General features: G+C 39.5%; 2 protein-coding genes, 1 long non-coding RNA gene and 1 pseudogene across 4 annotated transcripts in view; 2 read left to right on the forward strand and 2 right to left on the reverse strand.

The window, feature by feature from the left end:
- LOC131681368 (septin-interacting protein 1) overlaps nt 1-464 on the reverse strand; it is a 2,915-nt gene extending 2,451 nt beyond the window's left edge. The window contains exons 1-2 of the mRNA XM_058962123.1: nt 418-464; nt 1-355 (exon numbers count right to left, since the gene is read on the reverse strand). The exon at nt 1-355 is cut by the window's left edge and continues 1,538 nt beyond it. Coding sequence (XP_058818106.1) covers nt 1-326 — 326 coding nt within the window. The 5' untranslated portion in view covers nt 327-355; nt 418-464. The remainder of the gene's footprint in view (nt 356-417) is intronic.
- A 2,492-nt stretch (nt 465-2,956) lies between these two features.
- LOC131679087 (uncharacterized) lies at nt 2,957-3,482 on the reverse strand. The gene is made up of 3 exons (XR_009303797.1): nt 3,434-3,482; nt 3,298-3,373; nt 2,957-3,241 (listed from the first exon to the last, which is right to left on the reverse strand). It is a non-coding gene; the product is annotated as an uncharacterized LOC131679087 (long non-coding RNA).
- Nucleotides 3,483-5,016: 1,534 nt separating this feature from the next.
- LOC131679764 (peptidyl-prolyl cis-trans isomerase E-like) lies at nt 5,017-5,602 on the forward strand (annotated as a pseudogene).
- Nucleotides 5,603-7,725: 2,123 nt separating this feature from the next.
- On the forward strand, nt 7,726-92,520 carry LOC131681370 (neuroguidin). 2 transcript variants are annotated; one of them, XM_058962126.1, is made up of 4 exons: nt 7,726-7,802; nt 74,341-74,569; nt 74,630-75,238; nt 92,242-92,520. In XM_058962126.1, the coding sequence occupies exons 2-4, from the start codon at nt 74,401-74,403 to the stop codon at nt 92,379-92,381; spliced, it is 918 nt and encodes a 305-aa protein (XP_058818109.1). In that variant the 5' UTR covers nt 7,726-7,802; nt 74,341-74,400; the 3' UTR covers nt 92,382-92,520. The 2 variants fall into 2 exon arrangements, with proteins under 2 accessions (XP_058818109.1, XP_058818108.1); XM_058962125.1 differs by having other exon boundaries at nt 7,732-8,415.
- Nucleotides 92,521-144,179: the final 51,659 nt, after the last annotated feature.

Consider the following 144,179-nt stretch of genomic DNA (forward strand, 5'->3'; position numbering starts at 1 on the left):
GTACCGAAGCGTGGCCGTTTTTCATCTTCCTCCTCTTCATCATCACTTTTGGGTTTTTCCTCTTTCTTTTTGCCGGCTTGCTGAATTCCACCAGCCACAAAGCCAATGGGAGCGGAATAATCTTTCGGTTTCTTACCCAACCTAACTCGGCCTCTACGGGAAGAGCTGGCCTCTTCGTCGGCCAGTTCATTGTCTGAATCTTCATCTGCCCAAATGCCGTAAATTTGTTGATGCTTGGTAGGACGCCTATTTCGACGATTCGGATTGAACTCGTTATCCAAATCGTAGTCGGTTATTTCAAATCGCTCGTATTCTTCGTCGGCCATGGTAGGATTACAGAAATAATGTTAAAACACTAGAGAATAAGAGAAAACTTTGGTAAAACGTTTGCAGGAGCCTAATGCTAATTTATTATACTTTTATTTTTAAATTGTGATGACAAACGGTGACAGCTTTGAGCTTCGTTCGAGCAGTCTTTATTTTGACAAGCCAAAGATTCGAGCAGTTGGCATTGTTGTTGATAATTGAAACGAAATATTTCATTGTACACGATCACGACAAAACACTCGTTGTTATCGCTGGAAAGGATCAAATATTGCGAAAAAACAGACAAGAATGTCAAAAGATAGAAGATAAATATAAAATATTTAGCGAAATAGTCTTTTTGTAGAGGAATCAGAATATATTGGCCCGATTGGTACGTTCCACACGTTATTCGGAGCTTTGTGCCCCGCTATGTCGTCTCATCACTTTCCTGATTAAAAGTGAAAAAGAGATGAAAGAAAAAAGGTACACAAAACAAAATATTGGTGAAAATAAGAGTCTTTCGCTCTTAGCAATGAACAACCAACGGTTAGGTTGAAAGTAAAACCAACGTTGGTAAAACTGTTAAATTAATAATCAAAATAAAAGTTTTCCCTTGAAGCTCAGGACGAATAGTAATCAAAACAAGTTTTATTTTCAAATTAAGAGTATGCGTTGGTTGATTTTTGTTAAGAGTGAAAACAATGACACGACTAGACATTCCATGCAACATGCCTTAGAAAAAGTGTCTCGAGCGATTTACCTCCAGTTACCAGTATATTGAGTCACCCCTCGATGCGCGCAACAAAATAATTTCTTCAGCAACACTTCTTTGTTTAGCTGATTTTCGGTTGCTGTGTAGCAACCATGTTTTTTTTGTTTCGGTTCAGCGAGTTTTGCTGGTATTAAATGAAAAAAAATTCCAACGGGGAGGAGGGTGTCGCCCTCGTAATGAGTTTTTACTTTGTGTTGAATCAAATAGAAGATAGATAATAATTATTGTTACATCTTGAACATCTCATCATGCCCTGTACCGTGCCTACCTGTTTAACCACGGATGGAACGTTTAAGCTTTTTCCGCGGTACGACCTGCTTTCGGAACGGTGGCTCAAGGCAATATAGGTCGGCACTGGACTGCCGGTAGCAGTTTGGGATAAACAGGAACTGTCTCAGTACGAGATCTGCGAGCAGCATTTTACGACCGTACAGGACACACAACCGGAAGACTGTTGGTGCCAGGAACCGACACTGTTCTATCATTGGTATGTAGATTGAGATTAATTTTACGAGTGAGTGATTGTTCCTTTTAATCGATTATAGCAACGGTGATTTACTGGAAGTTGGTAGCTGTCGGTTGTGCTTAAACTTTCATCCCAGTACCAATATGATTGCCATACGCAATATGCTGGAGGGAAAGATTGTCCCTTCCATTGTGTTTGAAATATTGAACATTCACTTTAAGGACGATGATCTCCTGTTGATGATATGCGGCGAATATATCGCTCGTGCCGAAATATTACATTCAATCTGGGCGGCGTTTCTTGCAGCTGAGAAAGATTTTACGAAGTTGTTAGCGACTGCACAAACCTCAGTTTTGCGGCTGACTAATGAGTGGGACATGTTTCTAATGGAATGACTCCTGTTACATTTTGTTGTTATTGAGAACGCGAATCGTTTTCAAATGAAAATGCCATCATTCGTAATGCAGGCTTACAATCGAAAGCGAAAATGTTCGAGAAATGGATATATCAAATCAAACTGGTGAATTTCCAGATACAGCTATTATCGCTTGACCAACAATAAGTTTTTAAACAGTATTACATTTTTATACCGAATTACATGAACGAGAATAATTTAAAAATAAACAAAGTCCGTTGAATTATGTAAAATGGTAATATTCATATTTATATAAAATTTTTGCATGTAGATATTAATTATAAAATAATTGTGAAATTTCTCGCACTAAAAAAGCAGTAAAAATACGATCACACAACAGGCCTCTGTATTCACAGGTAATTAAATAATTTAATCATTTTCAGCGCGTGAATTTTATACTATTTGTCCACAATTGATATTGTATTCAACACACCGACTAATTACTTGCACTTTTAACCACTTTGTTCGCCCAAATTTTTAACGAAAAACTGCAGCTTTTCCCACACCATTTGACAAATCTTCATGAAAATCGACCAGGGTATGACTACACCGTTGATTTACTTGCATGAAGATTTAACAAACGACGTTGCGAAAAAATGCTTTCTGTTTTCCATTTTTGTACCATTCAACCTTAATGGTAATTTATTATTTATACGACGGCCTCTTAGTTACACTTTACATCAGGTCATGGAAATGTTGAATATAATACTGTTCTTCCTCAATGAAACGTATCTATTCCTCAATGCTAGAAACGGCATAGTCCGTCTTATCCACACAAATACTGCAAAAGAAATGTACAGCAAAGATTCGGGATCCCGGCTAAATTGTAGTTAGTATCGCTTGCGGATGGATTTTTTCCAGAAAATTCTTTTCAAAATGACACATAGGATGAATAACGCAACAAAATATGTCGGCCGTTCTTTGTACGCTGAGTACAAGATTCTGTTACTTAGACACCAGCAAAGAATCAACCGGTGTTACTATGGTCTGACACAGATTGTAAGATATCACGTAGAGATAATTTGTTGCTCGATGTGTTTCAACGAAGGTTTCAGAGTTTTGCAAATGTCATCCGGATCGGTTTTAGTGGTAATCACACGTAGATGGCTTGTTCAATAGAATACCGGATGATACGTTCAATCTTTGACATTCGGTTTGCAGCTTGCACGAAAATTACTCATATAGCCATAAGTTTCTGAACTGTACCTGCGGGACTCGAGACTCGCCAGTATCCTTGCATTTAACAATGCGCACCACCATCCTTTTTTCGTAACCCTTAGTCCTGAAACGATTCCGTTAGATAAACTGGAAGAAGAGAGAAACCATCCGTTCTCGTACATGCGTTCCCACAAATCCGACATCGATTAGGTAGCTAAATTATGATGTCCAGAAGTTTAAGGTAGTATCCAGATTCCTGAAAATAGAATCATTAACGTACTAATCAGATAATTTCCTGGAAAATTTAGTAGCTTACGGTTTGTTTTGTTGTCAAATTATGTTTTCCATGCGTAACCAGGGATTGCCACAGATTGTTTGAAAAAATAACAACGGATTATTAAGTGTTGCTAGTTTCATGCATTTTCTAACCAAATGTCACATTTGACAGTACCAGTTACCTGAGTCACTGAGGGGTAGTCATATTTGCGATACAGTTTTGGAACACCAGTGTCTAGTCGTGTCGTTGGTGAAAAACTCTTATTTTTTCCTTCGTTTTTACCAATATTTTTTCTGCGTGTAATTGATCCCTGTGAAAATTCTGGTTCCAATGTAAAAGCAGGTTCATACTCAATCAGCCTTGAAATCGGATGTTGTATTCAAACCGGAAGTATCAATTGGTTCCGTATGGTTTTACTAAGCTTGAGCTTCAAATACATCTTTAAACTCGATTTTAAATTAAAGTGTGAGTGTCCAGAAAATATGTCCAGAATATTGCATTGAATACAGCCGTCATTTTTGAAATTCAAATGCCTGCTATTTTTGAAATTCAAGATATTTGAGATTTAAAATAAAAATTGATGCGAAAAATCTTGAAGTCTCCGAAGTGAATATTGATCGTCAAACTATTGAAAAATTCATGCTCATTCATGAAACATCGCTGACACTTGTTTATCTCCTACAAGTTAAAATTTGTTATTTGTTATTTCAATGATCCACAATGGTTAGTGTTAGTTCCTAGATTAGTTCCGTTTGTGTTCACTACAAAATACCTTTATATTTAAAAAAATCTTCCTGCTTGTTTACGGAAACTAAAAGATAATTGAATACAGGAATCAAATTCTCCATATCTTGTATGCAGATTACCCGAACAGAAAACAATATCGAAATTGATCGTAGAAACGTAGAACTTACAACAGTTTTATTTGTTAACAACAACTTTTCTTGCAACATCGATGTACTTCAGTCCTTCATGCCTCCAAAATCTCCAACGGAACAACAATGTAAATCAATGTTTTTGATTTCAGAATGTAATGGGAAAAGATATTTTTTTCCATTGTTACATCCCTATACGACCATTTTTTCTATGTAAAATCGGGTTTACAATGAAATTGGATGTAGAAACAACAAATGTGATTACATTTCCATTGTAACTTTTCCAGAACAACATTGTTTTTCGTTGTAATGTAACAATAAAAAATTATGTAATACAGTTGTGTATTTCTATTCGGGTTTATTCCCGTTTATTCATAGTCTGGAACATTTTGTATTCAACCAAACACCTTCCATTGATCTCCGCAAGAAAAAGTACATTTAGCATACCTAAAATAGCAAAAACTATAATTGCCTAGGGGGAAATCACTCTAAACTTTGGACTAAAATAAATTAGCGAACTTTTTTTGTTCCCAAAATAATCCCGACTAATTTTAGCTAATCTTATTAAGTTTTGCTGTTCTTGAATAATCCTACCTAGTTTTCAATAGTCTTGGTTTAGATAGCAGCTGTCACTTCAACTAGCTGTCACTTCACCGCTGTCACTGTTTTGTTTATTTTGTTTTCTAGTTAATTTAATAAACGATTCCTTTATTCCGTTTGGAAATCTGGACAACATTTAGAATTTAGATGCCGGTTGATTACGAATCAAAGAAGCACCGTGGATTTGCGTTTATTGAGTTCGAGAGAGCCGACGATGCTGCCGCCGCTGTCGACAAGTTGAACGATTCAGAACTGTGCGGCCGAACGTAGCAATACCACAGCGGATTAAGGAGGGTAGCAACAAGCCGATTTGGGCGGAGGACGCCTGGTTGCAGCAAACTGGTGCAACACTACAGAATCAAGAGAACGGGGAGGATGATGCGGTTGAAGCCACTCAACCGATGGAGGCAAAAGCACCGGAAGAGAAAAAACGAAATCCGCAGATGTACTTCGATATTCGAGTAGGCAGCAATGACGTGGGAAGGATTATGATCTCCCTCAGAGCAGATATTGTGCGGAAGACGGCTGAAAATTTTCGAGCATTGTGTACTGGTTTTGGCGTTTCATAGGATTATTCCGGAGTTTGTGAGTTTTTTTAGTTCTGGTTGTGCATCTAAAAAAAATGCCAATTTTTCGTTTTAGATGTGCCAAGGTGGGGATTTTACTGCAAACAATGGAACGGGTGGAAAATCTATATACCAGAAAAAGTTTGCCGATGAAAATTTTAATTTAAAACACTGGGTTTGGAGAACTGTCGATGGCTAATTCCGGTCCTAACACCTGGTTCTCTTTCTGAATATTTCAACCCGGTTCTCTTGAGGAATAACACCCGGTTCTCTTTTTGAATATTTCCGCAGACGTTGTCCTGATTGACAATATAGTAAATTCTACTTAAAGGACGGTACGTATCGGAACTGGAGTATTTTTTACCGCTGGTAGGATCTACAATGTAGATATCGTTGTTCTCTCGTATAAAGACAATCGCCTGTTAGGAGAATGTGTCCTAAGATAAGATACACATCGTACTCCAAAATGATGTAAAAACAATCTAATAAAACATCTAAATCCTTCGGTGAAGCGCATATCATATTCATGATTTCCTGAAAAATATCTAAAATATGTCACTGTCACTTGAAAATGACACGCATAAAAATTTCGCTAAACTATTTTAATCCTGAAAGATCCCGAATTAAACTTTTCTAATCCCGCCTAAACTTTTTTGGTAGACTTCGGAATCAGACAAAGTTTAGAGTGATTTCCCCCTAGATAATTGCAATACTTGACGTACTAAAAATAGAAGAAAAACTGGGTAATATAAAACGGGATAGCTTTCGTAACACAAAATACAAAACAAATCCAACCTCGAATCTGATGCAAATATTTGTACAGTGCCATAGCAACGTTAAAATTTGTTTTCCTGAGTTGATGGTGTTTTTTCAATATATACTCTCAATAAAAATGTCAAACTGTGAAGCCATCAAGTGATGAGTGTGGTCATATCTGAAGGGACCGAGGTGACTTATTCTAAAATTGTAAAATAAGCCACAATTTAAAAAAAAATGTCATCGGATGATTTACGTGTTTTTGGTCGAACGCTGATCCCCTTTGTTCGACGTTTTGTTGAATGTATGTAGTTGTTTGTAAGGTTTTGACGTCTAATGCAAAATACATTATGAATTTCTATTTTGATGGAAAGAAATGCGTCTAATTTCGCTAGTTATCGCCCATAGCGTTCACATCTTTTACATATTTGTTTTTGTGTACAGCACAAATTCGTTAGTTGGGGGCTCGTTAGATGGGGTGTTAGTTAGTTGGGTGTTCGCTAATTAGGTTGTGCCCCAACTAAAAGGCAACTGGATGTCAATATCCTATGTAAAATTTACTTTGACAATTAAGCAAACAATAGATAAAAATTCGAGCGTTTGCATTCTACTCTCCTGCCATTTTCTTTTGACAGTTTTTGACATCTGTCAATCGACTTAACTAGCGAATCTTGTTCGTTAGTTGGGGCGAGGTCATGGCCCAACTAACGAATGTGCGCTATATATGTATCGACCGTCCCTAGGGGCGATCACTTGTGATGCATTTTTAAAAATCAGCAAAATTGAATGCATTTCTTTCCATCGAAAGAGAAATTCATAATGTATTTTGCGTTGCATGTAAGACGTCAAAACCCTACAAAAAACTAGTTCTACGTTCAACAAAACGTCGAACAAAGTGGATCAATGTAAGACGTTTGCTAAACAAACTTTTCGAGGAGTGTAAAGTTGATGCAAAAATGAAAATTAAATGCTTTTTTTTCAAATTTGATGCAAATTTGTTATCCAGCTTTTTACGTACCATAATGGCGGTCTAAATTGTTCAGTTCATAATACGTTTAATGGTCCTTTTTTGACAATAATCGTTTACGTCAACCACCCAGTGAGATTAGGTCATCCTACGTTAGTCCAATGCGTTGGATATTTATTCAATGAACGCCCGATATCTTCAACTGGGCATTGCTGTCAAACTGGCGTAAGCGTTTATTGTCAAAAAAGGGCAATTAAACGTATTACGAACTGAACAATTTAGACCACCATTATGGCACGTAAAAGGCTGGATACATTCCTTGAGTGATCTGCTTCTAGGACCGCCCCGTGTAATGGTTTGCCAGGGTCATTTCGAAAAAGAACAACACTGAAAATGTACCTACTCTAAAAAGGTTCAGCTTTTTTTTTCCGTGTGTTGAAATGTTTCAACAGCATTATTCTCGCGAGATCTCCACACTTTTAGGGCTTCACTGTACTTGTAATCATGCGCATGCGCGTGATGATGCTGTCATTATATTCGAGCACCTTGTTTTTGTTTTGTATTTCCCGGCAGCAACGTGGTGAATCTCGTGTGTTCTGCTCGTGTTTATAGTGGAAGCAGGGGGAAGTTCTTGATTCCGATGTGTAGGTATAGAAAATAATTTAAAAGTGTATGCATTCTCGATATCCTTTCGAAAGGACCTTCGCGCAAGTATTGGTACATATCAGGATTAATTTTCGTGTATGTAGTAGCAGTTTACTTATGTGCAGTGCACAGCACACACGCCGAGATTGCTACAGCAATCTTTCGTAGGGGGAACAATCCGTGGCTGGTTTTGTCGGTCGATTCAATCGTTGTGAACATCAAGTGGAAGCTAGACGCGAGTTTCCGCGAATCCTGCTGTCGCGCTATTTTTTTAGTCAATCATATTCCTGGTTAATGAGCGCGTGGTTTCGTAATTTCGAGAAGGATTAGTGGATGCGGTAAAACAGTAATCCGTGCGTTCTATGATATCGATTTACTTAACCGAATCTTTGAACTATTGGTCAATGGATTAGACAGAAGTGGTAGGTTGTCCGAATTGCGCCAGCATTTTCGGGGAAGAAACTGCCAAGAAGTGTGCTGCCGCAAATTTCGTTGAAAGGGGGAAAGTAAACAAAACGCAACAGAACCGGAGAAGATTCGTTTGCTCTACTGCTGTGGCTGCGGTGGCTTGCATAAGGGGAGTGAAGCAGGTTCGACAAGAAAATGGTACAGGTAAGTTGCGGATTGGGACCGTCTTTCATTTCGGTTCGACTGCGCTGCGGGTTCTATCCAAATCTAAATGCCTGTTATTAATTACGCGTGAGGGATTTTGTAAGCCGGCAAATAAAAAAAAATGTTACGTACGTGCACAATGCACGCTAGGTCCGGACGGAAGGGTGCATTGTCCTCTGTGAAAGCGGGTTCTTTTTATGCTGGAAAATAAGGGGACACAGAGCAAGATGTTATTATGTTTCTGGCTACGACGTTGTGCACTGATGTATTGAACGTTTTCTCATCTGCCATTTAAGGCTCAAGTTACCTCAAGGCTTGGTAGTGTGCGTAAGAAAAATTGTGCTCAGCTTTGCCACCAGATTATCCATTTAAATCTTTTCAAAACTCTAAAAGAAGAATATCAGTCGATTTATTAGATCATCACGATTCAATTCATGCAAAATACCTGGCGGAAAAGCCATCGGCTTAGCTGAATGGTGCTTTTGAAAATGTGGCTGTGGTTTTTTCATTGCGCTGTTGTGTTGCATGCCCCAGCACGGTGTGGTAGTGTGACAAAAAATCACAGCCACTTTTTCAAAAGCACCATTCAGCTAAGCCGATGGCTTTTCCGCCAGGTATTTTGCATGAATTGAATCGTGATGATCTAATAAATCGACTGATATTCTTCTTTTAGAGTTTTGAAAAGGTTTAAATGTATAATCCGGTGGCAAAGCTGAACACAATTTTTCCTACCCATACTACCCAGCGTTCAAAACTAATACATGCTCAAAAAAGGTAACTTGAACCTTAAAACATTTTATTTGGGAAAAACAATCACGACTCAGCGAATTGGTTTTGCTTTTTTCAAGAAGGAAATTATTTAAGAATACCAGGAAATATTTTGATTTCAGTGAAGTCTTGTTTCACGGATTTGGATTTATATGCAATAAATTACATAGAATGAAGACTCATTTTTCTCAGCCTCCGATTTTATCGACACCCGATTTTGTCAGTTAACCCAATGGTGTCAGCGTTTTGGATTCAAAATTTATTCAAATTTGTGTAAAATGAGACCTTGGATCCAGAAAGGTTTTTGGATATTATGCGGGTAAACTCTAAATTATGACAAATTTAACGGAAGGAAAATAAGGATTTATTCCAAACTTTCCAGTAGATAAATAGAAATCACCAATCAAAATGCGAGAAAATCAATGAATATAAACGTTTATAGTTGTACAATTGAACAAATTGCAACTATTCACGAATTAGAAGGAAGCGGCACGTGTGTTTGCCGCTAGGTGACCAACTAAGCCGAATTAATGTGAATGCATTGTTGAGCATATTTTCTCATTTTATAGATGCACAATGTGCGAAAAGAACCAAGCATATTTTATAGATTACACCAAAGTGTTGACAAAGTCGGCTCATCACCATATTTTATTTGAAATGATTAACGGAAATGCTCGTACACATGGGAATCCGTGGAAAGGAAAATTATCCAATACAGAAATATAAAATCATGGAACGTAAAGGATAAGTACTGAATAAACCTAGAAATAAAGAAATGATGACATTCAGGAAGACAGTGCTCAAGATTAGGGTCTTGATTTAACGAGATTCGAAGATCAAGAACACTATAGCTTAGAAATTCAGGAGTCTCACAAAACATTTGCAAAAACTTAAAACCAAGAGTTCCCAATATTGAATCAGAAATCAGGTCTCTCCAGACTCATCAATCTATATTTTAAACCAGGAATAGATAAATTTAGAATCAGTAATATAAATTGGCAGTATAGCCTAAGTAAGTAAAAAGGTAAGAGTAAACTTTTAAAAGTATCAGAACCGATACAGCGATGACGTTTTCCAATCTTTTTAATTATGCCTTCGACCTTAATTGACCATCAGGCGATCTTCTGTAGGTGCCAGTTTTCCAACTCTGATTTTTTATGAAATAAACATCATCTGGAGTAAAAGCAGCTCCTAGAGCATTTCAGCAGTTGATGGACGTCATTTTGGCTGGGATTGATTTTACGTTGGATTATCTCGACGATGCCATCGTTGGCGGTAGGACACCTGAGAAACATCAGCAAGACTTGCACGCAGTCCTCCAACGCATTCAAGAGTAGAGATTCACAATTCGCTCGAATTTGGATAAAATCAAAGCAATCAATGACGTGCTTCGTGATCTTACTGGTGTCCGTTCTTATTTTGGAGCTCTCAGCTACTATGGGCAATTTGCCCAGAGCATGCGTTTGCGGAGATACCGGCTGGACGAACTTCTCAAGTGTTCATCATATTTCAAGTGGACGGACGAATAACGGAAGGCTTTCAACAAATTTAAGGTTATTTTGTATTCTGACCTTTTGTTGGCACACTCTGATCCACGTTAAGAAAAAAAATAGTCGAGTCAGCTGACAATCAGCCACAAGTACTCTGATGGCAAAATGAAAGTTGTCCAGCACATTTCACGAGTATTAATCACTGAGCAGAAGTATTCGTAGGCAGGGTTGCCAAAATTAAATCTGTATTTTTGTCCTAAAAAATCTTTTCATCTGTATTTACTCTTTGAAAAATCTGTGTCGATATCTGTATCGAATCAGTTGAGTCCTTGAGAGAGCGAACCATTCCAAAAGTTGACATATGGATAGGTATTTAGAATTGACAGCTGCGATGACCACAAGTTGGTAGAGGTGTGAACATTTGTCGATATTTTAAAATTAGTTTTTTTCCTTTTTACATTAAGTATGACAGTCACAGCCTCGAAAAGTAAACATTCACATCATGAAATAACCCAAACAAATCTTTACACAACACGTTATCGTTCCCATCTTTATTCCTTAATTTTGTATTGAAAAATATTGACAACCTCAATTAGGTACAGAAAATGTTTCCACCTTTTCATTCTGCATCATGGGAAAAAATTAACCATCGGGCTGTCAAATTAACTCCAGAGTAGGGTTATTTTGCAAATAACTTTTGAAGTGTCAGATTTTAACTAAAAGTTAAAAATTTCACCAAATGGTTCACAGCCTAAGTCGACCAATGTAGCTGTCTAACTTTCGAACAAAAATTGAGAATTCACAAAGTCACAAAGCATTACAATTAACGTTTAAGTAGACTTCAGCCAGGCGTTTGCTGGGTGCTAACCTGAGTGCATTACAAACCTTTACCTTTCAGAATGAGCGACCACTCGCAAAAGTGAAAATATATTTTAATTAGGCTGTGCACGCAGACGAAGTCGACATAAATAATGACTTTTACTGTAAGCCATGTTTACCAATACTGCCATTAAACTGTGAAGCAATGTTTGTAAACACGGCTCACATTAAAAGTCATTTTTAAGTCGATTTCATCAGCGTGCACAGCCAAATATAGAGGACTAAGCTGAGAGAGACACAGAGGAAGTATTACTGAAACTAAAAAAATATTTCTAAAATAGGTTTTGTAACATCACTTCTCAAAAATCTGTATATATCTGTACATACACGCAAAAATCTGTATATCTGCACATACAGATTCTTGGTCTGAAACTGGCTGAAAAATCTGTATAAATACAGATTATTCTGTATTTTTGGTAACCCTGTTCGTAGGCAGACCGTGAAGGATTAGCGATTGTTTTTGCTTTGCACATCTTTGGAAGATATTTTTGGCTGCAAAATGATAACGTTCCACTTTTGCGGATCATCGGATCGAAGAAGGGCATAAGGGCAGTCTGCACAGCTAATCGCCACCAGCGCTGACGCTTTACATTGTTGTCGTATGACTTTTCGATGGAATACGTCTCAACGGATGCGATCGGGGATGCTGACGTACTGTCACGTCTAATTAACGAATATATCAATCCCGATCAAGATTTTGTGAAAATCCGTGGAAAACAGCACAATGTAACAGCCTCAGTTTGCAGATAGTGGAATAAGTGATTGGTTCAGGTCCTTCAAAACCTGTACCGTTTTATTAAAATTGGATAGCCAAAACGATTGGATCCGAAAGATCATGAATTGCTACGCTACTACGACCGTGAAGAAGCACTGTTTACTGCCGATAGTAGCATCATGTTCAACGATAAGTTAGTTAGTTCAACAATCTACAGAAAGCGGTGTCTAAATAAACTGCACAAAGAGCGCCCAGGGATCCAACGAATGGAAGCCATCGCACGCAGTTTTGTCTACTTGCCTCATCTCGCCGAAGAAATCACTAGCAACGTTGGAGATTGAGCATCAAAGACAGCACCAGACACATGGCCAAAACGCGAGGTTTCTTGGCAAAGAGTACACGTCGATTACGCTAGCCTACTGGAAAGCGAGTTCTACCTGGTATTGTGGACGCGTACAGTAAGTGGCCTATCGACTAAGCCGATCACTGCAAAAGCTACAATCAACCTTCTACAAAGTGTGTTTGCTAGCAAAGCAATGCCAGCAGTCGTACTGTAAGATAAGGGCACACAGTTTACAAGCTCTGAATTCATGGAATTTATACGTGCGAACACGTTAACCATCCGGAAGTCGCGCTAGTACACTAAGTGCACGCTGCTCTGAAAATCAAGCGACATCGTTTTAGCGCATCAGCGGCTGCTCGTTTAGTGGGTCATTTGTGCGACTTCCAACGACCAAGCCGAAAGATTTGGAGACACTATCAAGCGGGAGGCCAAGAAAGTCCAGGAGGGAGAAGGTTCTATCGAAATGGCATTAGATACGGTTCTACTTATCTGCCGAACCACTTCAAATCCAAATGCGCTCAATGGAAGATCACCTACGGAGCTGATATACAATCGTCGAGTCAGAACAGCGTTAGAATTACTACGGATATTTTGCTTACAAGTCTTTAGCGACACGTAATTCAAGTTTAGTAGCAACAACATACTTGTTGTTACCCCGACTGTAATTTGGATGTCATCTAGTTCTGAATCATCAACGTCACCCAGCGTAACAAGTTCGTCATCTTCAACAACGATGCCATCGGCTGGTTTTCAATCAGCAATTGAGGCTTCACCAACTCCCCACAACAGTAGACTGCCGCAGTGGATCAACGTAGAATGTGGAAAGTTTTTAATACAATAAAATTTTAAATGGGTCACTGACGTCTTACGTCACAATAGTCACTCTATTCATCGCACGGATGAGAACTTGAAGCTGGGTACTAATTTATTTTGGCCAATTTTCAAGAAGTCTAAAGTAGTCCGCAGTTCCGTTCGACTCAACGTACCTCGTAGACATACCAGGAAGAGCTGATTTGTTTCGGGCTCCTTTATATCGCGTTCTATTTGCTCAAAACAATCCATTGAATGTGTGCAATCATAATGTTAATAATGTAGCTGACCAATATGATTTTAACGTAACTAAGCCTAAATTTAAAAAATAGAATTTGCAATCATAAAGGAATTCGGACTCCAGACTACAATTTTTATGCTTGGAAAAATGTAGCCTTTGATTCTGGTGGTCCCTAGAATCTAGTAGCAATAGGGCGCGTGCTTCAGGTAGGGGATAGAAGCTAATGGATATCATGACGACTGGCAGATTGAATAATTTTTGCTGTCAATTCAACTAGATCCAGACCGATGCAGTATCCTATGGTTGTTGGTTTATTACACTCAATCAAAATTAAATATTGCACAATGTTTCAAAACTTCCCTCCCCAAGGTCGAGGGGTTGGACCGTATTGCAAACATCATCAGGCATATTGCGTGCATCAGCGCTAAAGAACAACTGCTTTAAGATGGTTATTGCATTACGCCTCGATAGTGGTGCATCGAGGAGATTGAGAGGGCTTATGCGCCTTTTTTATGTCCTATGTTTCTTCATACTCTGCACCTGCGCATACCAACGCTCAACCACTGGTCTGTGCGCGGTGACTGGTGGGTCGTTTTGCTGTGTGCCGTGTTTGCAAATATTGTTCCACCATTTGATGGCGGTATTCGTGGACGGGATTCACAATGGGAGTCATTGTGTGTCCATTTATCGGTCGAATGTATGTGTTCGTCTGAGTATTTGTGACAGTTGGGTTAGGGAATGGATACAGAACTGGGGTATATGATAGAATAGTGTCTAATACTTCTGGTGATCAATTTGTGCATTTGGTTCTATTCATTCGGGAAAGTCGGATTGGATAAATTAGGTTTACCGACGCACGTGATGGTAAATATACAACATTTGCTGCATTTAGAAGAGTTTGATTGCATGTTACATGTGGTTTTCTATTCTACTTCACTAGTCTGTTTTTTGTACATCTATTAGTTTGCTTTTCCGTTATTGGTGTACACCAAAATAGTATCGGTCGACTTATACACTTCTAATCAAGCTCTTTGCATCTTTTTTCTTTATTCGGCATGTTATGATTCCTTTTAGTAGTATATCTACTATACGCTATCTATACTCATATAGGTACAAACGCTCGTGGCCTTCGTGATAACACAAACCTGGCCACAAACGCGACCATGCAATTGCAATAATCCACACGTACTTACGCCCGCGATTTCGCCTACATGAAAAAATCCCTCAAACATTAACCCACCACTAGCAGTCTGGACTAATGTCTTCAGTTGAGCTAATCAAAAAAGCGATGCTTATATTCACTAAATAACACGTTCCATGGTGACATGACCTGGAACTCTAGTGATAAGGGGAAACGGACTCTCTTCTACCATCTGTATCAAACACTAAAAATTAAGCATCAGATTCACGGTTCGCGCGCGATCAAACATCATTATAAAATCGAAAGTATACACGCGAAGTCACATACACGTGACAAACACGTCAATATACAAATGCTTCAGCCTTTCGCAACCATCCACGGAACCTACACCCGCGATCTCGTGAACACGATAACATCCCGGTGATAAAGTGAATGTCTCAGCTCGTATAAATTTTCAAACGCGGTCTCAAGAGTGAATCTAAAAACTCCCGCGGTCGCGTGATTATGAATCGGTCACTTCCGGATGTGTCTATCCTTGATATCAGCAGACTAGTTCTATGCCTTCAATTGGACCAATTAAAAAAAAGAAAGCTCTTATATCCACTGGACACCACGTTACACGGCTACATGACCGACGACTCTAGTGATATGGGGTAACTTACTCCCTGTCAGAATGTGAATTATACACTGAAAACTAACTATCAGAATGAAGGTCCGCGTGACCAATAACGCACGCGTATATAGAAATGGCCACACGGCGTACACGCTAGCACACGCGATCGAACACGTTAACGTACAAATGCTCGAACCCTTCGCGATGATACACGCGATCGCGAAGTCCATACGCCCGTACATACCTGAACCGTACAATAAATATCACATTCAGAATCACGGCCAGCTACAATTGGCCTAAAGCAGTGATTTAGTGGGCGCTATTGCCTGTCTCGTCTGCAGTTGTAGTGTGTGATTCTGACGGGGAGCCCTTCCGAGAACCTAGCTCTACAGCTCCAGTAGGACAACTCTCGAAAAAAAAGATAAAAAAAATTAGGAAACGGTGAAGTTAACATGGTGTCAGCTATCTGTACTCGCTGTAAGGCTGGATGATAGCGATTTTCTTAACACCGGGCACAATAAATGTGTAAAAACCTTATCAGAAACTAATGACGTGTTTGTCGCGTGTGCTCGCGTGTATGTGACTTCGCCTGTATAAATTTTGAAACCGGCCATTGATATATTCGCGGACCGTCATTCTGATATTTAGTTCGGTGTACGGATCACATTCTGACAGGGAGTGAGTTATCCCATATCACTAGAGTTCCCGGTCATGTCGCCATGGAACGTTTTGTCTAGTGGATATGGGAGCGATTTTTTTTTTAATTTTTCAATTTTATTTATTTTTTTAAAATTAACATGGACCTAGACTGTTGGTACCGAGGATAGAGACTTCCGGACGATTCCGATTCATGATGGCGCGAACGCGGAGGTTTGTAGATTAACGCTTGAGATCGCGTTGGTAAGTTTATGAGCGCTGAGACGTTAACCTTATCACCGGGGTATAATCATGCTTGCGAGTTGGTGGGCGTAGGTTGTTTAGAAAATCGCGAGGGGTTCTAACGTTTGTACGCTAACGTGATTTTCTAACATATTTGCGTGTGTTGTGTGTTCTTGAATGGTCGCGCGAACCGTGAGTCTGATATTAAATTTTCGGTGTGCGGCCAGAATTCTGGCAGAGAGTGGGATCCCTTATATCGATAAGCTTCCCGGTCATGTCGCCATGAGACGTGTCGCCGAATAGGTATGAGCGTATTTGCCCAATTGGTCCAGCTGAAGGCATGGACCCAGGCTTCTGGGAGCAAGGATAGACCTCCGGACGTGACCGATTCGAATTCGCGCGCGAGAGGGCATTTTTGTAGGTTCCCGCTTGAGACCGCGTTTGAGAATGTGTGAGTGTTAAGATGTTGGCTATCACCATCTTTGCTGACCCAGCTGAAGGCGGGAGTAGAATGGCAGTATATGATTCGAAAAGAAGAGATAAAAGACAATATATGAGAGACGCAATAGATAAAACAGGTATAAGATACAGCTAAAGTTATGATCATCACATGAAAGACATACATTAGTACTTCAAACACTACTAATACTTGATTACCCAACCATAACACATAGCACATCCTTTCTCAATTATCTATTTGTTACTAGTTGATTGTTGTTTATGAGCGGGTGAATAGAAGAAAGATAAAGAACAGAAAAAAGGCTCCTATCAGCCCTCCCGGCCTCCTCGATACACCACTATCGAGGCGTATTGTAATCAACATCTTGAAGCGGGCTTCTTATATAAATAAAATCTTGCGTCATAATGATTGGTGAATTATTAACATAAGAACTAATTAACCTCTAGTAGTAGCACTTGGTGCAAATAGAAACCAAAAAAAGCGAAGGGTCCTTATATTTAGATAATTCTATTTAGTCTATTGTGGCTTGATGATGTTTACAATACCGTCAATCCTCCTGCGAGAGGGATAAAGAAATAGATATTAATAGATAATAGAATAGATAAGATAATAGATAACACAGAAATAGATATTACATGCATCTAAACTACTTTTAGGTGTTTGGTGATGTGGTTCACGTGGATTGGATTTCTTCAAAAACTACGTGTTTCAGTTTATTAACTTGATCTAGTTCAGCATTAACTAGTGGCTGAACAGTATGTTTAAGAGAAGGTTCCATCCATAAGAGATTGTCATCTCTGTTTCTGAAAACAGCGAATCCGATTCGTTATAAACGAGTGTTACTCGCCATCTTCACGAGCCAGAGCGACAGAGCGATTTAAGAGTTAAAAACACCCACCTTCAGTCTGATCATCTCTTATAGATGACAGTCCATCGATCCGAATCGAATGACTCGATCACTATGCTCAAGATCAAATGAGTCCCCGAAACCGAACCAGCATGTTCCCTCATTTGAAAGTAGAAACATCCATATCAGCCGCCCGCCAAAACACTCGATCGAATGATTATTAGTCATGAGATTCAGAGATCAATGAACCAGCACTCGCTCGGATCTCCCACTCTTATCGACCAAGCAAGAGTACGCGCCCATTAGGCTCATCACCCAAGCCCAGGGTTAACTTCACCGTTTCCTAATTCGTCTTTTAATCTCCCGTAATTTCCGTCTCTTTTAGCGAATTCTTTTAGATTTCACTTTGGGTCAGTTTTGGAAAAGAACCAGCTGAGGATAATATGGGTATCAAACCTGATTCGTCATCAAGGACTCCGACTTCGATCGGATCATATCTGCTCTTCTTGTGAACCAAAGGTAATCAGCTGCGTATGCTCACTATCTCAAAAGATCTGACGCAGAAATATTCAGACATTACAAATATATCGAAAGTTAACCCAAGCTTTGAATTGTGATAACCTATTGAAAGCTAGCAAATGACATTACAGGTGACACATCGTTTATATAGAACTACCGTATCTGCATACCCGCTCACAAAGTAGAGATCGACGTTTTGATTACCGATTCGATGGTTTTGCGTGGATCTGCTGAAGCTCGGGGTTGGCTGTATCCGGTGACCTGCATTGCCTAATTACGCCTCATTCAACACGGTTCGACTACCTGTTTGGCTGATTGTATCGCGTGTCATGTTTTGCAATACATACAAACAAATCAGTTTAAGTAGTAATAAGACCCGGACGAGTTCATGATCTATTATCATTCCCCGCGTAAATGCTTAAAGAATTTGAAGAATTTCCTTAAAAGATGCTCTAAGCACTCTCTTGCAAAAAATATAACAATTCGAGGAAGCACTGACACAAATACGAAGCAAACTGCTCCAGGTTCTAGATGTTGAGATCAAACAAGGAGTTTCTTAAACCACTTGACACTCATTTTCAAATCTACTTTCGAACAATAATTTAGTTGATACCTGGAAATGGGAAGCTTATCCTGACTTATTTTTTTACTCAACCTCACTTATTTTACAAAGCAGATCGAGATTTTAGCGCCCCCTCAAGGATAGCGCCCTTGGCCGGGACTAAGCTGGGCAACCGCACACTACGGCTCTGCTTCTCATCAATCAAAACAGAAATTCAGAATGTATTTCACATTGTGTGTATCACATCCCAGCTCTGTAAGAAACTAACTCTACGTCTAACAAAAGCATCGAATGAAATGACCCGATGAAAGATGCTAGTCGGACTTCGAGGACAAAGTTAAAACAAAAAATAGAAATGAAATGCATTTTTTCCTATTCAGAAGTTGTTTGTTTTTTTTTATTTACGTGACTTTAAAAAACCTTTTCAGAAGTACCCTGGCCATCTACAAGATAAGAAGTTCTCAACTTTGAGCTCATAAAACTTTGTCATTTATCCGATGGATTAACGCGATTCACGCCTTACTTTTTGATTAAACGATGTTTCTTTATTTTTTCTTTTCACGAAGGAAATTCATCGATCCAAGCGCTAGCTAGAACTAAAAATGTAGGGCTTTCTTCTATACATTTGGTCAATTTAGAGTCAATCAAGGAAGCTTATTATTTTCCAATATTTAACAAATTTGCACTTTCTTCACATATTGGGTTAGTCTAGTATTCAGACACACGCAGAACTCGAACCATGGACACTCGTGCTCAAGTTATTATAGGTTAAGTGCCAGTAGTCGTCATATACCATCAATTTTACGGTTTTACGCAATTTGGTCGCTTGTAAAATTTGCTATAACCTTTCGATTTAGTGATATATGAGGTTGTCCTTTTTTTAACTGTTACAGTGCGATTTTTGCTCTAGACGGCTACTTTGTACAGCGAAAAAAGGTCTTTTCGTAACTTTTCCTCGTTAGATGCACTCGCTTACTGGGTACGGTACAAAATTGTCTGCACCGCGAAGAGCCAGGCCGCACAGGAACACAGCGAACGGCGGCCACCCTGTCCCCTAACTACCCGAAATCCCTTTTTTAACGAGCACTGCCCCGTTTGCGCTCGGTGCGGGGCAGTGGGTGGGACCTGATAGAATTTTTATTTAAACTCGAAAACACCATTCTCCAACCCTACAATTTGCATCCAGAGCGCGGGATACATTCTGCTATTTTTTCCGCTGTTGCTGTTTGAATTTGTCCACCACCGCTCCTCCATCATCAGCCGAATGCGGTGGAGTGGCTGTATGTCGATGCTGTGTGCGGGTATGCGGAGGTGAGCGGAGCGGAATCATCGAGCTCTCTACACCTCTTCCCCCCCCCTCCCTCCTCCAACGCTGTACTCCTTTGCAGTGGTATGCTGGTAGGATGGAGTGCAAAAAATTGGAAATCGTCAAAGCGACTGGATCCGGCCTCTGACAAGGACACGGCACAGCACATGAGATTGACCGGGGAGAAGTGCTTGTTGCGGAATAATTCTGCTATTAGTGCGTTTATTTCGTTTTGTAGGAATGCAACCAAACAAGTCTGTGGTAACTTTTCATTTTTTTGTTTGACATTAACATTTTCAAAATATTGCATGGAATGCCTCTAAATCTTTATACTTATCAGATTTGAGTATTTCTCGAACTGCATCAACATCCCTAATATAGTTTACAATTGATAGTTATTTGCTCGTATCGTTCCGCCGAACGATCTTTCGCCGCAGAGGGGGGTGCTGGGTCTAGTTAGAAGCGTCCTGCGGTACAAGCCACTTCTAATTCTAGACTAAGTATAGTTTGTGGCACCTGCGTTACAAATACCACACGCTATAGCTTAATAAGCCGGGAATTCCTCGTCCAGTTAGTATCGTTCTGCGTAACAATCCAATACTAATTCTGGTCGTAAGACAATTTGCTTCCCCGCTTGCGTTACAAACAAGGAAGTAATTTGACTTTGGATTTAACAAGGTGGAAAAACCAACGAAGAACTCCAGGGTCTGGACACGAAGTAAAGGATTTTCGACTGAGTGAAGTGGTACTTTCGACTGCTCGATTTCAACTTGATTTTATTATACAATTTTTTGGTTTATATACCTACTTTCCTAAAGCTAGCTATTTACAAATAATCGATTTTTGAATCGATTTTATTTGGATTTGTTATGGTACAGAATGTTAACAATGAATATTGTTGTCAACTCTGCACAAATGTTTTATTATCCAAGCCACCGCGCGAAGTCAAATATCGATATAATTATCGTCTTCGAATGCGCTGTGACCGGCAGTGGCACCAAAAATGCCGATGAAGCATATATGACCCTTGCGTGAGCGCGCATTGACTCATCGTTGGGCGCACTTGAATGTAATTTGATTTTCCTTCTGCCTCTTTAGGTCAGAACGAACTGTTCTATGTTGCGGTGGTTTGTTTTGATTCTGCCGAACGGTTTTTTTTTGTGCTCGCTGCGAACAGCTGTTTGTGATTTTGCGTCGGCGACAGCTCGAATTAATCTAATTAGGGTCATCCTTGTACTAGTTGGTATACTTTACGGTTTGGTCACCAACTTTCTGACAATCAGGGTTGAAATATGGCCGCATCAAATAGTCGCACTGTCCAATAAAAGATAGTTTCCAAATCGTAAACGGTGAGCTTGCCACCACATGCTACGTAGGGTCCTGTATAGAAAGCTTCACCGAATACATAAATGAACAAACAGTTCTCTCTCCGCTAAAATTCTTACATTTTTTCGTTAAGGTAAAGCAACCATTACATTTGCCGTATGTGGGTATGTCATCGTTTCAAATTTGCGCTCCTGTCACAGAATACCCCATACACATTGCATGTCCTTGTTGAGTTTCTTGTCTACAAACACTTCTGAGTGTCCAATGTATCCACATGAATGCATCGAAGACAGATAACAACAACTTTACTGTTGCGATTTTTGACGAGTCTCTCATTTGACTTCCGTTATTACCGGATGGAGACGCTAACATCTTCATTCTCGTAAAGTTGCGACGTGACCGACAAATTTCAGCTCTGCTCACAATACGAACGCATTTTGAAATACTTGAAAAAATATAATTTCCCCATGTGTTGTTTCTAAGAGATTCCACTTTTCCGTACTTCGACATGAATGTTTTAATGTGGGCGGTGCCAAATAGAATTATGGAAAACAATTAGATTTTGATTGATTTATGATTTATTCTGTAAGTTACAATGTGATGCTCGGAACAAAAAATGTGTATATGTACGGATTGCAAACCGATGCTATTTATATGGATCTATCTGCGGCCTTCGACAAAATCAACCATGATATCGCAATAGCGTAGGTGGACAAACTCGGCATTCATGGACAACTTCTGCACTGGTTTCGTTCCTACCTCGATGGAAGGCAACTCCAAATTAAGCATTAAGGACTGTCTATCTGCACCATTCTTCGCTACATCCGGCATACCACAAGGAAGCCATCTCGGTCCAGTAATATTCCTCCTCTACTTTAATGACGTCAACTTCACATTACAAGGACCCCGCCTTTCTTTCGCCGACGACATGAAAATTTTTCAACAAATACGGGATAAAACCGATACCGAGCTTCTTCAGAGGGAACTGGACAGATTTAGTACGTGGTGTGATCTAAACAGAATGGTTTTAAACCCGACCAAATGCTCAATCGTTACGTTCACGAGGAAACGCCAACCGACTCAGTTTAACTACCACTTCTTCGGCTCGAGCATTCCAAGACACTCTCACATCAAAGATCTCGGAGTCATCATGGATTCGGCATTAACATTCAAACCGCATACGTCATACATCGTGGATAAGGCATCACGACAGCTTGGGTTCATCTTCTGAATAGCGAAAAACTTCAGGGACGTATACTGTCTTAAAACGCTTTACTGCGCGTTGGTCCGCTCAACGTTAGAATATTGTTCAGCTGTTTGGAATCCATACTACCAGAATGGGATTGACAGAATCGAGGCTGTCCAACGCAGGTTCATACGCTTCGCCCTTCGTCATCTCCCATGGCGAAACAGATTTCAGCTGCCGAGCTATGAAAACCGTTGCCAGCTTATACACCTCGATACACTCAGCATTCGGAGGGACTGCTCTCGAGCCCTGTTCGTCTCGGACTTACTCTCTGCCAGAGTGGATTGCCCTACAATCCTCGGACGTCTGGATCTTCAAGCCCGCGTTCGAGCTCTACGTAATAACTCCCTTCTGCGAGTTCCGTTCAGGAGAACCAACTATGGTTGCCAGAGCGCTGTAACCGGACTCCAACGAATTTTTAACAGTGTGGCGACGGCCTTTGACTTCAACCGGACGCGGAATGCTATAAAAGCGAAAATGTTGTCAATTTTAAAATGTAATTAGTTTAAGCAACCACCATTGGGGCCAAGGGGCTTGTTGGTGAAGGTAATAAACATAAACAAGATTAGCTAACTAGAGTCAGAATTTCTTATAGTTTTATTTGTCATAATTATGAATCATATCGATTATATTTTTAATTTGTCATCGATCAATAGTGCTGGCATATGAAGCGATTCCAAAAGTCAATGGAACATACGACTTTGCGAATCAAGTTCGTGAGACAAAATCGAGCGAAAAAGTGTACCCAAGGGCGACACTTTGTAGAACGTTTATATAGTGAAACGTCGATGTGCATTCTTTAGAAGACGCCCATACTAATACAGAGTCGCAGCGTGAAAAATTCAATCGGGGAATGTTCAAATTTATAGAACTACAATTTTCTTCGATGTCATTTCTGTCAGGACTTTTCGAGGACCAAACGTCGACTCTGAGCAGTATCTGGTGCTGTGTAAGATTCGCGTAAGATTACTCAGCATAACTGAATCCGGGTATGAAAGTACCATTCGACTGAACATAAGGCGATTGTGGGCTGAGTTTATTGTCGAGGAATATGCCTGAAGAACGCTCAACGAACGATTCGAAGATCGACCTACAAGAAGTATTATGCTGATTTCGTTTTTAGAACGGAGTCGCTCTAGGTTCGCTCTGAGCTGTCACTTTTGTATGGATTTTGTAAATATTAGAGCGAACCTAGGGCGACTCTGATCTAAAACCGAAATCGGCATTAATCTGAACGCAATGTGGAGCAGTGGATCCACACTTGGAAATCATCGGACTGATTGGTTCGATGCTCAGTGTCAAAGAGCGGTGGATGAGAAAAAGCAGGGTAGAAGCCGAAAGTTTGCAGCGGTTACACTTTCGAACAGGGAACAGTATGGGGTGAGATGAAGGGTGAGAGTCAACGGCGTAAGAGACGTGGGCACGACGAAAAGGCACTCGTTGCGGTAGAGGGATGCTTTGTCAGGAAATACGTGCGAAATTTTTTCATAAAGATCAACAACCTGAGGAGGAGACAGCACACTGGTTCCGATCTTGATTAGCGACCGGAGCAGGTATTTGTTGACGGATCGTACAAGAATGGCTGTCAGATGTGTGGAAGACTTTAAATTGCTATTGAACAAACGATCAAACGAGCAGAGACGGCACAAATTGTATAAGGTTTGGGATGCTGGATTAGCTGTGGACCTACCTGCGCTAGACGAAATGCGAAAGCATTTTCTAGAACTGAGAAACGTTATGCTTGTTGGCAAGAAGAAGCTCCGAAATGTGGAGAGTCACAGGCCGTATGAAGCAATCCACTGCGTGATCGATGCGATGTGGGTGGAAACAGAAATGCTTTCGAACCGGTTGGGTGGCCTCATATGCCATATCTGCAAGAAGGGTCATAAACTCACGTTTAATAACATCGAGACATAAGATACTGAATGCTGCTTATTCTCCCGTGTTATGTTTCATGTGTGCCCGTTGGCTGAAACCTTTTTTGGTGAATTCAAAAGCGAGTTTCGAGAAGGACGACCATTCAGATGTTCTCGTAGCGGCAGGAATCGGGAATCAGAATATATTGTCTCAAATGGCACGTTTCCCGTATGTAATCGGGGATTTGTGCCTTGCCGAGTTTGCAATATGGGAAGGGTGGGAAAAATAACAGCACGAAAACAAACAGCCGGTAAGTTTTTTTTTTTTTTTATTCAAATCGTTTATTTGATAAGGCACGTTGCGTTAGCTTAAAGGTGCCAATTTTGTTTTGTTTTACATTTTAAATTGCTTAAAACTAGGGGATTACATATTGATTTTTTTAAAATGAAACTAATGCGATTTTATAGCTATCTTATATATCTACACAAGGGGATAATATTGTTTTCGTAAGATTAGGGGGGTCATTTAGTTTTTGTGGCAATATGGTTTGACATTTTTATCAGTGAGATTATTGGAGCAAATAATGTTTAATTAAGGGGGACAATTTTTTACGACTAACTTAAAACTAGGCATAACTAGAGGGCATGATTGAATTTTGTAAAGATTCGTAATTATAGGTATTTTTGTGGGTAGTAGAGTTGGGCAATTTCAACGAGATTATATAATATAATAGTTAAAACTAGAAGAGACAAGACGAGCTAAATGCTTCGTGATGATATTGGGGGGGGGGGGGGGGGTAGGGCTGTTACTTCTGGGTATAAGAGTCAGGGGAGGGAGGGTAGACAAAGATGGCAGGGAGAGAAAATTATTTCAGTTTCAGGCATCGTGAGATCAACGGATGGATTACAACTCGGGTGGCCTTCATCAGGGGAATCATGTACTGGGACGCCGGGTGGTCCTCCTCAAGATGGCAGGGGTTTTTCCAGACGATTTCGTAGTACGGCTCAGATGTGGATCGGCTACATTTCGAGTTAAGCGTGTTATGTTCGTGCCGTAGGTCCCGTGTTTGTTGGCTCATTCGATACAGATGGTTTGATACAGGTGGAAGAGCGTTCTGAGAATGATAAGGAGATAACAAGGGGCAGTTAGACTTGTATATTGATGGTTTTCACAAAGGTGTATATAAGGGACATATAGAGAACATCGCGGCTTGCCAGCACATCTCGAACCGGGACGTTGGTTGGTCTTCCTCGGGCCCGCAGGGTATCCATTAGCCGAGACCTAGCGGAACTGTACTCGGTGCACGCCCAGACAATGTGCTCGATGTCGTGATAGCCGTCGCCACAAGCGCAGATACCACTATCCACGAGCCCAATACGCCGGAGATGTGCATCCAGCGTGTAATGGTTTGCCATGAGTCGGGACATCACACGAATGAAGTCACGACCCACATCCATCCCCTTGAACCAAGGTTTCGTCGATACCTTAGGGATTATCGAATGTAGCCACCTTCCCAGCTCTCCACTGCTCCACGAAGTTTGCCAACTTTCGAGGGTTCTCTGATGAGTAATACTGAAAAATTCGTTGAAGCAAATTGGTCTTTCGTAAACGTCTCCTTCTAAGGCACCCACCTTAGCTAAGGAGTCTGCCTTCTCATTGCCCGGAATGGAGCAATGAGAAGGGACCCATACCAAGGTAATCTGGAAAGAGTTGTCAGATAAAGCACTCAGTAGCTCCCGTATTTTCCCCAAAAAATACGAGGAGTGCTTGCCTTGTTTCATCGAGCGAATAGCGTCAATGGAACTGAGGCTATCCGAAACGATGAAGTAATGACCTGCGGGTAATGTTTCAATGACTCCAAGGGTATACTGAATGGCAGCTAGTTCTGCGGCGTAAACTGAAGCAGGGTCACTGAGTTTGTAGGAGGCGGTGAACTTTTGATTGAAAATACCGAAGCCAGTGGATCCTTCGAGGTTTGATCCGTCAGTATAAAACATCTTAGAACAGTCGACTTCTCGGAATTTATTATAAAAAATGTTTGGAACCACTTGTGGGCGTATGTGGTCCGGAATTCCACTAATCTCGTCTTTCATGGATGTGTCGAAGAAAACAGTAGATTCAGAAGTATTTATGAAATGTACACGGTTGGGATTGTAAGAAGAAGGGTTAATATTCTGCGCCATGTAATCAAAGTACAGGGACATGAAACGGGTCTGAGAATTGAGCTCAACAAGCCTTTCGAAATTTTCAATCACGACCGGGTTCAAGATATCGCATCGAATGAGCAATCGATATGAGAGTTCCCAAAATCGATTTTTCAACGGGAGAACGCCCGACAGCACTTCGAGACTCATCGTATGGGTCGACTGCATGCACCCTAAGGCGATACGCAAACAACGATACTGAATTCTTTCGAGTTTGATGAAATGTATGTTCGCGGCGGAGCGAAAGCAGAAGCATCCGTATTCCATTACCGACAGTATCGTTGTTTGATACAACCTAATTAGGTCTCCTGGGTGGGCACCCCATCATGTTCCGGTTATTGTACGAAGAAAGTTGATCCTTTGCTGGCATTTCTGTTTCAGATACCGAATATGGCATCCCCAAGTACCTTTCGAGTCGAACCAGACCCCTAGATATTTTACTGTGAAGACCTGAGCGATAGTTTGACCCATTAATAGAAGCTGTAGTTGTGCTGGTTCACGCTTCCTTGAAAATACAACTAGCTCAGTTTTCTCCGTGGAGAATTCGATACCCAGCTTAATAGCCCAAGCAGACAAATTGTCCAGGGTATTCTGTAATGGTCCTTGTAGATCGACAGCTTTGGGTCCCGTAACAGACACCACGCCATCGTCTGCAAGTTGCCTTAACGTGCAGGAATTGTCAAGACATTCATCAATGTCGTTGACATAGAAATTGTATAAAAGGGGGCTTAGACATGAGCCCTGGGGAAGGCCCATGTAGCTAAATCGTGATGTCGATAAGTCACCATGCGAAAAATGCATGTGCTTTTCCGACAACAAGTTTAGTAAAAAGTTGTTTAAAGTCGCTGAAAGACCATGCTGGTGCAGCTTCTCTGAAAGAATGTTGATCGAAACTGAATCAAAAGCCCCCTTAATATCTAGGAACACTGATGCCATCTGCTCTTTGCTAGCATAGGCCATTTGAATTTCAGTTGAGAGCAACGCAAGACAATCGTTCGTCCCTTTGCCTTTGCGAAAGCCAAATTGTGTATCTGACAGTAAGCCATTTGCTTCGACCCAATTGTCGAGGCGGGATAGGATCATTTTCTCGAACAACTTCCGGATACAGGATAGCATTGCGATCGGACGGTACGAATTGTGGTCGGAGGCTGGTTTTCCTGGTTTTTGGATGGCGATGACCTTCACTTGTCTCCAATCGAGTGGGACAATGTTAGCCTCGAGAAACTTATTAAATAAGTTCAACAAGCGTCTCTTGGCAGAGTCAGGCAGATTCTTCAACAAGTTGAATTTGATTCTGTCTGGCCCCGGAGCTTTATTGTTACACGACAAGAGAGCAAGTGAGAACTCCACCATCGAAAAAGGTGTTTCGTTCGCGCTATCGTGAGGAGACGCGGCGCGGTAAATCTTCTGTGCCGGGGCGGAATCCGGACAAACCTTCTTGGCGAAATCGAATATCCAACGGTTTGAATATTCCACGCTCTCATTAGTACTGTTTCGATTTCGCATACGTCGGGCTGTTCCCCAAAGAGTGCTCATCGATGTTTCTCTCGTTAATCCGTCGACGAACCGGCGCCAATAATCGCGTTTTTTGGCTTTCATCAAACTCTTCATTCGCTTGTCTAACGTCGCGTACTGTCGAAAACTGGCGGGTAACCCGTCGTTCCGGAAGGTCTTAAACGCGGCGGCCTTCTCTGCGTACACGTCTGAGCACTCTTTATCCCACCAGGGATTGGGAGAACGTTTTTGTATGTTCGCGCCGGGTACTGGCCTAGTCTGAGCTTGATTCGCGCTGTCGAGAATCAAGCCAGCCAAAAAGCTGTACTCTTCCTCCGGAGGAAGTTCTTGGGTAGATTCGATGTTGTCGGATATCGCGGCAGCATAGCTCTTCCAATCGATATTTCGTGTGAGGTCATACGAAATATTGATTGATTTCAATGGCCTTGAACCGTTATTGATTGAGACTACAATCGGCAGATGGTCGCTGCCGTGGGGATCAGGAATTACCTTCCACGTGCAATTTAACCGCAGCGATGTTGAGCAAAGGGACAAGTCTAAGGCGCTCGGGCGCGCTGGAGGAGCAGGAATCCGTGTCATTTCACCCGTGTTTAAAATTGTCAAATTGAAGTTATCGCAAAGATCCTGAATTAAGGAAGACCGGTTATCATCATAGAGGCAACCCCATGCTGTACCGTGAGAGTTAAAGTCTCCTAAAACTAGTCGCGGTGCTGGCAGGGATTCTAAGATGTCTTGTAGCCGTCGGTGCCCAACCGCGGTGTTGGGGGGAATATATATGGAAGCTATGCAAAGGCTTTTGCCTTTGGTTGTTATTTGACAAGCGACAACTTCAATACCTGTTATCGAGGGAAGGTTAATTCTGTAGAAGGAATAGCACTTTTTGATCCCCAAAAGCACTCCTCCATAGGGGGTGTCTCGATCCAGGCGAATAATATTAAAGTCGTGGAAGTTGAGTTCTATGTCGGAAGTTAACCAAGTTTCACATAATGCAAATGCATCGCAACTCAAATTATTTATTAAAATTTTGAAGGAATCGATTTTCGGGATGATACTTCTGCAATTCCACTGTAGAACAGTGATCAAATCCGTGACCTCGTTCGATGAGTTAGCCATCGAAGGATACAATCGCTGAGAGGAGGGGCCATTTAGCAGTCAACTGCTTCAAAAATGTTCTCACTGTAGGGAGAAAAGCTAACATAAGACTTTTAATAGGATCAGTAATATTGAAAGTTTTTATTATCCAGTCCACTATGTCCGAGAGTTTTATAATTCCAGTGCTGTGATTACTCTCGAACTGAAACAAAGGAACACTTGGGATTTTTGATGTTCCTGGAAGTGCTGGGAACTCCTTCTCTGAGCTTAATCCTCCGAGACCAGGAGCTAATTGCTTCGGTTTGGTTGCAACACTTCCAATAGATGTGACTTTCGGAGCCCCCTCAAGGGACACCTTCTGGCCTTTACAAGGAACTTTACGAGAGGAAGTGTTCCTCCTCTTCCTATAAATTCTAGGCACCCTAGTAGATGTTCCCTCTTGTGGGTTACCAGCCTCGCCCTCGTCAGGAGGCAAGTGAGTATAGATGTTTGCTGAGGATGGTGGCGTAGCATTCTTTAACATTTCTGCGAAAGAATGTTTGGATCGTCCCGCAAGGGAACGTTTCAGTTTATCCCCGCGTAGTTTGTACGCGGGACATGCCGAGATATCATGCAGACTCTCCGCACAGTAAGGACACTTTTCGGCTTGCCTACTGCACGAATCATCTAGATGATTCTCCCCGCATTTTCCACAGCGGGCCTTGTTGCTACAATGGGTGGCTGTGTGACCCAGTTGTTTACACTTTGTGCAATTCATGACCCGCGGCACAAACAGACGCACAGGCAGACGAACCTTGTGCAAGAGGACGAAATTTGGCAAAGCGGTACCAGCGAAGGTCACCCGATAAGAGTTTGATTGGGGGTACGTTTTTGAACCATCCCCCGCAACTACTACTGAGTGCAAACGTTTGCACTCAAGTATTTTAACTGGCTGAAGTAAGCGGTCTCTGAATCGGCCAACCCCGTACTTCAGCAGATCCTCGCACGTCAAACTCTCATCGGTTACGACGCCTTCGGATTGTACTCTTACAGCCGGAATATACACGTTATAATCCCGCGTAAAGTGCTCACAGCAAGCAATATCGTTTGCCTGCTTTGAGTTGGCTAGCAACACCCTTATCTTGTCCGAGCGGACCTTTGAAATTTCGGTCACAGCCGAGAACCGTTCCGTCAGGTCTCTAGAAATCTGAAGAAGATTCAGTGATTTAGTCTTGGGCCGAAAGAAGACCACAAATGGACCAGTTGAGAGTTCTGGATAGCATTTGGGCCGGGGGGGAGCCTTAGAAGTTGAACCCGATTCAACTTCCATTTGACCATCCGGAGAGGGAACCATAGAAAACGTCAACGCACGGGGTCAGCGCCCGCGCAGACGGAAGAAAGCAATAAATGTGTTACAAAAGACAAAAACCACTTAGCTTTAAACTGGTGTCCAACGACGAACCGATCCAGCTTATACAGCTGGCTATTGTTTAATCCTCACACGCGAACAAAAGACTGAGGACCGAACCGAACTGGCAAAATAACCTTGAATGCGGATTAAAACTATTCTTTATCGCCTCACACAGCACTACGGACTAGAAAAAACAACCTCTGTCTCGATGGAGAGCTCGAAAACGAATGATTATGTAGGAACCGGTAAGTTAAACTCACAAATAGTTCAAATCGCCTGCGAGTAAGTCTAAAGCTCTTTACCACACTGAGTAAGGAACTTCAGTATGTCTGTGAGTTTCAGTCGACCAAACACTGTATCTTCTATGTAAGACTCAAAATCGCAATTGCGCTACCGCTGTTGCATATCAGATGATAAGAAGTTCCGTAGTTGGATTCACAAAGATCACATGAAAAAGACTCAGCGCGTTGAACAATTGCTATGTGAAAATTGAGTTTGCAGTAGCCGGTTAAAGCCCTGGTTAGCAAACCACTGTAGAGTTTCTAAAAATGCAAGGAAATTTTTTTTGAAATCACTGGGCACGGTTGTAGATTTCTCCAATAATTGCCGTGCTCGGACGAAACACATTACCGTATTTTTTCACTTATCCAACTTGTAGAAATGGGCAGGGCGGGTTCAGTCAGCCCATTCATTTCCAGTAATACCGGAATGTCCGGGGACCCAGATAAGGTAGATAGTGTTGACAATGCTTAGTTCTTCGATTGGGCTTCGGCACGCGATCACTTGTTTGGACCGTGATTTGTCTGAGCAAAAGCCGTTGATTGCAGCCTGACTATATGAGCAGAAGTTTATAACTTTACCGGACGAGCTCTGTTGAAAGGCCGATTGTGCCTCGCACATAATCGCGATGGTTTCTGCTTAGAATACAGTACAGCATCTACCTAGCGAGTGAGATTGTTCCAATTTCATTTCACGGTAGTAGACACCAGCTCGTCCCTTCATCAGAGAATTGTCAGTGTAACATACCACTTGCGTTTGTTGTTGTCTCTCCATATAGCCAGACAACCACTCCTCTCGAGAGGGAATCTTCACATGGAATGTCCTGTAAGGAAAACTACATGTGAGTGTAATATCGCTGGGCGCAAGAATATCTTCACCCCATGTAACTATTTGTGACCACAATCGCGTATGACTGGTAGCAAGATCAACATGGTTACTGTTCCAAAGCCAAGTAACTTGCCGTATGTATGCACATGATAGTGCTTCTTGTTTGAGGTGTATGTGTAATGGTTTGATATTTAGAAGTGGCTCAAGAGCAGCAGTTGGAGTAGTCGTAAAAGCACCGGTCAACGCCATGAGCGCCATTCTTTGCAGATGGTTTAGCTTCGACTGCATCAACACAACCTCTTCCTTTTTTTCCTGGACCGTCATCACCTCTCCTCTCTGCCACAACACAAGGCATACGTATGACAGTATTGGACGTCCAATTGTCGTGTAAATGGGGTTTGAGACCTCAGGTCTTTCCAAAAGTTCGCCTGCACTGCCCGAAGGCAATGCACGGTTGCGTGACTCTGGGTTCAATGTGAGCAGACCAATTCACTTTGGAATCCAATATAACTCAGTATAACGTATTTGGCTTGATCCGCACACAGTAGCTCAGAATCAAAGAACTACAAGTAACGAACCCCGGTTGTTATTCGCTTCTTCGTGAAAAGAACCATTGAGGTTTTATTTGGGTTGACTGATAATTTAACTTGTCGACACCATTGCTCGACAGCTCTTAATACTTGTTGCATTAAGTCAAAGATTGTTGCGATGCAAAGTCCATTAATTAATATTTGGTAATCGTCAGCATACCCCTAGATAGGAAATCCGTTCGAAAGTTCCTACTGTCGGCCCTAGTAACCTAGGATCATGCCTTCAGTTGGACCAATCAGAAAAAATGTCACTCATATCCACTAGAAAGCATGACACTCATATCCACTAGACAGCATATCACTAGGAACTCTAGTGATATGGGAGAACTCACTCTCTTCTAGCCGCACGCTGAAAATTAAATATCTGATTCACGGTTCGCGCTATCATCCGAGAACACACGCGAATATGCAGTTATAAAATCGAATTTATATACGCGAAGTTACATGACACTAGCACACGCGACATACAAACGCCCACGCGATTGAGCACGTTAACTTACAAACGCCCGAGCCCTTCGCGTTGATACACAAAGACGAACATGTAATCACGATCATCCATGCACAACTACGCCCAAGATTTCGCAAACACAAACACGCTCCAATGATTCAGTGAACGCTATAATTTGATTGCACAGTTTCAGGCGCGCACCAATAAACGCTCATTGCCACGCGATTATCCAGTCTCTACGCCCGTACATCGAGACCGTACACACAATATCACAATCAAAATCACGGCCAGCTGCAATTAGCCTTAAGCAGTGTTGTAGTGGCTGACATTTTCCGTCTCGTCTTCAATTGTAGTGATTGGCTCTGACGGGGAGCTCTTCTGAGAATCCAGTTCTTCAGTTCCAGTAGGACATCTCTCGAAAAAAATAGCGGTTGTGCAGGATTTTCCCGCGACTCTTGGAAGGAGTCAACGGCTGGAAATCTATCTCCCGTAATTTCGGACCTAGAACATAAAACTAAAGTTTTTTGATCCTTTATAACAATAGCAAGCGATGTGCATAGGATTTTTTCGGTATAGTGATTTTTCGCGATTTGACGCGCTTTTTAGTGAAAAAAACGCTGAATCATTTAACAAAAATCCTACGTACGTCGTTGGAGAAATCAATTTTGAATATACTGTAAAAATTTCAGAATGATCAAAAATCTTTTGTTCGAGTTACGTTTCCGGCCAGCTCAAAAAATAGTTGTTAGCAAAACGCGTGTAACATTTTTAATTGGTTCAGGGTATAAAATAAGAGTCATTGCGGCAGAATTGAAAATTTGAAAGCACCTGCAAAGATCGGTAAAAAGTCGATTTTTTAAAAATTCGACGGTGGTGTAACCCCTCAACAACATGCCGCTGCTAAAATAATAGCCTACTATTTGTAATAAGTTATCCTACGCCGAACATCGCTGCGTACGGATTTCGAACAACGGATTGAGGCCACATACAGTATGCGTTGCCGCGAACCCGCATGGCTGTTACAGCTTTGGCCGTATTTTTAAACGATAATACTAGTTTACAAAATTTGGGGGTAATCATGTTAAGCTAAGAAAAAAGATGTTTTTAATCAATTTTTCTTCGCTTCATTTTCTTCTCCAAAGAAGCGTTTTCGAGATCCTTTTCAGAAACATGTTTTAGATACTCTTTAAAACTATTTGTCAATATCTTATATGGACATCCGATCGACGTAACAGACTTACAGTTCGAAAGGTAATGATCTGCCCTTTTCAAAATATGTGGGTATCACTTATAAATTTATTAAGGTTTTAAGCGATCAATTTAACAAGCATGATTTTCGTCAAATTTTTGAACGATTTTTTTTATTTCTACTTTAATTGCATGTAACTCTGAAAATATACATGTGATCCACACATACATATTTTTGAAAAAGGGCATATGAATACCATTTGGTATTGAATGTTTTGATCAAAAGATTTTCTCACGAGATATTCACCAATAACTAAAAAACAAACAAAAAATTTCCAATAAAATCTCTACAACACTTCTTCGAAAAAAAATTAATATTGTTTTCGTGCTCAGCAACCTAAAATGAGTTAAAAATACTTCTTCTCGCATCTTAATTTTTTTTTGTAAACTTGTGTAATGAATGGAAGGCCGACAAGCAAGTGTTGTATACATTGATTCTGCCTATATCTTTGAAATCCGAGCGATCACGTATACATTAATCGATTGCAATGGATGCAGGCTAGAATCTATGGATGAAAGTTTTTTGAAATTCATTGGAAATTATTGTTATCGTTTAATAATGCGACAAAAACTGCAACAGCCATGTTGGTCTATGCGGGTTCACGGTAACACAAGCTGTTGAAGCCTTCAATCCGTTGTTCGAGTTACAAATGGCGGGCCATTTTTTTTTTTCGGTAGCATGTTGTTAAGCACTAAAAGTAGTAGATGAGGTTTGTTGTGAATGAAAAAGAGGTCCAGAAGGCCTTTTTTCTAAGTTGTTCTAAACGATTCATTCAAAAATGAAAATGAGACTTCGGAACGAAAAAAAAACTGCGATGAACCTGGTCATGGTCAGTTGGAGCTCTTTCAGATAGTGCTAAATTTCTCCTTAGTGGAGAGAAATTTGTCTTTACTATTTTTCCTCCATTAAGGAGAAAACTATTTAAAACCATCTTTGAGCGTGAAGAGTACAGAACCTATAACTAAATTGGTTATGGAATTTGCGTCTCATCAGAATCCGATACTAACTTAGTGACAGGACTAAGGTAGTGCCGGATTGATGCATTGATAAATCAGAACTCCTTTTTTCACGACATCATGTAGGACTAGTGGTTTGCTCAGAAACACAAATAGTGTTTTTGTTAGCGTCAATCCGGCGCTAGCTTAGTCTTGTGAGACGAAGTCGAAACGCAAATTCCATAATTAATTTCAGAAAGTGTTTTTGACACTTGTCTATTTTGGCATGGTATTGCTACTTCAACTGCTAACTCGCAGGGTTGTTACGTTCGCGCAGATTTCGCGATTTTCGCGGATTCCGCGATTTTTGCGTTTTTTGTTCTCAATTTGACGCATCGCGCGGATTTGGCGCGAATTCGAGTTTGGACCGTGTTGTATTTATCGGAGTCTCTCCTAACATGTTCATTTATCATTTTGTTTAAGATGTATACTAATAACTTTCACTTCAATAGCTGGGAACACTAATCCCTAAGAGAAGCGAGTTATGGTTATGAAAATTAGCCTGAGACTCCGTTATGCCGCTTGTGAATATTTAAGGTAATTACGAATAATATGAATAAGGTTCCAGTTATGATTTTTGCAGTTTCATTTAAAAATGTTCAGCGTTCTCTTTTCATTTGGATTCAAGCTTTAGCTCTGCATATTTAAAATCGGTCCGTTTTTTTACCGGGGAAGTGATCCTAGCGGTCGGCTATAGTAGATTTTGACAATAATCCGTTCACAAAGTTGAAATCCTGTGCAAAACTTTTTTTTCTCTTGTTTATTTGTCACGGCTCTATGCGTTGGCATAACTGAGCCGTGGATCTTTTAAGATTTTTACAATAGGTAAAAATAAAACATTAATTTTCAACTGTCCGTAAGGTCTTGTTGACGCAGCTTGCTGCTGCGTCTTGAGATCCTCTTCCTTGGAGGGAAACATTAGGTGCGTTGTCTGCCGCACCTTGATGGTCATTCGGTTCGTCTTCTCTCGTGTTTTCGTTCACGTCCATGTCGTCATTCATACTGCCTTCATGATGCTCACGGTCAGATGTTCTTGTTTGTTTCTTGTGCTTCCGGATCGTTGCTGTAAGTTCTTCTTCATGGGTGGTTGATTCTTTATTGGTGGTGTTGGTTGTTGGTTTGGAAACATTTGCTGTAATCGTTGTTACTTCGATGTTGGTAATGGTAATTGGTTTAGTGGTACTGGGTTCGATCGTTGTTGAGCTGGTGTTTATTACTGCCCGGGGTGCACTCGTTGGTTTACCAACCGGTTGTGGTTTAGCATACGACGACTGTATACCGGCTTTGGTCGTAGCATGGGGAATTTCCTTAGCAGCCTCTGCGCAAGGTTTTCCGTGGTGTAGCGCCTGATCGCAATATTGGCACGTAGGAATCTGCCCTGGATACGTGACTACTGTTCATTGAGAATGTGTAATACCTCGAGGGCTTTTGGCTGAGATGTTCAAATAAGAGGGAATAGGTTTTGTTGGTCGCATTCTCACTACACGAACGCCGTTGCGAAGTCCTGGGAAGAAATTCCCACTATCCACTATTCCGTATTTTGACATGAGTTGTTTCCGAAAGAAACGCGAAAAAACTGATATTTGTTAGTTATGGTAGAGCCCACTCGAAACATTCTGGTAATTACCCACTCGAAACATTGGATTAATTAATTGAAAATCTGCCACACATGTGTCTCAGGCACACAATAAGCGCGTTTGAAATCCTCGACGTACCACGATCCCGTTTGCACAAATACATTTTATGTGAATGTATTGCAAGCGTGTGTATTGCAAAATGTGACAATTTCCCAGTAATAAACTTCTTACCCTATGCTTATCTTACTACCCACCTGGACTAAAAGTGTAACGCAGGCCCTGAATATGCTGCATCTAAGAGACCTAATCGAAAATTGAGAAGTTATATAAGTCTCATGCTTGTATTTTTGTGCTAAGTCGAATGAGAAGCATGTGGATGCACTGTCAGATGATGCAATGTGAAGAAGGCAATCAGAATTTCCGTCACCTGTATATTGTTGTGCATATTATCTTGGTTAATCAGCCTTATTCTGCATTATGACGAATCGCTTTTTGGAACGACTGTGATTTGCATTCTCAATAACGACATATCAAATTCAAACGGGTGTCAGATTCTATCCAAATTACATTCGGTAATAAAACAATTATAACATCGTGTCGAAAATATTTTGCGTTGCAATATTTTAAAAATATGTACTCTGAAAGCTTGGAATATTTTTAAGTACCAAGCCACGATATGTTTAGCCTATTAATAAAAGACGGTGAGAAGTTTCCTATAATTTTCAAATAACAACCATTGCAAGTTTGGAAGATTTATAGTAATTTGAATCTATTTGTTTTGCGAGCCGCGCAAAATCTCGCGCGGATTTGGCGCGTTTTTATTTTGTCGTCTTCCGTAACAACCCTGAAAAGTTAACATGTCGAGAAAACAGCAATTTCATTTCTGATGCTCTTGGCACGTGCTGATGAAGCTCACTGAGGTTAAAATCTTAGCATTTAACTCGGGCTACATTTCCATTCAGTTCAACCAAGACTATTTACACCCGCAACTCCAATACCTTTCGTTCGCCAATAGTGGCTCCGTTCGTAAAAAACGGCCTCTCGAGAGCGGAAAAAAAGCGAAATTCGAAGCTGAGCTGATCCTCGCGTTTTGGTGCATAGCCAGCGAGGGATCGAAAATATCACATCAAATGGAAAAGGATTTATTCGTCCTGTGAACTATACTCTACAGCTATGTCGGGGTACTACTGCGAACGTACACAAACACACTCTCGCCATCGCCGGGCATCATCCAGCGACATATCGTGAAAAAAAAAACTTCAACCGATAGAGATGAGAGAGAGAGGACGTTGCTGCCGCTGCTCCTGGCCGTTGGTTGCAGATGATGAAAAGTTTTTTTTTTATTCCGCTAATACTGCCTGCGCTGCCGTTGTTTTTGCGCTCGAATGGAGAGTATTTTTACCTCTTTCTTTTTGTGGCACACGCTATTCAGTAGGTACCTTCCTGCACCCACGCGCGCTTCAGCTGACTCTGTTAACATGCCTACGGCATCCACGTGGTCGCTACGTTGCGCGCGGAATCAAGATATGGGGTGTCCCGTTCTTTCTCGAATGGACTAACGAGATGCAGTTCAGTGGTGCCAGTATTTCTGTTGATAATTTACATGATCGAAGAATAAGATCCATAGAAAATTTTTCTATTGTTAATTGCAATTGGCTGCACTGTCGCTGTAATCCCATTTGTTTGCACGCGGACAACGGTTGATACGGTACTCTTACAACAGTACGTTCCGATTTACGGCCTTCCACAATTCTACGCTAACTCGCGTGTACAACCGTAGCCCGGAAAGCATTCGTGAAAGATGCTTTCAATTTTATGAATGAAGTGTCTTCAAGAAGCCCCTTGGCAATTCCGACGGGCGGAGGGCATTTACACCCGCAGTCGACCTGCTGATGGAATCAGTTAGCGGGTACGAATCAACGAGAGAGTCATGTGAAAGTCGGATCATGCCTCGATGGCAGTGCATCGCGAAAACCGCGTTTCTGATGGTGGATGGATGCTGTGTTATTTTATTATGCGATCAATATTTATATTTTTTGCCCTGTATGGCTCACTTGTTTCGGTTGAAGCTTGATGATTTTTTTTTCTTTGTGAACTCGTTGCGAAATGGAAAATATGCATTTTTGTTTTCGTTTTATTTGCTACGGTTGCTGACGCGATGTGCGAGTAAAAATGTATGTGTGTATGTGTTTGCATAGCCGTACATTCATTTTTCTGCATCATTCAATTTTAATTTATTTTCCGGTTATTCCGACTCGTTGAAATACTCGTGTACTTCAATAATGCATTTCTTCGAAATATTTCATTTCACGAAAATACAAACAGAACACATGGTTGCGAATTGCATATCGGTTTTTCCGATAGAATTCATGAATTCCGCATCTCTTTCATCTTGTTTATTGGAAGGCGAAAAAGTTTTGCATGATAATCACCCATGAGTGAAAATTATTTTCAGAACACACTGATTATAGATTAATTGTCCTTAGCGTTGTTACATATTACGTTTCGATGTAACAATTGATGGTTTATTGTTTGAATGGGACCTGCAATGAGCTAGGGACGGGAGTGCATGCTGTTTTTTGTACGTACGTATACGTCATCGTCACTACAATTCATTAATCATCGATATCTTTACATATTACCACAAGTAGATGAGAGCGAATAGTTTCCGGGGCAGCTTGTTTTCGACTGAGCGTAGTTTTTAATAAGTATGTTTTCAAAGTTAAAATTATGTCTAAAATATATGTAGTTTAATTCTGAAAAAATGAAATTGGTAAATTCAGTTTAACTTACCTGCTTTTGATCCACAGTTCCTACCTTCGTCCATCATATTTGCATCATATCCACATACCTAAAAGAAAGAATGATTGACTCAAGTTGAACTCCGTTGTTTTCGCTAATCGCAATCAATTAGCTATAGGTGAAGGCGCAGCTTGACGCTGGGTCTGTGGCCTTCGACTGGCATGATGCATTTCTATTGATGCAGATGTCTACGTGGTGAGCTGGTGGATGTGTGTGCTTCAGAACTGCTAATTTTCGACAGGTTAGTTTCAACTTGAAGGAAGGAGGAACAAATCTCAAATCAAGCCCTACTATGTTCAAACCGCAGTTGTTAGTTATATCGTTCGTTGAAACAGCCTAACCGCTCAATCATTATCTATTCATTTTCAATTTCATTGACCCTGTGAATATGTCTCTACTAGAATACTGACTAGGTGTTTCGAGCAAAACTACCCTGAACATTCTCCGCACTATTTATGTATGCTTGATAATGCTAAACATATCGACACCGAAACTGGCCACTGCGGAGCAGATGATGGCTTTGGTTGGTGAATGGAGAAAGATCGATTTGAAATGAAGGCGTTCAGTTTTGTTATACTTAAAACTTAAAAATGAATGAAGGTTTGAAATCTTGCTTGCAGTAAATTCACCTGAAAGTTGACACTTGAAACTGGAAATTGTAGTACTGGTGTTCTTACATTAAGGTGGCAGTTATTTTTGCAATATTAGATTTTTTTTCCATCGCTGGTTCAAAAATGTAATGTATTTGATATGTTTCGATAGTTTTCGAATTCTTTAAAAAAAGTTTTAAAAATATTGTGTTATAAAAATGATCAGATTTCAGGTTTTTCTTTGAACATTTTTAATTCTTTTTTTATTCACATTATTTTTTTCGAAGCCATCTCCCCTTGGTTGATGGGTTCGACGGTATTGCAAACATCAGCAAGCATATTTTGCGCACCAGCGCTATAAACCTTTGACAAACAATTACTTTAAGATGGTTATTGCATTATACCTCGATACAGTGAAGACCCGTTTTTATCAATCCCTTGGTGAATCTCAGGCTGATAAAATGGGGACATTGATAAAATCGGGACATATATTTTTCTTTCTTTTTAAGAAACCGAAGCTCTTCGAATATTCTCCTTGGACCCTAGATATAGCCCCATAACCTTTCCTGATTATTTAGCTTAAGCTTCCGTTAAGGGGGTCTGACAGCACAAAATTTAACAAAAAATATTTTTTTGCATATTTCGGATCTCTAAGATAAGAAAAATATGCTTAAGAAAGGATTTACTCGAATTCAACTTGGTTCGTTTGCTAGAGGTGATCAAACTACCAAGTATCAATTTTAATATGAAGCTGATAAAATCGGGTCAAAAAGCTGATAAAATCGGGGTAGATGATATCGGGGGCTGATACAATCGGGTGCTGATAAAATTGGGTCTTCACTGTAGTGGTGTATCGAGCCCAAACTAACGATCAACCATCAGCTTGTGTGTGCTGGCGTGGCCAACTGGCGGGTCGATGTGGATTTTGTTGTGGGCCGTGTTTGCAAACATTGTTCAACAATTTATCGATTTATCGGTCGACTTCGTCATCGTGCACAGGCTGATTAAAAAAATGTAAAAGTAGAAGTAGAATTATTATTAGTGTTAATATAGTCATAATTGTAGTTCTTAGTACAGGTGTACAATTGTTATGTGCTAGTCGTATGTCTATATTTATATGTGTTAATCTGATGAGTATTTGTGACTGCTGGGTCAGGGAATGGATGCAGAACTGGCCTATATGGTAGAATAGTGGGTAATCCTTCCTAGGAATCGTTGGTCACTTTTTTCCGAAATTCAATTCGTGCATTCGTTTCGATTTATGCGGGAAGATCGGATTGGATAAATGAAGGTACGATTAATTTACCGACGCACATAAATCATCTTTTCTTAGTCAGCATAATATAAGAAAATTCTAATAGACAGCAATTGTCTTTAATAGTGAAAATTATTTGTGTTCTTTTCTTCTACTTCATTAGTCTGTTTTTGTTGTCCTTTTATTAGTTTGCTTTTCCACTACTAATGTATACCGAAAACAATATCGGTTGTTTTTTATGCTTCTAATTAATCTCATTTGCATCTTTTTTATTCGGGAAGTTATCCTTTTATTACTTTATCCTAAATTTGATTCATACTAACAATCTTCACCAAAATCAATTGCACATTCTCCCATATACGCTCATAATCTCTCCCATTCCAAACGTACAAACGCTCGTGGCCTTTGCGATCACACAAATCTGGTAACAAACACGAATATGCAATTAAAATCATCAACACATACTAACGCCCGCGATCTCGCCCGGTAATAAAGTGATCGTTTTAGCACCTATAAATTTACAAACGCGGTCGCAAGCATTAAGGGGGTCCTCTTATATACTTGTGCAAAAAGTACCTAAGGTTTGATATTTTTTTTTGAAGAAGTAAAATGATTCAGACATGTGCGCTATTCTGAAAAATGTTTATTAGGGTTTCATCCCTAAAATCAAAATTTTCGAGTGAAAGCTGTCAAAAATGCGTCCAGAATGGCGGTTTTCTCGAAACAAGATTTTCCGAATCTGCGGGCATTCTCATTTTTGAACCATTCAACCAATCAACTTCGCGTTTGGCCCCCCTAAAAGTAGACAACATTCTTCGGCGCTGTAACCTACAAAATCACAATATTTTAATCATTGTCGATTTTTTGCAGTCGACCAAAGTGGAAAAATCATGCGAAAAAACGATGCTTTACCTTCAAATGGGATACTTTTTTAGGTTGGGGTGTCTCTATGGAATGTAATCTTCAAAATTTCATTATAGATTAAATGTCCTTAGCGTTGTTACATATTACGTTTCGATGTAACAATTGATGGTTTATTGTTTGAATGGGACCTGCAATGAGCTAGGGACGGGAGTGCATACTGTTTTTTGTACGTACGTATACGTCATCGTCACTACAATTCATTAATCATCGATATCTTTACATATTACCACAAGTAGATGAGAGCGAATAGTTTCCGGGGCAGCTTGTTTTCGACTGAGCGTAGTTTTTAATAAGTATGTTTTCAAAGTTAAAATTATGTCTAAAATATATGTAGTTTAATTCTGAAAAAATGAAATAGGTAAATTCAGTTTAACTTACCTGCTTTTGATCCACAGTTCCTACCTTCGTCCATCATATTTGCATCATATCCACATACCTAAAAGAAAGAATGATTGACTTAAGTTGAACTCTGTTGTTTTCGCTAATCGCAATCAATTAGCTATACGTGAAGGCGCAGCTTGACGCTGGGTCTGTGGCCTTCGACTGGCATGATGCATTTCTATTGATGCAGATGTCTACGTGGTGAGCTGGTGGATGTGTGTGCTTCAGAACTGCTAATTTTCGACAGGTTAGTTTCAACTTGAAGGAAGGAGGAACAAATCTCAAATCAAGCCCTACTATGTTCAAACCGCAGTTGTTAGTTATATCGTTCGTTGAAACAGCCTAACCGCTCAATCATTATCTATTCATTTTCAATTTCATTGACCCTGTGAATATGTCTCTACTAGAATACTGACTAGGTGTTTCGAGCAAAACTACCCTGAACATTCTCCACACTATTTATGTATGCTTGATAATGCTAAACATATCGACACCGAAACTGGCCACTGCGGAGCAGATGATGGCTATGGTTGGTGAATGGAGAAAATCCTTTGATTTTCTGCTTGCGGACGACGAATTGCGACCTGTATAGTGCCCGCAAATGAGGTCCTTTTTTCAAAACACAAAAATTTTGATTTTATAGATGAAACGTTAATAAACATTTTGCAGAATACCGCACATGTCTAAGTTATTTTACTTCTTTAAAAAACCTACAAACGCCCGCGATAATGCATCGGCCATATTGGGAAGCAGCCTTTCAGTTGGACCAATAAAAAGATACTCATAGTCACGTTTCATAGCGACATGACCGCGAACTCAGTGATATTGAGAAACTTACTCTCTCCTAGCATCTTTACCATGCACAAAAATTTAAGTATCAGATTCACGGTCTGCGCGCGACCATTCAAGAATACATGCCAATACGCTTTTAAAATCGAATTTATGCACGTAAAGTTTCGTACACGCTAGCGCAACCGACAAACACATTAACATACGAACGCTCGAGCCCTTTGCGATCATCCACGCATACCTACGCCCGCGATCTCGCGAACAGGATAACACCCCGGTGGCTAAGTGAACGTTTTAGCACATATAAATTTAGAAACGCGGTCTCAAAAGTGAACCTACAAACGACCGTGTTCCCTCGATCATGAGACGGTTACGCCCGGAAGTCTCTACTCTCGGTTCTAGTATCTAGGTCCATGCCTGCGTTGGCCTTAAGCGGGTGTTTTAGTGAGTGACATATCCCGTCTCGTCTGTAATTTTGTAGTGTGTGATTCTGACGGGGAGCCCTTCCGAGACCCTAGCTCTAGTAGGACAACCCTCAAAAAAAATGTCGGTTTGTTTCCTAACCGATTAATTTTTTCACTTTGTTCTTTTCCTTTTGCGTTTTTCTTCTGTAAAAAATATTCAAAAAAATTCAATTGATCATGTTTCAAGACATTTGTTCGTTCTTTGTTTTTCACGACTTTTTTGTACGATATCCGTAGTTTTAGCTAATCCAGATCAATAACGGAATTGCATTTGGGGGTGGTAGCACAAACTCGCGCTGTAGCTAAACGAAAACTGAAATACCAAACTGAAACATTGATGACGATATGATTTTTGACGTATAAATGAGAAGCAAGACTCCCGATGGCCAGCGGACTGCTGCAAATTTCTCGATAATTTTTTTTCGGAAATTGATCGCTAACTATATTGCATATTGCCAACATTGTATTGTCTACCAAGACACACCTTCTGTTTTTTTTCCTTTCCTACTTACACGATTCCTTTCTTGTGGTGGTCGTGGAAATGCAGGCGTAGTCTCTGTCTCTATCAACAGCAAGTGTCTAACTAACGTTCATTTCCTTCCCCGGTAGAGCAGTTTTGATCAATCATAAAGTGTAACTACAGGCAGTCTACCTAAGCTAAACTAAGTAGTATACAATGTATACTATACATACGCTTCGTTAAATGTGTGACATTAGTGTCGATACCTGTTGGAATAGAAGACGAATAAATGATATTAGCACAATCGATGATATTAAAACAAAAGCGCAGTTTATTTTTTCTCCCTATGTAGGAATTTGGTAAACACCATTTGTGCATAAGAGCACTAAACCTACTCTTATAAGTTCCTCTTTAACGTTTCGTGTTCCGATACAGAACTCACACAAATCCTCGTCACACAGATATCTGATAAGCTCATGTTATAAAGAAGGAAAGATTTAATTGGAATCAAAATATATGTTATATGTATAATCAAATAACAAAAGTTTATTTTGAATGAAAAAGAAACGCCACCTTGCAATGATTATGAAATTTAATAACATCAAAGTTTTAATAAACTTTAAAAATAAGTAAAAATAAGAAGGACGTCTGTTGTACTGGATAAAAAAATATGAATAAAAAAAAATTCTCCCTGCGGATATCTGTTAAAATGTCGGCAGCTCTCAACATTTCGGCTGTCGTCGAAATTTTCAAAATAGCGCTGTCAGAATGCTGCTATAATTGACCTAACAATGGTGGGTAGTTTCGCCGCACCTAATCACCTTTGTTTCTCATTGTTTGAATTTCAACATGTTTTTTTTTGGATTTCAAAGAGTAATGGCACTTAAACAGACACATGAATAAGACAATTGGATTGATTTATTATTATTATTATTTATTAAGGCTTTAACCTCGAAGATCAATCAAATTACAATTCATTCAAGATAAAAAAGTAATGGAATATTAATTCTGCCATCTATACTAGGCAAACTGCTTTCCGCTCCTTGCGTTTATTCTCTTTCTCGGTGGTGAATGGTCAGGTTTACCATTTGCTGCTTGCTGATCATTCCGTCTGCCTTCTCCCTCGCTTATGTTTGTGTGCATATCGGTAGATATTAAGTTTTCGCTGTAAAACATTTTGTGCTTTTTGTGTTGTGAATGAATTTTCTTTTGTTATTTCGGCGCATGGCTGGTTACCGAACAGGCACGTGGTTTGTCCGAGATATGTGCACAGCGCTCTTTGAAAGTAGTTAACATCTTGAGATGATCTGCCTTTGTAAGTCAAGTAAGCTGGGCCAGCCGCATTCGCACCACTCGAACACCGTTTAGAATGCTAGGGAAAAAGTTTTTCCAAGTGTCATTGGTGAGAAATTCCATTTCTCCTTACTTCGACATGAATCTTTAAAATATTATCCATACTAGTGCATGCTGCCAAATCGTGTAGGCGAATTTCCGTCAGAAAACTGTCCACATGCTCGGGAATCTTGGTTTTGACGTTTTCGTAGTCGATGTCGTATTGCATGTTGAGTTGGCTAAGGAGTTGAACGGTATTAGTATTACATGCCCCGTATGATGTAGTTGTATGTGCGCATCTACATTTGCTTCTACGTCAGGACTAACCCAGGGAAGCTACTTGGGGTCGTTGATGTTTCTGTTTTACTTAAATGACTTGTATTTAGTGTTGTTAAACTCCTCTCCGATCTTTCGAAGACGATCTCAAAATATTTCATCTCATTCATTTCATTGCGGATTGCAGATTGCCCTTACAATTGAGTCTTTCTTGTGTGTAAATCCAAAGAAGTGCTCAGTGATCGAATGCTCACGAAAGACAATCTAGCAGAGCACTACCTGGCAGAACCCCAGATTTTTTGAGATCGGTATAAAATCTGGGGAGAATTTTACTAGGCACGTTCGATCAACGGGGAAATGAAGGGGGTGGTCATCCTAATTGGGAAATATAAATCATGTAGGGTCGATGTACCAATAGTCGTATACTTAAAAAAACTTCTGTTAAAAAAAATAGATTTATTACGATGTTAATATGTTAAAGGAAAGCTTTCAATCCCTCATTGATTGAAAAAATATAAGATTGTTTTTAATCAATTCATGTATTTAAAACCGCTTGTCTCACTATAGGAACACATAAATCAATAGTGGTGCAGTTGCTCATTTCAGTTCTTATAGTTGCAAATCCCATAAATTTCTTATGGGACAAACAAGTGTAGGTACATTTGCTCTACTATAGGAGCAAGGGAGCTCGACTTCCAAAGATAATCAATTTTTCTAATTGTTACTTCAGGACATTTTAAGGATACTTTTGCTTTCGCTTTATTTTTGTGTGATGTACCAATCAAAACATATTCGGTGACGGTTGTTAGTTTAATAAGGCGAGTAACCCACTACTGCAACTATTCACAAACCTTAACTATTGGCGCACCCACCCTAAAAGGTATACAAATCTGCACCAACAAAATTGTTTCGATTACTGTCAATATACGGTGCAAATGACCCTCTACGTTCATATCATCATATTACATTTGTAATTGATTGAAAGCTTTCCAGAATGAAATTTCGCACTAACAAAGTAAATGCTGATCGATACCGAAATGAAACCAACGACAAAACACTCGGACAACCGAGCAGCATTTCGAGCTCGCAGTATTTATGCCAGAATTTTTCTCTCCGCGGCGTACATAAACCCAACTATAGTGTACTGCGAAAGCTGTGCTGATGTAGTTACCTGGCCGAGTACCGATCCGGCAGTTGAGTCGGTCCCGATGTGGTGTGAGCGTGTGTATGTGTCGCAGAATAGCTGAGAGAACGAAAGTTCAAAGTTACCATTCGAACCATCCAATCATGTTATTGATTTAGAGCAACCTTTTTTTGCTCACCCCCCGCGGATGTCGGAACCAGAACACAACAGCGAAGACATATCTGGGAGAGGTGGTTACAGTACACACCCACATACGTGGCCAAAGTGCCAACGACTAGCGAAATCTACCATCAGTCAGTCAGTTTCGCGAGTTCAGGACACGGAATTCCAACCCATCCTGTGCGAACCAGAGTAGAGCAGTCATCCGAAACACCTTGCGTTCCCGTTCTCCAGAACTACTGGCGATGGAGAGTACCATCGAAATACCACCCCTGAGCAGCCCTCTTTGCCTCTCCAGCCAATCCTCCTCAAGGCAAAATTAAATGCTTTTCGCTGATGGATTCCGGCGTCGAACGCGCGAATGACAACGATCGTTCGCGATGTCCCACCACTATATTCGCGATTTCTACCACCCCCAGAACCCATACTGCTCTTACTGTGACTGCTTCCGGTTGTCCATTGAAACACCACAGACGGCTGGGATGTTCTGTCACATGGTTCGCAGCCGGAGAATGAGGAAAATGAAATGCTAGAATGGTTTTGCGTTTCCGCGCGCGGAGATGAAAAAAAAAACCCGCTGGTATGAGGGAGGTTCCAATGTTTTCTCATCCTACTGCTGTCACGTCACGATCCGTGTTGGGCTGGTGGTTGACAATGTGCGCGTTGTATAGTAAATATCGCGACTTTGCTGTTACTTTCCGAATGCAGGTGCTTTATTCAGCAATGATTTGCACTTGAATCCTGCATTGTACAAAAAACAATTTGATTTAAATATATTTACGTCTCGCGAATTATCGGTGCTAAATTGGAACGCTTGTATTATTATGGAACAAAAACCGTCAGTGATGTGATGTGAATTTTCTTTTATTATTGAAAATAATTATTTTTATGGCATTTACTCTTTAACAATTCTGAATAATTTTATAATCAGTTTTTCATCTTTATCAATTGTCACTCAGATTACAGAGAATATAAATATCATCGTTCTATATCAAAGTTTCAGATAGCACTTTGACAACACATGATTTATATGCCTGCTATTATGAATAAAGCAGAATACAGACCAGGCAACCGGACTTCAAATGATTTCAAATATTCACTATGGATTTTGTTCTCGCTATTCATAAACATTGTTTCTGTTGCCGCATGTTGATAGCTAGAACCAAATTCATTGTGTATGTTGAAGGACACACGGTGCGGAGTGTACCCCGTTGACTCGAAGCACAGTGACGGTTTTCCGAGTAAAAATCGGACGAAATCTAAAATATTGACATATTAGGGGAGATTAGGGCTATTTGGCAAATCTCTGTTTCATCGTTTGTATTATTCATATGACACTGTCTCTAGTTGTGCACTAATGTAATGTACTTTGCAATACTTCATCCAATGTAATTATTAAACTATTCCAAAAATGATAATATTTTTTTATAGTATCCGGTAATTTGGCCAAAGCCATTGGGCCGAGTGCTGTTTGGCCAAACACTATTTTACCGATGGCCAATTAACTAAAAAGGTTAATTGGCCGAATGGCTATTGGCTGAATTACTCATTTGACGCAAAAGGTTGGTAGCGATTTGAACAAGGCGCGTGATGAATTTCTCGTGTTTTGTAATACAGATACGGTAGTGTTTTCTTCTCAACACAATGAAGGGGGTCATAAAATGACCTTTGGCCTTTCGATCGGATAAGAATCTATCACATCGTATGATTTAGATTTCATTCGCCTTGCATTTCCTAGTCATAATAATACGCTGAAGCTCACCTAAGAAGCACCAGTAGAATCATTGTACAGGCCTTGAATTGCTCATACATGCTAAAAATTGATTGCGAAACTTATTTAAGGGGGTCCTTCTGTTTTCAAAATTCGATTTTTTTTTTGTTTTTTTTAACTCTAGAACATGCTACAAGTACAATCCTAAAAGATTTTACATTTTTGCGAGAGGTGCATTCGGACAGACAGAGGTCGAACAGTATAGAACGAAAACTCACAAAAATTCTTGTCGAAAGTTCAATAATAAACAATAGCATTCGCTTTACCAAAAGCACTGTTTTTGAGCGAATTAGTGGAATGTTATATTAAAGACTTGTACACTTACTTCAAAACGGAAAACATCGGTAAAAGTGTTGAATAATAGCATTCGGCCAAATTGTATTGGACCAAAAGACCCTTTCAACCAAATCACCCTTTCGACCAAATGACCCTTTCGACCAAATGACCCTTTCGGTCAAATGACCTTTTCGACCAAATTACCCTTTCGACCAACTGACCCTGTGGGCCAAATGACCCTTTCTGCCTAATGACTTTCGGCCTAATGACCTTTTCGGTCAAATGACCCTGTCGGCCAAATGTCTTTTCGGCCAAATGACTTTCGGCTAAATGATCTTTTCGGCCAAATGATATTCGATCATATGAACCTTCCGGTCTAACAGCTGTCGGTCAAACTGTCCTTTCAAGCAAATGGTATTCGACTAAATGACATTCGGTCAACCGGTATTCGGCCGAACAACTTTCGGCTTATTGCGTGGGATCTTTTTCGATAGTGCATCATAAAAGCTTTCATTATCCGCTACAGCCATCTATAAAAAAATGGTTTGAATATTTTTGTATGAAATGTGAGATTAGAGCTCAGGAATTAACCCTCCCCAAGGTTGAAGGGTTTGACGGTATTGCAAACATCATCAGGCATATTGCGTGCATCAGCGCTAAAGAATAACTGCTTCAAGATGGTTATTGCATTACGCCTCGATAGTGGTGCATAGAGGAGACCGAGAGGGCTTATGCGCTTTTTTTATGTTCTATGTTTCTTCATACTCTGCACCAGCGCATACAAACGCTCAACCACTGGTCTGTGTACGGTGATGTGGCCGATTGGTGGGTCGACGTGCATTGACTTTTGCTGTGTGCCGTGTTTGCAAATATTGCTCCACAATTTGATGGCGGTATTCGTGGATGGGCCTCACAGTGGGAGTCATTGTGTGTTCATTTGTCGGTCGAATTCGTCATCGTACATATACTAACTAAAATAATTTAATAATTGAATTAATTTAATAAATACATAAGAAGAAACCTATTAGTTGTCGCTTTGTAATAATCGTAATTTTTCGTACTAGTGTACAATTGTGTTCGTCTGAGTAATTGTGGCAGTTGGGTCAGGGAATGTATGCAGAACTGGCGTATATGATAGAATAGTGGCTAATACTTCTGATGATCAATTTTTACATTTGGTTCTATTTATTCGGGAAAGTCGGATTGGATAAATTAGGGTCCAATGAATTTACCGACGCACGTGAGTCATCCATTCCCGGCCAGCATAGCATGATGAAAGTCTAACAGCATGCAGTTGTCGTTAATGGTAAATATGCAGCATTTGCTGCATTTAGACGAGTTTTATTGCATGTTACATGTGTTTTTATATTTTACTTCGCTAGTCTGTGTTTTTATGCATCTATTAGTTTGCTTTTCTATTATTGATGGATACCAAAATAGTATCGGTCAATTTATACACTTCTAATCAAGCTCTTTTTTTATTCAGCATGTTATGATTCCTTTTATTAGTATATCTCAACTACACGCGATCTATACTCATATAGGTACAAACGCTCGGGGCCTTCGCGATAATACAAACCTGGCCACAAACGCGACCATGCAATTGGAATAATCCACACATACTTACGCCTGCGATTTCGCTACATGAAAAAACCCCGGTAGTTAAGTAATCGTAGCATCTTAAAACTTCTAAACGTGGTCTCAAACATTAACCCACCACTCGTACGATAATGAAACGGTCACGTCCGGAAGTCTTATCTCGGTCCTAGCAGTCTAGACTAATGTCTTCAGTTGAACCAATCAAAAAATGACGCTCATATTTACTAAGGGACCATTCATAAATTACGTAACGCGAAAATTGGCCAAAATTGACTCCCCCTCCCCCCAAGTAACAAATTATTACAAATTTCTCTTCCCCTCCCCCATATGTCACAACATGTCACAACCTTTCATACTACTTCCCCCCCCCCCCCTCCCTAAAAGCGTTACGTAATTTATGAATGATCCCTAAACAACACGTTCCATGGTGACATGACCTGGAACTCTAGTGATATGGGGAAATGGACTCTCTTCTACCATCTGTACCATACACCAAAAATTAAGCATCAGATTCACGGTTCGCGCGCGATCAGACAAGAATACACGCTTCATCATTATAAAATCGAAATTATACATGCGAAGTCACATACACGTGTCGTACACGTTAATATACAAATGCTTGAGCTCTTCGCGACCATCCATGGCACCTACACCCGCGATCTCGTAAAGTTCTTAACTTTATGAACATTATTCATTAACCAAAGGTACGACTAAACGACTCACCATTCGTGGTCTTGAAGCAGTTTACAAAATTTTGATGATTTGGATTCATGATACGTTACAGTGAAGACCTTTTTTTATCAGCCCCTTGCACAGTGGTCGCAATGGTACCAAAACGTGCGTTTAATTAATGGTGCTCTAGGAGTTGATTTTAGCGATTTGGTGTGTTAGAAACACTTTTTCAGAATGGAAGCCCCCTTCTTTTGATGTATACTGAATTGTGATTAATCCACCTAAAAGTGAGATAGAAAATTTATTTCCACTAACTTTTAAGATAGAGGCACGATGTCAATGACAAAGTTATAGCAAATTCTACTGCGAGAAAACTTGTTGAACATGCAAACTCTCCAAAATGTAATGGTGTTGAGATAAAGCACGTTGTTTGTGGTAGGCACCCAAAAAATCATTTTTTCATTATAACTTTTTTCAGAGATTTTTGCAATTCTTTAGATGTTCTATGAAGTTGTTCAAATTAATAAATTGCAGATATTTGTCGTATTCTTAATATTCTTCTTAAGTCCATAAATATAGGCTCGCAAACCTTTCTGATGATTTAGTTTAAATTCCCCTTAAGGGAGTCTGACATGGCAAAAACAAAAAAAAATTTTTTTTGTATATTTCGTATCTCTAAGATAAGAAAAATATGCCTAGGAACGGATTTACTCGAATTCAATTTGGTTCGTCTGCTAGAGCCCATCAAACTACCAACTATCATTTTTCATATGAAGCTGATAAAATCGGGTGGAAAAGCTGATAAAATCGGGGGTAGATAATATGGGCGGCTGATAAAATCGGGTCTTCACTATATTCGCTCCATTTGAGATTTGGTTTATGAAAATCGGTTCATTCATCACCGAGTATTTGATGTGAACCGTCATAGGTGGCCAATGTGGTCAAAGCTGCTTAGAAAGATCATTAGTTATCTAGACCCGCAAATCCGAGTTATGTTGCATCCTTTCTAATATGTATTAAACCATTTGCACATCATGGTGTTACCATTTTATATGGGAATTTGCTGGGTAACCGCACTCTTCAACCCGTAACTCCGAAACCGGAAGCCCGATCGACAAAAAATTCAATAGCAGCTTATGGGAGCGTTATACCTTTCATTTGAAATCAGGTTTGAGCGATTCGGTTCAGCCATCTTTGAGAAAAGTGAGTTGAGTTTTTCAGAGTGATTGCATATCCTTTCTTTATGAGCAAGGCAAAAAGCAAAAAAAAATCTTTATAGTCGTTTTATAGCCATTCTTGGCTGGTATATTTTCTTAAATTAGAATACAACTTGTCAAAACATGTACTGAATTAGCATAAAATTTTATTTCCTTGTGCGGTATAGACTCTCTTTTCTTTCAAAATTTACGGTGAGAAGAATCGCTGTTTTGAAAGTTGAATTCAAATATGATTTTTTGCAATTTGTTTTTTTTCGTGATATCCAACGGGGAAAACGGATCGAAATGGCGAGTGAAGCGAAAGCAACTATGTGAAAAAATTTCCCCCAGAGGCGATTTTCGAACCCGCAACCTTCGAGACTCCGACCCAATGCACTATCCTTTATGCTATCTCTGGGATATAATGACGTCCCAGAAAGAACATATGATTATCGCACTAGCGACGGTGATCGTACCCTGCCCAGAGTTAAAAATAATCGAAGCTCTTTTTGACGGCTGAACATGAACCTGATGCGACTCGCAGTGAATAGAAAAAATATTCATTCAAATATCCATGTTATTCATTCAGTTGAATATCGTATAATATATTCATTGCACTAATTATCTAATAAAATGTTTTAAAATGCTGGTAAAGCATATGAAACAACAATCATTATCGCTTACATTGTGCCAGGGCCTACTCTGATGCGTTTGATTCGTTGCTGCACGGTCGCTTCGTGTAATAATCGGAGACGAATGAAAATCTGCATGGATGAATGGACGGGTTGTTCGTTTGACGTTTTCAGCTGCGTCACTGAATATTGAAAATGAATGCGGCTGAATATGATCAATTTTCTTTCAATGAATTTGAATATTTTTAACTCTGACCCTGCCTGCAAAGTGAGATCACACACAACCGCAGCTACCACCCAACACATTTGGTCTATTTAATTTCCCCGCTAGATGAAAATAAAAATTATCTGTCACACATAAATATCATGTGAAAACTGTTGAAATTCATGTGGCGTGCATCCAAATTATAATAGTGGGGTGGGTGCTCCTATAGTTGAGGTGTACCAATAGTTGCAGTAGTGGGTTATACGCCTAACTAAGGTACCAACCATCAAAATATATTTTTTTTATCGATTCATCGCACTAAAATTATGCGACAGCAAAACTGTTATCCTTAAAATTTGCTCAAATAACTAGAAAAAAATTGAACCTATAGTTGCAAGTCCCATAAGAAATCAATGGGATTTGCAACAATAGGTACCGAAATTAGCGATTGCACCACTATTGGTACATCTGTTCCTATAGTGGTACAAGTGGTTTTGAATACATAAGTTGGTTAATAAACCATCTTTATATTTTTCTTATGAAGTAGGGATTGAAAGCTTTTGTTTAATCTATTAAAATTGCTCATAGGTCTATTCATCGATTTTTTAGTAAAATTTTTCTTTAAGTATGCGACTATTGGTACACCCACCCTATGCCACATAAAAACTTGTTTCATTGAAATTTTCACATCATTTTTCTATCTGCCTCTCGTTTCTTCTGCTGTAATTTTTATGCATTGGATATTAATCTTGAATGCATAAACATCACAGCAGAATAGAAGAGACGTAAATGAAAAATATTCAATCTATGCATTTGACCAATTTGAAGTTGAACAAAACAATTTGTTGTTACAAACAGGCCACATTTTTCTGCGTGTACCAAGAATGTGGACCAAAGAATTTTACTAGAGAGACGTTCGATACCTTGACGGATATATACCGAAAATAAAACAAACATGCTTCGAAGCGAAAACAATGGGAGCACCAGTGACAATCCTAATCTAGTGTTCTGTATCTACTGAATGTCCCTGTTTCATTATTCGTAAGTATGCTTTCTCCCACTCGTCTGGACGACCACCAAAGAATAAAATGGATGAGCTACTTTTTACATTTATTTTATTGCTAGAGCCTCATATGTGTATGAGCCGATATTCTTGCATTGAATCAAAAGTACTCACCATCTACGATATAATATTTCTAATCCTTATTTTTTGGGCAGAGTGAATACTCAATATGGAAATCACGAAAGCGGCAGACTCCTTCAGGTAAACGACACCGACTAGAAAGTGGGTCTTTGTAGTAGGAACGATTGCAAGCTGCATCCATTATTGCTAGCTTGCAAGTAAGAACTGATATGATTCCATGTCCTACTTCCTATCCGTTTGTGTTTTTTTGCGACAATCCCCCTTGAAACTTTTGTCAGTTTTTCTTGTACACTGACTGTGCGCTAGTACTGAACGACTTTATACACAAAGCTTCCACATATTTTCGCCATGAGCCATTGACACGCAAACAGGAAGATGAAGAAGAAATGTTTCATTAAAACGAACGACGTAGTATCTAGTGATACAATTCGTCATGACCTTCAAAAACACCCAAAAACCTTCTTGGCCTTGCAGAAGGCGTTAGCTACATTTTCTTTCTGTGCATGTCAATCCTAATAGTGAAATGGCCTGCAGATGCGTAGCGGTGTCGATGGTCAGTTGCAATATGGGTGGATTGACAGCGCACTAACCGTCGCCACGGGTTCCCCCATAACGGTGTCATCATGCATTCTCGTCCTGCTAACGGAGCTGTCTTTTTGGGACGAGTAGTGAGGGAAATGTTGCGCTATGTAACCCGTTGCGCCGTGATGCGGTGCTTTTCGCCAAAATGTCGTTGCCACCACTGCGGCCTGGCAAACAGAGGTAGGTAGTTACCACCCGTACCGTTTCACGTTTATCCAGGTGCGCTTTTGCCAGGATATGGCCTGCGTTGGTTGGCTCGTTGGGCAGTCAGTCAATACACGTTGTATGTATTTTTATGCATCCTTCCACGCAGGCATCCACTCGGTTTTATATATGTAGAGCATCGATCAGTTACCAGAGTTAACGGGGTGATGGTTCCGTAAATCGCGTACGATTTTTGTGTTTGGGTGTATTTGGGAAGTCTGGTGCAGAGCATCTTTCGATGCCATCTATTTTTTGTTTGCTGTATCGGGAGCAGTTTTTGTGGTTTCGCTTCGCATTTCAAAGGATGCCTATTCATTTGGATCATTCGCATTATTACTGCACGGCACAAAATGGTCATTTTTATGATGTTTAGAAATGCCTCAATAACTAGCTCTCGCTTCGTTAACATGAGAAAAATTGGACCAGTTTTCCATTCATAAGTCATCAATCTCGGAATTGTGAGCGAATAGATTCCCGGTAGTGGATTTCTATTGCTTCGTCTTGCGTTTCTACATTTCTTATCAAATATAATCATTACGAAACTCAAAATTTTATTCATGGCCCCGAACTTATACCTGTTAGCTTTTGTTCAATTCCGTTCGGTGGGATTAGCAAATATTTGCATAAGGGGCACTAATTTTTTCACGGATAGCTTAATCAATTTGCAAAATCTTAGACTTAAAATAAAGCTGTGTTATGTTTTTGATTTTTTATTTTTTTATCGGAATACCGATCCCGGTAAAGTCTGCTTCACTTAGAATTCGATTTTCATTCATTCTGTAACGTTGCTACTATTAGTCGAATTTGGAATGTTTCTACTGCTAATAGTTTGGAAAATACACGTGAAAATTTCGTCTCGATACGTCGGCATTAAAAAAGTTGTGTTAGATGGATGAACAAAAAATAAAATTAATTCGAATCACCCACGTCGAAAACTCGACGTAGTCAATTTGGAAAATAATTAAAATTTGGTAATTACCTTTTCTGTTCATTTTTAGACAAATGTTTTGTCTGGCGATAGCACGAAATAATGTCCCCAGTAAATTAGTTTGTTTTCGCTGATGGATGCGCCCTGTAGCTGCTGATTTGGCAAGGAATTTGTAGCTACGGACCCAAAACCTAATTTTTCATCGCTTGAACGTGATTCCTCAAAGCATGAGTTTCATCAAGCATTCATCATACTCAATGATTCGAAATTTGAGTATCTTTCAATTCAAAAATAACGACTTTAGTAACTTTAGATTAATTTATGTTATTAATAATTAAAATATGAAACATAAGTTGTTTTGGTAAATAATGGTAAGATAAAAATATTCGTTTCCAAAATTTGTACTTCGAAGAATCTGATATTCAAAAATTTGAGAATTTTGATAATAATTAAAGAACTTATTATTCAGCACAAAACTTAAAATTGAGAGAACATTGAGATTCAGCTATTCAAGAAATTAAGCACATCTATAATCAAGGATTAAGAAATTTGTGATTCTTGAATTTCAGGTGTTTCGGGAATGTATAATCCGAGTAAATTAAATGTAGATTTCTACAATTCAATAAGATTAAAATTCAAATAATAAACACTTTTAGGCAACTTTAAGTATTTATTAATCAATGAACTCAGATATTGAGGACACTTTCTTTTGAGTTGGTAAATTTTTTTGAGCTGGTAAGTTCTTTGAAAAAATCTTTCTTGTATGCTGCAAATTGTTATAAACTAATTAACATTTTTTAATATTGAACTATTTTTTGTGGGTATTTTAAATCACCCCTCCCCTAGGTTGACGGGTTTGACGATATTGCAAACATCATCATATTTGTGCACCAGTTTTGAAGAAACTCTGATATACAACTGCTTTAAGATGATTATTGCGTTACGCCTCGATAATGGTGCATTGAGGAGACCGAGAGGGCCTACTATAAGTCTTTTTTATGTTTTGTGTTTTTTCATACTCCGCATCGGCCCAAACTAACCGTTAGCCAACAGCCTGTACACACCGGCGTGGCCGATTGACGGGTCACCGTGGATAGACATTTTCTGTGGCTGTGTTTGTAGACAGTGTTCAACAGCGTAATGTTTGTGAGCACGGCTCGCAGTGGGAGTCATTGTATGTCGATTTATCGGTTGGTTTCGTCAACGTGCGCAGGCGCGTTTAAAAATATATAATAGTTGAATCCTATTGTGTTGTGATAATTGTAGTTTTTAGTACTAGTGTTCACTTGTCATGTGCTAGTCGTATGTCTATCTGTGTATGTGTTCGTCTGAGTATTTTTGACAGATGGGTCAGGGAATGGATGCAGAACTGGCGCATATGGTAAAATAGTGGGTAATCCTTCTTGAGATTCGTTTCTATCTATGTTCAATTCATGCATTCGATTCGATTCATTCGGGATGATCAGATTGGATAAATTAAGGTACGACTAATTTACCGACGCACGTGAATCATCTATTCCCGGTCAGCATAGCATGAAAAACTTCTAACGGAATGCAATTGTCGTTAATGGTAAATAAATATCATTTGCTGGCATTTAACACTCACTAACACAATAAATTGCTTAATCTCTCACACACTTTCTCTCATTACAAACGTACAAACGTGACCTTCGCGATAACACAAACCTGGTCACAAACGCGAACGCCCGCGAGCTCGCCAACAACCCGGTAATTAAGTGAACGTTTTAGCACATATCCCAAGTAGCATTTCTAGTTTTATAGCACACTACAAGTGCAATCTAAGTTTTAAGGAAGGCTTCAAGAGTACCATAAAACCTTAATTGTTACTAGGGATGAATTTACAAACGCGGTCTCAAACATTAACTCATCGCTCGCGCAATCCTGAATCGGTCACATCCGGGACCCTAGTAACAATTTGGGTTTTATGGCACTCTTGAAGACTCTCTTAAAAATTAGATTGCACTTGTAGTGTGCTATAAAACTTGAATTGTTACTTGAGGAACTCCCTACCCTCCATCCTGCCAGCCCAAACTCATGCCTTCAGTTGGACCAATAGAAAAAATTAGGCAACACGTTTCATGGCGACATGATCGGGAACTGTAGTGAAATGAGATAACTCACTCTCTTGTAGCATCTGAACTATACACTAAAAATGAAGTATATTCACGACCCGCGCGTGATCGTTCAAGAATACGTGAACATATAAACACGCTTATAAAAATAATATATGCACGCGAAGTTACATACACGCTAGCACACGCGATAAAAACGTCAACATACAAACGCTCGAATCCTTCGCGATCATCCACGCCCATGATCTCGCATACAGGATAACACCCCGGTGACTAAGTGAACAGTTTATCACTTATAAATTCACAATCGCGGTCCCAGGAGTGAACCTTGAACTACCCGTGTTCGCGTGATCATGAATCGGTTACGTCCGGAAGTCCCTATCCTCGGTCGTAGCAGCATACGTCCAATGCCTTCAGATGAACCAAACAAAAAGATGACGCTCATTCCCACTAAATAACATGGCGACTTAAAACCGAATTTATATACGCGACGAACACGTTAACATACAAATGCTTGAGTCCTTCGCGATCATCCACGCAACTTGCACTTGTGTACTCGCACACATGATAACATCCCGGTGATAATATGAACGTCTCAGCACTAGAAGCGTGCGCCGCGCCGCCACCGCGCCTCGCCCACAATTTCAGGTAAAAATAGTGAGCGTTTTACCTAAAAATAGTACCGTTTTACCTAAAATCGGCGGCGCGGCGCACACCTCTACTCAGCACTTGTAAACATGCAAACGCGATCTTCAAACTTCTGGGCTCGCGCGATCATGAATCGGTCACTTCCGGAAATCTCTATTATCGGTACCAGCAGTCTGGGTCCATACCTTCAATTGAACTAACTAAAAAAAGAAAGCTATCATATCCACTGGACAACACGTTCCATGGCGACATGGCCTGGATCTCTAGTGATATGGAAGACCCCACTCTCTTCTAGAATCTGAACTGTTCACTAAAAATTAAATATCAGATTCACGGTCTGCGTGCGATCATTCCAGAATACACGCGAATATGTGAAAGGCACACGGTTATAAAATAGCACACGCGACATACAAACGCACACGCGATCGAGCGCGTTAACGTACAAATGCTGTTGCGCTTCGCGATGATACACACGATCGCGAAGTCCCTACGCCCGCACATATCTGGACCGTACAATAACTATCACATTCCGGATCACGACCCGCTATAATTGGCCTTGTAGTAAATGATTCTGACGGGGAGCCCTTCCGAGAACCTAGCTCTACAGCTCCAGTAGGACAACTCTCGAAAAAAATGAAAAATTAGTATACTTGATAGTTTTCTCAAAACGTCGCGAAAATATATAAATGAAAGTGTTGGACTATCTATCCACTACAAAATTCTAAAGTAATGGTTTGTATCCGATAGTCACCTATGCGGGGAAAATGTTCCTAAAATCGTGAATAAAGTTACACGTTTTTACGTTACGAAAACTGAACCATGAAAAAATCATGTGTTTTATAATCATCCAATTTCCCTTCAGTAAACGCCCACATAACGCTTTTATTAGTGGAAATATTTGTTTTTGTTTTGTGAACTTCAGTTCAGTTTACAAAAGCCATAAAAGATTATTCATGTATTCGTAAACTGGTTCATGATTCCTAGTATAATAGTCACGAATTACCATTCGTGCCCGTGAAACAGTTTACAAAATCATCAAATAATATTCATGTATTCGTTAACTGGTTCATGATTCCCAGTGTAATAGTCACGCTTGACCATTCGTGCTCGTGAAATAGTTCACGAAATCATACAATATTATTCGTGTATTCGTGAACTGAATCATGATTTCTAGTATAATAGCCAGGACTTACCATTCGTGCTCCTGAAATATTTAACGAAGGTTTTCAGTGGTGATCTTGCATGACGGTTGTCACGGTAAAGATAGATACGTTAACCTTTATCAGGACACATGTTAGTGAACTCGGGTGATTCGTAGTTATTCTGCCTAAGCTCGACCCTCATTAACAGAAGACAAAGGGTAAGCCCGTACGATATTAATCCTGTTCTAATGACCCTGCCACTTCTAGTTTTCCGATCTGTTTACTTCACATCCTTGCTCTCACTTAATTACTATGGCTCTAAGTTTCATAACTTTCCCTACCCAGTAATCTTTAGCTAATTGAATGTCGTTAAAATGTAAAAAAAAAATTTAACGAAGTTTTGAAATATTAGCCATAATTTAGTGTAATCGTCACGGCTTACCATTCGTGCTCGTGGAATAGTTTACTAAATTATAAAGTATTATTCGTGAACTGGATCATGATTCCTAGTACAATAGTCACGACTTACCATTAGTGCTCTTGAAATAGTTCACGAAATCATAAAATATTCATGTATTGGTGAACTGGTTCATGATACCTAGTACGATAGTCACGATAGACGCTCGTGAAAAAGTTCACAAAATAATGAAATATTTTTTTATAAAATCTTCAACCTTTTCAAGGGTCACGGTCAGGACTAATACTACTTGTTATATTAATGGGAATACGGTCTTTCACGTGGTTTACATTTTATATTTGCATTTATTTAAAAAAAACTATTTTCAAAATCTGGCAACATTAAGAAGATTGACGTTTTATTAACGAGCAGTACACTGTGGTCCAGAGCTGTGAAAAGCTGATCAAAAGTAATAATTTCGTGAGTTTTGCATTTTGGCAATGGGGTGTCTTTGAAAAAGTGTCAAGTGCATAAAAATGACGATGATTAATCCACCTAATAATGAGATCTAAAATTTACTTTTCCAAAATGTTCTCTTTTGTCCAGCTTATCATAGTTCTGGACCACTGTGCTGTGGTAACTATATTGCGACAATATTTTATTTTGAATTTTTTTTCTTTGTAATTTTTGAGTGACAAAATTGGCAACAAAAAATATCCGATAGCGCCGCAATTTTTCCAAAAAGCTTTTTACCAATCTGAAAATTTTTAGTATATCTGAATAACAAACAATAAGAACAGTTTCTAGACTCAAGGTGGCAATATAGTTGCTTCCGCCTTATTAAGGGTTAATTTTAGAAATTTAATTGAATGTATACGTACGTCGGAAGTACGTAGTCAAGATAATGATACTAGGCACATTCTATTTAATATCATATGACCTTCGTCCCGTTATGTGCATCTTATCAAACCATCAGCCACATCGGGGCGCCTGCATCCGAGCGGCGAGCGAACAGCGATGCCCTGCTTAGGCGTTCGATCAACGGCATCGTGGAGCGCAACCAATTACCATGCGTCCGCATGGCCCCGATCCGCTTCGTTCCAGTCAATCTCTGGGCTTGTTGTCGGTCCACTTTTTCGCCCGGTCGAGTTCTATTGCAAACACACATTGTTCAACTTCCGCTCTGCTTCACCGGGCCTTGTTCACGATTCACGAATCAAACGAGAATGCATCAGATCCGTTTCGTTGCCAGTAGTGTGGCCTTTGCGGCTGTAGCTACCTAGTAGACATAACTACGCAGATTGGCCGGTATGGTAGCTGCCCGAGAAAATAGGAATAGTCAGAAGCCGCATCATCATTGCATCGAATCTGTTCCCACTTTGTGCCGCGCTCCTGGGATGACCTGAACCGGTTTGCCTGCTCGACACGGCTGCTACGCTACTTGATACCCCCACCCACATCCTGCTGGTCCGTTGCATATCGGCGGAATGGAATCGAGTGAGTTTGCTTTCGCGCTAACAAGGGGTCAGTTTTTTTATATATATTGGTCCTCACGCTCACGCTGAGGCTGTCAAGGACTGGCCCACTATGGCCGGTGCAAATGGATGGGTTGTATCGTGGAGGGATGATTCCTCTACACAACGAATGGACGAACTCCCGATAGATCGACGAGTAGGCCAAGTTTGAAACACTCAGCAGATGATAGGGTGTCTCCAGCTAAAGGAAGTTGTATCACATTGCCACAAATCTGCTACTTACAGCATCCAATGTCTTAATTTAATCAACAAATTTCTATGACATGATTATTATATCTCGCGGACGAGATCTGGTTACTGGTGATTTGGATACAGCAGTGCCACCCTACTACAACCGATGGATCCCTTCGAACACCGGAAGAGTTTGGTTCGTTGGTGGCCATGCGAGTGGTGCAAACTGTTGTTGTTCTGCTATGCCATGCCCGTACTGACTGTGCTGCTGATGTTTTGTGTTTGTAGATATGTGCTCGCTTCTATCGGGAAAACGAGGAGCAGCGCTACTGGGAAAAAATGTGTGCACGCGAGGAAATGCGAGCTACGGTACACAGGAGTAGCTTAACGAAAACGGGAGAAAAGAAAAACATGAAATGAATGGAAATAAATCAATAAGGCTGGAAATGTGAACTGATCGGTGGGGGTGTGAAGGGCCCGGAAGGGAGGTAGGATCAGGATTTTTTGGGAGTTCAATTTATATTTTTCAATTGGATTCGTAATATTTTTACGGGTGTTTTTTTTTTCTCGCGGCACTCGCGAGTTGAGAGGATTTTTAAGTTTTTGTTTTATTTACGTGTATTTCGTGGAGTGGAGGACGTAAGCGATAGGTTTTTTTTCGAGGCTATTCAACCTGATCCGGTATATTCGACAGGGATATGAATTGGCATGGTTCAATGATTGTGGTAGCCGTCCCGGACTGGCTCAGCGTCCAGTGCGCGGAAGATTGGTTCGTTGCTTTTTCAACGTGGGTGGGGATAGAGCTTCAGTTTGTATGTGAATGTATCTATATGTATGCAAAAAACTTTCAATGAACTACGGGTTGTAGTTTATTTTTAACTTAGTAAAAAAAGGAATTGGAATCAAATAAATCAATCAAGTTTTCACTCAACCGTAATTGAAAGTTCACATCATAATTTTTATTAATATTTCAACTCATCCTTCGGTTGTGCGACGGCTTTCTTTGCACTCCATTAAAAATATAATGGTCTGGCAAGTGATTTGAACCTACGGTGTAAACAATAATTCGTCGATATCAAATGTATTTTGAAACCTAACGATACAGGGAAAACCGATTCATCAAAATTTAAGAAAAATGTTAGTTATTTTTATTTCGATTAGTTGATGTTTGGTCGAACAGAGGAAGGCCGTCCGAGTCTGCAATCGATGTCATTGATCTCTCGTTTGCCTGAAGCTGCAAATTAATAATTTTCTTCTTCGTCATCATACCGCTCCCTGTCTCTGATATGGTTACTGCTACCCATATGTTGGAAATTATCCCCCTCCTGTATGTCGTCCCGAAGCATAATTGCTCTTCCTGTTTTTCCCTAATTTTACTTGTTGAATTCTATGATATCGCAAGAAAATGCCAAACTGTACCACCGCTCATAAAAACAGCCACAATCTAATCCTAATAAATCATTCCTTGCAGTATATCGAACTATATTCGTAGTTTTAAGATTATTGTAAAATTGTCCCTTTTAGTTAAATATAATTAATTGCTTTTATAATCTTTTTGTTAAAAAATGCCAAATTGTGCTCATAAAAATAGTTCTAACTGACCCTCTTCCCTCTTCTCTTAGAAAAATTCAAAAACCTTCTGAAGATAGCTGTTTTCTACCTTCAGAAAACAATATAAAAAAATCAATGTGTAATCCTGTTGTTTAAGAAAAAATTAAAATGTAGTGCAAAATAATTGGGACCTTCAAGCTAATGCAAATAAACCGCAGAGGACAACAATGCAGTAAATTCGTGATATTTTTTTACTCTTCGTAAAAATACGAAAGATACACGGCTCAGTTTTGCTTACGCTCTAAGCCGTGTCAAATAAATTAAAAGGGAAAAAATCAATTTTTTGTCGTTCTGCACATGATTGTCACAATATTTAATGTCTTTCTCTAATATAGTGTAGTATACTAGTTGCACTTCCGTATAACCTTAATAAAATGAATGCCTAGTTAGTGTGTTATATCTTTGGTTGCTGTTTCTTTCTTGGCGACACTTAAAAGCAATGGGCGTATGCAAACGGCCACGCTGTAGTACGAACGCCCATGTGATAAAAAACGCGCTCAATAACAAACAAACGCTCGAGCCTTTCACGGTAATACAAACCTGGTCGAAAACGCGTTCATTCACGCATACCTACGCCTGCATGCATTTTTTCTAAAAAATCGATGTTTTAAGCTCTAAAAAATGTATTCAAAAACTCTTATCTATATAACAAAAATTTATGCATATAGAAGGAATCGTTAAGGTACGAGAAAAATTATTTACGAACTATCGAAAAAATCGAATTGAAGAAAATCGGTTGAGTAGTTTTTCAGTAATGGTGATCACGGAAAAGCTAGTTTTGAAAAAACGACATTTTGAGATAATCGATTTTATAATATCAAGTTACCACTGCTCTTGGTATGCGAAGCGCACTTCAAAGCGCTGTATTCTGTGATCTATTGCTCGCGAGTTGAGAGGAACTACAATAAAACTTTAATTGTTAGTAGAGTATTCTATATATTTATTTGATTTTACCTACACATGTTAAACTTTCAGTTTGAGTAAAATGCTCGACATTCGTGATTGACGTCCTATATCAAAGCCTGTACAGTCGTTTCCAGTACGTTTTTTCTGTTAAAACTATAGTGTTTTTCTCAGTGTTATCTCTTCATCACCATTTCATTATCGTCTTTCCCCACTTCTTTGGTCTGACGCTTCCTCATGACTCAATAGCTATCGATCGGACGCAGTTTAGGACAGTTCGGTGGGTTCATATCTTTCTGCACGAAATACACCAAATTAGCCGCATACCACTCCTGTAAAAGTTTGGAATAGTAGCATAACGTCAAACGAGGCCAAAACAACGGTTTTGGATCTTACTGTCTTAAACACGACAAAAACTGTTTATGAAGGCATTCAGTTTTGTTAATTTCATCGTTCATGGTACCTTTGATCACGAATGGTTTCCTAGGTTTGCCACAAGAGCATATAGCCTGCCAAATCAGATACTTCGCAGCGATTTACGGCAGCTTCTTCCATTTGAAATGGTTATCCACTCTTGTCCCCGCTTGGAATCCACTTTGATGTAGGTCTCATCGATGATACAGTACCGGTATTTCATTAGCAGCGTCGAGTAGTATTCGATCGCGCGTTTTAGCAACACTCTGCTGGTGTTCATCGCGATTTGGAAAGTTCTGCATCTTGTAGGTTTTCAATCAAGATTGTTTCTAGGCCTTCTGGATGAAGCTATTCGTTTTTTTGCGCATTGTTTTCGGTTTTCGTCTGGTGGTCCACTGTCACTCGTTTCTGGAACCTTTGGACGACCATTGAGACGGTTGAATATGTATATTAGACTGGTTCAATTTTTGACTTTTAGCTCCACCAGGCTTTTCTGATTCCTTTTATGGTCCTTAGTAATTGTGCAAATTTTGGTACCGATTGGTTGTGTCTACGGATCCTCCAAAAATTTCAAAGTTTATATGGAAGTTTGTATGGAAAATTGTACATTCATCAGTTTTTTTTAAAGCTCTATGCGACAACCCAGAATTTGGTATGTGGGGGAACAAAATCCTTTCACTGACAGTTTGTTGATTTTCTTCCATTTCGACCGGAGCCTCACTGACAACTGCAAATCTTAGCGGAGTAAACAATACACTAATGCAGACTTCCCATGAACATCGACAATTTTATACCTGTGCACACAATTTCGTGCTCGCGTTCAACCTCAAACATGCTTCGTCTCGATATACACCCAGCAAACCAGCAATCGTATATAAAAGTTTACAATAAATTACAAATAATGACAGACTAAATCAAAATTACAAATAGTGCAAGCAAAAATTATGTTTTGTTGTAAAAAGTTCACATAAAATGCAATTCTGTGATCCAAAAACAATGTTGACTTGAAGTTATTTATTAGTTCACTACAACTTAAAACAAAATTGTACATGCGGAATACTAAAGACAATTTTGAAACATTGTATAGAAATTAATTTCAATTGGATTAAACTGCAAAATCTTTCAAAAAAAATAGTCACCTCCTTATAGCACTTCGCAAATTCTCTGCCGGACTAGTTCAATATTTGGGCAATAAAAAATGGCTTGAGTAAAGAATGTAGGTTGTGATTTGACAGGTATAAAAGGTATCATTGGAGTACCATATTTAGGTTGGATTATGGTATTTTTAGATCGTAATCACAAAGCGATAAAAATGATCAAATATAATCGTTGCTTGACAGTGTATAAATAGGTGAGTACATAGCGGCTATGCTGGGAATACGAAGATCTCAGGTTCGAAACTGGTAGTAAATCGTAGCAGGTAATTTTAATAATTGATGATCCAGTAACTCCAACCTCACCCATGAAAAACATATCTACCAGTGTGGGCGTAACTATGTCTTATAACAGAATTGTGGTAATTTCATCCTGATTTTTTCTTTTCATATTATTTTTAAAAAAAATACTAATTGTTACCACATTGGGGACCTTAAGCTGCATAAATCTCGATGTGTGATTGTAAAGTTGATCATATATAAAACCAAAATAATAAGCTAGATGATTGTATAATGCTTCTGATGAGATCAAAATTCGTCGTAAATCACATAGTTCTACTATACCGATTTATTGTACGTATATGGCCTCCACTTTTATTCACATAGAAGGGATCTGTGCATTTTATACAATCAATTTATATCGCTTAGGAGTACAGTTAATCAAATTGCAACTTATTAAAGTGAATCAAAATGTTGGCTGGGCAGGTTCGCCTCGCACATCGAACCCAAGCGAACGATGTACAAACTCTAGTTTAAACACCCGTGTACCAGGTGCGTACACGAGAACGATCCAACGCAAGGCAAAAAGTGTCAACGTTAGTGATGATGAGAGTGAGAAAGAGAAAACTGGTGCCACGAACATCCCTAGTAACAATGTAGGTTTTATGGTAGTTTTATAGCCACCTAGATTGCACTTGTAGCGTGCTATAAAATTGCACTTGTAGCGTGCTATAAAACTTCAATTGTTACTAGGGATATGTGTGCGCACACCGTGTACGTTACATGTGGTTCGGTAATGCAGGCGAACATGTGCACATGAAACAGCGTGTTTAAGTTTGTACACGAAGTGCGGGTTTAATATGACCACAGAACCAGAGCGAACATTGTGTACGATGTTCATTTGGAAAGATTGCTCTAATGAGAAACTGGGCGAAAACACAAAAAGCAGTTGGTAAAATTGTCATGAAAATCTATCAGTCGTATTCTAACAATGCCCAGAATATATTTATTGATTTCCAAGAAGATTGTGTAAAGGGTAGCGAAATAAACTATTTTTTTCGTTTGCAAAGATGATCGCTTTTCGAGGCTTTCACAGTTGAAACTTACTCTCTTAATGTATAAATATGCGGTTTGTCCTGCTAACGAGTTATTTTTTTCAAGCTGAAGGTTCACTCATGCCGACTTTTCAGGTGAGAACTTTTATAGCGATTCTTATGATTTTTACGCTTGATATTTATATCCCATTTTTGCATTCTAATATATTTAAAGTGGGTTTTATAAAGCATGTTCTGCATTTAATTAGCAAGAGACTGGAAGGTGAAGTATATTTTTCAATATTAAGAGCCATAGTACTCAAGGGAGAACTGTAGAAAAGCTTGGAAGGGTCATATGCGCAAGCTTAGAGTTAACCGGTTTTTATCGGTTCCGACATCATGAAGTAACAAGTTACTTTTCGCTTGTCCGGACATGCCGTAGACTCAGGTGATTCGCATTTCTAATGCCAAAAGATCTTGACTCCTACGGTAGCAGACAAAAGGTTAAGTCGCCGGTAAACTCTAAGCTTGCACATATGACCCCTCCACGCTTTTCTAAACTTTCTCCCTTCAATTCCTTGTTCTCACTTGAGTACTATGGGTCTTAATATTGAAAAATATACTTCACTTTCCAGTCCCTTGCTAATTAAATGCCGTAACAACAGTTGACAAATTGACTTAATAGGTCGTTAACAAAAAAAATGGTTATCAAAAAAATGGTAAAAATACATGTTCTGCTATTACGACTTCCATTGAATTTTGGTCGCTCACTTGAAACTCATATAATTTCTTTGACTTGAAAAGAACTTCTGTGATGATTGCTGTAATTTCATTGAAGCTCCTAGAGCTTCAATACTACTAATAAAAATTTCTTAAAGTTCCCAATTTAAAACTAAGGAAATTTATTTACAATCTAAATGTGCTTATTTTAAGTTTGAATGTTTTTGAAATATAGTATGATTATGAGGCAAAATGTACGTACTATCGATATATACTCATATAAGCAATTCTTAAAGCTAAATATCGGGTATTATAAAAAATAGATGTTAACTCCTACGTTTTTGCAAAAATCACCAAATTTGTCCAGTATTAGAAACCAAACTGACCGTAATTCCGGATGTATTGTTTTTTAATTTATTTATTTGTTCGATCTTCGGCACATATCGTACAGATTAAGTGTAAATGACTTATTGTTATAGTGTTAAAAGTTTATAATCTCTGATTTATAACTGGATGTAGTAATATGATAGTTAATGAGTTCGGAAGTTTCGTTAAATTTGCGGCAACATCTATCTACTGGATTATTCTGGCCGAATGCTGCAGGTATCCATAAAGGTCGGTCTCTTATAACACGAGGAGGAACAAAAAAAAATAAGCCTTGAAAGAATATCGGGACAGTCAATATTGCTCGACAACATATCGAAAATGAACATTCTTTGCAAGAAGGTACGACGTGACTCAAGCCTTGGTAAATTTAGCATGGCAGCGTTCCATGGCAGTTTTCTTAAAGTAAACCGTACAAAGCTTCTTTGAACACGCTCCAATCGATTGCTTTGCACGGCGTTGTACGGCGCTTATACTTATACAGCATACTCCAAAATGCTCCGGACCAGTACGCAGTATATCGATTTCAGAGTGTAGAAATACTCGAAATCAGCAGTGTTTCGTTTCAAAAAAGCCCAATGTTGCAAAAGTTTTAGCCGTTGTTGCTGGGATGTGGTCGTCAAATCGAAGTTTTCTGTCAAATAACACTCCCAGGTCACGGATAGATTCCACGCTTTCGATGACACACGCTTCAAGGGTATATTCACAGCGCCTTAGAGTTGTTGAGCGCCCGAAACTTATCACCTTACATTTATTGATCTGCATTCCATTGAGCGAGGACCACTCTTTAATATTCACTATATCCTCTTGGAGCACAGCTGAATCGAGTCCCGAAGCACTTGAGTGAAAGATTTTCCAAAGTTTCCCGACTTGTTGAGGGTGCAGAGCTCGTTGATGAATAATATAAAGATCCGTGGCCCTAGGTGACTTCCTTGAGGGACACCGGCACCTTGTCGAATGCTTTAGCGAAATCAAAATATATTGCATCACCTTGCTGGCGCTTCTCGACGGCTGGAACTAGAAAACTTGTGTACGTCATCAAGATCGAAGTGATCGATCATTTCTTTACAAAGCCGTGCTGACGTTCATCAATTATGTGCGAAGATGCAGCGTATATCGTATTGTAAACAATCTTTTCCGGAACTTTGGTCAGACAATTCAGAAGCGAGATCCCTCCGTAGTTTTCAATATTATGAGTATTTTCTGCCTTATGGATAGGAACTTTAGCAACTTCTTTCCACACACTTGGAAAAACATTTTCCGTGATCGAGCGCTTGAAAATAATGCTTACTGGTACAGAATGCGCTCGGTCGCAATGTTTTATGAACAAAGGGGGCAAGCAATCCGGACCTGGCCCTTTCGACGGGTCAACGCTGGACAAAGCTCTCAAAACATCGGCATCGTTTACGTTAGGGTGGAGGAGGCTGATATTAAAGGTTGGCAATTGTTTCAATGTAGTTTTTGGGGGTAGACATGAGGGCTGGTAAATACATCTCGGAAGTGATCTGCAAAAAGATCCACCGACTCGGCTGCGGACTGTGGCTATGTTGGGAATATTGGAGCTGCCTCCCTTTTCAAAAAAACGAAAAGCTTTCATACCGCTTTTCGATTCAGTCATGCGACGCTTAAAATTTTATGATTTTGTAAAACAAATGCATTGGACAATATTCTGGTTTTTGGTTGTATTGACCACGCCCCAGGGTATTCCGAGAGCCTGTTTGCTCCGGCAAAGAGGACAATTCTCGACCACTGGAAGTGCACTGGATATTTCGAGGTCATATTTGGTCAAATTGTCACATTTGAGTTAGAATACTCAAATGTGACAATTTGACCAAATAGGGGCTTCAAACGGGTCAAAAAGTTCCACTGTTGTCCAGTGCGCTTTTTTTTTGCAAATTTATGAAGTTTGACATGTCGCAAGACGTTTTTTATAACCGGTCGAAAAGAGTCCTATTGCTGCAGTTACCAGGTTCCCGTAATACCCCGGGGGATGGCCAATGTCAACAAAAATCCTCAAAATGTCCTCCATTGGACTCGTTTTGCAAAATCGTGAAGTCGAACATGCCGCAAGACGGCTTTTATAACGGGTCGAAAGTGTTGTTTTTTCTGGAGGAACCAGGCTCTCGGAATATCCCGATTTGTGGCCTTCTTGACAAAAAAAAACATGAAGCTTGACGTACCGCAAGACGGGTTTTATCACCGGTCGAAAAGTGTCCTTTTTGCCGGAGAAACCAGGTTCCCGGAATACCGCGGGGTTAGACCGATACGACCAAAAACTCAGAATGTTGTACAATGTATTTGTTTTACAACATCAAAAAGGTTTATGTGTCGAAAGCTGGTTTGAGAACTGGTATGCAAGTTTTTCGAAAATTGAGGTAACTTAAGTACTCCCAATAATATATCCGGAACTACGGTCTTTTCTGGAAAATTGGTTTCAGTTCTTAAAACTAGACAATTGTGTTATCGTTTCCAAAAAAACCGAATTATTTTGACATATAATATTTTTCATAAAATGGGGGTTGGGAGTTAAGAATCCAAGACTTTTGAATTGAATTTGAATTGAACTTTAGTAGTGCTAAATCAAGAAATCTGTGAATCTTTGCAGTTGAGATATAAAATGATTAGAAACCCCCGAAAGCCCTAGAATTAAAAGTGAAAGTGGATACATTTTTTGAAATCTAGAATATTGAGTGTTCAATAATATACGAGCTCTGGTGTGAAAGAATATTAAAAATCAGAAATCGACGTAACCTCAATTTCTAAAATTGAAGATGTTACAAAACTAAGGTTTAAGTTTTTAAGAGAGAAATCCAAGTATTAATCAATATGTCGAAATCTTGGATCCAGGAATCAGTTAAATCGGAAATAAAGGCCACGATAATTGTAAAACTAAGCAGTCTTTTCCTTTTGTATAATATATATATATATATATATATAAACCTAAAATTTCAAAATGTATTAATTTATCTCAAAAACATTAGCCTCATTTTCTTAATTTTCATGTTCAGGTGGTATATCACCACTTTCTGGGAGCTCATGATTATTGAATATCTTAAAAAATTCGTAAAATGTAGAAATTGGCTGGTTAAGTCAACCTATTCGTAACAGACTTACAAATCTATTTTCTCAGTGTACCTCAATAGAATCAAGCTATATTTTTGAAAATATTCACATCATTTGTTGAGGGTTCGCTTGAAGGATAAACTCGATTACAGTGGTAGCAAAAATTAGCCCGCGACATCATACCAATAGGGGAAAGTTAGGCAATATGACCAATACCATCCTAAGGTTGAAGGCAAATATATCTGCAGCAAAACAAACAAAAAATCCCAAATTGCTCTCTATGGGTAAAATACAATATATTCTTCACATGCAGTCATTAAACGATCTGAAAAAAAAATCAAAATCTTTGAAAATAATCGTAGCTTGTAATGATTGACTTTTGGCTTGGTAAAAATCTTGTGGGGCAATATGAGCAGATTTTAGGGGAAAAATGATCATGCCGCAAAAAATATATATTTTATTACAAAATTTAAAATTGATTTCACTTATTGTAATAAAAACATACTTTTCATTGATTTAGTGACATATTCTTCTGCTTACCAAATTCATTTTATAGTTTTTTTAACCGCATTTTTGGAACTTTTAGATTCAAATTTCCATCTTGTTTAAATAATATCTTTGCGAGTACTTTTCTCGAGCAAATATTATTATTCATCGTTCGTAGTAGCTTAAGGTATGAAACGTTTACATATGGATAACTTTTCGGAATTTAATGTATAAACTTATATGAGGTTTTCGCGGTGCTTATTTTGCCCCATGCTGTAGAGCTATTTTCGCTGATTCTTTGGGGAAACTACAAAGTCTTGTTAAATTATTTTTATGTTTGAAATAGTTGGAAAGAGGTTATATAATCCGGAGATGTATGCATTTTACAATTACCGCACACATACGTTATGCGAATGCTTATTTCATATCGGTTGATTCTTATGACGTGTTAAGTTTTTTGACATCCCTTCAGATTTTAGTATTTTTTGTGATTTAATATTTATTTTATTTCGCAATTGAAGTATTACATCATCTAATGATGATTGACGGAGCATTCATGCAAACAAAAAATCGAAAATCGTTCATAGATTCTTGGAAAACGGAGGTGCTCAACTGGCCCCACATTACCTCACTTTCCCCTATTTGATGAAGTGATTATACCCCATTTGGTATAAAGTCATTTGGCATAAGGTCGTTTGGCATAAGGTCATTTGGCATAACGGTCATTTGGCATAATGGCCATTTGGCATAAGTCATTTGGCATAAAGGCCATTTGGCATAATGGTTATTTGGCATAATCACTGCACTGAAACGAATACTTTAGACGGAATAGTCAGAAATATTATTTAAACTAGCTATAGTCCCTATGTTTGAGTAATCCGGGCAAACGAGTGGATTACAGGTTTGCTTGCAAAGTACTTCCACTTCAGACACTATAAATAAATTAATAAAATACTTGCCGCCGCCTAATGTGGCTACGCCACTTCGCTTTCTACCCGTGTTTATGCCAAATGACCCTTATGCCAAATGACTATTATGCCAAACGCACGTTATGCCAAATGGCCATTATGCCAGTTGACTTTATGCCAAATGACTTTAATGCCAATCGACTGTATGTCAAACGGGCTTATGCCAAATGGATTTATGCCAAATGGTCTGACACCGATGGAGTCGTCCTATTCTGATGATTAGGTATTGAAAAAGAAGCAGCTTATAATCATATGATTATACTTTTCAATTTAACGAGATGCAGATTTTAATAGCGACTCGCTAAATTGAACTATTTTTTACAAATACTCATTCGGAACTTCACATAACATTTATACACGACACATCCAATTATTCAGGATCTAATTACACCACACCGCTGACCGTTGCCGGTCCGAACGCCAGCTCTAACGGTGCATGATACTATCATTTATTCTACTCTAATCAGACATAAGTCAATCACTTATTGTCCGAAATGACGGTACGTCAGCCCACAGTCACGGCTTCTCGTTCGTTGCCCGTTTCTGGTGGGTGCATTTCATTACTTTTTCATCCCCATCCGCGAGCAATTTTCCGCCGCGTCTGCATATTGGTCATTCTTCGCGTGGACCGGTTGCTCTCCTTCTTCAACCATCAGTATCGGAATCGGCATATACACCGATGTATGTATTTTGTATATGCATCCACGTAGCTATAGGTACTTGGGGGGGAGGCAACTGTTTGATTGATATTGATATTAATATCGAGGCATTTCATGCGACCGTTCCAGTTCGTTTTTTTGTGGTGATTTTTTTTCTCTCACTATTTTGATCTCAGCTGGACCAAAATCCCGGGCATTGTTTCGCAGCTTTTTGGCTACACGAAACGGATTTCATCATTTATGAAATGCACTTTATGAATACGAATCTATTGCCAAAACCTGTCAGTCGTTGACGAGCGGATGGGCAATAAAACAGAAAATACGTCTGGACTGAAATGTTTTGTTTTTTTGTGTGTCATTCTTTCCATAGGCAATCGACGAATACGATATTCAACCGGATCTACCGCAGGCTCTCCGGTTGCTGGACGAGATGAACAATAATTTCAAGCAGGTGTCCGATCATGTCGGTACTATGCTGCAGCGCGTTAAGACGGGTGAACTATCCACCGAGTACGGCCTCAACTTTCTCGAGATAAAATATCACATGCTGCTCAACTATCTTATAAATCTGACTTATGTGGTTCTACGGAAGTGCTCTGGTATGTGTGTTCATTAAAAACTCGCTAAGCTGCAAATCATTTAACATATATCTATTTTAGGACACAAAATCGAGAAAGATCCATCCATAGATCGATTAATAGAAATTCGCACGGTACTGGAAAAGATTCGTCCAATTGACTACAAACTGCGCTATCAGATCGACAAGCTAGTTAAAACGGCAGTCACCGGAACTAGTTCTGCCGATGATCCGACCTCGTTCAAAGCTAATCCCGCTAATATGATGTCACAGATTCCAGACACGCCAGACGGTGGCGGTTCCGATGACGAATCGGACGATTCGGCAAAGATCATGCAAAAGCTCCGGAAAGCGAAGGCAGCTAAATCAGGTGCCAGTGCGGAACTAAGCGGTAGTAATGACGTATATGTACCTCCAAAGCACATGGCTGTCCCCTACGAGGATGAATCGAAATCGGAACGAGAGCGGAAGCAGATGGCGAGGGCGCGAAAACGTGCTCTCGGATCTTCACTGATACAGGAACTGAAGGACGAATATCTGGACACACCACTGGAGGTGTCCTCGAGCTCGAGAGCACTGCGGGTGTTGTCCCGTAAAGAACGCGAGAGGGAAGAGTACGAGGAAAAGTATCTCACCCGTTTGCCTATGACCAAGGCGGAAAGACACAGGAGCCGGAAGTTGACAACGTTGGGTAAGTGATTTTTATTTCATCATGGGAATTCCCAATGTTTCAAGTCTAGTAGAGAAAAAACACGTTCCTAGTGACCAAATTCTTCCACTGATGAGATCTTGGATTGGAAAGTTTACTATTAATCCATGTTTGTCTAATTTAAGTGTGGAAATTTTCGGAAGCGGGCCATTTGGCTTAAAGTCATTTAACATAAAGCCATTTGACATAAGGTCATTTGGCATAATGACGTTTGGCATAACGGACATTGGGCTTAATGGACATTTGGTTCAATTTTGAAAAGTGATCATTCTGCGGGTCATTTGGCATAACGGACATTTCGTATAATTTTGTTAAGTGATCTCACTGAAGGTCATTTGACATAACATACTAATGTAAAGTTTATCAGCGAATGAGCCGTAAGGAAATAATAATAATGTGTTAGTCCTGTCACGAAGTTAGTGTCGGATTCTGATGAGAGGAACTCGAAAAGCCTCTCCAATAACTAATTTAATAATGATAAAATGTTGTTTTTCATTAGCAGAGATGGAAAAAGTAGTGTTTCCCATACTAATTTCCATATAAAACTTTAAATGCAATGCGCAGATCCGGGGAGCAACCAATCGCCGCCAAAATTTGCACAGTCATTTGGGATCAAAAATGAAACTCAAAAAGTGATGTGGTGAAAAATGGCATATGTCGAGCCCCTCTGATGTAGCAAGTGGTGAAAATCCCGATAATAAACCATTTTTTCTAATATTACCTTAACCAATTTAGCGTTTATGGTATAGTTACGAAATCAATTCGCTTCAGTCTATTTTTTTATTTAGTTTATTTGACACGGCTCATAGCGGTAGCTTAACGGAGCCTTGGATCTTTCATGTGTTTACAATATGTATAAAAAAAATAAAAACAAATATGAATTATCCGTTGGATCTCGTGCGCGCAACTTTTTATTGCGAGCGGAGACCTTCTTTCGCAACTTGCCTACTGCGTCATGGGGGTCATTTAATTCTCTCCTGTCCTTCACATCAAGTCTATCATCGTTAAAAGTGGCTTGGTGCTCGCGATCAGATGTTCTTTCCAGCTTCTTGGACTTACGGGAGACCAATGTAAATCCGTCGTCATTGTGATTATCTTTTTCACCGATGTTGCTTACATTGGTTTTTGGAGTGCTGGATGCTGCTTTTACAGATGTCAATATGGACTGAACAGCTGCCACAAATTTGGCAACCGTTTGTGGTTCAGGTATTGGTATTGAAAACTCTTTTTTAGGCTGGTTTGCCGTGGATGCGTCGGTAATCGGTAGAGATGCATTCTCCTCTGTATCTTCCGCGCAAGATTGCCCGTGGTGCGCTGTCTGATTACAATACTTGCACGTAGGTGTTTGCCCCTCATGGGTGCATAACGTAGTTTGATTAATAGTGGCTTCGTGGGTTTGAGTTTTATAGTCAAGTGGGAGGGGATGGGTCTTTCGATTCGCATCCTCACCACAAGAACACCGTTAGGTGTACCTGGGAAGAAATTTCTCCACGTATCAGGTGTAACGGATTCTACTTCTCCGTATTGCGACATGAATTTTGCAATTAGATCAGGAGGGGTACGTGGTGATAAGTCATGTAGCTTTACATCTACGTAGTCTTTTTTCTATATACACGGGAATCTTAATTCCAACTTTATCACTTTCAGCCACGTGCTTCAAGTTGTTTTGCAAAACGAAACGTTCGGCTTGGGCTAACGTGTTGAATGATACGAGTCCTACATTGCGAAGATGATGATACTGAAGATACATAACCTCCTTAAGCCTCAGGTGCATCTTCACCTTCAGCCGGTATTCCACTTCACGAAAACTCAATCGTATTGAACAGAATTTAAAGTCAACGACCGCTGTGTTGGGTCGGAGCAGAGTTTTTTTGTCAACTTCACTCATGATGGCAAGAATAAATGAAAAGCTTCCTTTGTTCTCGAGACAATGCACACTAGATCGAGAGATTGCTAGTTGTTGTTCACTTGGTTCGATTGTACGTCTGACTTGGGCAGAAGTAGAAAGTAGACTTGAGCTTCAGTCTATGTATTTATACGATAGGTGAGAATGTTTCGAAGAGCTTTTCATAGTCGTGACAACATACCATATTTTGAATATTCTACATCGAATGTGCCATAATCCGCCAAAAGGCGGGGTTGGGCAATGTAGGGTTAAAGAAAGTTACGAATTCCTTTCTACTTTTATGTATGTTTCGGGATCATCTATTCTAAAAATGATTGATTATAATCAAATTTTCTGCTTTTGTTTTTTAACTTCCCTAAACTGCAAGAGTCTTAAATTATTCAATTCTAGCACATTTCTTATAAGGAATAATAGACATTTACTACAGAATCTAAACGTCTTGCGTTCAATATGAGAGCATTTTAAACGAGACTAAAACAGTTTGTTGACAATGTTTCAGTTGTGCGTTCTATTCAATTCCAGCTAGCAAAAATAAATGTATTCATGTGGTCAATACAGGCTACAGAGCACTATTTTCAAGATGTATGATTTTTAACGTTCTACTACCAGATATTGGAATAGTATAGTTCTACCATTTGGGGCAGCTCAGATATCAGTTCGAGAGACAGTGAATCGATGGAATATGTAAGTAGTACAAATCTGCATGTACTCGATGGAAGAAACCGCCCAACATTTGCTCAAACTGGCGAGAAAAAGCTGCTAGATGTAGCTCTCTACTCTGACAGTGTAACGCATGAGTTGACAAACTGGCTCTTCCGAACGAATTCGAGCCGTAGTTATTTGATCGTAAATACTTCATCTTTGATCATTAAAACGTTTCCTTAGATACAATTACATAACGTAATTCCAAATCTACAAGCCGGGACTCAAAAAACTATGTGGATATTCGTCTGGCGAAGATGATGTCTTATTGACAAACACTTTCGAGGTTTTACGGAACTATCTCAGATGACTGCCCCTGAGTTCTTTTCAAGTAGTGTTAATTTTTGGGCATTCGCTCTTCTAGTTATAACAACCATATCGATCAAATGGTCGCTTGAAAATTTTTCTCTGTAAAAGTCTACGGGAAGTATGAATAAAGCACAAAATTCGTTCTTGAGTTGCATCCGAACATGCCAACCATTGGATTAGCTTAGGAAATTCAAGGTTTTGTTTTTGCTGAAGGGCTATAGGCTTTATCAGTATGATTCATTATTCCTTCTGGAGAGAAAAATACAGGCTGTTTACTGCTTTATTTGGTGATTCTATTGTGTTGTCATTTTTCATTTCTCTACCTTTTTCTTTCATATCCTTTTCCATTCCCATCAGGATTGTGATGAGATCATATGGCGTGGTACAATTCTTCGAATAACATGGGTAACGTGCCAATCGAGCCGATATATTCTGAGTCATGATTCCTGTGTGTTTAGTTTTGCTGGTCCGACCGACAGTCGGAACCTCCGATTGCGATGGCATGCAGTGGAAGAAACTAGAAGTTCAGTATCTTAACAAAAGCAATCAAAATAATAAGGCCATAACTCTCCGAGCTCTCGATCGAAGCAGTTCGTTTTCTGGTGCTGTGCATAAAGTGAACAAGAATATATATTGTCAGTGAAGGTCAACTATTGTTTGAGGCAGTCTTTGTTCGCCGGTGCCCAGGCTGGTGAAGTGAATACCAGAATTGCCGGACACGCCGCTATATAAGCTATATTATTTTTCTTTCTTTCGTTTCCCTTTCCCCGATCGGTCTACTTTTCCCTTTCCCCTGAATACAAGTTTCATCTCTCGTTTACACCACGTGCTATCCTCGTGCCTAAATGGCCGAGGGCGAAGGAACATTGGATGGGAATGATATTCCCATGGATTTACCGGATAAACCCGATATTACTCCCTCCCCTGATTCCCCCAGTCCTCCCCGTATTAAAACATACCCAGCCAGTTCAAATGGACCCTGGGTGGTGTATTTTCGGCCCAACACGAAATCGCCCAATATTCTAGAAATATCACGGGAGCTGACTGCTAACTACCCGGCCGTAGCTCAGATAACACGTGTTCGAGCCAATAAGATACGCGTTATAGTAAATGGCCACGATCAGGCAAACCAGATTGCTCGCAGCGAGCGTTTTATGAAACAATACAGAGTGTATGTGCCTTGTAGGGCAGTGGAGATCGATGGAATAGTCGCCGAACCGGGTCTAAAGTGCGAAGACCTGTTGAAGTACGGGGTTGGCTGCTTTAAGGACCCTTCACTTCAAAAGCTGAAGATTCTGGAATGCAAGCAATTGTATTCCGCAAAAACAGAAAATGATAAGACAATTTATTCTCCGTCAGACTCGATTCGGGTGACTTTCTCCGGGTCTGCTCTTCCCAACTATGTCCTCCTGGATAGGGTTCGCTTACCCGTTCGCCTGTTTGTACCGCGGGTAATGAACTGCAGCAATTGCAAGCAACTGGGCCACACAGCCACTTATTGTGGCAATAAAAAACGGTGCGGCAAATGCGAGGGAGAGCATGAGGATGACGCTTGCGGTGGAGAAACTGAAAAGTGTATTTACTGCGGGGGCCCTCCGCATGCTCTTAAGTCATGCCCGGCGTACAAGCAGCGCGGGGATAAAATTAAGCGCTCCCTTAAGGATCGCTCGAGGCACTCTTATGCAGAAATGCTAAAGAGTGCTTCGCCATCTGTCCCTTCCGAAAATTCCTTTGCTCTTTTGGCTGGCGTTGAGCAAGAATCTGACGACCCACAAGAGGGAACATCATTGGTTAACCCAGGGGAATCCAGGAAGAGGAGAAATCTAGCCTCCCCTAAATTGCCTCGTAAGGGTGCCAAGGTGTCGTCCCCTCAGAGTGCGCCAACTACAATCAATAAATCCAACGGAAGTTATGCACTACAGCCGAAGCAATTTGCTCCAGGACTTGGAAATATTAATTCTAACAAGGAGTACCCACCACTTCCAGGGACACCAAAAACCCCAAGTGTCCCCTTTTTTCAAACAGATACTCAGTCCAGTAGCGGACTAATGAAATTTTCTGACATAGTGTACTTAATTTTCACAGCTTTCAATGTTACTGATCCTCTTAAAAGCCTTCTGATACGTTTTCTCCCTATAGTGCAAACATTTTTGAAGCAGTTGACTACTAAATGGCCCCTCCTTGCAGCGATCGTATCCTTCGATGGCTAAGTCATCGAACGAGGTCACCGATTCGATCACTGTTCTACAGTGGAACAGCAGAAGTATCCTCCCGAAAATCGATTCCTTTAAATTTTTACTAAATAGTTTAAAATGTGATGCTTTCGCATTATGTGAAACTTGGTTAACTTCCGATATAAATCTCAACTTCCACGACTTTAATATAATTCGTCTGGATCGAGAAAACCCCTATGGAGGAGTACTTTTGGGGATCAAAAAGTGCTATTCTTTCAACCGAATTAACCTCCCTTCAACACCAGGCATTGAAATTGTCGCTTGTCAAGTTTTAATCAAAGGTAAAGACCTTTGCATTGCTTCCATTTACATTCCTCCTAGAGCCTCGGTAGGGCACCGAACGCTTTGTAATATCACGAAATCCTTACCGGCACCGCGGCTAGTTCTGGGAGACTTTAACTCGCACGGTACGGTGTGGGGTTGTCTTCATGATGATAATAGATCAACATTAATCCAAGATCTTTGCGACAATTTCAACATGACCATCTTAAACACGGGAGAAATGACGCGGATTCCTACACCACCAGCACGCGCAAGCGCGTTGGATTTATCGCTTTGCTCGACATCGCTACAGTTAGATTGCATGTGGAAGGTGATCCCTGATCCCCACGGTAGCGATCATTTGCCTATCGTGATTTCAATTGCTAACGGTTCAAGACCATCGAAAACAATCAATGCCTCGTATGACCTCACACGGAACATTGATTGGAAGAGTTACGCGACCGCGATATCCGCTAAAATCGAATCCACTCAAGAACTTCCTCCGGAGGAAGAGTACAGGTTTTTGGCTGGCTTGATTCTCGACAGTGCGAATCAAGCTCAGACTAAACCAGTACCCAGCGCGAATACCCATGGACGGTCTCCCACACTGTGGTGGGATAAAGAGTGCTCAGAGCTGTACGCGGAGAAGTCCACTGCATATAAGGCCTTCCGGGAAGACGGGTTACCCGCTAGCTATCAACAGTACGCGTCGCTAGAAAGGCGAATGAAGAGTTTAATGAAAGCCAAAAAACGCAGTTATTGGCGCCGGTTCGTCGACGGGTTAACGAGAGAAACAGCGATGAGCACTCTTTGGGGTACGGCTCGACGTATGCGTAACCGTAATAGTACCAACGAGAACGTGGAATATTCAAACCGTTGGATATTCGCTTTCGCCAAGAAGATCTGTCCGGACTCTGTCCCGGTACAGAAAACGTGCCGCGCCGCGTCTCCTCCCGATACCGCGAACGAAACACCGTTTTCGATGGTGGAGTTTTCACTTACTCTCTTGTCATGCAACAATAACGCCCCAGGGTTAGACAGAATCAAATTCAACTTGCTGAAGAATCTGCCTGACACTGCAAAAAGGCGCTTGCTGAACTTATTTAACAAGTTTCTTGAGGGTAACATTGTCCCTCATGACTGGAGGCAAGTGAAGGTCATCGCCATTCAAAAACCAGGAAAACCAGCCTCCGAACACAACTCGTATCGGCCGATTGCAATGCTGTCCTGTATTCGGAAGTTGTTCGAGAAAATGATCTTGTTTCGCCTCGACAATTGGGTTGAAGCAAATGGCTTACTGTCAGATACACAATTTGGCTTCCGCAAAGGCAAAGGGACGAACGATTGCCTTGCGTTGCTTTCTACAGAAATCCAAATGGCCTATGCTAACAAAGAGCAGATGGCATCAGTCTTCTTGGATATTAAGTGGGCTTTTGACTCAGTTTCTATCAACATTCTGTCAGAGAAGCTGCACCAGCATGGTCTTTCACCAATTTTAAATAACTTTTTGCTAAACCTGTTGTCTGAAAAGCACATGCACTTTTCGCATGGCGATTTAACAACATCGCGATTTAGCTACATGGGTCTTCCCCAGGGCTCATGTCTAAGTCCCCTGCTCTACAATTTTTACGTGAATGACATTGACGATTGTCTTGCCAATTCATGCACGCTAAGGCAACTTGCAGACGACGGGGTGGTCTCTGTTACAGGGCCCAAAGCTGCCGACTTGCAAGGACCATTACAAAATACCTTGGACAATTTGTCTGCTTGGGCTCTTCAGCTGGGTATTGAGTTCTCCACGGAGAAAACTGAGTTGGTTGTTTTTTCTAGGAAGCGTGAGCCGGCGCAACTCCAGCTTTTATTAATGGGTGCAACGATCAACCAGGTTTTCACATTTAAATATCTCGGGGTCTGGTTCGACTCTAAAGGTACCTGGGGATGTCACATTAGGTATCTGAAACAGAAATGCCAACAAAGGATCAATTTTCTCCGAACAATAACTGGAACATGGTGGGGTGCTCACCCAGGAGACCTGATCAGGTTGTACCAAACAACGATATTGTCCGTGATGGAGTACGGGTGTTTCTGTTTCCGCTCCGCTGCGAACATACACTTCATCAAACTGGAGAGAATCCAGTATCGTTGCTTGCGCATTGCCTTGGGTTGCATGCATTCGACCCATACGATGAGTCTCGAAGTGCTGGCGGGCGTTCTTCCGCTAAAAAATCGATTTTGGGAACTCTCATATCTCATTGCTCATCCGATGCGACATTCTGAACCCGTTGGTGATTGAAAACTTCGAGAGGCTCGTCGAGCTTAATTCTCAAACCCGATTTATGTCCTTGTACTTCGACTACATGGCACAGAGCATTAATCCTTCTACGTATACTCCCAACCGTGTTCGTTTCCTAGATACTTCTGATTCTACTGTATTCTTCGACACATCCATGAAGGAAGAGATTCGTGGAATCCCGGACCATATACGCCCTCAAGTGATCCCCAATATATTTTATAATAAATTCCGAGAAGTCGACTGCGACAAAATGTTCTACACTGACGGATCAAATCTCGATGGGTCCACTGGCTTCGGTATCTTCAAAAATACTATCACCGCTTCATTCAAGCTCAATGATCCTGCTTCAGTTTACGTCGCAGAGTTAGCTGCAATTCAGTACACCCTTGGGATCATCGACACTCTGCCCACAGATCACTACTTCATCATTTCGGACAGCCTCAGCTCTATCGAGGCTCTTCGTGCGGTGAAGCCTAAAAAGCAATTCCCGTATTTTCTGGGGAAGATACAGGAGTCCTTGTGTACGTTATCTGAAAAATCTTATCAGATTACCTTTGTTTGGGTCCCCTCTCATTGTTCTATCCCGGGCAATGAAAAGGCCGACTCATTAGCAAAGGTGGGCGCATTAAATGGTGACATATACGAAAGACCAATCTGCTTCAACGAATTTTTTAGTATTTGTCGTCAGAGGACACTCAACAGTTGGCAAACCTCGTGGAGCAATGGTGAACTTGGACGATGGCTACATTCGATTATCCCAAAGGTATCAACGAAGCCTTGGTTCAGGGGGATGGATGTGGGTCGGGATTTTATTCGTGTAATGTCCCGACTTATGTCCAACAACTACACCTTAGATGCACATTTGCGGCGTATTGGGCTTGCGGAGAGTAGTCTGTGCGCTTGTGACGAGGGCTATCATGACATCGAGCACGTTGTCTGGGTATGCGCCGGGTATTTGGACGCCAGGTCCCAGTTAAAGGATTCCCTTCGGGCCCGAGGTAGGCCACCCAATGTCCCAGTCCGAGATATGCTGGCAAATCGTGATTTCCCCTATATGTCCCTTATTTATACTTTCTTAAAAACGATAAATATCCCAATTTAGCCCCTCTCTTTTTATTTCTCGTTTTTAGAAGTTTCCTCTTGCCGTGTGGAACCGATAAGCTTCAGACTGCCACTATGTAACCGCCGTCGCCCTTATCACTACGGAATCTGAAGCGAGAGCGACTCGAGGTCCGAAGGATTCCCTTTGAAGGATTCCCCGCGGGTCCGAAGAATACCATCCGCCAATCCGACCTACTAGACTGAGGCGCAAATTTGTTTCGCTGATCTCCCGTTTGCCCGAAAGTTGCAAGTTTTGCTCTTCTCCACCGGTCACCATCTATGCCTTCTCTCTCCTGTCCTTGATACAACTACTTCTACACCGATTTTGGAAATGACCAAGCATAAGTATCCGATAAAAAATCAAATTTGTATTCCGTATTCCTAGTTTTAAGATAGTTGTAATCTCTACTCTTTGTTAGAACTATTATTCCCATCTTGTAAATAGAATTGTATCCCTAGTTTTAAAACATCTGTGAAATTTTTCATAAATATTTGTTCCCCCTTTTGTGTACCAAACTATATTGTTAGTTTTAAGATAACTGTAAATATTTCCTAAAAAACTATTACTATTGAATTCCTTGTTTTAAAATTTTTCATAAAAAAAATCTTTTGCCCCCTCTCTTATATATAGAATTTTTTTTTCTAGTCTTAAGATAGCTGTAATTTTTTTCTCTCTTATAAAAAAAAAAATATTTCAACATTGCTCCTAGTTTTAAGATATTCAAAATGCAAAAACAAAAGAATTCGGCACCGCCAAGCTAACGCATTTGTGCCTATCAAATAAACGAAATGAATAAAAAAAAAAAAAAAAAATCATAAGGCCCTTTGTTATCACTCTCGTTCATTGCCGGAACAAATCTTCTATGGACGATTTTTTTTACCAACTCATCAAAACTATTAGTGGTATTTAGGAAGTCACTCCAACAATAAACTGAAATCAATAAAGTTTTGAAGTCAACAAAAAAGTGGTTTTTAAAAGTTATACGGTCTTTTGTACAATTTTAGACCTCCGCCTACTTCGCTTAAAGTTTTTGACATTGGTGCTATGGGTAAATGTAAGGACGAAATATATTAAATGCTATAACTTTTTTAATGCTAGTAGCACTTGGAAAATTACAGCTTATACCTTTTTTTTAAAGAAAACATTCTTAGCATTTCAATGGAAATATTTCAGTTTTTTCGAAAAATATGGGAAGTTGGTCATCCTCTATTCCTAATAGCATTTCTGCTCTATGCTGCAATTTATACATATTTTGCTAATGCGGAAAAAAAACTCTGGAATCGAACACCACCTTTATCAGAGTACGTGAAGAGCATTTCGTCGTTCATGTTAAATTTTATCATTTTCTCGGGCATTAATATTCAATAGATATTAATATTCAATCAGGGGAAATGTTACTTTCTCTCAGTATCTAATCCGTAGACTCAAAATTAAACATCAGGATAACGGCACACGCAAATTTTCGAAAGTCCATGCGAATATGCAAATAACCCATCCCAGGGACAACTTGATAGATGGTGCTTGTTTCATATATGTACCACCGATTTAATGGTGGCGCTAGTATGCCTTCTCTGTACGAATACCACGAACAACGAAACGAAAAAGTTTCAAGAGAAAAGCGCGTTTCGTGTGTGTTATGAACGTCGTCAATGCGGCTAGAACAAAATTTAGAAAAAGCTTATTCCAAAATGTGGATAAAGAAAAATATTATTAGAGAATAAATTTTACCCTAACTGGAAACCGTCAGCAAAGTTACATAAATCTTATTATAAATTTAGCTGGAAGTCGTTGTTTTTAACAACCGGCTCGCTTCCTTCCGAAAAATGTTTTGGTTTTCTTGTTGTGTGAAGTTTGTAGTCAGTAAATCATTGGTGCTTTTTTGTCGAGAAATATAAATGAAAAACATTTTGGCCAATGAAAGTAAATCACCAAGCTTCGTGAATCTACGACATCTTGTTTCAAGTTCATTAAGAACGTCAAGAATTGTAATATTTTTGATCGGGGAAATAAACAATATATGTAGGATTTTCTACCTATTTAGCAAAATTCGTTTTGAATAGAATTTGTGTGTTTTTATCAGAATTCTGGCAGCAAACCGGTAGTACTTGGTTTCAGCAAGAATGCTGCCAGGAATGTACAATTTTGTTCGATTCCTACCAGAGTTTTGTTCGACTTTTGCAATTATTCCGTCCGGCAGATATTGCGATGGTTTTGGTACGGATCCCTTCAGAATTATTCTGACATTTTACTCCAGTTTGATAAAACCTAACGGAATGGCATCTACCGGAGCATTTTATGCATGGTGGAATGTTTATTCGATCCGGAAGATTTTCGGATATTAAGTGAAAGTGGCTTTATTTTGAAAGTCATCTTGTATTTCCGAAAATCGAATTTATTTTATTCTGGATTTTTTAAATTCAAAATGGAATCTATATCTCTGTTTAGGTATGGCGGAATGAGAACAGCTTCTAATTTGAACAGCGAAATAAATTTGATGATAGAAACACTTAAATTGTTTATTTTTTACAGATATGGAAAATAATAAATGGGATGCACCTTTTTCAAATTTTCCTCCATTCAAGCCGCCATGACATCACCAAATCACCACAAAATTTGCTTATGAGTTCAATACATGGGAGCTGTCAAGTTGTCCCCGGGCTGAAGTAACCACACAAATTTACAAGCGAGTTTACATGCGCGAAGTTATTTACACATTAACACACGCGATAAACAAGCGCTACACGATCAAAGTTAACCTACGAACGCTTGAATTTTCGCGAATAAACCTTATTACAATCGTGAACATCGCAATCGCAGTCGAACACGTGCGTGATCTAAGTGAAACCAGAGAAGAGAAGGGCCACTCGAAATCAAAACTTCTCACAATTCTTTTTAAAATCACTAGCGGCGCGTGGTGTCGAAGCCCTGCAAAATACACTGTTAATCAACACATTAGTTCAAAATTATACGACGTTACTGGTATAAAATATCTAGCAAATTCATCCCCGATAATCCGACAAGTGGTCAGAATATGTTCTTCCAAATAAAAATTGTCATGCAATAATCAACCCATCTTGCAAACATTGACTGCGTTTTTGGGTTGCAAACGGATATTTTACTTTAAATATTAACCTATCCTTTTCCATCGAAAAACGAAAGTTTTAATGTTGAAGTATGTAAGCATACATTTAAGTTCAAATATCGAAAATTTTGACTGCACGGTTGATTCTTAGCGCACTGGCTAAGAAAGATTTTCAATGGATATCTTCCCAATGGTTTATTTTGAGAACCACCACGCAAGGACATTAAATTTAAACACAAACAGCATTTTGTTAGCCAGCCATTTTCCTTTTCCAGGATTCGATATAAGTTTTTTGGTCCTTATAAAAGTGGAGGAAATTTGTTCATAATTATTTTCAATCTTTAATATTAAAGGCCGCTTTGCATACATTCTCAATTCTCTCTCAATTCTTTTCAAGGATTTAACGTCTCATTTCAATTTTTACGAAATGTCACCAAGGTCTGTAAACCATGATGGGCTCGAAAACTTCAGCGCATTGATTCATATGAAAAATGCAAACGACAGAGGTCTAAGCAGTAGAAGCAAAGTTATAGCGCTGTTCATCTTGTTCCTGTACGGGGCGGAGCGCGTGGCGTGAAACTATAAACGTGAATAATCTCGAAATCATGTTTTACCAAAAACGTTGTTGTAATGACTAGGATTGCCGAAATATCTTTCGGCCAATTCCAATTTTTGTTTTAAATTCTTCGTAACTTTTTTCGGTCTCCTAAGGGGGCGTCTGGTGTAAAATAATCGATTTTTTTTTTATTCGCGTAATTGTTAGTTATCCACAGGAAAATCTAAAAAAAATAATTAGAAAAAAATACGTAATATATGGTAGGTATGCCGAGATATGCATTTTCCCTTGAATTGATGTGAATACTTTTCTTTTGGAAAAACAACATCAACAATTGGAGATGGGACTATTTCTGTGGATGTTGAAAAAACGAGAACTTAACCGTAGTCTCTTCGAATACACTGATTTAAATAGTCAAGATATTTTCCCGAAACCTTAATGTGCCAGATTCCTTCAAGTTTAGTTTTGGGTGGTTCAATAATTTTATGAAACGGTACGGGCTACGTAATGTGAAGTTGTGAGAGGAAAAATTATCCACTGATGCCATACCATTTGACCCACTGCGTTGAACAAAGATGGCCGACTGATCTAACCAACGGCTTCAAATGGGTAGTGTGATAATAGAAACATGGCGAAAATAGGCTCATTATCCTACTATGATTTATTCTTTGTGACTAAGTTTAACTTTTTATTACTTTTTGTTTGTAGAAATAAATGAGTTAAATTTTTTGTTTTGTTTTGAATATATCACACTAAAATACAGACCGGCCGTGATATAATCGAAACATTACTGTAATTATTTTTCATTCGAGATAGTGATATACTGAGTTGGTGCTGATGCTCGGAATCAGTTGCTTCATTTACGATAAAATTTCGTCTTCTGAAAAAAAGAAGCTGTGACCAAAAATTAGACACTCTATGAGACGTTTATTTGACAACTCAGTGGTGGGTTTTGTCAACAAGTTTGTTTTGTTTTACTCCTGCGAACAGAAAAACCCGTCCGACAAACACCTTTCGTTAGTTCCAATTCGTTTGATGTTGGATCGAATCAACGGTTTTGTCAGAGGTTGTGCCCAGCAGTGCGGAGTAACGTCAGAAGACACAATCAAGAAATAATCAGCTGATCCAACACGTCTCGTGGATTGCCTAATTGTTAAATTAATATGTGACATTAAAGAAAAATTTGTGAATGTAGCAACCCTGGCTGTGGCTTGTACTGACATTGGGATGCGAGATGCGACAAACCTGGTTTCAGCAAATCAAATGAAGCATATGGGTGCTTACAGAGTGGCGGCGAGAAGCTAAGGGTGCTTATAGAGAGGCGGCGAGAAGCTGAGTTGGCGCTGGAACTGACATTAGAATGCGAGAAACCTGCTTGCTGCAAACCAAATGGGTGATGTCAGAGTGAAAGCCGAGCGGATCCTAAGCATCCTAATGTTAGTGCTCCTAATGTCAGTGCTAGCTCCAGCTCAGTTTCTCGTCATCACTCTGTCAGCGGTCTAACTCAACATTTACAATCTGTTTACTGGTATGCATCGCAGTGTTGAATTATTTTACATGTCATGTTAAAAAAAATCTGTACCAAACTGTACTTTTTTACAAAAATATGTTATCCGTATCGTACAGAATCTGTACCAAAAATACTGAAAAAATCTGTACCTTTCTAGATAAATCTGTACTTGTGTCATCGCTGCTACACATTAGATCTGGGTACCGAGAAGCAATTATTAACCAGTTACTCAGCAGCCAAGTTAAAGAATTTTTCTAAAATGAATTTAAAAATAGACTGTTAGAGAAAACAACTCAAATGCTGCTAAGACTGACGATGGCGAGATGGTATACGTTAATTGGGTCATTATGTCATATGCTGTTTTCGATTTTTTCCGATGCAGCTGACGTTTTATCGAACTTTTTTTTTAAATTTTTTTGTTCGCAAAATTACAATTTTTTTTAAAGAAATTGAATTATCGCAAAATCTTCTATTGGATTCCCTAATATGTGCTAAGTGCTCTTAAGTACTCATATTAGCTTTTACTTTATTGGGTTGGAATTCAGAAATAAAAGTTTACTTCTTCAGCTTAATTATCACAAATAATATTTAATGGAAAAATCCACCACCAAGCCATGGTAGATGCGGAAGATCACGTTCCACTACTTAGAAAGAGGGCTCTGCAATCATGTGCTGCTTAGTAAAGGTTCCTTACGAGTTGCTCTTTACTGTGCAAATTTAATAAAAGGATTTCCGTCGGACCAGGTAATCAGAGAACATTCCGTTGAAACTGGATGATTCTCCGGCCGCCCCGCAAAAATAACAGACAATGTCGTTTTAGAAAACGAGCGTTCAATGATTACATACAGCAGTAAGCATAATATCAATCAGAAAAGTAAAATCTATGATACGAAATGCAATAATACATTTTCTTTTATTTACTGTACGCTTTAGCAAAGCTCGACCTTACCGCCTGCAACGATTTATACAAGCCAGTCTCAAAAGTTATACTAGTTGTAACGTCATACGGGTGCACTCTCAAATCAAAGCAAGGAAAACCAGCAACAAATCCGATTCGCTTTTGTGAGAACTTTCGTGATTTTTTTTGTTCGAAGTGGCACTTCTCTTCTCTGGTGAAACGCACTTATACACAAACATTCACAAAACCACAATTTTGCACTCAAGAAATGTCCACGCACCATCCTAACGTAATACAATGAGGTATATATATAGGTGTGGCAGAACACACGGTTTGCTAGTGTTGGCAACCAAAAATATGTAAACAATCCAGAAGCACAATGGGTCGACGTCATAGCGGTCACACGATTCAATGGGAGCGGAACGACCGCTATGACGAAAGCAAGTCGATTTATACTGTGATCACTCACACCACTCATGTAAGATTCATATTACGAATACCAAAGTGCCATCTTCGCCAGACCTGTATATACGACATTGAACGTAATAACCATACAAACGCATGAACGTTTATACAAAGATGCAGATTGGTACACACATAGTAAAAGTACTCGACTGGCGACTGGTGATATGAAGGCTTTTTTATTAGGTCCTATCTGAAAATGAGAGTCTCTCTTTGTTTACTTTCTCTTTCGCTTATTACGGCGTCAATGGAAAATTTAGAACACATTATTCAGTATATATCGAAAGTTCGTGAATTCAATTTGCTTATTATGCAAAGAGTGGAAGCGCAAATGTAAAATGGACCGTATAATTCACAAAAGAGAAAGTATAAACAAAAAGAGGCTGCTGATTAAACCTATCGAAAAAGAAGTGTTAATACAGTCACCAAAACGAAGCTACTAAATCATGCTAAAACATCTCAGAAGACATCATTGTTGTACAGTATACCTTTTTCGTGTGAATTGTTTATCGTAGATTCAATAAACTGGAGTGAATTTTTTCTAACCCCCCTGCGAATAAGGGAATCTGGCCTGTAGTATGCAATATTTTGCATCCAATTCATGCATCTGACAATTCTACTCGCAAAATTGAATGTTTTTGATAACGCACACTTAACTGATTCTACGGCTGTTGATTTTGTCGTTGTATGTGGTGGGGAATAGCCGCAAATTTTTTTTTTTAATTAGATTTCAGATCTCACTACTACGAGGATTAATCATTGATTTGTCAACACCAAGAGCAGTGGCTTTCCTTTTACTGAAACTTCCTCAAAGACACCCCATTGCTAAAATGAAAAACTCGTGAGCTAACTACTTTTGGCCAGTTTTTCATAGTTCTGCATCACTGTGCGCTGGTAGCATTGCTATAAGAAACTGCCGTTCGAATGTCAATTTTGCGCAGCTGGAACGTTGTAGGTTGCCCAGAAGTCTGTTGTTTAGCAGACTATCTATGATGCTGGTGCCCTTCCCGCGGTCGGCTGCATCCAGCAACGTTCCAGGTTATAACAGAATCCAAGTTAATTATCTGCTGATTCGGTACTCAGTCATTTGTATTGGGAATGATTTAGTAGCAAAACCGAGGATTTTGTCATTTGTAGAAGCGTTTCAGCAAATCAGGGGGCCTGGATCGATTTTTACCGCTTACGTTAGTCCTAGCTTCCGTAGTAACAGTAGAAAAATTGCTATACATGTTATTCGTCACAAGCCGTAGTGCGATTTATTCTGGGAATGATTCGCCCCTCCCTGTATACTACCTAGTTTGGAATATTTTTTTATCTTTTCACAACTATGACCTATAATACCGAAACGTCGGTTATACTAGGCGAATGTCGTCGGGATTGGCCGCATTCATTTTCTCGTATATGACACGTGCTGCCACCTGTTCTACATCGTGGAATTATTCTTCTCAATGAAAAATAATAATTACATGCTGTAACACAGATGGCAGCACGCGTAATGTAAGAGAAAATGGCGTTGGTCCAGCCTAGACAGTGACCCAACGCACACAACACTCCCCTACTGAAGAAAACATCGACACAGTTGCTCATTTCCGAACAAGTGCGCATGCTTGCAAAACATCGAGACTGCAAGCTTTTTTCTCACCACTGTTTATTTATCCTATCGTTCACAGGCACACTCGGCGATGAATTGACCAGCTTCGGTGATATCAGCGTTCTGGACGACGAGCTTCCATCATCGTCAAAGGGTGGTAAAAAGCGCAAAGCTTCCAAGGGCGGCAAAAAGCACGGTAAGAAGCGACGTTTCCGCTAAGTGGACAAAGCAAGCAACAAAAAGCTTTGTAATGTTTGGGGCGACCAACTTTTTTTCATATAAATTAATCATATATATGTTCTTTTCCGTTGCTAAATAATTATTGTATTAAGAAAAACTTAAGAAATGCTTTGATTGATATTGAAATCTGTTTAACTGTTCTTTAAACGTGTTTTGTTTTTGTTTAAATGATCAATTTTCAAATTATTTTTTTCCAGTTAATTCAAATATATTTTTGTTTCACGTAATTTTCTAAGGAAATGGTTATCATAGAAAACTAATTGAATATAGATTGGGTACAGATAGTCTGTACATACACACTGAAAGAAAATAAATAAGAAAATAATAAACTACAACAAGTTACTGTTGCTGAAATATGAAATATTGATTTTTAAAACAAATACACTCACCAAGAGCCTTTATAATATATTTATACGAGAATATTTTCAAGTTTCTTCCGACTAATAACGAAAACTGGAGCCAAACGTTAGCGCCACCCTGCAGCAGTCGTGTTCCCCTTTCCACTACAAACGTATACAGAGATATATAACAAATAGTGATTAAGTAAAAACAAAGTTACAAATGTATCAAGCAGAAGCACAGAAATAGCAGATGACAAGTAAGCAGGAATCTGGCATTTGTGCCGGAAACAGTTGTTGCCTTTAATAAATAGAACATTTAATATGCATAATTTCGTTTTCTAGTAACAAACAATAATGTTCATTTGACCAGTTTTTCGTTAAAAATAATAAATACAAATATTAACAAGTAACCTCAAACAAACGGAAAGATTTGCGGTGTGCTGACTGTTGCAGGGCGGCTCTTTCTTCATAACTTTTGCACATCGATGTGAGCTGGCCCAGCTAACACACGAACGCCTATAGGAAACAGCATTATTTTGTACAACCATTAAACGACAGTTGTATTGTAAACAATTTATAAACAAAATCAGATACATTTTTACGACAAACAAACACAATATTCTATCATCATTCCTACCAGAGTTACTAAGGCAAAATCAACAAAACAAAACCGAACTACTCGTCCAATCTGTAGTAAAAAGAATGTAAAACAAACGTATAAATGTGTAACACAGAACTCAAAACAGCTTCACACTGTTCCAACCTCCATTGGGGGAGGGTCACGCGATTGGAAAAAAAACTTATTTAAAGTATAATAAGATAATACAATTATGTTTATAGGTGAAATTTGACCATTCAGCGATACGATAAGGTCGATTGTATCTATTGGACATTGTTTAATTGCATCGTTTCATTTGTTCCAATTAAGTTTGTGTTTTAATAAATGAGCTTCAGTTGACAGTCGGCATAATTTTGTTTTGTTCCACAACCCATTACGATAATATCAGTTTCCTTATTTTTTATTATTCCATCATTTCCGATTAATTTTACATATCTACTCCTGTATTAATTTATGCTTAAATTTGTATGAATAATTGACGGAAACACGATCCATGGTGTGACGGTTGGTTGGTGTCACTGCCCCCCTCCTACTCAAACCTTCCCGTCGAGCAGACAGTGTTGATTTTTCTGTGCGAATTTTTTGCCCTTTCGTAAATGAGAGCCGCGTCATCAGGTAAAGCACAGGAAATGCTGGTGCGGTTTTTACGTGTAATATTTGCCAGTCAGCCGTTGCGATGTGTACATGCATATTTGACGGCAATAATTCGATATTGATTTATGGTGTAACTAAATGATTGGTTGCGTGGTTTGCACCTGGCGCTTTGCACCGAATGGCATTTCGGTGCTAATGTATTTTAATAAAGGGTATCACGAGCGATGGCTAGATTTTGGTTTGGACTTGTATTTTCGATGTTTGTGTTCGCATAAACACCATGTAAATTCATTGGTCGCAGAGATGGTTCAAAAATTGTTATTTAGAAATGCTGCTCGGTCCTTTTCGATTTGTTTAGCGAAATGTGCACTAAATATTGCACATAAATTTAACGATATCTGAAAAACTAAATAAGAGCAAGATTATGATTTTGGATCATTTTCTTGTCAACAGAGCACATTTATTGAGTTTTGCAATTTAAATTGGTAAAATTCAAATTATTTGAAATCATTTTCATATTCAAAGCAAGGAGATTTTTTTATAGATCTCAAAACTAGGAATACATATGGATATTCAAATTATATTACTAGAATTTGAATAGGACCAAGAGAGACAATTAATGGGATAATAAAAGACTATGACGATGACAGTCCCATCTCATACTCCCATAAAGATGCGAGCTGAACAATTTATCTAGAACAAACAAAAAAGGACTAGTTCAATTTGCAGATATAGCTTTTCCTTCAAAAGAACGTCACCAGATGTATTTCGAATATTCCGCAAACAATCAGGGTCCATCAATAGAATTTCCATTCCGGGAAGATACTTGATAGAATCGGGAATTGAACTCAATGTCCGGGAACATCCTAGATTGATCAGTAATTGAACTCGACATCCTGTTATATCAGAAGAAATCATCAAGCTCCATACTCAACGAACTAACTCCGTTATTATCAATTTCGCAGCAATAACCAAGAACCAAAGTCCAAAAATTTCGATTCAACCCAAGCTCCTAGTCCTGGGTACCATGTTTGATTTCAAGATGGTCACCATCTGCTTATAGTTGGCATTTGAGAGATCAATGGATTTGACAAATAAAATTAGAAAAAATACTCTTCGGCTTTTTGTAAAGGAGGCTAATTATTTTGGGGAAAGACATTTACTACCTATACTAATTCACTAATTGAAAGTCAGTCCCATGTGGATAGGGAATCTTATTGAACATGGGACTGACTTGCGATTATGGGTAGTTCACGAGACGGATTTATTCCAATATGAAAGTAGTAGAAACAGGAACGATGACAGCGAAATGTGAAAGGCAAATCACTGCTTAGATTTCATGAACCGGACCGCCTGCTCTTCCTTCTTGGGAACGTAGAGATTCCGTTGTGGCCTGATTTTCAGACCACTGTTATCATTGGAGTGCCGATTTCTAGACAATCTCGTAGTAGGACTATTCGTTTCGCTGTTAGAGATGAAGACAACCTGTAAAAAGAAAGACGAGAGAGAGAAGTTAAATTTGGATATTAACTGACCTCAGGAACAGGAATATATAGGAGGCATCACGATATGCCTGAACATCTCGTACTAGAACGCTGGGTGATCTTTCTCGGGCCTGGAGAAACTATCCTAGGTGCCAAGCCGATATGATCGATATCGTTATCGCTGGGCTGGGCTGCCGTCTCACCTTCGTTTCGCACTTGCGGACAGTCAAATGAGATTGTGCAGTCAGGAAGCGCCTTCTTCGAACCATCAGTGTCTGACATCCAACCTGGATTAGGAGAACTGCCCTGAACGCCGGTAGTGTGCTCATAAATAGCAAAATCTTCGACGGTATTGTAATAACTAGCCACAACCAAAACGGACTTATGAGGATCCTTGCTCCCCTGTACACCCGATCGACCTACTGTCGAGAACTCCCACAGAAGAAGTCTGTGTAACTAGCATGCTCCCCTTTCGGTGGGCAACCGATAACATCATACTCAGACACGCCCTGGATTCCTCGAAAGTACTTCTGATAGAATTTGTTCCCTCCTCAAAATGGCGCAAAATAAATTCCTAGAATACACCGGCGCAGACCTCCCAAAAATAGCCCGGGACCGACCCTGGTGCACTAGAAACCCAATTACCAACACCAACCTATCCAGGTCGTCCAAGTGAAATCCCTAGAGCTGATGAACAAACTGTTGTCGAATCACGTTCGGATCTACACTGAAGCTTCCACACTGCAAGAAAGAGTCGGAGTGGGATTTTTCTGGTCACAAAATACTCCGTCTTTTTCGCTGAGGCTGCTGTCATCTGTGTTGCGATTGCAAGGAAACCGCAGAGAAAACCGACCCTCATTCTGTCTAACTCTCTGTTGGTCATATCCGCCATGTAAACGAGAATATCACGCAACCCTTGCATACAGGCTATAGAGAATACCTGCGATCCGTTGATCATGATATGCTGAGTGTCCGGTCAGTGCGGGATCAGCGAGAATGAGGAAGTAAACACATTGGCAGCACGCAGGAGACAATCCTAAAAATTGCTGATTAAATTAGTCCCATCGACGGACATCATCATCTACTTCAAATCAAAACCCATGATGCATTTCAATATCCACTCGAAGAGCACACTCATCTACAAAAATCAAGGGAGCACCGGAAAGATGGGCCGATGGTAACAGGCTCTCCCGCCTACTCCTAGACACATTAAAATAACTCACTTATGTACGATCACTCGAACTGTCCACCACGTATAACTGGTATGCCAAACCAGGCTATCCGTGGATCATATCTTGGTCGATTGTCCAGATTTTCAATACCTTCGAAACCTCCACCACCTACCGTCTTCAATCCAAGATATTCTGGCCGAGCTACTGGAGAAATTATAGAAATTCCCACTAACCCACTAAATCTTCGTCAAAGTTACAATTGAATAGTTTTATAGCACGTTACAAGTGCAATATAAGTTTATAAAACTATAATTGTTACTTAGGGTGTGTACTATAGAACCCAAAGCACTTCAGCGACTACCTATCACTCAGCTTTTCGTTTATCGCTAATGAAATTATACAATGCAATGTAATATATTGTACCACAATCTATTATCAAATTTGTCTTAAACACCCTCTTTAGCTAACAAATCTGCCCTCTCAACGACCGGAATGGAGCAATGAGCACTTCAGCAGGGACCCAAATCAAGGTCATCTGGACAGATTTTTTTTGATAAAGCACTGAGAAGATCCAGAAAATACGTGCAAGTGGAGAGAATTCACGGAATTATCGTGCCGATTATAACGAAATTATCGACTGCTAATCCTGAGATCGTATCGTCTTATTGGAAGCCTGTAGCGTTACTGGAACAGTTGTTGTTTATAACAACAATGAAATCAAAGTCGTCTCCCAAGAAAGAGTTCAGTTGTTTGACGATATAAGAGTAGAAAAGCGGGCTGATGCAAAATCGAAAATGCTGGAAGCACAGCAAGAAATGAAGCAGCACATCGATCGCAAATGAACAAGAGCATGTACCTGCGAATTTGGTGATTTAGTGGCAATAAGCCACAGGGAATTCGGCAATCTTCTAATGATTGTCAAAAAGTTCCTAGGACCCTTTCGTGTTATCAAGCAAAAGAGGAATGACAGAAAAAATGTCGAAAAGGTTGGATTTCACGAAACACTAAAAGAAACCTCAACAAGTACTGGATTAAGCGATTTGCTCCCGATGGCAATGACTACGACGATGCTGATATGATGCTGACAACCGGTATCGAGGACTCCATAAGCGGTTATGCTCCCATTACATCATCTGGGACGGATGGCGGTCAATTTGGTCGAATATCAGAATCAAAATGAGCACCCCTACAACGAGGATCGGTACTCTCATACCCACACGAACTTTCTTTAGACTGATCAGCACTCAGTAGCTATTGTTAGGGACCGCTCATTCGAGCACGTTGTGATCAAGTAAGTTTTATCGGAACAGTTGAAATATTCGATTACGTTTCTTGATCAGAAATCATAGATAATCGTGGTCATCTGTGATCTGCTGCCAGTCTCCTCAATAAAACCCACTTGAATCATCGTTGTTTGATACAGCTTAATTAGGTCTCCTGGATTGGCACCCCACCATGTTCCGGTTATTCTACGGAGAAAATCGATCCTTCGTTGGTAGTTGTGTTTATACCTAACGTGGCATCCCCTGGGATCTTTCGAGTCGATCCACGGCCCTAGACATTCTGCTGTGAAGACCTGAGCCATAATTTAACAAGTTGAAGCTATGTTAGTTCCTGCTTCCTAGAAAATAAAACTGTTTCCTCCGTGGAGAATTCGATACCCAGAATAATAGCCCAAATCGGCAAATTGTCCAAGGTATCCTGTAGTGGTCTTTCTAGGTCGACATCTTTGGGTCTCATAACGCCGTTGTCTTCAAGCATGCAAGAATTTTCAAGACATTCATCAATGGGGTTGACAGAAAAAATGTACCGAATGGGACTGAGACAAAAGTTGTCGATTATTTTTATGAAGAATTAGGCTGGGATTGGGATTTTTGGGCAGCATCCTAATATTGGCGATACTTGCAGATTTTCGTTCAAACTACAACTCTTTGATCGAAGGATAGTTCAGCATGCAGTATCGGACATTTAACTTTTCGATGGGATAGAAATCTTACCATACTGACGGCTCCCTACTATTTAAAACACTTCGACCTTTCTGTCTATACCCAGAACTCCATTTCACTTTTGTGTGATTAAGGTTGGACAGAGAATGGGCAAAAATCGAAAACGAAAAAAGCAGTTTTTTCAACACCGTGTGTTAGATCTTCATAAAAATGAATCAGCTTATGTAGAATGTTGTTACAGTACAGCTGATTGATTTTTTTTTGAAAATATAACACGCGGTATGGAGAAAACTGCTTTTTTCGTTTTCGAATTTTGCCCTTTCTCTGTTCAACCTTAAATGAATAGCAAAATTTTATTCTGGATATAGGCATTCTTGTAAAGATGCACATTCATGTCCAACCTAATGTTGAAAACTTTGGTTTTCGGTCCACAACTGCAAATACCTTGCTAAATCATCAACTGGCGAGCAAATGTATCTGCGAATATAAATGTTAACTTGCTCGGAGCATCCCCCTTACGTTTAGCAGTCCCAAAACCTATTTTTAAGTAAGTTCATCGTACATTACAATACATAATTTATATTAATTAGTGCACTGGCTTGGGCTACCAGGTAAACGCCTCTACTGAACTGTTTCATGCGCCGCAAAAAATATTTTGAAAAAATCACGCCTGAAATTTGCAACGTTGTTGTTAGTTGCTTGCTATAAAATTCTGGGCAGCTGAATTTCAACGTTGACGATGCGCCATACAAGAATTACTAATGCATTTCAGACTACAAATTTAGTAAAAATTATTCAAAGTAATGTCTTTAACTGAAAGCCATTTACTTTGTCGCATTCGGAGGATAGTGTTTCAATCGAACGTTACGAGCTGTGATCGGAGGCTAATTCTTTGGATAGTGAGGACACTTCAATCGTGTGGGACAATATCACCCTCAATAATCAAATTCAATATGTATCTTTTAGCAGAGTCTGGAAGATTCTACTGCAAGTTGAACTTGAAACTGTCTGGTTTTGAGACTTTATTGTTCCATTATAAGAGAGTACCATCGAAAATTGTGTTCGTTCGCGATATTGTGACGAGACGCAATGCTGTGGGTTTTCTGTGCCTGGGTGGAATCCGAATAAAGCTTCTTGGCGTAATCAAATATCCAACGATGTAAACATTCCACGCTCACGTGTGTACTGTTTTGCTTTTACAAGGGCCAATCGATGTTTCTCTCGTTAACCAATCGACGAACACGCGCCAATAACCACGTATCTTGGTTTATATCAAACTCTGCCTTCTCGTTTCCTTCGGATATCGTGGCAGCATCTTCTATTTCATGTTTCATGTGAAGTCATACAAAACATTGATTGATTCCGATGGCCCCAAGTAGTTTGTGCTTAAGATTACAATTCGATGGTGGTCACTACGGTAGCACGTTTACGTACTAACCCAGTACACGTGCTATTAGTAGGTGTCCAAGCTACTACACGGGGTGTACTGGGGGCGAGTCGGGCTCAACCAGGGGGCCATACCGACTAAACTCCATTGGGCTCCGCCATCTATCCCCAGGAACTACCTTTCGGCATTACTTCTGGGGGGATGGCCGCACTTAACGTACGCGCTCACTCGTGCCTGACATTCGCACTCACGCACGCCCTACATTCCTCTGCCACGCCTCGAGGTGTCAGTAGCGATAGGTACCGGCAATATACACTACGTTACAACCCTCCCATCTCGGCATGGGCATACCATACCTCCGTCTATCATCCGCCTATTCACTCGCTCTATCGTCATGCATCGACGTGGCTATTGCAGTTTCTACCGCTGTGCCACTCAAGCCTCAGCATGAGCAAACCATTCATTCATTTCTCCGCACATAACCCATTCCGCTTTAGCTAACCAAACCGAATTAGTCATACTCCTCGCATGCTGCTCGGCGCGCCATGTTCTCTGCAACCTGCAGGCAATCTGAGTGGTAGCAGTCGAAACTGCGTTCCACTTCTCCACCGCTTGGCACATCCCCTGTACAATGGTATCAGGGGTTGTGTCCCAGCCGCAGACGTCTAGCATAGCTCCTCTTTCGACGTCGAAGCGTGGAAATACGAATAGTATGTGCTCCGCAGTTTGGTCAACACCTGGGCAGACTGGGGTCTCAGCGTGCCCAAACCTGTGGAGGTACTGTCGGAAACAGCCATGGCCTGACAGGAATTGTGGCAGATGGAAGTGAACTTCCCCTTCCCACTCAGCTCGATATGTTAGGTATCAGCCGGTGGGTCCACCTACCTCTCGAGGAGTTATCCCATTCGCGCTGTCATCTGGCGACCGAGGTCACCCTGGCACGCTCACGGACTCCCCTATTGCCACGCAATTCAAAACAATATTCGTCCTCCCGGATGACCAGCCCGACTGGCATCATACCCGCTATCACGCAGGATGCATCGTGTGATACCGTGCGGTAGGAAGATATCACTCTAAGACACATCAAGCGGTAGGTGCTCTCCAATTTGCGACGGTAACTGGTTACTTCCAGTGCCCTCGCCCAGGATGGTCCACCGTACCTAAGGATAGCGACGGCGAAACCTCTAGTGCTCAGAATATGTATCCTAGAGGATTAGTATCTGCAGCAAAATATTTTGTATGGAAATGAGCATCATTTTGATAATCTTGGTTTCGATCTAGATACGTAGAAACTGATCTAGATCCGTTCTATCTTTTGATTGGGGTATCCTATCGGAATGCTTTCTTTGGTAAAGTTGTTTGTTTTGACATGTTTAACGCATGCACTAAAGACACTTATCCTCTCTAAGCTATGCAGATGGCGCTACATGACATTTATAGAAATACACCAGAAAATAAATTTCGACATTTCTTTATGTAAAATCTTTGAAAAAAAAATGTTTTATTGCCGAATCATCGGAAATATATAATAATTAAATAGGTTGCAAAAAGCGATAAATGTTATCATGATATTTCACGGGTTCTGTATGTTCTACAAAAATTCCTCACAAAGCGACAAAATGGAGTTTTGTTTGTGACTAAACGAGACCTTGAACTTTATAACCACGAAGAGGAAAAAGGGACAAAACGGGGCCTTTTTGACAAGTTGAAGTTATCTGTATTATATTAGTTTACAAGGGACTTTTAGGAGAGGAAATCCCAAGTAACAATTGAAGTTTTGTAGCACGCTAGAAGTGTAATCTAAGTTTTATCAGAGGTTATAAAACTATCATAAAACCTCAATTGTTACTAGGGATGTTACTCCTTTTCCTCTTGCATCTAAGCACTCCAGCAGGCTTGTTATTTGCTCACACAATGTGCACAAAGAGCGAAATACACCGATTCAAAAAAGAGCAGCACATAAACACTGCGATGTGCAGATCACCCGCACAAAGAGAATCTTGAAAACGAAAAAAGATGGCACCAAAAGATTCACAATTTCACAAAAAGAGTCACCTTGAAGAGTCACTTTTTTGTGTCTCCTCTCACTGGAAAACAGGGAGAAAGGCGTATCAAACTACAAGTCAGATAAAGTTTGATCGGAAAAACGTTTTTATTATGTTTTTGGTTGCCTTTTCTGCTTCCGTGCATGTGGGACCAAGATGCACACTAAAGAGCCTCTTTATTTCTACTCTTTTATGTGTGTGGCCATAGAGTAGAATGCACACATGGGAGTGCAGAGGTTTTTTTTATTCGTTTATTTGACACGGCTCATAGCTCGGTAGCTTAACGGAGCCATGGATCTTTTATACGTTTACAATACATGTAAAAATAAAAATACAAACAAGAATTCATTAATTGAATCTCCTGCGCGCTTTTATTGCGAGCGGAGACCTTTTTTCGCGAGGTCTGTTGGCCAACAGCGTCAGGGGGGTCATTTAATTCTCTCTTGTTTTTCACGTCCCGGTTGAAGCTGGCTTGGTGTCCGGGATCAGATGTTCTCCCTTGCTTCTTGCACTTATTGTTGATCAGTGTATATCCATCGTCATTGTTACTGTATTCGTAGCCGAAGTTGCTTACAGTTGCTTTTGTGGTACTGGATGATTCTTTTGCGGTTGTCATTATGGTCTGAACAGCTGCCACAAATTTGACCACCGTTTGTGGTTCAGGCATTGGTATTCAAAACTCTGTTTTAGGTTGGTTTGCCGTAGATGAGTTGGCAATCGGTTGAGATGCATTTTCCTCTGCATCTTCCGCGCAAGGTTGTCCATGATGAGCTGTCTGATTACAATACTTGCACGTTGGAGTTTGCCCCGCATGGGTGCATAACGTAGTTTGCATAATTGTAGTTCCGTGAGTATTGAGTTTTATTGCCAAGTAGGAGGGTATAGGCCTTTCAACCCGCATCCTCACTACAAAAACGCCGTTAGGAGTACCCGGGAAGAAGTTTCTCCAAGTATCAGGTGTAACGGATTCTACTTCTCCATATTGCGACATGCATTTTGCAATTGGCTCAGGAGGGGTACGAGGTGATAGGTCATATAACCTTACATCTATATAATCATTCTCAATGTATACGGGAATCTTAATTCCAACGTTGTCACTTTCAACCACGTGTTTTAAGTTGTTCTTCAAAACGAAACGCTCGGCTTGTGCTAACGTGTTGAATGATATTAACACTACATTGTGAAGATGATGATACTGAAGGTACAAGACTTCCGCAAGCCTAAGTTGCATTTTTACCTTCAGAAGGTATTCCACTTCATTAAAACTCGGTCGTTTTAAACAAAATTTAAAGTCAACGACCGCTGCGTTGGGTCGGAGTAGAGCTTTTTCGTCAACTTTACTCATGATGACAAGAATAATCCGATATTTCCTTTGTTCTCGAGACAATGCACACTAGATCGAGAGGCCTGTTGTTCACTTGGCTCGATTGTACGGCTGACTGCGGCAGAAGTAGAAAGTAGACTGAGTGCAGAGATTTATTGTATCAGAGAAATGCGGTGGTTCGCACGAAAAGTGCAAAGAGCGGTTTTAATTTTTCTCTTTATTTGCTCTGAGGTACATTCCATCCTTGCACTTCAGTCGATATTCCCTCATAACCGTTTATTTCCGCCTCGGTGGTGAACCGCCTCGAAAAAAATCATCGGTGAGAAAACGTGACACAGCCGCCACCTTGTCGTAAGATAATTCAATACAGTTTTTTTGTATTTTACGATTGGGTCGTTATATGAAGAATAAAATTCCTATTTTTTACAAAAGTCGATAGAGCTTATCTTTCTAAACATAACAATATATAAGTTCAACCCTTAAAACATCATAATAATTTGTAATTGATTTTTTATAAAAATTAAACACGTCCTAGTTTGACACTATCGGTCTTCCTTGACGGTGAATTTAGCTACGTGAATTAGCATTTATCCAAGTAAAAGGATAGGGATCAAGGTAGTTCAATGGAAGGTGTGGTCGTAATAATTTAATTTTATTTTATTTAATTTTTATTATTTATTATTTTGCATACAAAAAAGCGAAAAAAAGTTCGACTATTTATCTTCAATTTCAGCTGCATCGGAGAAAAGCAAAAAACAGCATATGGCTTAATGACCCAATTAGTATTATTAATTATATTTCATGGAATCACGATTTATAATTGCGCCATGTAAATTTCTGAAATATTCCCACGCGTACGTGTTCTGCTGCGGTGTATCTTAAAGCCATAAGGCAACTTGGTTTAATCGACTTTGCAAAGCAGATTCTTCCTGAATACATTAGGAAACCATAAAATCAACCTAACATAATCCAAAATAAAATTCATTGCTCTTTTATATTTTTTTTATAATACAAGTGTCAGGACAGATTCAGAGTATCGCTGCCTACAGCATTGAACTGCACTTTATTGTATCCAACACCATTTCGTCAGAGCTTTAGAGCTCTGGGCAATAATGAAAAAAATCGCAAACGGATTCCAAACGGCAATATAGCGAATCCGTGTAGCAATTTACGACCGATAATCATAACGCAGTTTGCAGCTGAAAGCTAATTAATGAGCATTTTTTACGCCCACTTGGATTTTTAATCCTGTGGTAATCACTGTGGCAAAACTGTTGAATTAAAAGCAAATTAAAAGATTTTATCATTAATCACCTGTTTCGACGGTTCCCCGCCCGCACCAGCCTTCTTCGATCGATGCATTGTTGTTGTGCATAAAACATGGTGTTACCCACCCGGTTGGTACAGGGCTTTGTTACGAAGGTTGGTTCAATCTGGCAGCAATTACTATCACACCATGGACAATCGTGTTTTTTTACTGGTTTCGCTGACCCGGTCAGCGTTGTGTTTCACCCATTCCTGGATATCCCGTTACGTACTAGATTACTGCCCGACTGATTAACTTTAATCGCAAAATACGATCGAATTACACTGAACCCTCTTTCTACGACGGGCTCTCACAAACGAGCTTTTTTATTACGCTCGATTTATCTTTCACGTAGAACGAGAATTCAGTGTATGGAAATCAAGGTTAGTTTACAAACGAAATAAGTGCGGCACTCAGAGTCACCATTATGGATACATTTGCACAAAATTGTATTTGGCGGTAATAACCATTAATTTATCATAGCATTGAATTAGTCTAATCGTAGTTTTAGGAAGTGAGTATTTTGTCATACCAATTTAGTAGTGTTTAAGCGGACCAAAATTTGCCTCAACGTATTTGAGATCCAAAATTCGAACCATCATTTCGCTACAGATAACTTCACAATTTGCAATAGTTTTTGTTTAGATCATTGAAAAATCAATCCACAGTTATCAATAGTTTAGCACGCCATAATGCCAAGCCTGTATCGAGTACGTAGATGGTTGTGCTCGGTATTTGAGGGTTAAAAGGTTTAAACTACAAAAAACAAGTTCATTGACATAAAACGTTTCGATTTGTTGAGAATATCTCGAAACATCCTACTTTTACAATGATGTTCATATAGGTTTAGTAAATTTTTGTAAATTCGCTACTTGTTAAAAAAAGAAAAAGCAATAGCCATTAGTATTTAATCGGTTTTGTTTGTTTTTTTATCGATTCATGCTTAAATATTACTTTCGTTCGTGTTAACCGTTTCCTAAAATGACACCTTTCGACATGCAAATAAGAATCTCCTGTTTCAATGCATTGATACTAGCGACATAAAATTTTTATTATTCTTGCGAAGGCAATTACCGAAGGTAATTTCGGTAATTAACTAATCAAGACTATCCCTTCTTCAAGTCTCAATGGGTTGTTAATTGGATGGCTCAACGGAAAATCACAAATTCATCACATTCTTCAAACTAAAGATGCAATCTTGTAATTATTCGAAAATGCAGCAACTAACTAGCTACTAACTCAATCATCTCAAGACACCAAGATATTACACCATAAGTCACAATTAAAACGGAAAAAAATGTTCCCAAAATTGTGAATAAAGTGCCATGAATCCTGAAACAATCACGTTTTTACGTTATGAAAACAGGACCATGAACAAAAATCATGTGTTTTATAATAAATTATTTTCAATTTCACTTCAGTAACGCCAGCATAACGTTTATTTCAGTGGAACTATTTGTTATTGCTTTGTGAACTTCAGTCACGGTTTCCGCCAAGTCATTTCCAATGCGATTTATAGTACGCGAACTAGTCCACAACTTTATGAACATTAACCATAAAACCAAAGGTTGACTTATGATAATTTTCATAGATATAAGAGCCTTAGTTCACAAAATCAAAAAATTCTGGATATGTTCTCGTGAACTATTTCACGAAATTCAAAATTTTATTCATGAATCAATTTAATTCTCGTGAACTAACTCATGATTTCTAATATATTATGTACGAGCCAATATCCGTGCTCGTGAAATAGTTTACAAAATCATCAAATATTATTCATGTATTCATGAACTGGTTCATGGTGCCTAGTACATGATTTACAATCTATTTTGCGTGCTGATGATATTTAGAAGATATCGTTAATCATTTACAATTTCATGCAACATGATAATGAAATTTCCCGGGAACTCTCACAAAATTTGCAGAATTATTCGTGGAATCGTTTTATTCCATGCACTGTTTTATGAAATGCCCAGCTGCTAGCGACCATAGTAATAGACACGAGCATTAGATATAAAAAAAACTATTAGAACCTCGATCATCGTTATTCGTTTGATAAGGTTAATGGTGATATCTGGATAGAAAACGAAAACTGCGATAAGAATCCCAAATAGTCACATTTCTATGATCCACGTAATTCCGAATAAAAAACCGATAGTAACCAAAAATAATAGATCACAATTAGGCGAAGAGAATTTACGAACACCATGATAAAACTGTTGATATTAAGAACATTAATCATATTACACTCCTTGTCAAATTTGGAAATAAGTTCGAAAATAAAATATTACGATAACATGAACAGAAATTACGAAAATCATGACTAAGATCCAGAAATTATGAACATGATTTACTCTATTTATGACTAAAATATTACGATAACATGTACAGTAGTTACAAAAATCGTGACTAAGAACCTGAAATCATGAGCATGAATCACTCTACTCATAACTAAAATATCACGTAAACATGAATATAAATCATAAAAATCGCTTCTAAGATCCTGAAATCATGAATTGTAATCCCGCTAGTCTGACAGAAAAATGCGATAGCAAACTCATGAATAAGATAGCACAATAACGTGATGAGAAATCACAAGAATCGCGAATAAGCTCTTGAAATCATGAACAACATTTGACTGTCGGCTGTGTATTCCCATATCGTGAATTAGAATCACAACAAAAACTAAACATGTTCAGAGAACAACAACTGGTTGCAATGAAAAACGTTATTTGGTAGTAAGTTCATCTGTATTATATTTTTGTTGCAAATTTGATTTGGCTGTTATGCTGGCCAAATTTGCTAGAAATATGTAGTATGTGGTAAAAATGTTGGATTGATTATTACCCGATAAATGTTGGCGGAATGTGTGTTAATAAAACGGTCATTATTATGTGTATTATAGCAACATATCTAAATATGCCAAAGAAATTGGCTGCACTGCCAACCTCGCCAGCTGCATACACTCATCTGTCATCTGGCACAAGAAAGGGAAGATAACTAAAAATACGAAGCCAGTTGTCTCTTCTTGTCTTAGGTTTACCCGGATCTCATTTGACTGGTGCTCACTGGGTAAATTGAAAGCGGATCTATTCATTTGAGAGGATCAAACGAAGGAGGTTGAATATGAATTGCGACTCATTTGAAAGCAACGGTGTGTGATGTGCCATGAACCGAGCTTCAGATCAACAGCTACTGCATGAATATGAATGCTACCGTAGACGACTGCGTTCATTCAGTTTCAATTGAATGAAACGAAATTTTACTGCACTGAATGATATAAATGTCAATTACATATTCAGTACGATTTGCGCATACATGCAATGGATCGACAGCCACGAACTTGAGAAGCTATGTGTCGAAGCTGAAACACTTGACCCCAGCAGCGGATCCAGGGGAGGGTTTGAGGGGTTCGGACCCCGCCAAAAAAAAATTTAACTTGTTAACAAATTTTAAATTCGTTTTCAATTTTAAAGTAGTTTTCAAACTCAAAATCATTTCAAACTAAATTTTCCACTAGTTTTAAAAACCTACCAAGGAAGTTTATTTTGGAGGAACCAGGAAATTTTCTTAGGGAGGAGGAACTACGAAATTTTCATCGATTAAGGGAAGGTGGGTTTAGAGAATGGTGGTGTGTGATGGAGGGGAGAGTGGTGGTAATAACTCACCGCATGCCCCTAACTACGCCTCTGTTAAAATACAGAAACCTACATTAGTCAAAAAAATAGACCGGGATTAGGTTGACGATGTTCAGAGTGATTGCATACACAGCAAAAAATATGAAAATTAACTTAAGTGTATTTCATGATATCGCATAAAACTATTCGTGTAATTATGTTTCACGAATAAATTTATGCTATATATCATGCACATAAAATGACCCCTGAAAATCATGCAAATCTGTATGTTCTTATGGAAATTTACATTATTCTGCTCGAGACCTGCGCGCTATTCATTCAACTTTCAGATAAAATATCTTATTTTTACACGATTTTATACGAAACGGTGTTGAGCGGAGAGAAAAACTAACTGCGTCATACACATACATGCACGAGCCGCAACTCAATGCGCTTGGATCGTTCACGCTCAAGCGAAGCTTATGTACGCCACTTTGCAGTCACGTTTTGTTTTATTCAAATCGTTTATTTGATAAGGCACGTTGCGTTAGCTTAAAGGTGCCAATTTTGTTTTGTTTTACATTTTAAATTGCTTAAAACTAGGGGATTACATATTGATTTTTTTAAAATGAAACTAATGCGATTTTATAGCTATCTTATATATCTACACAAGGGGATAATATTATTTTCGTAAGATTAGGGGGGTCATTTAGTTTTTGTGGCAATATGGTTTGACAATTTTATCAGTGAGATTATTGGAGCAAATAATGTTTAACTAAGGGGGACAATTTTTTACGACTAACTTAGAACTAGGAATAACTAGAGGGCATGATTGAATTTTGTAAAGATTCGTAATTATAGTTATTTTTGTGGGTAGTAGAGTTGGGCATTTTCAACGAGATTATATAATATAATAGTTAAAACTAGAAGAGACAAGAAGAGCTAAATGCTTCGTGATGATATTGGGGGGGGGGGGGGGGGTAGTGGTGTTACTTCTGGGTATAAGAGTCAGGGGAGGGAGGGTAGACAAAGATGGCAGGGAGAGAAAATTATTTCAGTTTCAGGCATCGTGAGATCAACGGATGGATTACAAACTCGGGTGGCCTTCATCAGGGGAATCATGTACTGGGACGCCGGGTGGTCCTCCTCAAGATGGCAGGGGTTTTTCCAGACGATTTCGTAGTACGGCTCAGATGTGGATCGGCTACATTTCGAGTTAAGCGTGTTATGTTCGTGCCGTAGGTCCCGTGTTTGTTGGCTCATTCGATACAGATGCTTTGATACAGGTGGAAGAGGGTTCTGAGAATGATAAGGAAAATAAGAAGGGGCAGTTAGACTTGTATATTGATGGTTTTCACAAAGGTGTATATAAGGGACATATATAGGACATCGCGGCTTGCCAGCACATCTCGAACCGGGACGTTGGTTGGTCTTCCTCGGGCCCGCAGGGTATCCATTAGCCGAGACCTAGCGGAACTGTACTCGGTGCACGCCCAGACAATGTGCTCGATGTCGTGATAGCCGTCGCCACAAGCGCAGATACCACTATCCACGAGCCCAATACGCCGGAGATGTGCATCCAGCGTGTAATGGTTTGCCATGAGTCGGGACATCACACGAATGAAGTCACGACCCACATCCATCCCCTTGAACCAAGCTTTCGTCGATACCTTAGGGATTATCGAATGTAGCCACCTTCCCAGCTCTCCACTGCTCCACGAAGTTTGCCAACTTTCGAGGGTTCTCTGATGAGTAATACTGAAAAATTCGCTGAAGCAAATTGGTCTTTCGTAAACGTCTCCTTCTAAGGCACCCACCTTAGCTAAGGAGTCTGCCTTCTCATTGCCCGGAATGGAGCAATGAGAAGGGACCCATACCAAGGTAATCTGGAAAGAGTTGTCAGATAAAGCACTCAGTAGCTCCCGTATTTTCCCCAAAAAATACGAGGAGTGCTTTCCATGTTTCATCGAGCGAATAGCGTCAATAGAACTGAGGCTATCCGAAACGATGAAGTAATGGCCTGCGGGTAATGTTTCAATGACTCCAAGGGTATACTGAATGGCAGCTAGTTCTGCGGCGTAAACTGAAGCAGAGTCACTGAGTTTGTAGGAGGCGGTGAACTTTTGATTGAAAATACCGAAGCCAGCGGATCCTTCGAGGTTTGATCCGTCAGTATAGAACATCTTAGAACAGTCGACTTCTCGGAATTTATTATAAAAAATGTTTGGAACCACTTGTGGGCGTATGTGGTCCGGAATTCCACTAATCTCGTCTTTCATGGATGTGTCGAAGAAAACAGTAGATTCAGTATTTATGAAATGCACACGGTTGGGATTGTAAGAAGAAGGGTTAATATTCTGCGCCATGTAGTCAAAGTACAGGGACATGAAACGGGTCTGAGAATTGAGCTCAACAAGCCTTTCGAAATTTTCAATCACGACCGGGTTCAAGATATCGCATCGAATGAGCAATCGATATGAGAGTTCCCAAAATCGATTTTTCAACGGGAGAACGCCCGACAGCACTTCGAGACTCATCGTATGGGTCGACTGCATGCACCCTAAGGCGAGACGCAAACAACGATACTGAATTCTTTCGAGTTTGATGAAATGTATGTTCGCGGCGGAGCGAAAGCAGAAGCATCCGTATTCCATTACCGACAGTATCGTTGTTTGATACAACCTAATTAGGTCTCCTGGGTGGGCACCCCACCATGTTCCGGTTATTGTACGAAGAAAGTTGATCCTTTGCTGGCATTTCTGTTTCAGATACCGAATATGGCATCCCCAAGTACCTTTCGAGTCGAACCAGACCCCTAGATATTTTACTGTGAAGACCTGAGCGATAGTTTGACCCATTAATAGAAGCTGTAGTTGTGCTGGTTCTCGCTTCCTTGAAAATACAACTAGCTCAGTTTTCTCCGTGGAGAATTCGATACCCAGCTTAATAGCCCAAGCAGACAAATTGTCCAAGGTATTCTGTAATGGTCCTTGTAGATCGACAGCTTTGGGTCCCGTAACAGACACCACGCCATCGTCTGCAAGTTGCCTTAACGTGCAGGAATTGTCAAGACATTCATCAATGTCGTTGACGTAGAAATTGTATAACAGGGGGCTTAGACATGAGCCCTGGGAAAGGCCCATGTAGCTAAATCGTGATGTCGATAAGTCACCATGCGAAAAATGCATGTGCTTTTCCGACAACAAGTTTAGTAAAAAGTTGTTTAAAGTCGATGAAAGACCATGCTGATGCAGCTTCTCTGAAAGAATGTTGATCGAAACTGAATCAAAAGCCCCCTTTATATCTAGGAACACTGATGCCATCTGCTCTTTGCTAGCATAGGCCATTTGAATTTCAGTTGAGAGCAACGCAAGACAATCGTTCGTCCCTTTGCCTTTGCGAAAGCCAAATTGTGTATCTGACAGTAAGCCATTTGCTTCGACCCAATTGTCGAGGCGGGATAGGATCATTTTCTCGAACAACTTCCGGATACAGGATAGCATTGCGATCGGACGGTACGAATTGTGGTCGGAGGCTGGTTTTCCTGGTTTTTGGATGGCGATGACCTTCACTTGTCTCCAATCGAGTGGGACAATGTTAGCCTCGAGAAACTTATTAAATAAGTTCAACAAGCGTCTCTTGGCAGAGTCAGGCAGATTCTTCAACAAGTTGAATTTGATTCTGTCTGGCCCCGGAGCTTTATTGTTACACGACAAGAGAGCAAGTGAGAACTCCACCATCGAAAAAGGTGTTTCGTTCGCGCTATCGTGAGGAGACGCGGCGCGGTAAATCTTCTGTGCCAGGGCGGAATCCGGACAAACCTTCTTGGCGAAATCGAATATCCAACGGTTTGAATATTCTGCACTCTCGTTAGTACTGTTTCGGTTTCGCAAACGCCGGGCCGTGCCCCAAAGAGTGCTCATCGATGTTTCTCTCGTTAGTCCGTCAACGAACCGGCGCCAGTAACTACGTTTCTTGGCTTTCATCAAACTCTTCATTCGCGTTTCTAACGTCGCATATTGTCGATAGCTAGCGGGTAACCTGTCGTCTCGGAAGGTCTTAAACGCGGCGGCCTTCTCCGCGTACACGTCTGAGCACTCTTTGTCCCACCACGGATTAGGAGAGCGTTTTTGTATGTTCGCGCCGGGTACTGGCTTAGTCTGAGCTTGATTCGCGCTGTCGAGAATCAAGCCAGTCAAAAAGCTGTACTCTTCCTCCGGAGGAAGTTCTTGGGTAGATTCGATATTGTCGGATATCGCGACAGCATAGCTCTTCCAATCGATATTTCGTGTGAGGTCATACGAAATATTGATTGATTTCAATGGCCTTGAACCGTTATTGATTGAGACTACAATCGGCAGATGGTCGCTGCCGTGGGGATCAGGAATTACCTTCCACGTCCAATTTAACCGCAGCGATGTTGAGCAAAGGGACAAGTCTAAGGCGCTCGGGCGCGCTAGAGGAGCAGGAATCCGTGTCATTTCACCCGTGTTTAAAATTGTCAAATTGAAGTTATCGCAAAGATCCTGAATTAAGGAAGACCGGTTATCATCATAGAGGCAACCCCATGCTGTACCGTGAGAGTTAAAGTCTCCTAAAACTAGTCGCGGTGCTGGCAGAGATTCTAAGATGTCTTGTAGCCGTCGGTGCCCAACCGCGGTGTTGGGGGGAATATATATGGAAGCTATGCAAAGGCTTTTGCCTTTGGTTGTTACTTGACAAGCGACAACTTCAATACCTGTTATCGAGGGAAGGTTAATTCTGTAGAAGGAATAGCACTTTTTGATCCCCAAAAGCACTCCTCCATAGGGGGTGTCTCGATCCAGGCGAATAATATTAAAGTCGTGGAAGTTGAGATCTATGTCGGAAGTTAACCAAGTTTCACATAATGCAAATGCATCACAACTCAAATTATTTATTAAAATTTTGAAGGAATCGATTTTCGGGATGATACTTCTGCAATTCCACTGTAGAACAGTGATCAAATCCGTGACCTCGTTCGATGAGTTAGCCATCGAAGGATACAATCGCTGAGAGGAGGGGCCATTTAGCAGTCAACTGCTTCAAAAATGTTCTCACTGTAGGGAGAAAAGCTAACATAAGACTTTTAATAGGATCAGTAATATTGAAAGTTTTTATTATCCAGTCCACTATGTCCGAGAGTTTTATAATTCCAGTACTGTGATTACTCTCGAACTGAAACAGAGGAACACTTGGGATTTTTGATGTTCCTGGAAGTGCTGGGAACTCCTTCTCTGAGCTTAATCCTCCGAGACCAGGAGCTAATTGCTTCGGTTTGGTTGCAACACTTCCAATAGATGTCACTTTCGGAGCCCCGTCAAGGGACACCTTCTGGCCTTTACAAGGAACTTTACGAGAGGAAATGTTCCTCCTCTTCCTATAAATTCTAGGCACCCTAGTAGATGTTCCCTCTTGTGGGTTACCAGCCTCGCCCTCGTCAGGAGGCAAGTGAGTATAGATGTTTGCTGAGGATGGTGGCGTAGCATTCTTTAACATTTCTGCGAAAGAATGTTTGGATCGTCCCGCAAGGGAACGTTTCAGTTTATCCCCGCGTAGTTTGTACGCGGGACATGCCGAGATATCATGCAGACTCTCCGCACAGTAAGGACACTTTTCGGCTTGCCTACTGCACGAATTATCTAGATGATTCTCCCCGCATTTTCCACAGCGGGCCTTATTGCTACAATGGGTGGCTGTGTGACCCAATTGTTTACACTTTGTGCAATTCATGACCCGCGGCACAAACAGACGCACAGGCAGACGAACCTTGTGCAAGAGGACGAAATTTGGCAAAGCGGTACCAGCGAAGGTCACCCGATAAGAGTTTGATTGGGGGTACGTTTTTGAACCATCCCCCGCAACTACTACTGAGTGCAAACGTTTGCACTCAAGTATTTTAACTGGCTGAAGTAAGCGGTCTCTGAATCGGCCAACCCCGTACTTCAGCAGATCCTCGCACGTCAAACTCTCATCGGTTACGACGCCTTCGGATTGTACTCTTACAGCCGGAATATACACGTTATAATCCCGCGTAAAGTGCTCACAGCAAGCAATATCGTTTGCCTGCTTTGAGTTGGCTAGCAACACTCTTATCTTGTCCGAGCGGACCTTTGAAATTTCGGTCACAGCCGAGAACCGTTCCGTCAGGTCTCTAGAAATCTGAAGAAGATTCAGTGATTTAGTCTTGGGCCGAAAGAAGACCACAAATGGACCAGTTGAGAGTTCTGGATAGCATTTGGGCCGAGGGGGAGCCTTAGAAGTTGAACCCGATTCAACTTCTATTTGACCATCCGGAGAGGGAACCATAGAAAACGTCAACGCACGGGGTCAGCGCCCGCGCAGACGGAAGAAAGCAATAAATGTGTTACAAATGACAAAAATCACTTAGCTTTAAACTGGTGTCCAACGACGAACCGATCCAGCTTATACAGCTGGCTATTGTTTAATCCTCACACGCGAACAAAAGACTGAGGACCGAACCGAACTGGCAAAATAACCTTGAATGCGGATTAACACTATTCTTTATCGCCTCACACAGCACTACGGACTAGAAAAAACAACCTCTGTCTCGATGGAGAGCTCGAAAACGAATGGAAATTGTGATTTGTAGTCACGTTGTTATGTGTCGCTTTAGCCTAGGTCATAAGGGGGTGTCTCTGGTGAGTCAATGATTATCGGTTCAAGTCTTGGTATTGTTTAACGGATTTTTTTTGATGTCAGTATCGTCACCAATACATACGTAAGTTATTTATAGTACGTGTTGTGGCCAATGTAAACTTACTCACTCGCATAATTTTACACTATTGGTCGCGTTCCCTTTATGTGCAGTATAGTTAGCATAATTTTACACGAATATTTTTTAACTGTGTAACGTTTCTATATGAGAAAGGTAAAAATGTAAGGTAAACTTATGGGAAATCACTTTTTTCGTTTAATCTATCATAACAAACGAACAAAACACACCAGGGCTTCTAAATTCCGAGAAATGTCGTCAACAAGCGCTAAAAATTTGGTGCAGTTTGTTCTGAGCTTACTTTCCTTTTTTGTCACAATAGGAGGCCTTTGAGATTTCAAAAATGAGTGTTCTTTTGCAATGCCCTAATGCGGTTGCGAGGGTGGCCAAGGAGGTGGTTTAATGAAAGGTCGAGTACTCCCAATTGCATATTATACCTTCCTGTTTTGAGAAAATCGGTTCGGTCATCTTCGTGTAACCGATGCGCAATTGTTGGTCACACCCATACACACTGGCATACACACATACGAATACACACGTTTTCTAAACTCAACGAAGTGAGTCGATTGGTATTTGTAATTCATCTTAATTATTTTTACATCATTTATACATATATTGATTTCTGATTTATATGGGTATTTCGCATGTGGCCGCATACTTCAACCCGTAACACAGGAACCAGTACTCCGATTCAAAGGAAATTTAATAGCATTCACTAGGGAGCTAGTTCTAGCTTTCATTTGAGACTAATTTTGTGAAAATCGAGTCAAACATTTCTGAGAAGCAGATGTGAATTCAATTCAGGAACTTAACCACATTCCTGAAGCTTCTGGTTCCGCCGAAGTTGTGCAATGTGGTTAACGTGGATTTGATAAGGCATCAGTGAGTTGAAAATATAAATCAAAACATTTTCGAACACATTTTAAAAAGTTTTGCATCATTTAAATACGATGTTGATTCCGATTTATATTTCTTGCGTGACCCCATTCTGCAACCTGTAACTCCGGAACCGGAAATCGGAATTAAATGAAATTCAATAGCATCCTATGGGAATGTTGTACCTTTCATTTGAGAATAAGTTTGAAAAAAATCAGTTCTGAGTAACCGATGTACTTATTTTTGGTCACATACATACATACACACGCACACACACATACGCACACACAGACATTTGCCTAACTCTACGAATTGAGTCGAATGGCATAAGAGACTCAGCCTTCCGGGCCTCGGTTAAGAAGTCGATTTTCAGAGTGATTGCATAGCCTTTCTATAGGAGAAAGGCAAAAATAAATAAAATTAAAAAAAAGTCCATCAATGCACTGAAACTTCTATTAACGAACCAAACCGGGGGTTCGTACATTAAATTAGTTCGTAAAAAAAGTGTTCGTTGTTGGGGATTTAGTTCGTAAAAAATGTTTGCTTCACATTCTTATTAATATTCGTTGGTTGAGCAATATTCTCGATAACCCTGACAATAAGGGTATTTTTGGAATGGGCTTGCCAAGTAGATGCTGAAAATGGACAATTGGAAACTTTTCCAAGTTCAATATGACGATTGCCGGTTGAGCATTATTTTTGATAACGAACAATATGTGTTCTATTTCCGTCATGCACTCGTCAACCCTATCCCGAAAATACCCATATTGTTGAGGTTATAGAGAATTTATCTAAACCGGAAGTCGCCATCTTGGATTCCAAAATGGCTCAAGACATCGATTTCCGTCATGCACTCGTCAACCCCATTTCGAAAATACCTATATTGTTGAGGTTATAGAGAATTTATCTAAACCGGAAGTCGCCATCTTGGATTCCAAAATGGCTCAAGACATCGATTTCCGTCATGCACTCAACCCCATTTCGAAAATACCCAACTTATATTAGTAACAATTAACTAAGAATACCATATAACCATGCTGTAATGTACGAACTCAAACTTTCCAAAAAGAGTTCTTTGTTTCGAATATAGTTCGTAAAAAAGAGTTCGTTATTTCAAATTTAGTTCGTAAAAAAAGTTACGTAAATCGAATATTACGTAAAAAAAGAGTTCGTAAATGGAGGTTTCAGTGTATCTGGCTACAAAGCGTTAATGTTCAACTAAGAACGTTTCATTAGGCGTCCATCTAGGAAAACGGAAAAAGCAGTTTTTTCTAACACCGTTGGGAAAAGCTTCATGAAAATGAATCAATGTATTCAGGGCATTTGTAGAGTATTACTGACCGATTTTCATAAAGCTTTTTCCAACTGCTTTTTTCGTTTTCCAAGATGACCGCTTTTCCAAGCTTTCTCAGTTGAACCTTAAGCTGTACATCGATGGATGTGGTTGTTGTAATATGCATTACGATGAAAAGGGGGAAATTTTGACATTCACCTTTCCGTTCATCAATGTGCAAAAAGCTGTTTTATAATGGTTATGTCATCCAGACAAATCCAAAATTCCTGTATTCAATATGCTGCAATACATAAGTAGTCTAACAGACGTCATTCCAGTCTACAAACAAGAAGGATCAACATGGAACAGTTTTCAAACCTCTATAGATTATTTTCTTGTATAATATGTCAATGAAGTAAAAAATTTGCGATCTTTTGAAGTGGGATAAATGATCTAAAAAATTTTCAACGTTCAAGATCACCTAATATAATATTCCTTGACTTTGAAGGTTTGACAACTTCGGGAAGTTATCAACATAAAACAGCGCCTGCTTTGATATAGAAATTTTAGTGATTAATTCTCATAGAGGTAATTATGGTGAATTAATTTTTCAAAAATATTAAGAGACATGGTGCCTTTAGCAAAGTTTTTGATAATGTCATTTCAAACAATTTTGTTGAAAATATGAAAGCTACATGAATTCAACATATAGGGATTTAAATGGACTGGACATGCTATATTTCTCCTTAGTGAAGAAAAATTTAGGTGAAAACTATTTTTTTCTGCGCTACGGATAAAATTGTTTGAAACAATCATTGCGAGTTGAGAACACAAAACCTATAACTAAATTATGGATGGATGGAACTGAAACTTGCGTTTCGACTTCATCTCATCAGAATCCGACACTAACTTGGTGGGCGGACTAAGCTAGCGCTGAATTGATGCTGGCTCCTGAAAATGGAATCACTCTTTGTGTTTTTGAGTCCTTTTAATATCTGGGAATTATTTGTTTTAAATACAGTTTCCTTATTTTTTTTGTAAGCTTCAAAGGCACCTTGAACGCAATGTGAATTTATTAATTACCGCAGAAGAGATTTATCAAATACAGTAATTTCAGAATAGCTTATTGTAAAGGTTTTCTACTACTATATTTCGATACTCTGAATATGTGGGATATTTATGTCTTTGACAAAGTTGTTTGAAATAGCACTTTCGAAAGCTTTGCTGGAGACATTAAGTCTAGACCCAAATTTGCTTGAATAGTAATTCTTCTCTATAATTACTTCTAGGAGGATTAACCGTCAAAATTATTCTATCAGCAGATTACGTTTTGAAATTCTTCAATGTTACTTAACATCGAAATTTGGCAGTTTCGAATGAATGTGATCGTGACCGTTAAAAATTTATCGAGCATTAATTTTACTTTTCTTCATTAGTCAACCTCACAACTTGCAGTACGTAACACACAAAATTTTAGTACGCCATTCATTGCATCCTGCTAAGAGGCTATTCATATAGTTGATAATACAACAAAAATCCAATGCTTATAAAACCGATCCTGACCTGCTAGAGACAAAATTACATCAGCTTTCAACTAGTTTCTGAAATGTTATTCTTGTTGTTCACCATATTGAATTGTTGTTTAAACTCTACACAATCTAAAAAAAATACATTTTCAGCAAATGTTGAAATGTATGCAAGTTTTCGGTAAATAAGCTTATGTTTTATATGCAATCAACCTATTCAAATTTAGATTCCCATTCGAAAAATTGTCTCTAATCTATATTTTAAAGCATCTTTCCAAAAATGAGCTCATAATAATTCAGACAGTTATTTTATTTTGCATTGAAGTAATTTGACAACTATGGGATTTTGGCTAAGAAATAAGTTACAAGATCCCCTTCCCACAATTTTACAAAAGTTTAAAAGTGACGCTTTAAACACAGTTCTCAATGTAGTGATCAGAGAATATTTTTCCAAAAATATTTTGTGGAATATTAAATTAAATTCGTCAGTATCAATTTTTTTTTCAATCCAATTAATTTTGGTTTGGGGGGGGGGGGTTTAACCCCCAAACCCCCCCAAAGAGATACTCTTTACTTTCACTGTATATCCTATCAACCTACACTAGGGTGCTGAACCTGATTAATTATGTACAAAATCCGATATGCCGTGAGCTAGTTTGCACAACGTTTCAAACAAACGATGTAATTTACTGCATACGATAGTTAGTGATGGAAATTAGTTTTTTTTCACTCCAACCACTCTTATCGGTTACGACTAATATATAACAGAGCCATTTCGTGGTAGTGAGAAAAACTGCCACGTTTACCCATTGATACAGTATTAATCTTCGATTCTTTGCGTTAGAATGGGATTAGCAAAGAGCAGACCATCGTAGCTCGTCCGAGCTATCTATATTTATGTCACGTAAATAATGGGCTGCTTCCACGCAATGGCTCCCGCACCGTAATCATTTTGCTGCGATGTGCGTAGGGTGTGAGTTATGCAATGTTCAAAGAAGATAACGAAGAGGGTGCATGCGTTATGTTACATGTTTTATAAATGGTAATATATTGCAAGATATGACGCTAGAATTATTCTTAGCATATTAGATCAAGATTTCTGTGGTTAAGCTCAACGTCTCTCAATTAAACCTTTATGAGAATTGGTATTATTCTAAAAATAACCGTGGTAACAGTTTTGCATCATTATTTTGAGCACAGAATTAGAAGTTAATATTTTCACTAATCATCTCGAAACTTAAAATAAATTGCCTGTATCATTTTATTACCAGAGTCATAAAATCGAATTCCACACCGTGTCATTTGTCGGGACTCCCCAACTCGGTTGTATGACATCAACTGCACAACGTTGCAATAGAAACTAATACCTTGATAAACCCATTCAAATTTTCCCGCGATTGTTACATTGATTGCCCAGCCAATAAGCCTTTATATAGAGCAGTTGAATTGCAATAATAAAAATGGCCCGGCTGCCTACGATGATTGTCCAGCTTCAGGAACAGGAGATTCGAATGCATTGAACACGAACATAAAAGAAATTAACCGCCTGCCCACAGGGCTGGCAGGCGTTTCAATGGGAATTCATTATTAACTTTAATTATATTATTACCGGCTATGCATGTTTCATCATTATCATTATTACCAGTCGCGTGGTACTGTCGTTGGCAGTCCAGTTTCAATCGAGGAATAAAAAAGCATTTACAGGACCGAATGATTTCTCTATACGCGTGACGTTTGGGCGACCATGTAGTGCGCGGTTTATTTATATTATTATCTAATTAAAATGATAAAATATGCAACCAAATTTATGTATAGTATGTTTAATGATTAAAATTATATCAGATGACGATAAGGATAATGATGTATGTGACCTGGAATGTGGCTGATCGATCGAAATTGCTCGACTGGCTGGCTGGCTGGGAAAAAGGCGAGTGTCAGTCGAAGTTTGATGGCGATGCTCTAGATATGCTCAATGGTGCATTTCTAACTGAAGTATAATTGAATTCGACTCCGAATAGGAGTGCTTTTGCATGCCAGTCGAGCGGCACCGGTTATTAATAATCGATGATTTTGCTTCGCCGAGTCAGCTGACAAACGGAAATGTTGCGGACATACAGGAACAGCCAGCGGTCTGACAATTGTGATTTTTGGATGAAAGTGATGGTCTTGATGTCTAAATTTAGATGAATCAATATTTCGGCAAAATGAACCAAGCGAAGAGCACGGTCCAATTACTATTTAATTAAAAGTCCTCGCCCGAAGGGAGGAGCGCAACCCAAATTATAATGAAAGTGAGGGAATTATTTGATTGCTGGAATGTCCTATCCTGTAGCAAGGCCCGGCGAAGTGCCTTTCTCCTGAAAGCGTGACCAAGCGAACTAATTTGAATGGAAATGAAGTGTTAGCGGTTTGTGTGGGTGGGTTTGTTGTTTGGTCAAAAGATTAAACAGATTGAATTCAGTGTGAGTGATTAGGGAAAGCAAATGAGAACATCAGATTTGTAAGAATCCGAGAAGGAATAATGGCAGTTTGACATGTCATAACTATATTTTTGATAAGTAAAATGAATTAGAGTGATGCAAACACCAGGAAAACAGAACAGTGGTAAAACCTTCAAAATTTGGGATAAAGTTTAGGTGTATGAAAACAGTTTGGCACAAAAGTCTTGTAAAAATCTTTCGGAACTAATGTTTAGATATAATCAACAAAAAAGAAAATCAATATACTATAATCAAAATCAATCTAAAATTGTAGTGTTAACGAAGGATTAAATTTTCTTGAAATTTTTGGCGTATTCATTTGGCATGAACATTTTGGCTGTAGTGACGTTTGGCAAAATTCTAAATTATATCACATCAAAAGGATTGTACGATAAATTTAAGCAAAAACTAAGATATGTAAATTCAAAATTTCCCTTTATCACTAAACGTTTAGCTGTGAGCAAGCTGAGTGCAATTACTGGAATACAAATTAATTCACAATGGTAACCAATGCTCAAAGAAAAAATAAATTGTGTGCTACCTACCTATTATTAGCACATTTTACATTGAACGAAAGAGAGCTTAAATTGTTTGTCTAAGTTTTTAAACATTAGTTTATTCCCCTAGCAGCAGAGAAAATCTCTAAAAATAATTTCTCTGGAATGGCAGCACTGCAATCTGACTTAATACTTGGATCATGGTAACGGAGGTGACATACATATATGGAAATTATGTACGTGACAGGTTCTGGTTTTGGCGTCATACAAATCACGCAATAGCAGTGTTCTAATTTGTACGATCTATTTAACTGAAATCGATAAAATAGAAAAATTAAAAATATCGCCAACTAGCCCCTGTTTCCCCTACAGTTTTTTTTAAATTTTATTTGGTATGCCGCCTTGCTAGGACTGCAACGCTTAGCCTGGTGATAGCGTTGCCATCTTGGTTGTAACTGACTGTTTACACACATTCAAACGTCTATTGGAGGCGGAGGATCTGATTTGATTGGGGGGAATTGTTTCGGTCCTGGTGGAGTGAAATTCGCGGGTACGATCAACAACTATCGCGGTTTATTACAGACTTAATATACGGACTGATAAACACAATTTATTACGTACTTATCTAAATGTATTTAGCGAATAAACCAGCAATGCACAATATTGAACCTAACGACGCATAACTTGTTAACGTGAAAATGTATCTGATCGGGAGTAAGTTGGGCTGTTATAGTCCCGATACATTTTTGGACGCTATTGGTTCAACTGGAAACCTTTTTCTGGCCGGCACATAATCTGACGTGCCATTACAGCAGCTCAAATTACTTCCATTGCTACGCAAAACGTTTGTGTTTGTAGTACGTGTACAATGAGGCTTTAATTTTCCGCTGATGATAACGGATTGACTAATGGTACAAACACTGACGATGTACCGTATTTCTTTTTCATTCGCCCGTTCTGAGACAGACGCTGTTTTAAGCCGTCCCTAATATGGAGAACCGATATTCTTCCATTTTTCCCTTTCCTGTCAGCAACGATCAAAGATTTGATCGTAGTTGGTTCCTCAACTTTACTAAGGTTTCTTGTACTCCCACTAGCTAAATGATTGCTTAATGGGATTTCATGTTGCGCATGATATAACTTCGCCGACCAAGACTTTTAGGGTACTGCTGGTGGTTCATGAAAATGTTTCATATAGCACAGCAACGGCAACAGTTGTGCGTATACACCAGATCGATCAACGAGATAGCAACAGCTGCTAAGAAGGAAAACAACACGAAATCGCAGACAATCGGGATAAAGTTGTACAGAGAAATTTCAACCCGGTTGTCTTTCCGTGAGAGTGGCCGAGAGCTAAAAGACTCACAAAAATGGGCATCGGTATCGGGAGAAATTCCGTCGTCGGGTAACTCTCAGCATCAGCTTTTGTAGGAACGCCAAATTGCGTCAAGAAGGTTAAGCACTTGTAAAGAGGTGTAAGTCATTGTGGTCAGCACCTCTGGAACCGTTCGCGTCTCGGCATGTGACAATATTTGCATTGGACCTTAGCAGGTCAGTTAGACTAGGAAGTTTGGACAGCAAGCAAGAAACAACAGCAGTGGAAAAAACACGAACGATGAACACAAAATAAAAAGAGAAAGAGCTCATCCCCACATCCATCCCCTGAACGGAGGCTTCGTCGATACTTTTGGAATAGTAGAATGTAGCCATCGCTCAAGTTTCTCATTGCTCCACGAGGTTTGCCAACTGTTGAGTGTACTCAGACGACAAATAGTGTAAAAATCCTTGAAACAAGTAGCTTTTTCATAGGTTACTTTCTGAAGCTCCCAGACCCCGCTTCTTCATTACCCGGTTTAGATCAATAAACAGGGACCCAAAGAAACGTAATCTGGTGATGTTTTTCGCATAAAGTATGCAGGGACTACCGTATCTTCCTCAGACAAGACGGAAATTGTTGTTTGGGCTTCATCGCACCAAGAGCATCAAGAGAGTTGAGGCTGTCCGAAATGATGAAGTAGTGATCTGTGAGCGAAGTATCGATGATCCCAAAAAGGGTATGTTGAATAGCAGCTAATTCTTGCGAAGTAAAGTGAAGCAGGGCCATTGAGCTTGAATTGAAGAAGCCAGTGCAGTGGCCCTCGAGAATATTTTGTCACAGTTAACCTCACAGAATTTGTTATCAAATATATTGGAGATCACTTGCAGGACTGCATGATCCAGGATTCCACGAATCTCAGTTGATTCTGAAGTATCTAAGAAACGGACAGGGTTGGGATTATAGGAAGAAAGAATAATGCTCTGTACCATGTAGTCGGAGTACAAGGACACGAATCGGGTTAGAGTTAAGCTCGGCGATCCTTTCGAAGTTTCCAATAACCAACGGGTTCAACATGTTGCATCGGATGAGCAATCGATATGAGAGTTCCCAAAATCGATTTTTCAGCGGGAGAATGGCTGCCAGCACCTCGAGACTCTTCGTATGGTTTGCATGCATGCAACCCAAAGCATTGCGCAAGCAACGATACTGGATTTGCTTTAGTTTGGTGAAGTGTATGTTGGCAGCGGAGCGGAAACAGAAATAACTGTACACCATCACTGAAAATATCGTTATTTGGTATGACCTGATGAGGTCTCCAGGATGGGTACCACACCATATCCAGTTCCAGTCCGGAGAAAATCCTTTTTTGGCATTGTTCCATTCACCTATTGTGACATCCCCAGGTTCCTTGAAAGTCTAACCACACTCCGAGGTATTTAAATGTGAAGAGCTGATTGATCATTACACTCATTGATAGAAGCTGGAGTTGCACCGTCTCTTGCTACCTAGAAAAGACGACCAACTTAATTTCTTCGTGCAGAATTGGATTCCCAGCGGAAGAACCCAACCAGACAAATTGTCCAAAGTATCTTGCAGTAGTCTTCGCAAATCGTTAGCTTTCGGTCCTTTAACAAAGACAACCCTATAACGTCATCTTCAAGCAGCCCCAGCGGCATGAATTTGCAAGAAAATCGTCAATGCCACTCACGTGAAAATTGTAGAGTAGGGGACTTAGACATTACCTCTGGGAAGATCCATGTAGCTAAATGCATCTGCTTTTCAGAAAACAGGCTTAGCAAGAACGTTGAAACTGAGTCAAAAGCTACCTTAATATCCAAGAACACTGTTGCCATCTGTTTTTTGTTAGCATAGCTATTTGGATTTCAGTAGAGAGCAACGCAAGGCAATCGTTCGTCGAGCATAGCGATAAATCCAACGTCTATGTTGAAATTGTCGCAAAGATCTTGGATTAATGTTGATCGTGAAGACAACCCCATACCCTGCTGTGAAAGTTTAAGTATTTTAGAACTAGCCGCGGCGCCGGTTAGGACTTCGTGATATTGCAAAACATTCCATGCTCTACCGAGGCTCTAGGAGGAATGTAGATAGAAGCAATGCAAAGGTCTTTGCCTTTAGTTAGAATTTGGCAATCAACAACTTTAATGCCTGGGAGGTTAATTCGGTTGAAAGAATAGCACTTTTTAATCTCTAGAAGTACTCGTCCATAGGGTTTTTCTCGACCCAGACGAATTATAATAAAGTAGTGAAAGTTGAGATTTATATCGGAAGTTAACCAAGCTTCGATACTTCAGCAGTTCCACTGTATCGAATCGGTAACTTCGTTCGCTGACTTAATCACCGAAGAATACGATCGTTACAAGGGACCGTCAAAGCGCAATCAGCAGTTTCAAAAATGTTTGCACGATAGGGAGAAAATGTATCAAGGTTTTTAACCCTTAAAGGCGCAAACAAATTTTTTTCAAATTTTCTGAAAATTGTCTCACTGCTTTACTACGTTACTATGATAATTTTGAGATGGTTTTCGCGATGTTGTTTTAAAACAACATTGCGCATTTAAGGGTTAAGAGAATGAGTAACATTGAAAACTGTAAAAATTAAGTCCACGATGTCATGATGCTTGTACACAGGCCATGATTGAAGAATATACGTAGGACCCTGCAATAAATACACTTTTCAGTATCTTCGCTGCAAAAGTCCATGCTTTCCACTGCATTAGTCGAACCGCTTCTTATTGCCACAGTAAGTGGCTGTGTGACCTAACTGTTTGCAGTTACTGCAGCTCATTACCCGCAGCACAAACAGGCAAAGAGTTGGATGAACTTTGTTAAGGAGGATATAGTTGGGAAGAGAAGAACCGGTGAGAGCCACTTGCAGTCTAAGATCTTAACCTGTTGAAGTGAGGAGTCTTTAAAGCAGACAACTCCGTGCTCTACCAGGACTTCGCACCCCGTCAATTTCTACGGCCATTGCCCGTACGTAGACGTTGAACTCCCGTGCGAAGCGTTCACACCAAGCAATCATGTTTGCTTGGTCGAGGTCATTAACTAAAACACGTAACTTGTTTGCGCGAACACGTGCGATTTAAGTTGAAGCCGGGTACAGAGTTGTCAGGGCTTGAGAAAGTTCCAGTATACTAACTGCTTTCTCTCCGGTCCGGAAATACACGGTATTACTTTATATGGAGGGAATGCGAGTGTTAGAGTAATCAGGAACTTCAATGTTAATATCAGATGGTATTTCGCCCCCGGCCATTCGAGCTTGAGGGCAGAGCGTTATATAAATGGGAATGTATTTTATTATTAGGTTACAAGAAAGAGAGCAATAAGGAAAAAAGGAAGAAAGCAGACGAAGGGAAGGAAAAAAACCAAACAAAGCTTGTCTGCAATAACGTCCAATGTTCTGCTCCAGCAGAACGGCGGCAAACAAATGAACACCACTGTGGATACAAAATCGATCTGCTCCGTTCATAGACTCAGAAACAATTATATTTTAAAACTTTCTTTTTCTGAGTTCAGAGGCTATGTTTATTCGAGAAATAGACACAAAAAACTTGAAGTCAGTTGATTGTTTGCTACGTCGCCATGATTTTCAAGCCAAGATCTAAAAAGTTGTGTTATCCACAATCCACAATCGACAGAACCATTTCTACACGACACGACTTTGCGATAAACGAATTCGTTTTATTATTTATGGATCATGGTGTAAAGTGTTTGTCATTTATCAACATGTCAAAAACAACACCTTTCTTCAATTTATTGTCCAATAGCTCGATGACAAACATCTAAAGATCGATCATGCCATACACAGAAAACTGCATTACCTAGCAGTAGGTAATTTTAAATCTGTGCATCCCACTTCCTTCAACGAAAAACGAAAGAGAGGGAGTCCAAATTTACCCAAAAATAATGAGATATTCCCCAAAGCCGACTAAAGTTCATCCCATAAATTTTGAGTAAAAAAATCATTCCCTCTCCCTCGTTTTCCGGCAGTGAAATAAGGACAGCAAATTGAAATTACCTACTGGTAGGTAATGGATTTTATGTGTGTACCATTTCTATCTAGTGCGAATCGAGCTTGCAGCAAAACGAGTAAAACAATCTGAACTGTCAGTGGGTTCCATAATATGTGTGCCCGTAGCGATGTTGGTTGACAGCTACAAGTGGTATATTGAATTAGGTTTTACACTAACCGTTTGACAATTCTCGGTGGTTTGTTTACATGGAAGTTACGGAGTTCGAATGTAACAGATGAGTATCCATTGCACTCGCACTCGCGACTGACTGACAAAGTAAACAAACCACCGAAAATAGTCAAACATGAACTTTTCTTTATGAGTTCATTCGTGTCGTCATCTTGTACAACTCAATACTTTATGGCAGCGATTCTCGACCTTATTCGTACCACGGACCCCTTAGAAATCAACCTGGGTTACTGCGAACACCCACGGATAAACATCGATTTTGTATGTTATTTTCAGTTTGCTAGTAAACAAGTCTTGAAATTTCGATATGCACTTGGAAAATACATTTTTTCTTCGCGGACCCCCAGCACCGACAATCACTGCTTTACGGTAACGTCACAAATGAACTCTAGTGTTCATTTTTGACAGAGATCAATATGCCTCTCCATAGCTCTATTCACTGCCAAAGTCTGGCGACCACTGAGTTAGCTAATGTGCAAACAGTGCAGAGGGAGAGGTGACGATCTGCTTATAGGAGACATTGGGGGTCGATGGGTCAATTAGGAGGTATTGGAGGATGCGGCGGTGATCACGATACTGTCGGGAATATGTGATGGCATCATCACAGTTCCTCGGTGGCGGAGTGGTTAACGGACCCAACTAGAGACTGGGAGATCGCAGGTTCGATTCCTGCTTGATGATATATCTTTTCTCAGTGTTTCCAATAAAGGTGAATTTTCACCATTTCTTCATTATCGCCGTTCCGGTCATTCTTTCTCTGTCTATTTTCCAGTTGAAACGTTCATGAAAATCCTTGTAAAAGGAAAAAAACAAAGACTGACGTCCAAACAAGGAATATACGGACGAAGTTGCTCTGAATGTGGCAAAGGCTAGATTTTATACATCGTAACTGGACATCGAAAAATCCAGAGCTAGAATCTGATAGTTTCACCCAGCGACGGTTAATGACTTCGCTGTTGACAAAGAAAGTGAGCGACCATCGAGATTGATCGGTTTACCAAAACCGGATGTCTACTTACAATCGCTAAAATCCCTAGATGCAGTACAGCAACTGATTCTGAACTGGAATACTTACAATAGAACGTGAGCTCTTGTGAATTGCGATGGCCCACTTAGCTTTGAAATACCCATTGATGTATAGGTACGTTAAAGCTCTGGTTTAAGACGTTCGAAGATCCAGATTTCGATTTTTTTGACATTAAAAATGTCTTACTCCACTATCTGGGGCTAGGTGTCATTCTAAAATCTAAACTATCTCCCATGTAACGAAACTATGTAAGATTTGCACGCTTATAACTCCGATATTACTAGATGGATTTTAATCATTCATACACCAACCGATTCAGAAACACCTAACTTAAATATTGGTAATAATTTAATATCTCCCCAATAAAAGTAGACTTTTGGAAATTGATAAAATTAAAAAGTTCACGAAAAACGGGAAAATTACCATTCGTGAGGCAGATTTCTCAGACACAGCCGTCAAGAGAGGGCAGCTTAGTTGCTCAATGAAACACGAAAAGTCATAAATAGAAGCAACGCATGTCCGTTTAAATCAGTTGTTGCTCTTATCCCATACGAGCAACATCGTCTCCGGGCGATGCAATAAGCGCTATCGATTTTCGGTAACGTTGGCATTTGCACACACTCGCACCTAAGTGACTAAACCATATACGGTTAGTTTATAAATAGAGGTGACGCGTACCCGTTTGAATCAATTTTTGTTCTTATGTCGAAAGGGTAAGATCATGGCTGCAGCGTCTGGGCACTGCAATAAGCGGTAGACGCTATGCATTTTCGGCAGCGGTGGCCGTGTGCGGATTTTTCGGGTACCATCACGGTGTCACAGAATGATTTGCAAAGTGGGTGGGCGGGGTGGTTTGGATTTAATTCAATACGGTGTGTGTTGCTTAAGAGTGTTGCGTTTGAAAAAAATATATTTATTTTTATGCATGCGTGTGCGTTGTAACTTGTTAATCCATGTTTACGGCGCTTTGTAGCTGCGTAGGGAAAAGAGCCTATTGGTTTTCATGTTTCATATTTCGGTTATATGTTTTTTATCAGTAAGGCATCTGACAACGTGCTTCTGTAGTTATTGCACTGTTCAGCAGCGTAGTATTTTATATAGGAGAGTACACTCAGGTTTTTTTACGCGGATTTTCAAATTTACGCGGTTTTCATTAACGCGTTTTTTTTTAAATTTACGCGGTTTTCATTTACACGGCCTGTATCCCCTGCGTGAAAAATCTGACTGTAATTGCATCGGAAACAATCACATTCCCAGCAGAACTTTTTGTTTTCTAATTTCGAATACTTTTGTTTCGTACTGCACACAACGAAAAATTTTAAAACAGAACTTACCGTCCCAGCAGCAGTTTAAGCGGCTGTTTTTTTTTCGATTCAAATTCAAGCCATGTCTTAAGCGTTACTGGACTTAAAATTGTTTTCCCAGTTTATCCAGTCAGAATATCTGTCCTACTCTATGTCCCAGTTAAGCTCAGCCGGAATTGAACTGGAATTCTGGCTGGTTCCAGTTCGTACACGGGCTCCAGTGACACAACCGATTCTAACTAGAATCGCTTGTGTCACTGGAGCCGGAATACGAACTGGAACCAGCCAGAATTCGGGTTCATTTCCGGCTGAGCTTAACTGGGGTATTTAAAACACAGTTCTAATTGCGTTTTAAAGTATACAACAAATAGAACGGTTGGGTATACTAATTTAAATTTTAAAATAAATCTGTTTCAAATTATGAAACAAACCGCTGTACTGAAGATATAATTATGTCAGTCCTATTACCACATAAAACACCTATATAACATAAAACGCTGCAGAATTGGTTTAATAATACAATGTTTACACTACAGAGTTATAACACGTTTTAATAATTAGCAACAAGAAAAATGTCATCAAGATAGCATAAAAACCCGTTTTAACTGGTAGTGCGAACGTTGCATAACAATGTAATTTATCAAATAATTTCATTTTTTCCACCACTAATCTATCAATAAATACTTAAACTTAAGATTGTTTAATTAAGTTCATTAGTACATTATTGAAAATTTAAATGGAAAATGAAATTTCATATTTCATGGAGAATCTGTATATTTCCGTTGGCGGGCGTGGGCTTCCTCATCACAGCTCTCAATATGGAACTTTTCTTTTGAATATATTTTCTGGACAGACCAGCCTATTTTTACTAGATGGATCAGCCAAATAATGCCAATCACCTAGTGAGATACTTGATTAATTGTAATAATAGATTACCGTTAAAAGACCTTAAATAAATTATGTTTTCATGGGGAGGGTATACAGCAAATTGTAACATATGAAAACAGGCGAGTGAACAAGAACGTGAGTCGATATGTGTGATAGATAAAATTCATTTGCACGCTCTTGAAAAAAGCCACATTTTTAATGTCACCGTGGTCGTGTCCTGTACACAACCCTTTAATTTTTTATTCGTTGGAATTGGCACTTATTTCAAATATAAAAAACGAATCGATTGAGTTGCGAATCTGGTGATCTTTCAATGGCTTAAAATAAACTCTTGTCAAGAGCCAACTGTTGTATTACTATTTGCTACCATTCCATAAAAATTCGTGCCCACTTACTCATTAATTACATAAAGTTACAGCGATCAAGAAAGTGTCGTAAACCCGTATACCAAGGTGAATTAAGTAAGCAGTGTTGCCAGTACCATATTCTGGTTGCAGTTGAAAATCGAAATGGTGAACTTGCGTCTTTCGATTTTTCTCCTATTTTCAGCGTGCGCAACTAAAGCGCAACTGGTGTAGATGATGGGCAAGTTGATTCTCTAACGTGTACACAAGATGCGCTTTAGTTGCCCGCTATGCAAATAGGGAAATAACGAAAGACGCAAGTTCAATATTTCGATTTGCAACTGCAACCAGAATAAAAGCATTGTGAATAATAAAGTATTCCAAACTATTTGTAAATTTAGAAATATCATTTTACCACACTCAATTAAATGAAACTATTATCATTCCCTAGTTCATTCCACAAATGTTAAGAAGTAACAATGAAGAGTATTGAGTAAACTAAATGGAAGATGATAATTACCTAAATAATGCCTTCAATTATACAACATTATTAAAGAAATAATTAAATTAATTATTCGTGCAGCAGAAAGAAGACGAACTTTCAGATGAATACCAAAATATACCGGACGATTGAATTTTTACAACTTGCAATACAATATACCGCAACGATTTGCGCGATTTTAGTTCTCCATTCACCTGCAATCATTGCAGGCACCGCCAGAAGATTGTTTAACATTTATACAAGCGAAATAAACCGAACTATTTTTACCATATCTAATGCACCCAGAGCATAGAGCGTAGCGAAAGCAAGAAATCAATAAACTACACAGAGAAACAATATACTTGATTCCATCGAAAACAATAGACTGGCAAATTTTATTTACAAAACAAACAAAGAACAACCAGACTACAGCAGAAACAAAACGAATCATGAGTGTACAGAAAGAATTTCTTTAAACTTCGAGCTTGCGGAACCTAAAGGTGTAAATGAAAATATAAGAAAAATTAACCATCTGTAGAAAAAAAACACTAAAATATCAAAATTGTATAGAAAACCATTTTTCGGCCAATAAACTAGACCGTTGAAGGCAGACAAATTTAATCAAATGTTTGGCTAATCTTAAAAAAAATGCATAAAACCATAATTAAAGGTTTGCAACCTTGTAGTATCGTAGCGGTTTACTAAAATTCTTGATTTGGACCACTTTTTCGGAGAAATCTTTTCTTAGAATCAATACAAAATCTCACACTATTCGGTCAATTTTTGAATGAAAACAGTTCGAGTCAAATTAATGGAACCAGCCAGTACCATCTTCAACGGTAGTAGGAAAATGAAACGGTAAGATGAAACCAGCTTCCAGAATGAATACTGGTTGGTAGTCCATATATAAAACGAAATTTTAGAAAAACTTTTAACTGTCCTACTTCAAGCTGCATTTTCAAACCCTGGAAGATGAGTGAACGAATTCAAAGAATTTTGTAATTGAAAATACATTTTCGTCATTGTTCTTTTTTCGATGGGCAGTAAAATATATTTTCCTTGTACGAAAAGCAGAACACGGAAAGAATAATTTCGAATAACCGTTTGAGTTTTCATGCGTATTTGATGATATCACGTCCTAAGATTCGTTCCCATAAAGTGATGGGTGATCAATGTCTCGGAGCATTTATATTCCCTGTTCAGATCATTCCGCTCGCTTGGTAAATAGCTTCGTACAGGCCAGTCACTTATGAGTCCGTCTGGGAATTCTGCCTTCCCAAAGGTACAGTTGTTTCGAGTTCGCAACTAGAGCGTCCATTTCCTGGCGGTTTTCAACTTAGAGGGATTCGGGAAATAGATTGTATAAATAAAGAAAATTAATTATTTTGTTGAAAACAAAAAGAAATGAATAGATGTTTTCAAAACCTGAGTAAAAAGAGTTATCAGGGGACGTCGATTTGGTGGACTATAGATCATTGGATTATTTGATAACTTGTCGCTCAGTTCATACAAGGTCAACTTGTTTTGAATGATTCTTGGATTTTGGTAATCATAATTATGATTGTGCCGATATACCAAAAGTAATTGCTTGATGTGCTGTCTAAAATTGGAATTCCTTAGAGAGGTTTTCGATGTTATTTGTTCCAAAGCATCTTCATACCCGAGCAAATTATCATGGGCTTAAACACCATAAAACCCCTAGAAAAGCCTATAAATATGGTCAGCGACAATTTTCACAACCACCAAAACAACATAAAATGGTCACAATTACCCATAAATACACCAAAATATGGTTCGATATACTAACCAAATTTTTCTGCACATTGAGTTAGTTTTATCCCAAATTTTTCTCAACCAAGGAGGAATAAGTCATATAGCAAAGGATTAAAAATGAACTCCTTTTCTTACGGGACATCACGCTTGTTTAGGAGTTTGCTTAGGAACAAAATTATAAAGTGTTTTATCACGGAATAAACGCTGTAGAAATTAACCCATTGGGTATTTTCTCTCGAAAATTTGGGTAGAAGAAGTTTAGAGTGTATTGTTTACACTGTATATTTATCGCTGTTAGTTTATCGAAAATTGGAAAAAAATGGCGTCACCCGAAAACAACGTCGCGAATTGATTTTGCGCTGGATCCACCGGAAAATCTTTAACTCTCTCATCGGTATAACTTGGAGTCAATGGTGAGTCGTTTAATTAAACGTTATGTACTACCAAACTCGGAGGAGCATCGAGCGGAAGGAGAAATGCGGTCAGAATGGATGTTTAGCAGTGATCAGGATCACAAACGTGTAGTGAAAGCGTTAAAGCGGAATCCCAATGCTTCGGTCAGGGATGTGGCCAAAAAGTTGAATCTGTGTGTGGACCGGGAGGCGCAAACTAACAGTTGCACCGTTGCATCCGTGTCGAATTGACACATGCTGCAAAGTAGCCCAGTCAAAAAGGGCAAGTTGCTGGCTAACGGGGAGCTATTTGCCAACTCGGATGCGCTAATTGCCCTTCAATTTGCCAGCAAATTGTTGGCAATTAGGGGGCTATTTCAAATGCAAGATTTGGGCGATTTTCCGCCGTCATTTTTTAGCCGCTCTACCTGCCCATAAATCGCTCCCAAATCGCCCACGGAACGCGCCATTTAATCGCCCTTAATTGCCTAATATGAAAATTACAAATATGACTTATTTTCGGATTCATTATCTACTCACATAAACTTATCACTACACTAGGTAATCACCACCAAACTATAGGAAGAATCAATGGTGAAATTGGCACTGTACACAAACACTTACCACACTCTGACTTTTATTGTGAGTTTAGGTCAGATATCTTGTTCCACTATATTTACACACGATTCCACAATTTCTTACATTTGTTGGCTAAATGAAGTGCACTAGACAAACAAATACAAGCGATAACACGCCAATCGTTTAAAAAAACTATTTTAAGCTTAAGCTAAACATGAACCGCCATGTTTGAAAAACGCAAAAACAACCAAGTCCTTCTCAGCCGCCAGAAAATTTGTCTAAGTGTTGAAATTGCCTTTAAATCGCATTCGCAAATTGCATTTGTTCCTAGGGGCAATTAGCACAGGCGAGTTGAGTTAAACGTCAAACTGTTTAAATCGCCTGACCATGTTCGTCCGCATTTTTTTTTGATCGGGAGCGGTCATGCTGACAGGCGACGAAGTGAAAAGTATGAAATCAGATAGTAAATTTGATGTGTACAGGAAGACGAACGAGAAGCATATAGGTTTCCGGATAGGGAAGCAAACAAGATTTAGTACATGTAAGTTCGTAAACTGAAACAAAACAATGAATTAAGACAGGCGGTGGTCAGCTATTTTCGTCCTCGTCCCTTATCACCTATTTTATAATGTGATTCATCAACAGTGCAAACTTTGAAAATGAACCACCTTGGTTAGGCAACTAATTTTTTCGATCTTGTTTTACTGCAAATAATTAAGTAGTCTTCATTTTATTATGTTCAGAATTGCACATATTCTGTCGTATGTAATTTAAAATGCTCTTTGATTTGATGGCATTGTAATGGAACACGCATCCGCCGGTTGATGCCAATCGAGCTGACATTTCTGTGGACTGTTCAAACTAATTTCTTTTTTTTTGTTCAGTGTTTATTTGACCAACCAGGAAACTAATGCACTGGGTATCGTGCGAGAGGAATACGCATGATCTTGCCTGAGTGAAATGATGACTGTTGAATCATATATAAGAGTTGAGAATTGGCAGATCGCGAGAAGAATCAGAAGCCAGTTACCAATTTGCAGGTGGTACGTCAGTCATACGCTTCATTGTCATATCCATTGGCTTACTTTTAGTCCAATAAATCAATTAAATTTGATCAAATGAATTGTTCTCATTATGTTGAATACTTTAATTTGCTTTGAAGTAGTGCATGCACTTTTTATTGATTGTCATGTTAATCATATTTCTTCATGAGTATAAAAATATTCTAGCTTGATTATTGACGTAAAAGGTGACAGGTTAGTTTCTTTTCGTTCTTATTGTTTCCAAACTTGTTCTAGTAATTATTGTAAAAATTAGCGTCATCCATTATACATTCGACATAAAAGCACAGACTAAAAGACATAACACTATGAGGGAATTCCCTCAAAAAACATCGATCCGACAATTTTCCCAGAACACTAGCTCCACCTTTTATTCACAGTCCCAATCACTCATTTACTAGTGGGTTACCCCTCAGGTTTGGGAACAATTTTTCACTAGTGGTCTATCCCCCATATGCTTTTTCATATGTCAGTGGTGCCATAATTTCAAATGTGGCAACAATCCCAACCTCAAATATATTTAAAATGAACGTTAAAGCGGGCGAAGCTTTGTTTTTGAGTGTTATGTCTGTTAGTCTGTGATAAAAGGCTGATCGTTTCACGTATTTTGGTAGTGCCTATTTTCTACCGTCTTAAAGCACTAGCGGCCGTTCGTTCAGTGAGTCATTTACGCTATTTCTGAAGGAGTAGCAACGCGCGCGAATAACTCTCGGTACCTTATTCAATTGTTCGCAGAGGAAGAAATCAATATATAATTGTCATTTTATTTGCTATATAAATACCATATTTTATATACGATAAATAGTGCTTGTTTTGCGAAATCTTCAATTACATAGGTATTACCGTATCTATTACGACAGATCTATTGAGACGCTAAAGGTAATCGCTTTTCATAATATTGAATTCTTTTTGGAATATCATGTTTCGCCGGAATAAAAAAACAAGGAATAATAAAATTGTTCACATACCGTCTGATTCTATTAAACATAAGCAACACTCTCGACTGTCGGTAGTCCGGAGTAGAAGTTGCTTTTTTTGCAAACCGGGCATTTCCAAATTTTTTCAACAAACTATAAATCTATCAAATTCTCAGCAGCCGGCTGCCCAGAGCAATAAACAAATGATAACACTTCTAAGAGTTGCATAGATCGTATCACTTATCATAGTGAATCCAGGTTTGTGTAACTCTTTACCCCATCCTACTAACAAAAACTCCTTCCTAAACGTCGAAAACGTGGAGATGCAGAGGTGTACACGGTCTCCATATCAAAGTTTGCTACACTAACGTTCCTTTCCTTCCCTGATGACTTTAAGGACTTGGCCGGCGCCAGTTATTGGCATTTGAACCTATAAAACTCTCAAAACGTGCACATTGAGGATGGATAGCTACTCTCAGGCCCTGTTCGTTGATTCTCTTTGCAATTTCGCTTGTTCTGGTCAATCACGGAGTAGCAACTACGAATTGTACGGTCATCATGCTCATGCTCATGCTCATGAAACAAAACAATGAATTAAGACAATCAATTTGTGATTAGATACGCGGAGACATGCACTGAACTAGTACGAACGGTGCAGTTGAAAATAAAAATTGCGACATAAGCGAAAGAGGAAGGCAAAAAGGATGTAACAAAGTGAAGAGAACAAACAAGTAAAACAAAGAATTAATTGTTATATACTTGGTATAATAAAATATGATCGTTTAGTTTGATCTACACAGTAAAAAATGCGGATTTTCGAAAATTTTGTTTTCGCCTGCCGTCTAAATAGATTGCACACATACAAGTGCAGAAAGCTCCAAATCGTGACGAACGGTAAAATACGGTGGAAAAGTCGAGGGACTGGAAACTATACACCCAAATGCTGACGAGAACTCATTGTCTCATCATGAGACTTACGTCAAAGCGGACTTCTGGCAGATTCCGGCGCTACTGTTCTTCACCACCCAGCACAAGTTTGCTGGTCCGGAGGAAGCAATGAAGCAGAAACGTCAAAAGTTTGCCAATAAATAGATGATTTGGCAAGCGATCTGCTCATGTGGCAAACGGAGTGCGTGTAAACGGGAACATCTTAAGGAGTGTCAACAGAATCGTCTGCTGCTGCCCCTGACGAAGCAATCCGAGAACTCTACGATCTTCTGGCCGTATTCGTGTAACTATTCAAATATAATCCTGGAGTGGTACGAAGCCCGCGGGGTCACTTTCGTATCTAAGAATACGAACCCCTCAACGCATCGGGACGAAGGTCCATCGAAAAATGCTGGAAAATTATGAGGCAGGCACTACGGAAGCATCCCAAGGAGGTCAAATCTGGGAAAGACACGAAGAAAAAGTCGTTTTCCGTACAGAAAAAGCTGTAGCCAGATGTTGTACAGAACCTAATTAGTGGAGTTGAGCGTAAGGTGCGAGCGTACGGTTGTGGTATTGAAGTTGAGTGAATTAAATTTGTCAAAAGCTTTAGTGTTTCTATTTACGGAGCTAGCATTTAGTACCGTATTTACGCATGGGCACACTGGGCCAGAGCCAGGGGCCCTGGGATTTTGAGGGCCCCGCACTTAAGATGAATATAAAATCCTTCTGTAGACTATATTTCAAAGAAAAGTCGCACTCAATTGTTTATTACTTTTTAATATGTGGGTAGCAATAGATCAGTAGCAACTCGGAATCGCACATTGTACTGTATTCCAGGCGATCAAGATGTTTAAAAAGCATCAGAGCAGCAGGAAACGAGGCACTGCATGACTATTGAACCAATTCAAGCGTCAATCCAACATTTCGATTCGAGTTTCAATTTATTTTCAACAACAGCAATGAAACGTTGGGTACACCCTCTAGAAATAGTTTGGAAGGCACCGGACGTTAGCCAACCAACCAGAAAATCCTGTTTGGCAAGCGATCTGTGGATGTGGCAAAATATTAATTATATTTCTTCGTTACATCTGAGTCGGTCAACGGACAAATCCACATGGAAGCGTTTAAAAGAGACTTCTCTAGGTCTTACGAAGAATCAACACTTTTTGGTCAGATTTGGCATGTTTTCCTCTGCCCAATGAGTTTTAGACTGGCACAGAACCAATAATGTTGTTTTTGCACTATACTTCGCCCTATCACAACCATTTTAATCCATTCTGAAGACAAACGTTCATGAAATCCCAAAAAAGAAGTTTAAAATGCCCTTGTGAAAGTATCTACATGTATCAAACCTAGCTTTATCCTAGATTTGACTAAATGTGCCGCTGTAAATGTGCGTGTATTTGAGGATATTTGTACAATCTTGGACTCTTGGACATTTAGTAGTGTTAATATTTTTAAAAAATATTCTATTATTGTGGTGTGTCCTCAAAGTATGTTTCACACAAGTAGAACATTCTTGTGCTGTTGGAATAAAATAATTTAATTTTTAAAATTCAGTTTTTCCTTGCTAAATTCAAAGCCTCAGTTTATGGACAAATGACGAAAGCATTGAAACGTATTATACAGATGATATTGATAGATTCGAGTATTTTTATGTTTCGTTTTGAACGCAATTTTAAGCGAACGAAATTAAAGTACTGAACACTTCTAACACTGGATAGTGAAAATGTTGGGACGCAGAAAAAAGTTTTTTTGTAGATCCGAATTATTTTGTACGAATGGAACCATACCTAACTTAAAGTTAGTTTTTAACGTTTGGGATTCTCCTCATCAGTAACTAGCATAATGTTGGTTTGAGCTTCTAACTAGTGCCAATTTTGGTGCTAGTCTAGATTAATCATCTAACTGGCACCAAGATGTTGATAGTTACTGACGAGGAGAATACAAAACGCTTAAAACAAACTAACTAATGTTAATATTCACATTTCTTTTCCATCGATTCCTCTTCGCACTGGGAAGCGATTCTACTAACTGAACCCTAGATATCACACCGGTCGGCTTTACTTATCCCACGTAGGAAGATGTAGCCAGAGAATTTTCAAATCAAAGGATCTTAACGGCTTGTACTGGGGATGAACTCAGACCCACATTCCGGCTTGCCGCTCAACCACTGGAGCAGTCTTCAAACCACCAATTTGTTGAGTAGGGATATCTCAATTTTCATAGCATCATTGCTGCTGAAGGTCAAATTACATACAAAAATTTTAAGTGTCTCTTATTATGTACAAAATAAGCCTCAGTTTATCTCTTAAAACTCTTGTGAAGTGACCCAACAATCTCCTCTTAATGTGTCACATTAAGAGGAGATCAAAAAAACAATGCATATAATTGGACAACAGCAGTGGAGCTAGAAAAAATGAATACTTTATCAAACGTCAGAGTATCAATCAGTTTCTGATGCTTAATAACATTTTTCTCAAGCTTCATATCGTATCGTTGGCTTCGAGACTTTGTTTCTTTGTTGTATTTCCAATAAAAGCCACATAACGATTTATTTTTAGAAGACAATGGGCGACTCTTGGAGGAGTTATTTTGTGAAAGTTAATTTTCGCCATACAAAATCCTATGTAAACTTTAAACAGTTAGTGCAAAAATATAGTGTCAGGGATCGAGCTAAGAATTTGCACAGTTGATCTACGACCCAAATGGTACCTATAAAGTTGTTCGGAGCCCAAATGGTACCTATAAAGTTGTTCTAATTTTTGTCCCACCCTACTGTTTACACACTTTCAATTATTGAGAGCCCCTTAGCTCAATAGTGCCCAGTGGCTCCGCGTCGTCTTAAGGCGGCCCTGGCATCAATGTGGCGCTAGCTTAGTCCTGTCACTAGATTAGCGTCGGATTCTGATGAGACGAAGTCGAAACGCAAATTCCATAACTAGTTTGCTAAATATGACATTAAGCATTTGTTCTTCATGCTGATATGACTGTCGCAAATCGATGATTGATTTTGGATTCTTCTGACCATTATCGTAAATAGCTTAACTGTCATCATTCCGCGTAGACAAAACCATGCGTCTTCCCTACGTCTAACAATTTGTTCCCTATACTTGGCTGGCTATATGAAGTAAGGGACCGTTCATAAACCACGTAGACCGATATTTGAGAATTTTTAACCCCCCTCCCCCCTAGTAGACCTTAGTAGACTTTTACCAAACCCCCCCCCCCACGCCAAAAGTCTACGTAGACTTTTATTTTTTTTTATTCGCGGGAAATGTGAAATTAGCAACAAGCACATTATAATGTTCATTTAAAAATTAGCGTTCAGATTTATTTCAAGCTTTTCAAATATTAAAGAAACGTTTTTAACATTGGTTTTTTGTCTATGACTGATCAAATCAATTAATACCAATTCAAGGTGCTTTCCAACGTTTGTGTAGCGGAATACTTCTTTTCAAGGTTAGTCACTCAAGTATATGTAAAAAGATATATTGCTATAACTAGTTCAAATTTTGGCCGAAGTGCGACCTACACCAACAATGCAGAATTGCTAAACACTTTTTGAGCCTTACTGGTGCATTCAAAATTGTTAAATTATAAGAAACAATTACAAAATAATACTGTCGATGTGTGTTATCATCTAGACTAAAATAATAAATTTCTAAGATAATAATAATCAATATTTCTAAGATAATAAGATAATCTAAATAATCTAATAGCCATATCATCTGAGAGTATTATCGCAAAGTATCAAAGTTTAACTCCGAATATTTTCGAAGATAAATATAGTAGAACCGGTTTGCGCGGAGTTGCGTATGGTCAAGACGTAAAATTTAACGGGTGATTAACTTGAGTAAACACTTTGTTGTAGAAGTTTAACTACACCACTGCTTTACCACCGAAATCAATAAAAAAAATTAAAAAAATAATCCACTTATTGTTAAAATTGTTAGTGTTTTGTTTTTTTTTATTCAATTCGTTTATTTGATAAGGCACGTTTGCGTTAGTTTAAAGGTGCCATTTTTTCTTTGTTTTACATTTTGAATTGCTTTAAACTAGGAGGTTACACATTTAATATAATTTTGTTTTTATATAATGAAACTAAAGGAATTTTACAGCTAACTTATACATATACAAGAGGGGATAATATAATATTCGTAAGATTAAGGGGGGGGGGGGGGTCATTTTGTGTGTTCTTTGTATAGCAATGCACTTGATGATATTTAGAAGGGAGATTGTTGGAGCAATTAAATATTAACTAAGGGGAATATTTTACAAGCTTATTAACTAGGAGTGGTTCAATTTTATTAAGCTTGGGGGGATTAATTAGGGCCATTACTGTTGGTACTGTTGGGCATTTCTAACCGAGATTAAATATTGATCAACTAAAACTAGAAGATAGGGGGGCACCTAAATTTTGGGAAGATATTCAAGGGGGGGGGGGGTGTATGAGAGACATAGGAGAGAGGGTGGACAAGGCTGACAGAGGGGGGATACAAACTTTCAGTTTCCGGCATCTTGAATCGACGGCCAGGATTACAGATGCGGACGGAGGCATCATGTATTGGGACGCCGCACAATGGCTGGAGGCTGGCCAAAACCTCAAAAAATTAAAGATTTAAGGAGATTTTGAAGCTTTGTTGCTGATATGGAGGCGCATGGTGTTTTGTGTAAAATAGTTAGACAATCTACAGTAAACCAACACGTTATACAATGGATTTAAAGTAGTATTCTTAATTTTTTATGATATTGCTGATATTTGTGAACAGTAACGGAAAATCTATCATGAAAACGGGATAATAGTCATAAGAAAGGTTCAATGACACTGTATGGAAAAATGCATTTTATATTTTACGACTTTTGACATCAAAAATGAGCTCAGCACCTCAAAATTAGCTTAACTTGTGATTTTCAGCCAAATTAGGTAACATTTGGGGTTTTGTCCGACTTTTGTTTGAAGATCCGCCACTGTGCGCCGGGTGGTCTTCCTCGAGCCGGCAGGGTTTCCTCAAGACGATTTCGTAGTACGGCTCAGATGCGGATCGGCAACACACCGCGTTGCGCGTCTGATGTTGTACTGTAGGTCTCGTGTTGTTGGGTCATTCGCAGATGTTTTGTCTCGTCTTGGAGTCGCATCAGACGTTGGGGTTGGGGTACGATAGGCGGAAGAGGGCACTTCTGGGAATGCATTGGTGTTTTGTTGTTACAATGGTGATTTTAATGCTTAACTTTGACTATTTTTTAACTTTTTATGGTTCATGCATTTAATAGTCCATGCTTGTGTGCTAACTAGTGGTGTCTCAGATGATTTCACAGTCAAAATCTTCCGTCGAGAGGAATTTTGGGCGATCATCTTTAGAACTGTCATTTTGTATTATTCCTAGATCAAAACTATAAAAAATATACGCAAGAACTAACAACGTGTGATGTTGTCCAAAAAAAATCGTGGGTTCTGGGTTCAGTGGTCGCTTAACGAGTAGTTACCTCAATAGTATACTAGCTTTGAAGTGTCTGCATAAATACACCTAGCTGAACAGACCGATATTTTGAATACAACTCTCTTTAAATCCCATATATAATAAGTAATACGAGAATAACAAAAAATGTAAGTCTACGTAGACTTTTTCAAAGACCCCCCTTCCCCCCTCGTAGACAAACGTAGATTTTTGCCAGACCCCCCCGTCCCCCCTATGAGTCTACGTGGTTTATGAACGGCCCCTAACCTACGACAAAAATGTGTAACTTCGAATATCCTGAAATATAGGCGACTGCTTCTTTGCAATACAATAAAATCGGAAAAAGTCATGTTAGTCAAATAACCAAAGATAGCCCTGTTGATGAATCGGCATATGAAATAGGTGACAAGGAACGTGAACGAAGATAATCGACCACCGCATGTTGCTACAATGTGTAATAAATATTGTAAAACATAAATATTACTTTCCACCGATGTTCCTGAGTAGCGATAACAATCGTATAATAGTTAGTAAGTGTTCATTTGTTTGCAATCAGTCGCACAATTACTGTAATTGTTGCGAAAATGAATGAAACAATCGAATGTGTTACTGTTACAATTACTGTAATTGTTGCGAAAATGAATGAAACAATCGAATGTGTTGCTCAACAACATTAAACATGGAATATTGTTATTAGGGGAGAGAGGGTATCGGTGGAACAGCAGGAACTATGAAACATTCACAATAAAATTATAATGCATGACCAGATTCGCCTCTTTCCCTCAGATTGCATAACTCTATCTCTTTTAATGGATATTTGTTTTTTGTAATGAAAAACATAATTAATTTATTCATCGAATAAATGTTTTGTCTATTGTTATTTATAGCAAATTTTATGCTCAACATTTGCCGCGAACAAATAACTGTAAAACGATGCCGTATGGGGAAATGTGAAATCCTTTTGTATTTGTGATCTATTTTAAAATGTGCATCGGTTCGATTTTCGCCTCAATATAACTTTAATTTGGGGGAACGGGCATAGTGTAGTTGATAAATCAATAGCTTTGTACGCAGCTCACCTGGGTTCGTTTCTCGACCCCACACATAGGATAGAGAGATTTCTCTAATCCGGAAAAAATATAATAAAAATAAAATAAAAAACTAATTAGAATTGTTGTAATCTTTGTCCGTAATGTTTAAAGAACACAATTTAAAAGTGCAATATTCCACCATAGACGACGTCGTGTTTCATAGTTCCTACTCATGAGGCACACTCGTAAATTTTAGCACCGACTGTTTATTATCCAAAAAAGTAATTGCCCGTGAATTTTACCAGCTGGAAAAAAATATATGTATTAGTTAACAACAAAGTGGAACTATGTACCATGTATTATTATCAAAATTGAATAGTAGAAAAAATGTGCTTCACTGTTACTCCTTCTCCCCTACATCGTTTTTATTCAGTTTGTATATTATTCATAGCTCATATGATATTTATATCATTCGTTCCCAGATAATTTCAACATATTTTGGAGAACAGGAAGCAAATGAAAATGGTCAGAACTATAAAACATAACCCCAGGATAGTTATGTATCACATCGAAGAGTCTAGTTCGAAAGGAATTGCGTTCTACAGTGGTACTCAATCGAACCATGTTTTCGGGCGAATTACAGAACCCGACGGAAGTCCTACCGTGCGTATTGCGTCTTCTGGAGATTTTCGGACTGCGCTCAAACCGGGTTAATTTTGTGCGCTTTCTCGTCATATTGACATTCTCGACGGTAACAATCGTCATTCCGAAATTGTTTCTCGGTCAAAATGGGCAGATCAGTTTGGTCAT

Source organism: Topomyia yanbarensis, chromosome 2 (genome assembly GCF_030247195.1).
Source record: "Topomyia yanbarensis strain Yona2022 chromosome 2, ASM3024719v1, whole genome shotgun sequence".
NCBI classification, from domain to species: domain Eukaryota; kingdom Metazoa; phylum Arthropoda; class Insecta; order Diptera; family Culicidae; genus Topomyia; species Topomyia yanbarensis.

Coding starts and splice junctions, on each gene's coding strand:
- LOC131681370 (XM_058962125.1), top strand. Junction 74,570..74,629: donor GGTTCTACGGAAGTGCTCTG/GTATGTGTGTTC, acceptor TATCTATTTTAG/GACACAAAATCGAGAAAGAT. Junction 75,239..92,241: donor CCGGAAGTTGACAACGTTGG/GTAAGTGATTTT, acceptor TATCGTTCACAG/GCACACTCGGCGATGAATTG.